Source organism: Pyrgilauda ruficollis, unplaced genomic scaffold, assembly GCF_017590135.1.
Source record: "Pyrgilauda ruficollis isolate IOZ18807 unplaced genomic scaffold, ASM1759013v1 scaffold23, whole genome shotgun sequence".
Classification (NCBI taxonomy): Eukaryota; Metazoa; Chordata; class Aves; order Passeriformes; family Passeridae; genus Pyrgilauda; species Pyrgilauda ruficollis.
In genome coordinates, this window is record NW_024522539.1 from 1 (window position 1) to 136,652 (window position 136,652).

At 55.1% G+C, this 136,652-nt stretch overlaps 6 protein-coding genes and 1 non-coding gene across 9 annotated transcripts; 4 read left to right on the forward strand and 3 right to left on the reverse strand.

Moving 5' to 3' along the window:
* Positions 1-9: 9 nt before the first annotated feature.
* LOC121354619 (spatacsin-like) lies at positions 10-1,268 on the reverse strand (the record flags this gene model as incomplete). The annotated part of the gene is made up of 2 exons (XM_041469380.1): positions 10-313; positions 1,049-1,268. Coding segments are annotated over 2 exons (480 nt in total), but the record flags the coding sequence as incomplete, so codon positions are not given.
* A 374-nt stretch (positions 1,269-1,642) lies between these two features.
* Positions 1,643-21,024, reverse strand: LOC121354500 (spatacsin-like). Of its 3 annotated transcripts, XM_041469180.1 has the most exons (29): positions 20,769-21,024; positions 19,158-19,342; positions 18,798-19,025; positions 18,117-18,291; positions 17,423-17,560; positions 16,277-16,734; positions 15,914-16,059; positions 15,118-15,250; positions 14,860-15,015; positions 14,233-14,411; positions 13,919-14,095; positions 13,548-13,619; positions 12,577-12,704; positions 11,826-11,998; positions 10,837-11,044; positions 10,039-10,242; positions 9,258-9,364; positions 8,395-8,540; positions 7,927-8,088; positions 7,510-7,576; positions 6,541-6,706; positions 5,311-5,516; positions 4,697-4,805; positions 4,314-4,473; positions 3,370-3,597; positions 3,033-3,227; positions 2,604-2,711; positions 1,991-2,150; positions 1,643-1,883 (listed from the first exon to the last, which is right to left on the reverse strand). In XM_041469180.1, exons 1-29 carry the CDS (start codon positions 20,972-20,974, stop codon positions 1,651-1,653), a joined length of 5,013 nt encoding a protein of 1,670 aa, XP_041325114.1. In that variant the 5' UTR covers positions 20,975-21,024; the 3' UTR covers positions 1,643-1,650. The 3 variants fall into 3 exon arrangements, with proteins under 3 accessions (XP_041325114.1, XP_041325115.1, XP_041325116.1); XM_041469182.1 differs by lacking the exon at positions 1,991-2,150 and having other exon boundaries at positions 1,742-1,883; XM_041469181.1 differs by lacking the exons at positions 5,311-5,516; positions 6,541-6,706.
* A 576-nt stretch (positions 21,025-21,600) lies between these two features.
* On the forward strand, positions 21,601-24,234 carry CIAO2A (cytosolic iron-sulfur assembly component 2A). The gene is made up of 5 exons (XM_041469296.1): positions 21,601-21,770; positions 22,042-22,206; positions 22,711-22,760; positions 23,055-23,100; positions 23,791-24,234. Exons 1-5 carry the CDS (start codon positions 21,647-21,649, stop codon positions 23,886-23,888), a joined length of 483 nt encoding a protein of 160 aa, XP_041325230.1. The 5' UTR covers positions 21,601-21,646; the 3' UTR covers positions 23,889-24,234.
* A 3,968-nt stretch (positions 24,235-28,202) lies between these two features.
* ADAMTS7 (ADAM metallopeptidase with thrombospondin type 1 motif 7) lies at positions 28,203-63,099 on the reverse strand. The gene is made up of 27 exons (XM_041468892.1): positions 63,053-63,099; positions 62,925-62,941; positions 61,662-61,937; positions 60,847-61,190; positions 59,822-59,993; positions 57,238-57,434; positions 56,542-56,625; positions 55,901-56,025; positions 54,743-54,892; positions 54,010-54,153; positions 50,629-50,773; positions 50,047-50,139; positions 49,378-49,523; positions 47,871-48,040; positions 47,537-47,670; positions 47,001-47,121; positions 46,467-46,711; positions 44,707-44,848; positions 43,237-43,363; positions 42,363-42,576; positions 38,757-40,361; positions 38,553-38,642; positions 38,222-38,374; positions 37,145-37,318; positions 36,635-36,781; positions 36,367-36,526; positions 28,203-30,141 (listed from the first exon to the last, which is right to left on the reverse strand). Exons 1-27 carry the CDS (start codon positions 63,097-63,099, stop codon positions 29,981-29,983), a joined length of 5,583 nt encoding a protein of 1,860 aa, XP_041324826.1. The 3' UTR covers positions 28,203-29,980.
* Positions 63,100-63,102: 3 nt separating this feature from the next.
* Positions 63,103-63,175, forward strand: TRNAK-CUU. The gene has a single exon. It is a non-coding gene; the product is annotated as a tRNA-Lys (tRNA).
* Positions 63,176-63,350: 175 nt separating this feature from the next.
* Positions 63,351-79,065, forward strand: MORF4L1 (mortality factor 4 like 1). Its single transcript, XM_041469204.1, has 13 exons — positions 63,351-63,480; positions 65,162-65,208; positions 67,202-67,269; positions 69,363-69,449; positions 69,604-69,684; positions 71,975-72,037; positions 74,401-74,426; positions 74,988-75,076; positions 75,182-75,283; positions 75,512-75,600; positions 76,685-76,857; positions 77,159-77,243; positions 78,381-79,065. Exons 1-13 carry the CDS (start codon positions 63,441-63,443, stop codon positions 78,463-78,465), a joined length of 1,035 nt encoding a protein of 344 aa, XP_041325138.1. The 5' UTR covers positions 63,351-63,440; the 3' UTR covers positions 78,466-79,065.
* A 20,299-nt stretch (positions 79,066-99,364) lies between these two features.
* On the forward strand, positions 99,365-121,502 carry UACA (uveal autoantigen with coiled-coil domains and ankyrin repeats). The gene is made up of 18 exons (XM_041468902.1): positions 99,365-99,484; positions 105,507-105,640; positions 106,100-106,188; positions 106,982-107,046; positions 107,737-107,794; positions 108,551-108,621; positions 108,726-108,832; positions 109,690-109,871; positions 110,311-110,348; positions 110,497-110,580; positions 111,123-111,230; positions 112,735-112,833; positions 113,033-113,069; positions 113,844-113,896; positions 115,069-117,729; positions 118,287-118,439; positions 119,686-119,751; positions 119,834-121,502. Exons 1-18 carry the CDS (start codon positions 99,404-99,406, stop codon positions 119,903-119,905), a joined length of 4,158 nt encoding a protein of 1,385 aa, XP_041324836.1. The 5' UTR covers positions 99,365-99,403; the 3' UTR covers positions 119,906-121,502.
* The last annotated feature ends 15,150 nt before the right edge of the window (positions 121,503-136,652 follow it).

Here is a 136,652-nt window from a genome sequence, read left to right on the forward strand (position 1 = left end):
GGACTGCACCACCTGGAGCTGCAATTGCACAGCTGCAATTGCACAAGCTCATCTCAGCACCTCCCGTCTGGCTTTCCCACACAAAGGGCTGGAATCCCACCCTCTGCAGCTCCCTGAGGGCACCTGCTGAGACCCTCCCCAGCCCCAGCAGGGCTGGCCCAAGGCCCTGGGCTTACCTTGGAGAGCTCGTAGAGGCACAGCACCTGCCTGCAGTAGCCCCTGCCATGGACACATCCCTCTGCCAGGGCCTTCAGTGCTGCCACCACGGCATCGTCCCCACTCCCCAGAGGGGTCCAGTCCTCCAGGCTGGCTGCTGGAATAAAAAAACATCAATTCCCGTCTCACAAAGGCAGACAACTCCCTTACACCTGGGCAAGGCCCCCAAAACCTGCAGCAATTCTGTAACTCTTCCTCAGACTTTGAAAACTGAGCTCTTGGCACCTGTGATTTTTAAAATATTACATTTCTTTCAGGGTGCCAACAAAGTAACAGAACACAAATATCCTCAATAATTTCTCAGATACAAAATTTCTAAGCAAAGATTAAGTAAGGGTTGTGCAGCCTTCCTGATGGGTTAGGATTCATTTATGCTCTTCTGTGTCTATTCAGCTTTACTCATCAGTATTAGTAAGGGATGTTCCAGCTGAAACTCGCTCACTTCACAGACATGCAGAGAACTTTACAGATAAACATTCTCAGCCTTAGCCTTGCTACTAAACAAGAAACACCAAACCACTCATAATGCACAAAGGAGTGAGAAAAATGTATTAATTAAAGCATTTCCTTGCTTCAGCTACAGAAAAAAATTAGTGGAGTGTTTTCTAAAAGCAGGAAGGGGGATAAAGGCCAGTGCTGCTTTGCTGGGCCAGAACTGAGAGCTAGGACACACGAAGGGCTCAGGATCGATGGACTGCACACAGACACAGCAAGGCAAGGCCACAAACTCCTTTGAGAAGAGCATTTCTGCCGCAGGGAGAGAAGGCAGGAGGAGCCGAGCCAGCGCAGAGCCAGGGGAGGGGGAGCAGAGCAGGGCTCAGGGGTCGCTCACCGCCGGGGGCTGCGCCGGCCTCGGTCAGCAGGGCCCGCACCTCGGGCTGCTGCAGCCCGGCCTCGCCCAGGGCCAGGGCTCTGCAGAGCAGCACCAGCGCCACGTCCCTGTGCCGCAGCTGGAAGTAGCGGCACACGCGGGCGGCCTCGAGCACGCTGCCCTCGTCCAGCAGCGCTCCGAGCAGCGCGCCCAGCGCCGCGCGCTCCGCGGCCGCCAGGGTTTATCACAATTATCTTTCCGACAAAGAAAACTCCAACTCGCACAGGATGGCCGGCACTGAAACACTGGATTTAGGGAAGTGCCCCAACATGCAACAAGTCACAGAACTGGTTTGGGTTGGAAGGGACCTTAAAGATCATCTCATTCCACCCCCTGATGGACAAACCCACCTATTTTTCTCCCCAAATAAAACTGATTGCATACTAATAAAAACAGGAAGAGAATGAGGACAGCTGTCCTGTACTCTGCAGCTCAGCACTTACAGCCTGTGTGTTGGGTGCACTTGCATTTAAAATAAAAAATCATCTAACAAAAAAATTAATGTTTCAGGAAGGCTGAGAAGTTGCATCCTGAGTCCTGGCAGCAGCAGGAAGAGGTGACTGTCACCAAGTGCACTGTACCTCGTGTGTGACCACGCTGTCCACGGGCAGCTCAGCCAGGGCTGCCACCTCCCGAGCCAGGCTGAACATTCCCTTCTCCTGCAGCTGCTCCAGAATGGAGCTGCACTCCGCCTGGAACGCCTCCAGGCTGCAGGAGGTGAGGATGGAGCGGCTGATGGAGATGGAGGAGTCCCTCAGGGCCTCACTGAGGGCACAGAGCCTCGTCAGGTGGGGACCTGCTCAAAGAGAACAACGCTCAGCACAGCTGGGGCCGGAGGTGGGGAGGCTGAGCTTCCCTCAGGAGCCAGCCCTGCCGGAGGGCCGGGATCCATGCTGTCCTCACCATCCAGCAGCAGGCTCTGTGCTGCAGCAAGGAGCTGCAGGAGCCTGCCCAGCTCGTAGTCGGTGTGGCACTGCTGCAGCATCAGCTCCAGGAGGAAGAGCGCCTGCGAGCGCAGCCACGGCAGCGGCACCGCGGGGGCTGCTCCCCCTGCAGCCCCCAGCTGTGGGAAACAAGGCCTTAAGGCTCAGGGCTCCCCGGCCTGAGCCTCTGGCAGGGAATGGGAGGTGCAGCTGCTGTGTCCCTCCTGAGGGGACACGGAGCTGCCAGCCCCGAGCTGGAGCTGGGACGTGGCACAGCAGGCGAGCACCAGACACTGCTGAGAGCCAGGGGGACGTGGGAGAGCTCAGCAGGGCCAGGCAGAATTAATTGTGACACAAACAGCCCTGACACTGCTGGGGAAGGGAACTGAGCTGCCTGAGCCCAATGTCCAGGAAGGAAAACCATTAATGACAGGGATTAATAATGTCAGTTAGCAGGGAACCAGAAACTGGGATGGAAAGGAAAGAATTGTTACAGCATCTGCACTGAGAGACAGAGTGTCTTCACACACTGCTCCTCTTGGCCCAGCTGCCCAATCCCAGCAACGGCACTTACAGAAAATTAATTTCCTTACATTTGTGAGGCTTTCCTGAAATTTGTCCAGCTTGGTTTTAGCTTCGTTGTACTTCTTACAGTTCATGCACAGCTCATACATCTCCAGGATGTGCAGCAAAGGGGAATCCTTTAACACACAAAACCAGATGATAATAAATTCCCAAACGTACTTCAATAAATCACACTTTAAAAAATCATCTATTATTTCATTCAATAAATGTAAAATTTGTCTCCCTCACTAGCAGAACAATGAAGTTTTAATTTATTAAAATTGCATGCAAGGTTAATGTAGGATCTAAAAATCTGTGATAATTGGAAGAACTTCCACTTTGACTGGGAATTTCAGTGGACAGCCAGGTTATCCTTGGCACAAAGGAAGGCAGAGGGGAATTTACAGGCCCAGAAGGTGAGACACATCAAACACACCCCTGAAACCACATCCCCTCACCTTTAAAAAGAGCTGGAAGCCATTCAGAAGTGTTTTACTCTTCTGCTTCCTCAAGAGGACTTTCCAGATGACAGCAAGGTCCTGCAGGTCCCACTGGGGACTCTCTGCCTGGCTGTGGGCAGTGGCCTCAGCCCTGGTGGCACCATCCACAGAAGTGACAATCCAAACACAGAGGCAGGAGACGAGGTTGGCATCCTGGAAACGCCCGAAGGAAGGGTTCACACCTCCCCCGGTGGAAGGGGCAGCACAGAAACACCACAGCAGCTGTAACCCCGCGGCAGAGGCGGGCACAGCCAGCCGTGCCAGGCACCCCCAGCACAGGGAAATGCAGACTCACGGGGCAGCAGGCTGCCAGCACGCTGAGGATGGGGCTGTGTGCCCGGAGCCCTTCGGCCAGCAGGTACCCCCAGGGGCTGGGCTGCTCCTGGCACTGCAGCAGGGTCTGGAACAGGCTCCCTGCACGGGCCCTGCCAGCAGCTCCTGCCTCGGCGCCCAGCAGCCTCCCCAGGGCCAGCAGCAGGTGATCCTGCACCGCGGCAGGGAAGTCCTGCAGCAGGGGAATGACCTGTTGGGAAAACCAGAGAGAGGGCAGGATGGAACGCCGAACACAAAGACAAAGCACTCCCCAAGTTCAGTGTTTAGAACAGCTTTGGAGACCTAGAGAGGAAAAAGGGTTCTGGAGGTGTGAATTATTCTAATGAAAGCTCATCCTTTTCCACAAAGCTCAAATGTCTCCTAGGGAGCCTCAGATCTGCTCTCTCTTGTAGTGCAGCAACAGAGCATTAAAAGGGTTTACCCGGGTACTTTTGTGGAGTTACAGATTCTTCAAAACAACAAGCAAATCCAAGTTAAAATCCTGGGCCTGCTAAGCACCATCCTACCTGGAATCTCCCACTTAGCTTCCTCATGTGACTTCTCCCAATTGCTTTTATTGGAGTGTTTTATTCATTTTTAAATCACATCCAAAATCAAAGGTGGAAAATTTGGATTCTCAAAAGTTTAAGTATCTTCACAAAAAAATCAATGTGAGTTTTGAAAGGAAAGATGAGTGGCTTTATTATAACTTGCACTGAACATCTGGCAACTCTCCAATTAAAAAAAAAGCAGTAACTACTTGAGTTTAAATTAATTCACAAGTGTGGCTGCAAGGGAAGGGCTACCACAGTGCCAGGGTATGGACATCCCAAGAGAACCAAGACCCAGGAACTGGTCAGGCCCCTGCTGTCTCCACACTGGGACATTCTCTTGCCCCAGGACCCAGTTTGGTGCACAGGAGCTCACCTGGGCTGGCTGGTGGCCGTGGAGCTGGGTCTGGATCAGGAACTGCAGCCACTCGTTGGATTTGGCACATTCCCTCAGGAAGGACGTGCTCAGCTCCAGGTCATGCAGCTTGCAGAACTGCATGACCAAGGCCCACTGCCTTCTGGAGTCACTGGATGTCCTGCACACAATTGAGAGAGCTGCAGGTGCACAGAGCTGCAACATCTGCAGCAGATGCTCAGGCCTGAAGTGAGCCTGGGACTGCCTGCAGGGCATGCCAGGGGTCACTGCAGCCAGGCCACTGTCCTGTGCTGCCCTCCTTGCTATCATCTGGCACACAGACAACAGAAGGCAGTGCTCAGCCCTCATTTCCCAGGTAACCCCTCAAACCAGGCTGCTCTCACCTCTTTATGCCTTGCTGCTCAATGGCATCCCAGAAGGCCTCTTCCAAGGAGGTCAGAAGTGCTGCTGCTGCTGCCTTTTCACCATCAGCCAGCTTTGTTAACTTCTCCACTGTTTAAAAGAACACATTCCTGAGGTGCTACTGGGATCAGAGCCAGAGCAGCACTTTCAGGGGTAGCTTCCTAGCTGGGAAAGCCCTGGAGTTAGAAATTCACCTTTCTCAAGTCATTTCTAGGATAAACTTCATTTCCCTACAGCTTTGAACACTTGATCTCCCTGCAGGTATGTGATAGGAAGGAGAAAGGAGATGTGCCAGTGGACTTTGTTTAACTCTCTGTAATATTATTACAACTGAACCTCACTAGTATCAGTCTCAGGCAGCTGCTGGACAGTGTCTGTTAGATCCTGATACAGGCTATATCAGTCCTTATTTAGCACTACAGGATCAAAATTAGTAAAGAAAGCACCTTTCAAAACTAGTAAAGAAACAGGAACAAAAGAAGAAAGTTCTTCCACTCTTTCAGCGCACTGCTGAGCCCCCAGCAGCCCCTCTGCATGCCCCCTCCCTGCCCAAGCACCCAGCGCAGCTCTCGGAGGCAGAGGAGCAGAGCCTTACCCAGGGAGTCCCGGCTGAGGCCGTGGGGAGAGGCGTCCCTGCTGCAGCTGTGGCTGCACAGGAGGCTGGCAGCCCCGAGGTCCACGCGCAGCCCCAGGCTGTCGTGGCCCAGCAGCTCCAGGAAGCACACGCAGGCTGCGGCCACCGAGGGGACACCCAGGCAGCTCAGGGCCAGCAGCTGGGCCTCCCGAGCTGCCTGCTGCACCCTGCAGGGAGCCACACACAGCTGTCACCCCCTGCACCAGGGCAGCTCAGCCTCCCTTCCCAGATAACCCCAAACTCGTTCCCTGCAAACAAGCACCTGCGGGGTTTGCTGAACCCTGAGCCATCAGCATCAAAGGTAACTATGAGCCAAAAGTCTCACACTTGTAAAAAATGTGGGAACATATGAGAATGGAGGCTCACACGTGATCAGCAGAGTTTGCAATTGAATACATTTATCAAAAGCTAAAGGCAGTGGAATTGGTTATAATTATTGTTAACAACACAGCCCCTCAGCAGCTGAGGGCAGACTGAGCCTTTGCAGAGTTCACAGCCCACTGCAGCACCAGGAACCTCAGTGTGACCTGCAGATGGTGCTAAGAGAAAAATGGACCCAAAGAGGTTTTCCACAGCAGTCACTGAAATAACCCTGCATCCCTGAGTGTCTGTAAAACCATGGCTTCACCCCACAGCTATGTATGCTTCCCTGTTAGCCCCAGTTTTACCTGCTTACACAAGAGAAACCGATCTATGTGGAAATGATGGAGAGAAACAAACAGTGACTAACACACAAACCAGACAGAAACAAAGTGATTTGCTCTAATTCCCACACTAAACAGCAAATTTCATGTATTCAAGTTAAGATGTGTCACTTGACTGTACCCTCCTGAACACCTGATTCTGAAGCTTCAGCCAAGACATTTAATTCCATCAACCTCCAGTGCATTTTTTGCCTTACTAGTTAAACTAAAGAACTATCACCACTAGGAAATGCCACAGAAAAGGGGCATCACACTCCTACAAAGTCACCTGGGAGCTCAAGTTCCTAAAAGAGGAGCCCACCCATGTTTGATCAGACTGGGGATCTTTCCCTCGCTTCCCTTGTGCGGATTTATCGAGGCAATTCCAAACACAGCTCGCCTCCTTCCAGCGATATCTGATTTCTAACCTTCAGGCCACCCCCAATTCCACTGCTGAGCACTCTGTGCTGCAGGGAGGATGGACTGCCTCCCTGCTGGGGACACTCACAGCTGCCTGGGGGCTCTGCTCCTGGCCAGCTGCTGCCCCACGAAGGTGCCGAAGGCGAAGGCGGGGCGGCCGTGCAGCAGGTAGAACGGGAAATCCAACCTCTCCTGCACGGCGTGCCTGCTCACCAGCTCGGGGCTGGAGAAGTGGGGCAGCTCGCTCCAGGCATCTGGGAACAACAGAGCAGCACTGTCAGGGACCCTGACCCACAGCTCTGGGAACAACAGAGCAGCACTGTCAGGGACCCTGACCCACAGCTCTGGGCACAACAGAGCAGCACTGTCAGGGACCCCAAACCCACAGCTCTGGGAACAACAGAGCAGCACTGTCAGGGACCCTGACCCACAGCTCTGGGAACAACAGAGCAGCACTGTCAGGGACCCCAAACCCACAGCTCTGGGAACAACAGAGCAGCACCACCAGAGCTCTGGGAACAACAGAGCAGCCCTGTCAGGGACCCCGAACCCACAGCTCTGGGCACAACAGAGCAGCACCACCACAGCTCTGGGAACAACAGAGCAGCACTGTCAGGGACCCCAGACCCACAGCTCTGGGCACAACAGAGCAGCACTGTCAGGGAGCCCGAACCCACAGCAGCAGCAGGGCTCGGCTGCAGAACCTCAGCGGAGAGCCAAACGCGCTCCTCGGGCTCTAAGTCACATCCAGAACCAACTGAAATCCCACTGCAAAAGCAGAGCTCTGCACCACCTCAGCTTGCTTGGAAAAGAAAACATTGGTTTTCTATGCTATATTTAAATAATTTCCTATATTTAAAAAAGGTTCTGCCTGTGAAGAGCTTAACGCGAAAATCTAGAACTCTAGTTCCAAACAGAATTTCGGTAAATTACACTATGTTTCTTGGGAAAGAAATGGCCTTTTGAGTAAATTTATCTGCCAAATAATTCCTCTGGAAAGTAACTTATTTTAGGTGCTCAGGCTAGGAAAGCATGTAGATCTTGGCAAGGGACATACCTGACACAGCAAGAGTGTTTGTCGACTGCCAGCCAAACAATTTCGTGGGATCAAAGGGCATTAATGACTGAAAGATCAGAAACAAAATAAATTGAGTCAGTTTAAGAATTTCACATCACGGTCCTGTAACTCTCAATTTCTAATTCTCTTACCATTGCAAACATTATAAAATTGAAATATTGCAATTGCTGCACTATTAAACACCTCACCCACTGAACACTGTGAGAACACCCCTCTCTGCCACTGCAGCACTGCAAACTCACAGGCTGCAGAGACCACTTGAAAAAGCAGCTCAGGATGAGGCTGTGAACTTCAGCTCCACGTCAAGGATCCCAAAGAAACAGCCCCTGGCCCCCACCCCCAGCTTTAGTGCAAACAAACTGCTCTGTCCTCGTGCCCTGCAAAAGCACTCTGTACCTGCAGAAGGTGGTAGAGAGAGATGTCAGGGGGCAAAATCCCATGAGCAGTGCAGGAGGGAAAGAGAGCAGCCTTGAGCTTGGGGTAAGGGGTCAAGGCCATCTTCAAGAGCTGTGGATCAACTTTCTGTAGAGGTTTTTCTGTGTCTTCATTCTGAAGGACCTACATTGCAAGCCAGCAAAATTAATTAGGAGGAAACTGCATTCCATAGCAACAAAACAATTTTGGGGCGTCCCAATCTACCCCAGGGGAATTTGACAACACAGAAAGTATCATCTTCTTCCCTGTAAAATGCTTTTAAGTTGTATCAGCCCCACATTCCCCAGCAGCTGCTGCTGCAGGTGACTGCTGTGGATCAAGACACTCTGGTCATCCCCTCTGCTCCAGCAGTTTCTATCAAAGGGACATTTCCTGTCACAGCCACGAGTGCAGACAGGGGAGCAGCAGGACAGGGGGTTCAGGCAGTACCTGGTCAATGCCCCCAGGCCCATAGACCGTGGTGGCCAGGGCCAGCAGGGTCCTGCCCTCCAGCAGGATGCTGCTCACACCCCCCTGGCTGCTGGGAATCAGCATCTGAGCGTTGGCCAGACTGGCCTGGAAAACCATCTTGGGATCTTAAAAGGAAAAAAAAGTGACATTTAGTTCCATGTAAAACCAGTATTAAACCATCAATCACACGTTACAGCTGTCCTCTGACTGTGAAAAATGCTGGATTTTCTACTTTTTGTTGTCCATACTGGTTTCCCTCACTTTGCCTACAAATACAGAGAAGATGAGGTAAGCTTTACCAAGCTCTGCCTACACAGATAGCCTGGGGTTGAGTCCCACACTTTAGCACTGCAGTGGTTCAATTCTTTATCCTACACTGATTGTGCTTTCCAAAAAAGCTTCACTTGGGGTTAGTTTTGTCTTTTGTTGATGTGTGACTCTGCAGAAGATGAAATGTTTTAAGAGTGCAAGGAGGTAGGGGCACAAACTCTACTGGCTTTCAGCAAAGCAAACACACAATCCAAGGGCAGAGAAATCCAAATGCACCACAGGGACTAGAGGCAGGTTTCATTTTCATGGGGTGTGTGCTTTCCTATGAATTCTCCTTCTGCTCAAGCTGCTGGGGATGTAACTAACTGGAGGTAAGGATGATTACACACAGAGTGATTCTCACTTCTGTGCAGTCCCCAGGTCTTTAAGCACAGTTCAAGCAGAATTACAATCCAGATTTCCAGACGAGGAAGTGATGGACAGGGGCTTTGCAGCAGAGCAGAGGTTTAACCCAGCTGTGCCAAGCCCTGGGCCAGGACAGGAACATCAGCCTCCTGTGGGGCAATTCCTACCTCGGGGATTGCTGGCAACCCCTCTGCACTGCACCAGGAACTCAAACCAGGGATGTGCTTCCTGCAGCTCCTTGTCATCCAGGACAGGGCAGTTTGAAGGGGTTAAACTGGAAATAGATGAGCAACACAGTGAAGATACAGCACTGCTAACCAGTGCTGTAACACAGCATTAAAGACTGGAGCACCTCATGGGTGTTAAAGCCAAATACAAGTGCTTAGACAAACAACCAGAAAATGATGTACTGGCTTTTTTTTTCTGCCCACTTCTACATCTCTGGTAATTCCAGTGTTAGACTGGAGTTAGAGCTCACAAATTTTAATTGCCAAGTATCCATTAAGTGGGAAGTATTCATATAGCTCCAATACCTACTACTGGTACCACCTTCAAACCCCAACTAACCCTAGATTGGGGGGAAAGCAACACATCCGTGAACGTATCAGGACTCAACTCACACTTGTGCTCAAGAGAGTTTCTGGATTCTGTAAATTCTGAATTTCTGAAGAGCAACTTGTCTGGGCTCGTTTAGGATTGCATTGCCTAGAGCATTATACTAATTACAGCTGTAATTGTTTCCTTTCATGACTGACACACAAATTAATATTAAGACAGTCTGAATAAAGCTTCAAAATGCAGCTTAAAATCTCACACGCTGTCCCAGAGTCTCTGCTAAATGACACTGCCAGGGCTGAGGAAAACTCTCCCCACCAACTGTTCAAATTGTGTTTCCTTCCTTAAATCTGGGATCCCCCGTGGGGTTTGAGGGATGGGAAGCATTCCTACCTGTAGTAGTCCAGGTAAGTGTAGAGCAGGTACTGCAGGCTGTGCTCCAGGCAGTGGAGCACAAACTGAGCATGGAAGTCCAGGCCACTGGCAGTGCTGTATTTTGGAACAGGGTGAGGATTCTGCAGGACTCCCCCCAGGCAAGACAACCTCTGGAGCAGCAGCTCAAAATCTTCCAGCTCAGAAGGGACAAAAATCCCCTTTCTGTCAGAAAAAAGCACAGACACTGATCACAGAGCTCTCTGACAAGTCCTGATGGGTGTTTCCAGCTCACAATTAGAGCAGACCTTTCCCTCTCAGGGATTAATTCCTTACTGAGGCAAACACAGCGTGCCAGAATCCATCTGCCTGTCCCCCAACATCACTGTGGTTACTGCAGGGCACTGCCCAGAGCCAGGTGTGAGCAGGGAAATGCCCAGGATTTCCTCCCTTGCATTAAATGCACTGCCCAGAGCGAGGTGTGAGCAGGGAAATGCCCAGGATTTCCTCTCTTTCATTAAATGCACTGCCCAGAGCCAGGTGTGAGCAGGGAAATGCCCAGGATTTCCTCCCTTGCATTAAAGTGGGCATCAGGAATATAAACCCTGGGAAACATCCAAGGGCTGAGGGAGGAGTGCTCCTGCTCTCATGGCTCTTACTGTTGTCAGATAACTGAAAACTGGAGATAAATCACATTTACCAATGGATGTGTGCTGTTTCCAAAAAGAGCAATACAAAAATTAATATGTATCAAGGATTTTCTGTCTGATTTTGGTTTCCCACAGGAAGGAGACAGAGTGTGCAGCCTTGGGCCCCTACCTGGCCAGCTTGGTGAGGATGTCCTGTCTCATGTAGGGGCTGCACAGAGTGCTCCTGTCCACGATGTCAGGTCTCAGGGGGGGCCAGGCAGCTCTGTCACACGGAGCCTGGCTGGGCTCTGACTCCTCAATCCAGGAACAAATGCTCAACCAGTCATGCTGGGCTGTCAGGTGCATCCAGAGCACCTCAGCACTGCAGGTCCTGAGTTCTGCGTTTCAAAAAGGCAAATGGATGAAACCAGCACACACAAACACTCCTGAGGGAAATACTGGTTGTTTTCTTACACAGAACTAGGGAATGGTTTGGGCTGGGACCTTAAAGAGCCAGTGCCATGGCAGGGACACCTCCCACTGTCCCAGGTGCTCCCAGCCCTGTCCAGCCTGGCCTGGGCACTGCCAGGGATCCAGGGGCTGCTCTGGGCACCCTGTGCCAGGGCCTGCCCACCCTGCCAGGGAACAATTCCTCATTCCCAACACCCCATCCAGCCCTGCCCTCTGGCAGTGGGAGCCATTCCCTGCGTCCTGTCCATCCAGGTACCTATTTTTAATGAACAGCTGCCATGAGACCAAGGGCAGCTTTGGAGCCTGACTTTGGCAGAGCTGGAAGCAGTTCCCCAGGGCAGGGGGTGGGACAGGACGTGGCAGAGGGTGGCATTCACACGAGGGTGGCAGAGGGTGGCATTCACACGAGGGTGGCATTCACACAAGGGTGGCAGAGGGTGGCATTCACACAAGGGTGGCAGAGGGTGCCATTCACACGAGGGTGGCATTCACACGAGGGTGGCAGAGGGTGGCATTCACACGGGGCAAGTCCCTTCTAGCTAATTCTAAATCCCTCTCCACAGGAGGAGCCCAGACCCTCAGGAGGGAGCAGGGTGAGACCCACGCCACCCCTGTGAGTGACAGACACAAGGCCCCGTGTGGCTGTCCCCCACCCCTCCCGCAGAGCCGTGCCAGGGCACCCCCAGCCCCCCGAGGCACAGCACTTGCCTTGCCGTGGTGTCCAGGGCAGCAGCAGCATCTCCTGCAGCAGCTGGTCCCAGCAGAGAGCCCAGCTGAGGGTCACCGTGGGCCGGGGGGCGCGGGGGCTGCCCCGGCCCAGCTGGGAGCCCAGCACTGCCCGCGGCCCCGCCAGCTCCTGCTGCCTCCTCCAGCGGCTGCACCTGCAACGGGCCGGGCTCAGGGGGGCTCGGGGGGCTCAGCAGCCCCAGCACAGCACACAGCCCCTGGGGAAGGCTCAGCAAAGCCCCCAGCCCGGCGTGCCAGAGGGACTGACCTGAGCTCCAGGGTTGAGAAGTAAAGAAGTGCCTCGTTTTTCCAACAAACTACGAGTATGGTAACAGTCCTACCATTATTTAACTGTGAAATTGTTTCCTAGGTTATTTGCTTTGCTGTATTAAAGAGATCGTGGATCAAAAGCAGAGCAAACCTCTGAACAGGAATAAGTGAGTGGTGATTCCAGTATTATTATTAAAAACGCTTCCTTGGAAGCAGAGCTGTCACCCTCACAACAGTTTGCCATGACTCACACAGCAGTTTGTCACGAGACAACGGGGCAGCAACTGCCACAGTAATGAGAAAATTACTCAGTCCTCACACTGACTTCTGCAAACCAACACCAGTGTGAAATTAATGAAATTAGAGACTCTATTTGCTAGTGCAGTAAATCTCACAGAATGTAGAATCCAGCACATTTTAAAACCCATTAATGCTATTAATTAAAATTAATAACCCACATTACCTGGAAAGAGGCTGAGTCTCTTCCTTTTCCTGGAAGGATTCCGAGTAGAATCTTTCAACCTGATGCACAAAGTCTATAATTTTCTTCTCTTTTTCAGAAAAATAATTTTCTTCTTGTAAGACTTTCACCTTTAATTCAAAATTAAAATGTTACCTCCACCTGTTAAAATATTACTTCCAACTGCCCCCAGTTTTCATCTATCTTTTATCTATTCAAGTTGTAAATGATGCAGCAAGTGCAAACAATTAACCAACTATAGGAAAAAAATTCTGGAAGCAGAGGGCAATGCACTTAAATGACAAGAGGACTCCAGACTGTGTGAGAGAAGCAGATCAGAGCAATAAGTGACATTGGAACAGCTCTGCAGTTTAAGTGCAGATGCAAAGGGACAGGAATGCCCTCAGGTGCAGGTACAAGCCCTGGCTGTCCCTGCTCTGAAGGTCAGTGCAGTTGGGTTTTCTCAGACTAAGCTCTTTTCTGACCCAGAGATGGGGCAACTGAGAGGTGTTTAAAAGCTTTTTTTCCATTTTCAGTCTCATGAGAAGGGTGAGACAATACAGATGTTATAATTCACACCATGACAATCAGAAGCCAACTATTTCCTAATTACACTCTAAGTGTTTCTTAGCCTATCAGCTTTTACTACACTATACTGTAAATACCTTAAAACCAATCATCTAAAATTACCCCTCGTGGGTCCCACTGCAATGCACCTTTCATGATTCTATGTCTCTAAAACATCTAGTCTTATTTGTAAGGCCATCCTTTGAAACTTGTTTCTAGTTCCACTTCTCCCTCAGCAACGTCTGTGCTGTTCCATAACGTCTCCAAGTCAACATTTCTCACCTCAAAGCTCACATACAAACACACACTGTCAGCCAAGCTGTCTGTAAATCCATTTCCCAGGGTTTCCCTGAGCACAGGCCCAGCTGAGGCTGCAGGGTGGAGCCCAGCAGCCTCGCTGCACTCACCAGGAGCTCCCTGACGTGCCTGTCCTGCGTGTGGAAGCAGATCTTGTGCAGCTCCTGCCTCACGTCCAAGCCCTGCCACAAAGAGACACTCACTGTGAAAGGTGCCCACAGGACACACTGGAAAGGTCAAACCCAGAATGAGCACGGCTGCTTTCCTCCCAAAGCACCCAACCCTGACAAACAGGCTGTGCCAGTCCCTGCCCCAGCTCCTACAGGGATGTCCCTGCTGTCCCCAAACCCTCCCTGAGCAGCTCAGCCAGCAACCAGGCTCCCTCAGCTGCCCACTCCCACTGGAATCCCTCCTGTTTCTGGGCAATCAGCCCACCCCAGGGCCCGCAGCCCCCCGTGCCCTGCAGTCCCAGAGCTCTCACCATGTTCCTCAGCAGCTGCGAGGCCTCCCTGGGGCTGCCCCTCAGCAGGCAGTCATAGACCAGGCTCAAACCTGTCTGCATGAACTCCTGCAGGCTCTCAGCAGGATGCTGCTGCCTTCTGAAGAAGATCTGGGCCTCTGGGATTTTGTTGCTAAGGATGGCCTCAGCAATGACTTCCTAAAGACAAAAACATGGGACAAACGACATCATCCCTGTGCTGATTTTCTTCCCCAGTGCTTTCAGGTATTTCCACATAAATGATCTCCTCATATAAACTTGATCACAGTAGCAAAAACTGGCTTGCTGATTTTCACCTCTGGTGTCAGTTTTTCCCATTTTTGGCTCTCTTCTATCTCAGGCAGGTCCTCATCCAGCTCAGCTCCCGTGTGCCCTGGGGTCACCGCTGGGTGAGGGTATCTCCTCAGGAATTTCCTCAGTCTGATGATGTAATCAGTTAAAATATCTGCAGCCTTCTGCAGGAACTCGTCAGGTTCTGCCAAAAGCATCCAGGAGATCAGTTAAATGGGAATGAACAGACAGGATTTTAATGTTCAGCAATGCTGAATTAATAAATGTGCTGATTATGATTAATAAACAGACACCCCTCAGAGGGAAGAGCACACCAGCTCTGCCCCTGTGCAGGCAGTGAGAGCCCAGCACCTGTCAGGACACAGCCACAACCCCACAGAGCTCCCTGCCCTCACTGAGGGGTTTTCCTGCTCAGGGACCAGTCTGGAGAACTGAAATTTTGTATTATTCCCACCAATTCTTAGTCAGGTAAACCCAATCTAAAACACAGGGATGAACATCTTTCACTCACTTAATTCTAGTATTTTTTTCTGTTAATTCCAGGCAAATCTAAGCTTTTAATTAAAAGAATTAGCAGTTCTTACTTAAATGATGACACATCACTAGATATGAGCCAGCAGGAGTGATCTTACCCTCTGTGTGCACAAAGATTTCCTCCAGCTGCTTGGTGAGGAAAGTCAGGGTGAGGTTCAGGAGCTGCTCAGAGAAGGGCTTGCTGTGAGGCTCCATGTCATTGTCTTGGATTGCTGAGCAGAGCAAGTTTAGAGCTGGCCTGAGCTCCTCCAGATCTGCAAGGGTTCCAGAAACAGCTCACACATCTGCATCCTGCACTGAGCCACGGGGAGAGAGGGATGGAATAAACCCCTGGGCAGCTGAGGTTCTTCACTCACTTCTCAGGTAAGACTGGGAGGCAGCACCCCCAGGGTGCTCAGGCCCAGGGCAGGCTGCAGACAGACTGAAACCACTTTCTTTGCTTTTTAAAAACAAGTCCACTGTGTCCAGCTGGCGATTCTCCAACCCTGCCTGGACAAACAGAAACAGAACAATTAAGCATGGATTTCCACCCATACACCGTGGGATTCTTCCACCATCCTCAGTGACACACACAGAAAACCAGAGGGGATTTAACTCTGTGTGCAGCACCTGCAGGCTGGAGTGACAAGGTGAGCTGCACAGAGCCTGCCAGGCTCCTCTGCCAGGCTCCTCTGCCAGGCTCTGCTCCAGCCCTGCCCTGCATCTTCACACACAAAATGTTATTACAGCAATATGAAGTAAATACTGTGAGAATCAGGACTCTGAATAGGCTTACAGCAATTTTATAAGAACAGCACAATAAACACAGAAATCTAGTTCCAAGGATTTCATATTTTACATTTTGCAAGGGGACACAAACTGCTGCAGAAACTGGCAAAATTCTTTTGGGTCCAATTAAGAGGGAATTTTGAGCACTGCTTTGTTCTCTTTATTTTATGAATGTGCATTCACTTTGCTGCTGTACTTCTTCCTTTGGGTTACTCATCTGCTTGGGGTTTCACTGTTTATTCAATAACTAAACCACATCCTTTTGCCCCTAGGTTTGAGGCACACTTTTAATCGTGTCTAAACCCACACCGGCATTGCTAAACTGCATTCAATGTTTGAAAAAGAGGGTTTGTTGTTTGCAAGGCCTGAGGCAGCTCTCCTCACCTCGAGGGCATGGATGGGAATGGAGCACCTCTCCCACCCATTGAGGTGGCACAGGGAATCCACCACTGCAGCGCTGCCAAACATCATCAGCCTGGTCAGGAACTCCTCCTGAGTGACCCCAAACAGGACCAGGGACAGGCCACGCTCTGAACGACACAACCAAGCCATTATTAAAGACAGAGCAGCCACGGTTTGGGCAGCAGCATTTCTACCCACTGCTGCTTCCAGAGGAGAGGGGCAAAGCTGCAGCGGCTCCGTCTGGATTCCCCCAAGCAGGAATGCAACGAAGCTCCCCACCAGCAGCCAGGTAAAACACTGGAAACCCCTAAAGCAGCTGTCTCAGGACAGCTGACGAGCCCTCACCTGTCAGCAGCAGACACAGTGGCAGCTCTGCACTGCACTCCACGTAGGCACTGCTCCTGCCAAAGTGGGAACACGTCACGTCCTGGGACTCAAAATCCCAGAGCGCCAGAGACAGCCCCGTGCCCTGTGCCTGCAGCACAAACACAGCCTTAGCTCCAGTCACCAGTTTGCACTCCAGCTTCACCATCTCCTGGGCTGCTCCCACGGGGATTTGTGCCCACTGCTGTCCTGCAGCCCCGGGCTGGCCTTGGAGGGCTGGGGAAGCTGCCCACGTCACAGCCCGGGGGACAAAGGCCACCATCCTCTCTGGATCCTCACAGACTTCAGGATCGTGATCTTCAAGATGGGTCAAGAACTGATACCAAGGCAAATTCAAGTCGTTCACCAAACCTGGAGAGCCTGGTGTTCTCCTTCCCCTCACTCTGTCCCACAGTGAGGACAGGTGTGCCTTCCAGGACCTGCCGAGGGGACAGAGTCACCTGTAACACCCGGCATTACCCCATGAACAAGGCAGGCAAAGCTGTGTCAGTTAAATAAAATGCACTTAGAGCTCATAAAATCTATCCAGCATCCTGCATTTTAACCTTACCATGGCCTCTTTATTTGCATTTAAATACTCCCTGCAGCCAAGCTGAGAGACCGCAGCTGGATCAGCTGACAACATCCATGTTCAGCATTTTTAGTGAAAAGTTTTCTTTTCCTCACAGAAAATGCCAATTTTCTGTGAGGAAAAGATGGTAGAACAAATAGTTATAGACAGCTATATATAAATTATAGTTATAGATAGTTATATATAAATGTTCTACTATTTTTAATTGATAACAAGTAGTTATCAATTAAAAAACTGTAGAACAGAATTAACTCCAGAGCTGAACCTTTCTCATCTATACACCAAGCTATAACTGGCATGCTCCATTAGTACCAATGCTCTAAGACTCAGAGTAACCCCCAAGCAGCAATTCCTTTTGGAAGCTGTCCAGTGCCATACCTAAAGCTGTCTTGGTCCACCCCAAACCCAAAACATCTACAGCAGAATGGCTGATTTTACCTGCCACAGCTACAAGTGAAAAAGCAGATCAGCAGTTTATTATCAGTGCTCCAAAGGAGGCAAAGGCCAGCCCGTGCAGGAGGCTCTCCCTCCTGTACCTGTCTGTGCGGAAAGGTGCTGACAGGAGCTCCATGCTGTGCTCAGAACTGGCCAGCTCATCCTCGTCCAGTCCCTCTGGAGGCTTCACTGCAAGATTTTCAGGATCTCTCTTACAGAGCAAATGTTCAGGGAATTGTCTGTAAAGAAATAAATACGAAATTTCACCTTGCTCTGCTGATTTAAGATGGTTTTTCATGTTTAACTCCTCCAGGAGCTCCGGGTGCAGTTTTCTCTCAGGGTAACAGGTGAGACATCAAAACCTGATGCTCCTTCCTTTGAGGTGGACAACACCTCTTAATTACCACCTGGCCCTAATTCATCAAGCTAAATCAGCACAGCTGTACCAGTACAGTTTGATCATTCCACACCCCACAGTATTTCTAAAAGGTTCTACCACCCACCCCTGGCACTGAGAGCACCTCCTCTTCCTGGCAGAAATGTGAAAGGCAAGAAAAGGTTTACCTGCTCGTTAACAGGCAGATTTAAATGAAGAGCTGTTATACATACAGTTTCCTTTGTGACAGAGAATACATTAGAGCAAGCAATGCAAGGACAATCTTTAAACAGAGAGGGAATCTCTGCTCGAGCACAGAAGTCAGAGTGAGAAGCTGCCAGCACCCCGGTGAGGACAGGCCCAGAACTCAGGAGCTGGGAGGGTCAGGGCAGCCCAAAGGGCTCCCCTGGGAGCTGTACCTGAAGTAGGTGTTGAGCTGCACAGCCAGGGCACGCTGGCAGCTGCTGGTCACCACGGCCGTGCTGAGGTCAGGGGACACTGCCAGGGCAGCCAGGGGGGACACAGGGCCCTGGGCAGCTCCCAGGGCTACAGCCACCTTCCCCAGGGTGGCTCCATCACAGCAGTCAAATAGGTCTGCAAACAGCATCAAGGAAAAGCCCAGACAGAGCAGTTACACACCAGGGGAAGGTGCTGAATTTTGGCTCCAGGAGGAGGGAAAGGCAAGCTGACTTTACTGTGCTTTAATGTGCCAGAGGAGACGACCAGGGACAGGGTAAAGGCAGCAGCTGGTGGAGCTGACAGGCCTGAGCCCCTGCTCATCCCAGCACAAACCTGCCTCCCAGGCTCCCTGTGAGCCTGCAGATCATTTCAGTTTCAATTTAGCCATGAGGTGACAGTAGAAGTTCTACACAGACCCATGAATCAAACCCCTCCATGGAACCCATAAACCCAGATGTGCACTGGGAAACCCTGCACACACAGCTGTGGCACTTCTCTACAACAGCCAGGATTTGGCTGCACAACCTTCTCTGCAGGCACCACTTCAGTGTCTGTAAAGAAATTTCTGCTCGGCCCTGAGAGCAGAGAAAGGCAATTTGCTCTTGCAGATGATTTTCCCCGATCTCTCCTGCAAAGGATACAAATCCAGCCAGCACTGTCCAACAGGAACAGGATCCCCCTGCAGAACTGGGAGTCTGCAATTCTGCCCACAGCTCCTGGAGGCAGAGCCAGGGGGAAGCAGCCACAGGTCTCTGGGGGTGAGTCCTCCCCAGGAAAGGTCAGGTGCACAAGGACAGACTGGTTGAGCAGAAGTTTGAACTTGTTGTTTCCAAAAGACAGAATCTTCACAGAGGAAATTGAAGGCAGACCTGAAAATTTAAAGATATTTAAATTTCAGATTACAGCCAGCTGGGACTTTTGATTTGTAAAGGGATCCCAGCAGGAGCAGCAGAACCAGACCTGCAATATTTCACACGTGTAACACACTGAAATTTACTCACTTATGTTTTTGGCTTCAAGGAGCTTTTTAAGTGTCTCTGCCTCACAACTGTGCAGGGAACTCGGGTTGTGTTTTCCATCTTCTACGCTGAATTCATAGACAAACAGGTCATGGCTTTGAGCAAGAGCCAGGAGCTTTGTCTCGCTGGATTGTGAACCATCATCTTCTGAGCTGTCCCACACGAAGCTGAAGGTGAAACATTCAGGAAGGTTATGGCTTTATTCCCTGTGCCCACCCCACTCTGGATGTGCCCTGACTGGGGACACCACCTCCACTTCAGAGTGAAACCCCTGCTCCACCCGACCCCCAGCACTGAACTGCTTCATCCCCGGCAGGACAAGCCTGAGGAACTCCTCCTCCTCCTCCTCCTCTGCAGGACAAAGGGGCTCCATCCCCTGCATTTTCCACTCTGGCCACCCAGGACACCAGGGATGCTCTGCTTCAGGAGAACACCAGCACCAGGGAGAGCAGAACACGCTGCCCATTTCCAGACTTTTCCCTGCTTTTTGGGCCGAGAACCTCTCTGGGTGTGTCACACCTGCTCCGTGGCGCTGGGGAGGGGACAGACAGTGACCAGCTCAGCACGGGGCAGGGCAAACCAGAGAGCAGAGCCCTGTGACAGCACTGAAACACCCCGGGCCAGGCTGGACAGGGCTGGGAGCACCCCGGGACAGCGGCAGTGTCCCTGCCACGGCCGGGGTGGCACTGGGTGGCATTAAGGTCCCTGGAAGCCGAAGCAGCTGGGGACTGTGTGTGACACAGAATGTGCGGCTGGTGCTGCAATGCTCAGCGCTCAGGCGTGCTTTTGGCTTTTGGCTCAGCACGGCAGCTGCCAAAGCAGATGCTGAAGGCACCACGCGTTAAAGCCACCACGCGTTAAAGCCACCACGAGGTAAAGCCACCACGCGTTAAAGCCACCACGCGTTAAAGCCACCACGCGTTAAAGCCACCACGCCTTAAAGCCACCACGAGGTAAAGCCACCACGAGGTAAAGCCACCACGCGTTAAAGCCACCACGCGTTAAAGCCACCACGCCTTAAAGCCACCACGAGGTAAAGCCACCACGCGTTAAAGCCACCACGCGTTAAAGCCACCACGCGTTAAAGCCACCACGCCTTAAAGCCACCACGAGGTAAAGCCACCACGAGGTAAAGCCACCATGTGACCGCCGAGTGTCACCCGGGCGCAGCACTCAGGGCACGGGGGCGCGAAGCCAACAGCCCGACAGACAAACCCTTCCTGTCTGCTCTGGGCTCGGCTGCCGTGGGCACGCCCGCCCGGCCGGACGGACAGACAGACACAACCTGGCCGGACAGACAGACACAACCTGGCCGGACGGACAGACACCGCCCGGCCGGACAGACAGACAGACACCGCCCGGCCGGACGGACAGACACAACCTGGCCGGCCGGACAGACAGACAGACAGACACAACCTGGCCGGACGGACAGACACCGCCCGGCCGGACAGACAGACACAACCTGGCCGGACGGACAGACAGACGCGACCCGGCCGGACGGACAGACACCACCCGGCCCCGCCGCGGCTCCGGAGCGCTCCCGTTGCGGTCCGGCAGCCCCGCCCGGCCCGGCCCGGCCCGGCCCGCACTCACTCGGCCCAGGCTCCCGGCAGGACGCTGCCCCGGGCCCGCCCGGCCCCGCCCGGCCCCAGCGACTCCAGGCGGATGGCTCCGGCCGGCAGCACGGTGCCCAGGGCGTGCCGGGCTCGGCTCAGCCGCACCCGCGCCGCGTCCCGCGGCTGCCCCGAGCGGGGCACCAGGAGCACACGCAGCTCCGGCCGCGCCCCGGCCGCCGCCATCCTCCTGCCCGGCCTCAGCGCCCGCCCCGCGCCGCCGCCATCCCGGCGGGGCCGCCCCTCGTTCCGGTCAGCTGGGCGCCGCCGGGCCGCGACTACAACCCCCAGCACGCACCGCGCGCAGCAATGCGCGCCGGGAGATGTAGTCCCCCCGGCCCGCCGCTTGAGCAGCTTTCTTTAGGTAGCGTTCTCTGTGTGTTTTCTCTGATTTCTGTTGCAGATGGATCCCCCTGGTATTTCTGTGTCCCCGCTCTGGGGCAGCGGCTGTCCCGGGAGCCCCTCAGTGTCCCCATTCTCTGTCCCGGGGGTCCCTCTACGTCCCGGGACTGTCCCGGGGTCTCTCCGTGTCCCCAGTCGCTGTCTCGGGGTCTCTCCGTGTCCTCCCGTGTCCCCTCTCTGTGTCCCCGGGGTCTCTCCGTGTCCCCACCCGCTGTCCCGGGGGTCTCTCCGTGTCCCCTCTCCCTGTCCCAGCAGTCCCCCCGTGTCCCCTCCCCGGCCGCAGCTCCGCGGGGTCCCATCACGAAGGCGGAGAGGCCACGCCCCCACATGGGCGTTGTTCCCAGTATCTCCTCTCCCATTGGCCCTCCCCGGCCACGCCCCCGGTCGCCATTGGGCGGCGGCGGCCCCGCCCAGGCGGAAGCGCCGCGGCCCGCGGGCCGATGGCGGAGCGCGGCCATGGCGCTGGCGCTGGCGCTGCTGTGGCAGGCGCTGGGCCGGGTGTGGCGGAGCCCCGCCGGTAGCGCCCGCCATGCGCCCCCGAGCCGCGCCATGGAGCACGACAGGGCCATCGAGGTCTACGGTGACTGCCGGAGGGCGCGGGGGCCGTGCGGGGAGCCCCGGGCGTGGTCCCGGTTTGCCCTTGGGGGCTGAGGGGGAACGCGCGCGGCCCTGAGGGGCTCGGAGCGCTGAGGGGCCCGAGGGGCTGGGGCAGGGAGGAAGGGCCCCTTTGGCTCGTTGGGATCGCTTGTGGCTTCCAAGGAGAGCAGCACGAGCAGTGCCGGGAAGGGGTGCTGGTGAAAATGCCTTTTGTGAGAGCCGGGAGGATCCCTCACTGTGCTCGCTTGTGTCAGATATCATCCGGACTATCCGCGACCCGGAGAAGCCAAACACTTTGGAGGAACTGGAAGTGGTGACAGAAAACTGCGTGGAGGTGCAGGAGATAGGGGAGGATGAATATCTGGTCATCATCAGGTTTACACCAACAGTACCTCATTGCTCCTTGGCCACTCTGATCGGTGAGATCCGGTTAATTACATCACTAACAAAGAGCTCGGCTCCCGGGAGGCTGAACGTGCCAGCAGGCCCAGGGCACGTTCAGCCTTGCCTGGCTGTGTGGGTTTGATCAGGAATTGCAGCTTGAGAGCCCAACCACCAGTGCAACCAAACCAGAAACTGAGCAAAAAAAAAACCCAAATCCAGAGAAATGGGGACGCCCATGTGTTTGTCATGTTAGGGAATCTCTTCAAGAGAACTTCTAAAAACTCTGCTGGGAAGTGGTACAGAATTCTTTGTTTGCATTCTCCAAGTTACTTCATTGATGTTATTAATTGCCAATTTGTCAGCTCTTACATTAAGAAAAAAACAAAAAGAAAAAGAGCTTTCTGCTTGTCCCCTTTCCCTCTGGCAGGTGCTGCTCAGAGTACAAAGGGTTACACTGGTTGTTAAGCATGGATTCTCTGAAAATGCTCCTCAGACCTTCTGTTTTACAGGAAAATCTCTTTTGTGTTCTCTTTTAACAGGCCTTTGTTTAAGAATAAAACTTCAGAGATGTTTGCCTTTTAGACACAAGGTAAAGTGCCTGGTTTGAAGCCTGTTTTAAATTCCATGAATGAATGGCAGCCTCCCTAAATTCAACACAGAGATTCACAGACCTTTAGAGACTTGACCACAGTAATTTAAAGAGCACATTAATTACCTGGGGGTCGCTGCAGTTGGTTTTTGGGTGGTGGCTCCACGCTCCCAGCTGAGCTCTGCAAAGGGAGCTCAGTCCCCTCCTGTGTGTGTGGGGACGGGGTTTTCCTGCCAGGAGGGAAGTGTTCCCCTGCCCTGCTGCCCCTAATTACACTGCTGATCTCTCCTGCAGCTGGAAATCTACATTTCTGAGGGCACACATTCCACGGAGGAGGACAGTGAGTAGAGCCTGTGCATGCATGGCTTCAGCCTCTTGTGCTCTGTCCTCTGCTCCCCTGCCTTCCCAGAAACTAATCCCCTGAAACCTCAAATCAGAGCCTGGACACCCAGTGGCATCAGGGTGTTCCCAGGGCTGTGCTGGCTCTGTGACCACTGCTGCTTGCTGGTTTGGTTTTATAACCAAACCCCCCCAGTTCTGGCAGGTGTTGGTAACAAAACTGAGTAACTGACGTGAGGAGCTGCCTCAGCTGTTGGTCCCGCTGTCCTGAACTCCCCACTGCAAATCTGGACGTTTCTCAGGCAGGTTTTGCAGGAAAGCTGGCAGGTTGTGCCCAGCCAGAGCCAGGCCCTGTCCCAGCAGTGCCCTGGGCTGGCACTGCCTGCCAGAAATGGGACATTGTGCCTGCCAGAAATGGGATATTGTGGCTAAAGAGCTGCAAACTGAACCTGGGCCACTCATGTACCCTGAATTTCACTCTTGATTTTGGGACATGCCACTGGAACACCTCACACCCTTTTCCTGAGCTGGAAAAGTGAATTATTATCATTATTATAATTATTGCTTTGTTGTGACTGCGCTTGCAGCTGCCTCGCTCCCCATTTCCCAGTAATGCCCCTGGAAATGTCCTTTCCTGCTGAGCCCCCGGTGTCCCTGAGCCCTCCTGAGCCCTGTCCTGGGTGTTTTGCAGTCAACAAGCAGATCAATGACAAGGAGAGGGTGGCAGCAGCCATGGAGAACCCCAACCTGCGCGAGATCGTGGAGCAGTGCGTGACTGAGCCCGACTAGGGACCCCAGCCTGGGACAGCCCTGCTGCCAGCCCAGCAAACCACAATCACCAAGGCCTTGGGGTTAATACTTGAGTTGTTTTTACCTTCCATGTGTTTTTTTTTTAAAGAGAAATTGTTTATAAGATAGATTTTAAATTATGAGGAATCAGTCTCTAAAGAAAGCCCGGTGTGTAGTGCTGGAAGTTTGTAATTTTTGGTGTCCAGAGGAATATTTTGTGATTCAAAGCAACACATCTGCATTGCCTTCTGAGAGACGTTGTGATACAAATTCAGTTTTGCAAGTTGAATTTCTACATTGTTTCAATCACTGCACTGTAAAAATAAAACAGATTCTTGTACTGAAATGTTGCTTTCTGGGTCCTGAATTTGTTTTGGTTTTTATTTAAGGATCAAGTGTAGATTTCTATTACAGAAATTAATTTCATTCACCTTCTTCGGTGTTGATAAACATTAAAGCTGAAATTAAGTCAGAAAAAGAATTTGGAGCTGAGGGACTGGACTAGAACAAGGAGATTTTTACTGGGACACAATTCCTGCTAAATCCTCATGCTCTGTTAATGTCACACACTTCTGATTCTGGAAGCTTTGCTTTATAACCACCCTGAGGCTGAAGTTTCCCTGTGGATGAGAACTTGATCCTGCTTTTCCTGAGTTGCCTGCAGTGTGTGACAGCGTCCCCCAGCCCCTCCTGCTGGCTGCCACTGTCCTGCTCCTGTCACTGCTCCTCACCTGGAGCATCCCTAACGCTTCCAGCTGCCCACCTTTCCCACTGGGCCATTCCCCGGCTCCTTCCAGCAGCTCTGGATCTCAGCATGGATTCACCTTTCCCTGGGGATCAGGGGGTTCCTCCTGCTCCTCCTGCCAGGTGTCCAGGATCTGCAGCCGTGGCTGCTGAGGGGTTTGGGGAGCTGCTCCTCCCCGGAGCGCTCCCTGGTTTGTGGCTGTTCCACAGTGACAGATCCTCGGGGCATGGTGCAAACATCTCTGGGGATTTCAGGGATTTGTGGCCCTTTTAATCAACCCTATAAAGCTTCCCTGAATGGATTCAGCATTATAAAGAGGGAACGTTCCCCTTGGCAAACCAGTGAACTGCTCCGTGGCACTGCAAGGCCCCTCCTCTCAAGTGCCAAGCCAGCTGAAAAAATTAATTAAAGGGAAAGGAGAACAATCCCCTTTTTTCCACAGGTTCGTGCAGGTGTGAAAAAAACCCCACTTCTCAACTCCAGTTTCTCAGCTTCAATTAAACTTCAGTTGCATTTCAAACTCCTTTGTAGCCCCATGGCCAGATGTGTCTCACGTGCCAGCACAGGGGACACGTCCCGTGTCCCACCCCACGGCTGGGAAGGGCCCGGGCAGGTCACTCCTTCAGGAATGCACCAAATGCTCCAGGAGCCTCAGCTGCCATTATCTGCTGGCTTCTTTCCTGGAATTTGTTGGGGGTTTTTTACCCTCCAGCAGGGGGGTTGGTGTTTTCCTTTCAGAGTGCAGATATCTGTGCCAGCACGGAGGCTCTGTGCATCCTGGGGCCATGAGATAGCAGCTGCTCTCCCTGGGTGGGCTCCCGGGGCTCTGTGTGCCCCTCACAGCTCGGTGCCACCGCCCAAACCGCACTCCCAGCTGTGACAAAAGCTCAGGGGACAGGCAATGGGATGCTCTGGTGACAATGAGGTGACTCTCCTGGTTCCTGCAGTGCCCTGGGGTCCTTAGCCCTGAGGGCTTTGTGCTGGGGCATAAAAGGTTAAAAGTTCTTCTCCGGAGCAACAATTTGGGAAAATGGGCTCGATCCCAAGCCCAGGTCTCTGGAACAGGAATGTTCCCAGTTCCTCGGGCAGTGGAGCATGGCTGGAGCTCTGGGAGTGACTCCCGGTCTGCTGCACCCCCAGCCTTTCCAGTTTAACCGGGCTCGGGGTCTCCGTCCATCCCCGCCGCTGTGCCCCACGGAGCGGGCGGGCAGAGGCTTTGCTGCCATCGGCCTTTGGGGACACGGAGGTGACAGAGGAACAGCCAGCGAGCGGGACACGAGGAGGGGACGGGGACAGCTCCAGGGGGATCCCACCGGGCAGGATTTGGGGTGCTGGCGGAACTCGGGCTGTTCCCCCAAACCCGGGAGCAAAAAGTCCTAAAATCGTTCCTTCGGGTTATGAATCCTTTGCATTTACAGCGCAGAGGGACAACTGCAGAGGGCACCAGCGACCCACGGCACCGCTGTGCCGGGAGGAGCCTCCCGGCTCCGGGGCCAGCCCGGGGATCCTCCCGGCTCCGCGGCCAGCCCGGGGACCCTCCCGGCTCCGGGGCCAGCCCGGGGACCCTCCCGGCTCCGGGGCCAGCCCGGGGATCCCTCCCGGCTCCGGGGACCCCCGGCTGCCCCGTGCCCGTCACCAGCAGCAGCCCCCGGGGTTCGCTGCAGGAGCTGCGGACGAGCTGGAAGCGGAGGAGCGGACGGGGCAGGGGTTGAGCTGAGCTGAGCAGGCTCTGCCCTTTCGCTGCTGTTTCCCGGCGTGGATCACGGAATCTCTGAGGTGAAGGGGCCGGGCTCTGTGCAGGTACCCCGGCAGGAGGCTGCGCTCCGGGGGTCACCGCTCTGCAGGGGCTCAGAGCAGCAGAGAGCTCAGCACACCCCCAAAACCCGGAGCAGGGGAGCTCAGGCAGGGGGGAGCACCCCGAGCCCAGGCTGAGCTCCTGGCCTGGCTCAAACCTCAGCCCAGCAGAGACATTCCCAGCTCTGCTCCCCCCAGGCAGTGCCTTTTGCTCCCCCCTGCTGCCCCTTTGCCCCGACACGCCGAGCGATTTCCAGCAGCCCCTGGATTCCCGCTGGCGTTTCCAGGGCTGACATCCCGTTCCATCCCGGACCTCCCGGAGGAGGAGGAGGAGGAGGAGGGCCGGGGGCTGCTCCCCTGCCCCCAGGGCCGTGCAGAGGGCTCGAGTTTGCACACACTTCACTCGGGGTGTAGCTGTCACTCACCGCAGATGGCAGCGGAGCAGTCGCGCGTAGGGACAGAGCTGTTTCTATCGGGTGTTCCTAAACGTTTACACCCGGCTGAGCCTTCCCTCGGTCGGGCCGGGGCTGTGGGCTGGTGGCAGCCCTGCCCTCCCGCAGCACATGCCGAGCGGCTTTACTGCATTTCCCAGGCAGGCGGCTGCTCCGGCTGAGCGAACACACCGTGCCCGGGTGCCAGCTGGGGAGGGGGCAGCTCCTTTCCCTCCGGCCCTTTTCCGTGCTTTACTTCCCACCGGGAATGTCCCTGTGCCACGGGCAGACCCGGGATGAGCTGCTGCAGCACCCCGAGGTGGGTGGGTGGGTGGGTGAGGGCTGTTCCCTCCCGGAGCAGCTGGCAGCGATCAGCTGCCAATTAAAATCCAAACAAAAAGATAAACCAGTGACATTTTTCAAATCCTTCCCTTGCTGTCCTGGCTTTGCTGCCCCTCTGTGCCGTGCCTGTGAGGCCTTTCTGTGCAGCACAAGGAGGTTTTAAGAACAAGAGGAAATAAACCCATTTCTCATTATTGGACAGGCGGGAGCTGAGCTGCTCCTGCTCCCTCTGGCTTTGCTGCCTCCTCGCCTGCCCAGGCTGGGACCGTGCTCCTCCCCGTCCATGGTGAAGGACTGGTGACCCTAAAACCCTCCAGCTGAGGTCATCTGGGCTGGACAGAGGCGTTTGGTGAGTCTGAATCTGTGACCACAGGTGCTCTGCCAGGAGAGCCGGCGGCTCCCGGGGCTGTGGAAGCACTTGGAGCGTTCCCAAGGGTCTGAGACACAAACAAGCTCCTCCACCAGCAGCTGCTGCTGCTTCCCACCCAACGAGCTCCTCTTCCTTCCTGTCTCCAGCGTGGAAATGTCTGGAGGTGACCAAGGCAGGCACAAAGGTCTGACTTCTGATCTGAAGCCAAAAGGCTCTCTCAGAGAGTCTTCCAGCAGGTCATGGAATCACAGGGTGCTTTGGCTGGGTAGGACCTGAAAGCCCATCCAGTCCCAGCCCGTGGCAGGGGGAGGACCTGGATGGGCTTTCAGGTCCCTTCCCACCCAAACCATTCCACGATCCGATTTCAAACATCTTTTGATCCACGAGCCCTTTCCTCCCTTCGCCCCACTGCAGCAGCTGTGTCTGAATAACATCCTGCTTGAGTTGAGACAATGAAAGCGCCTTTAGGAGAAGAAAAAAGGCATTTCTATATCCCATCCAAGCCTGCCCTCTGTCAGTGGGAAGCCATTCCCCCTTCTCCTGTCACGCCAGGCCCTTGTGAAGAGCCTCTTTCCAGAGACACTCACTGGAGGTGTCTCACTGAATGAAAATATTGCAGATATTTCAGCCAGATGTGTTTTATTGTCACTGATAATGCAGTTTCTGTGCTGGTGGGAGGCCTGGCTTGTTATGTGGCTAGAAGTGGCCTGGTGTCCCACAGGAGGGATTATCCTGTGCCCCCAGCCAGCCACAGCTGGGACCCTGCACGAGGGGCTCACCAGATCCTGGGCCACAAAGAAATAGATGTGCAGAACTGATTTACCCCATCAGCCCGGCTCATGTTTTAATCAACAAATCCCAGTTGCAAAGGGCAGCTGTGAATGATTTTCAGATGCAAACTGATCGTTCCTTCCTGCTGCCAGTGCCCGAACCATCTCCAATTAGCCGAAAACGTTCGGAATTCCCCACGGGGAGGAGAAAATGTGAAACCCACCTGTTTCCTTCAGTAACTGTTTAATTTAACACACTTGGTGAGCTGTGGCCGTGAGACCCCCAACAGAAGGGTTGTCCCTTTGCAATCCTGGGAGGGTGACGGGGTGTGGGACAGATGGTGCTGGGGACAAGGAAACCAGGACTGGACACAGGTTCTTGGACCATAAAAACTTTACACCACCTTGGAACGGAATAAAGCACAAATGCTGAGGTCATGGCTTGTGTTTTGCATACAAATCACACACAGGAATTTGGGCTGAGTGCTGCCCAGGGAGCTGCACCTGGAGCTCTGCAGCCCGGGATGGGCTCCAGCCTGACTCTGCCCGTGCAGGGAGGATTGCCCTTCAAGGTCCCCCAGGTTTTGGGCACCCTCCACAGCCTGAAGAGTAATAGGGAAAGGAATTCCTACCTAAATGCTCCTGCCCTCCTCCAGAGACCGACGTGGCAGGAATCCCTCCCTGAGACAGGGAGGGATTTGTTCCCACACCGCTCTGGGAGCAGGCAGTAGGGGCTGTGCCTCAGAGTAAATTGGATATTCTAGTTAAAAATCAGCTAACCTTAACAGAGGAGAATCTAGATAAGCAGGAAAAAAAGGGTTCAGCCTGTAAGGCCGCAGAAAAAAAACACCTTAACCAAGCATTACACTGCTACACTTAGAGAAATCCAGGGACTGAGCACCTGGCTGCCCACGAGGGAGGGGATGTGCCACTCTCCTGCCCAAATGCATGCAAGGGAATGCCCTGGTGGACTCCAAACCACGGTGTCCCCAGTGATGCCCTCTGCTCCAGAGGGACACAAAAATGGCTTTGGCAGAGGAAGCCAGCAATGGGGAGACAGAGCCCTGCACAGCCCCAACTGCAGCTGAAACTTTATTCCTCTGCCCTGCCTCCACTTCTTAAATTAAATCTATTTAGCTTCAGTGCGTAAACATTTTAATGAAAATTACAGGAGTGGGTTGCCAGCTTCAAGTCCTTAAAGGCAAAAAAAAAAATCCCTACCCCAAAGGGTCGGCAGAGCTGGTGGAATGCTGGATGCTCACCTCAGAGATATAAAAATAACATAAAAATCAAGGTTCGTGCTGGCCAGCCAACACCTTCGAGAGGCTGCAAATGTCAAATGATAGCACCATACGCATTTCAGAGAGGTCTTCCCCGAATTATTGCTGCTTTCATTCCCCTTCCCTCTGCCTCCCTGGCGTGCCAGGGCAGGGTGCCCCGGCAGCATCCCCTGGGATGTCGGTGGGAGCAGCGGGACCCCCCGGCCCGGCCGTGCTGTGAGCACCGTGTGAGAGTAGCACGAGTTACCGAGCCCGGGCGGGTCCGGCAGCCTGGGGACAGCGCTGTCACCCGGGTCCGGCAGCCAGCCTGGGGACAGCGCTGCCACCCGCGGGTCCGGCAGCCAGCCTGGGGACAGGCTGTCACCTGCGGGCCAGGCGCTGGTGGCCGCGGGCGGGCAGCGGGCCGGGCTGGCGGCAGCTCCGGCAGCACTGGGCACGCACGGTGGGCAGCGGGCACCGGCCCAGCAGCCGCAGCGTCTGGCAGAAGGCGAAGGTCAGGCGGTCGCGCTCGCAGGGGACACCTGGAGGGGAAGCAGGAGCACAGGAGTGTCACAGACGTGTTTATGGAAAATCCTTTCGGCAGGATCTTTTCTCCTGAGAAGCTTCAGCCTCTCCATGTTTTGCTGCTTTGGAGAATTGTTTACCCCGCGTGTGAAATTGTTTTGAGTTGATGACCAATGACAGCCACCTGTGTCGAGGCTGTGAGCAGTCACAAGATTTTGTTATTCATTCCTTCCTTTCCTTTCTAGCTGGATCCTCTCTATTCTTTTTAGTATAGTTTTAGCGCGGCATATTAATATAATATAATATCATAATAAATCAGCCTTCTGAAACACGGAGTCAAGATTCTTGTCTCCTCCCTCATGCTGGGACCCTTGAACACAACCGCACAGGAGGGCGTCAGTGCCGGTGTCAGCACGGTCACCAGGTGTCCCATGTGGGAATGAGATGCTGGTTAAGGTCCCTTCCAGCCCAAACCCACCCAGGGTTCTGTGGAAGCTGGCTGGAGACACGGACAGGGCTGCCCTGGGCAGAGCCCTCCTGCACCTGGGCACCTGGGCACTGCCCATCCCCAGCAGAAAGCACCCCTGGGCTGCTGCCAGCAGCTCCAAAGCAGCTGCCCAGGGCACAGAGCTGAGGTGCAGGGGACAACCCCCCCACAGTGTCCCCCCCTGCCAGCCCCCAGCCCCCCCAGTGCCAGCGGAAGGGCCAGAATTCCTTTTGCTCTGAATTGTTTTGGTTATTTTGAGGACCTGCATCATCTGGTTTGCTTCCTGCAGCTGTCCTGCAGCCCTCAAAACAACTCCGGTGCTGCTCTGAGGATGGGCTTTGTTTAGGGAATGGCTGCTCCCATGGCAGCCCAGGCCCACCTGGGCTCAGCCCGGCAGCACAGACCCATCCCCAAACACACATGGTTTATATGAACACAGAGCTGCTTTGTTTGAATTTTTGATTTCCTCTCTCTATCTCGGAGCAAGGCACGACTCGCTGAGCCTGCAGCTTCTCACCCAGTGGTGTCAGACTCACTTAAATTACACCAACTCAAAACCGAGCCTAAGCTTAAAATCTAAGATTCTGTGATTCCAGTTTTACCTCCTGTACAAGGAATGAAAATAGGTGACAGCTTCTCTCTGGACAAGGGCAGAGCTGATGCACTCTGGGGCCAACCCCCCATTGCTTCTCCCTGGGACCAGGACCACGCAGAGCAGGGACAGAAATGGGGCAGGGAAATGGGATTTTCTCTTTCTCAGGACACTTCTCTGCAGGGACAACGCCGTGACCGAGCCAGGGGAGCTGTCACTGGCCACTGCCCTCGCCCTGTCCCCTCTGGAACGAGGGCTGTGCCGAGGGAATGCTGCTGCCCCGTTCCCAGGGGAGAGCCGGAGCGAGGGATGCGGCGGATGCAGAGCAGAGACTTCTCCCTGGTTTGGGATTTCAGCCACAGCCCCCTCCCCCAGCCCAGCAGCGAGGAGCTCACTACACTGCTCTAAAACTTATTTTCTCTTTCGGCTGAGGTGTTTCCTCCCTGCCTCCCCAGCTGCAGCTCTTTGTGCCCGGCCAGGGTGTCCCTGTGCCCCCAAAAAGCAATTTATGCCTGCACTGCTGGATCCACAGTGCTGACAGAGCGGGATGGAGGGATCCCAGCTTCACACCACACCTCAGCCTGCCTGCTGGGACAGCAGCAGTGGGTTTTCCCTGCTGGGTGAGCAGAGCAGATGAGGAATCCCTGCCCAGCCCAGGCCAGGAGTGCAGCACATCCCAGACCTGCTGTGGGAGCGCCAGAGCCACTGGAACAAGGGAAGTGCTTGAGGGTGCTGTGCTCCACGGGGCTGCCAGGATAATATCCCCTGGGAGCATCCCTGTGGCTGCACAAGGCAGCCCCTGAAGCCCAGCCCTGCTGCACTGGGACGCTGGAGCACAGGAAGACAGGCACTGCTGCAGGACAGGGGTGGCTCAGCAGGGCTCCTAAAGCACCTCAGGGCTGTCCCATGACAGTGGCAATCAGCCTGGATGCCCACGGAGGGCTGGGAATGTCCTGGGCCCTGCTGGGGGATGCCCAACCCCTCAGGACATCCAGCACTCGCAGCTTCCTAGAGAGTTATTTATGGATCACAACCAAGCTGCCTCCCGCCTTCCTTGGAAAGAGCTGGGAGCTGCTCTCCAGGCTTGGAGTGATGGTTCAGCCCCTTCCTGCTCCCTGCCCAGCGGGCCAGCACCCTGGGCCCATCAGGAAATTCCTGTCCCATGGCCAGCACCCCGAGCCCACCCTGCCAGGGGTCACAGCTCCCTGAACACCCCCCAGCCACACGGCACGGGAGCACTGTGCACAACTGCAGGGATGGGGAGCAGAGGCACCACCCTTGGCTGCAGGCTCTGCTGACCTTACAGGAGACCCCAGGGCTCCAAAGCCAAGTGACCTCATGGATCGTAACATATCCAGCTTGGAAGGGACCCACAGGGATGATCCAGCCCGAGTCCTGGCCCCGCACAGGACACCCCCACAATCCCACCCCATGCCTGAGAGCATTCCCAACGCTCCCTGAACTCAGGGAAGCCAGTGGGAGTCGTTGAGGGCTTCAGTTCCCATCACTTTCCCAGATCCTGCTGCAGTCTCAGGGTGGATGCATGCGGGGTCAGGATCAGGTCTGAAAATCTTGGCTGAGCTTGTGATTCCTCCCTGGAATTCAGTCTTGGGCAAGGGAAGCTGTAATAAGCACTTAATTTGTCAGCTCTTCAGAGAGGGACCTACAAACCCACCCAATTTTCATTGAATGCTTTTACTGCTATTTCTTTCTATTAACAATTTTTTATATAATCCTCGCACTTCATTTGGAAACACATTCCATAAGTCCGTGCCAAATTTTAGGCTAAAGAAATAGCTTAAAGCAGGGGTTTAAAAATCCAGGCTAAGTCAGCACATTAGAGACTGAAAACCCCCACTTTTTTTAGGGCTGTTTTTTTAGGTCGGTGTGGAAGTCGCTTTAAATTTCATTTAAGCTTCTGCCAGCCAGATCTAAGCTTTTACTTTTATTCCTGGGAAAAACAAACTTCCTGGAACACGTTTTGTAAAAACAAGGAAAGGTTGAGCTTGGAGCTGAGCTAGCAAATCCAGGGAATTAGGCTGCTGACCTCTGGCCCTCGGGATGCTCTCAGAGCTGAATTTAACAAGTAAATTATCCCAGAGTCCTGCTCTGGGGCTGAGGTGCCTCCTGTGGTGTCTGGTCAGCATGAGGGGATGGAGGGGATGGATGGGATGGAATGGAGGGGATGGAGGGGGTCATCCCCACTGACACAGCCACAGCTGGGAAAACTGGGAGAAACCCCCAAACCCCACAGTTTTCAGGTGTCAGCCCTGCTGCAGGCAACATCTTTCTCCTACATTTTATCAAAGCAGGGAGTCCTTTCTGGAGCATCCCTTTCCCACTGACTCCTGCTGTTAATTAGCAGTTAATTAATTGCTCTCCATGCCTCACTCAGCAGCACCTCCTGGCCCCACCACTTGGATAGGAACTTACACGCTCAAATGACAGAAAAAATTGGGATTTGCTGCAATTGTTTCCCACATGGATCCCTTGTGGATGAACTCTGCGACTTGCAGAACCAGAAACAATTTAATTTCCTTGCTCAGAGCGAGCAGGAGCACCACGTTTAATTGCCAATTAATGGAAATACAGCCAGCCCTGGATAAGGAGCCAGCAAACAGGAGAGTGGGACAGTGATGGTGTCTGGGACCGACCCCGTGTGAGCACAGCCTTCACTCCTTGGCCCCCAGGCACTGCTGCTCCCAGGACAGGGGCTGGGCTCCCCCCTGCTCCCAGAGGAACTGCACCACTGGATTCACACTTGTCCTTCAGCCAGCGGAGCCTGCACCTCATCCCTTTGGAATTTCAAGCTGAGACACCTGTGGAACAGCTGTGTTTGCTGCTGGAGCCAAGAACTGGCCCCATCACCTGCCTGGCACCTGCCTGGGGCAGATTTGGGGAGCTCAGAGACCTCCCTGGTATCAGATCTGGAGAAACAGGCACGAGAGAACTGATTCATTCCATGGCACGACCCTGATGAGCACCTGGGGCTGCCCTGCTCTGTCCTGGGCAGGGATGTGTCACCACCACCACCAGGATCTGCCGTGTCCAGCACGGCCACCACCCTGCAGTGGCCAGCTGAGTGACCAGCTCCATTCACCCCCCGATTCCTCCTCCAGTACACAGCAATTCCCACTTTTCTGGTTTAAATCTGTCTGATCTGCTGGATAAACTGCTGCAGGCTTCTCCAGGCCCCCACGCTGACCTGGTGAGGCTCAGCTCCTTTCCATGACACCATAAAAATTCCCAGATGAATGTCCCCAGCCCCTGGAGCATCCCAGGGAGGCACTGGGTGCCCACGGCTCTGAAGCTCCCAGGAGCCATCTAAGGACACCCTCACAGCTGGCTGCAGCTGTAAGGCAACAGCCACATTCAAAAATAACCTTGGTGGAATCTTCAATCAATTTACAAGCTGGCAGCAGCTCAGGACTCTGGTTCTAATTAATCCCGACCTCCTTTAATTGAGGAGCTGACTGCTGTGAGATGTTTGTGCTTCATCTCTTCCATCTCTGCTCCAAATCCATCTGATTATGGTTTGAACATTTAAACCCTGCTGGGGTTATTGGCACTTTTGTGTCCAGTGAGGACATGACCACTCACAGAGCCAGCCTGGTTCTGCTGGTACAGGAGCACCTCGTGCCCGAGGAGGGAGAGGCTCCTGTGCTCCTCACAAAAACATGGATCGCTCCAGCCTGAGCCCATCTTGTGCAGAAAAGATCCCCTAAAGCACAGGAAAGGGCTGGAGTTACATTTATGTCTTTCTGGGAGCCTTTGCCTGTGCATTTACACATCTGGGATTTCCTGCCATGTGAAAGTTTTGTTCCCCTTCATGCTTTGGCTGGAAACGTTTGTATTTCCAAGAGGCGTTTCCTGCCCTGGGCTGCAGCCAGAGCATTTATGTCATTTTTGATCCAGGATTTTACCATTTATTTGTGTGCTTCCTACACATCTCAGTGGTTATTCTGGTCCAGCCTTGGCTCCACAGCTCTCATCACCAAGCCTGGCACGGAAATTTTCCCCTGACCAAAACAAACGGAACCGCACGTCGTGTCTTGAGCAGGGCTGACTCATCATTTCCTAAATGCCCCACGGCCCTGCAAATGCTCCAAAAAAGGAGCAGATTCATGGCTGAAAACATCCTGATGGCCAACAGTGGCAGTGCCCAAATCCCAGTTAACCACAGCCAACGCTCTGCCTGCTCTGGAATTGGTGTTGGGAGGAGCACGCTGGGCACAGGATGAACACAAAGGGCTGGGAGGCTGGAATGGCTGTCCGGGCTGCAGAGGGGACCCCAGGGATGTGTGGAGCAGCCATGCATCCAGCTCCTCCACCCCAGGCACCAGCTACTGCTGCCCCCCTGCCCCATCTCTCAGCCCTCCCTTTGGCCAGCAAACCTCCTGGAGGTCCAACAATACCTTCTGGGCAGCCAAAGAGCTTTTCTTTTGCATAGACACATTAAAGAGATAAAGCTGGGAAGTGACTGACACCATTGACATCTAATCCCTCATTATACTGCTTTTCTGAAAGTGCTGTTAACCCTTGCAGTGCCCAGATTTCTGTCTCCCAGGGAACAGCCTGGTGCTTGGGATCTATCTCTGTGAGTGGAAGAGGGAGAAGAAGCCAAGTGAGTGCCTGTGGTGTGGCCAAGCACTGTGGCTGCAGCTGGGGCAGGTAAGTGACAAACAGGTCGACATGGGGCTGGCTCCCTGGAGCACCTGCTCAGACACACCTGAAGATGCTCCTTTATTCCATCTTCTGGTGCTGGGCCCAGCTTGTGTCACAAGTCTTGTGTTCTGGGATTTTACCAGCTTCCTGAGAGCTCCATCACTGGGTATTCCCCTGTGCCTTCCTTTTCCTGAATGCCCTGTTGCCTCTGGACGGGGTCCCTTGACCCCACGGGGTTCCTCGGGTGTCCCTCGGGTGTCCCTGTGCTGGGTGACACTGCTGACCCCAACAATCCCATCCCAGCTCACATCCGTGCCAGCAAAACCCTGCTTGGCCCCTTGAGGGACGGATGCTCTGGACATTTACAGACAGTTACAACATTCCCACTTACTCATCCATCAGCCAAGTCAGCCTCACACAAGCCACGTCTGAACCTCTCTCTCCATCTCCCCCAGAGCTCCCGCCCCGTTCTCCAGCCTGGCTCTGCCTGCCGCTCACCCGGCTCGGAGCTGTCGCACTCCTGGGGGTTGCACTTCTGGGTGCTCTCCGGCCACGGCTCGTGGTCACACAGGCTGCTGTCCTCCTCGGCCACCCCTGTCCTGGTGTCCATGCACTTCACCTGGCGCCGCTGGATGCCCCCTCCGCAGGGAGCCGAGCACTGCGGGGACGCGGGGCTCAGCCTGGGGACAGCCCCAGGGCCACGCCGGGCGCAGGGCGGGGGTCCCCGTGCCCTGCGGTCCCCGCGGAGGGGAGCAGCCCCGCTCACCTGTCCCCAGGAGCCCACCACCCAGGTGGTGCAGGGCTGGCTGTTGCAGGGCCGGGTGCTGTTGGGCCTCACGCTCTCCTCGCAGCGCCCCGGCTCGGGGCACGTCACCAGGCGGGCCTGCTCCCCGCCGCCACACGGCTCCGAGCACTGCGGGGCAAACAGGGCGCTGAGGGCTCGGCCCTGCACACAGCTGGGCCGCCAGGAGCCTCCAGGGACAGCTCAGAGCCTGCCAGGGCGAGAGGGGCTCCGGGAGAGACGGAGAGGAACCGGGGACAAGGGATGGAGGGACAGGGCACAGGGAACGGCTGCCACTGCCAGAGGGCAGGGATGGATGGGATACTGGGCAGGAATTGTTCCCTGGGAGGGTGGTGAGGAAGTGGTATGGAATTCCCAGCTGGGGCTGCCCCTGGATCCCTGGCAGTGTCCCAGGCCAGGGCTGGAGCACCTGGGGCAGCAGCGGGTGTCCCTGCCCCGGCAGGGGTGGGCTGAGCGGTGCCCAGGCCGGCCTACCTCTCTCCAGGAGGACGTGTACCAGTCCAGGCACGGGGCACTGTGGCACGGCAGCTGCGCCGGGGGCTGCGCCAGCCCGGCCTGGCAGTGGAAGGGCCGCAGCAGCCGCTGGTCCCTGGTGTCAATGCAGTGAACGTCCCGCACCTTCGTGCCCCCGCCGCAGCTCCTGGAGCACTGGGGAGGGACACGGAGCCATGGTGGGGAGGGACAGGAGGGACACACAGCCACGGTGGGGAGGGACACACAGCCATGGTGGGGAGGGACACGGAGCCACGGTGGGGAGGGACACACAGCCACGGTGGACAGGGACACAGAGCCACGGTGGGGCGGGACACAGAGCCATGGTGGGGAGGGACACACAGCCACGGTGGGGAGGGACAAAGCCACGGTGGGGAGGGACACACAGCCACGGTGGGGAGGGACACACAGCCACGATATGGGGAAGGACACAGCAGCAACTTGGGTTGGGGTTGAGTTGACACTTGACCTCCTTCCCCCCCTTGCTCTAGGCCAAGCCAGAGCACAGCCTGTGCCCCCATCTGTCACTAGCACCCCTCTGAAACCAGCTGGCTCCCAGCTGGAAAATGAACAGTCTTTATGCCTCCAAGAACTGATGATTCCAGGGAACAGCACCCACCCAGAGCAAGGAGGGCTGCTCCCCACCACCAACCCTACCGAGTTCACCCAACCCAACTGCAAACAGCCCCTGGCAGGGCACAGTGGCCAGAACGTGTGACAAATCATAGAACCACAGAATGGCTTGCAATGGACCTTAAAGACCACCTTGTTCCACCTTGTTCCAAGGCCTGCCATGGGATGACAGCTGCTAGACCAGGCTGTCCAGCCCCACCCAACCTGGCCTTTCACCAAATCACTTGGTTTAGCTTTTACAAATTCCTGACTTTATTACCAGCCCAGGAAAAACGAAAACACTGTGGGATGAGCAGTTTAAACCCTGTGGCAAGCACAAACCTTTACCTACGTGACACACAGGGCAAGAGCCCTCCCTGAGAGCAGTGTGACCCCACACCTCGCCCCGCGGGTTTTGGGGACCCTCCCTCCCCACGGAGCCCGTACCTTGCTCCAGTTGCCCACACGCCAGGCCGAGCAGGGTCTCAGGGAGCACCTCCGGGCAGGGACGGGCCTGTCGGCCGCGGGACAGCCGCCGTCACTGCCGCTGCTGCAGCGCACCGGCCGCCACACCGCGCCCAGGCCGCACGTGGCCGAGCACTGCAACACAGGGAACACTGCTGGGTACCCCAGAAACACACAGTTCTACAGCACAGGGAACGCTGCTGGGTACCCCAAAAACACCCAGCTCTGCAGCACAGGGAATGCTGCTGGGTACCCCATACTGGCCCCTGGGACTCACCACGTACCTCACTCTTTCATGGGACTCACCACGTACCTCACTCCAGTTCCCGACCTCCCAGCTGGGCTTGGCAGTGGCTGCTGCGGGGAGCAACGGTGGGAACAGAGCCTCCTCCTCCTCCTCCTCCTCCTCCTCTTCCTCCTCCTCCTCCAGCCCCTTCTCCCAGAGCGGGGGGGACAAAGGCGTGGGCTGGGACAGCCCCTGCCCCCCGTCACTGGAGGCAGGGGTCCCTGGGGGTGCCCACGGTGAGGGGTCCCTCGTTGGTGTCCCTGGGGGTGCCCACAGTGAGGGGTCCCTCGTTGGTGTCCCTGGGGGGGCCCACGGTGAGGGGTCCCTCGGTGCAGGGACACTGAGCGGGGTCCCATGGGAGGTCAGCTTGGTGTGGGGTGATGCTGGACCCAGGTGCTGGGACACCCCCTGTGTCCCCCATGCCAGGGGGGACCCTGCTGTGTGGGCAGGTGGGCCATGAGCTGGGGCTGTGGGCATGGCTGTGCCCAGGGCATCCTGCTGGCCGAGGCCACTGGAGGTGACCTGGGGGGCTGGCCCGGGCATGGCAGGGGACAAGGACACTGGAGGGGCTGTTGTGGCCACCGGGGGGGTTGAGGTGGGGGCTGTGGGGGTGTGGAGCTCTGGCTGGTGCCCTCCCTGTCCCATGGGAGCCCCACCAGCACCCGCAGGAGGGGGACTCACGGCAGCCTGGGGGCTGCCAGCCCTCCCTGCCACCCCCCAGCCCGGGGCCTGCAGGGTGGGCAAGGCAAGATGTGCCCTCTCCATGCCATGGGATTGCCCTCCTGCCCGCGGGTCCAGCATCTCCTCTGGCATCCCTGCCCGGCCGTGCTGCTCGGTGGGCTGTGGGGCTGCACCATGGATGTCACTGGTGGTGGCCAGAGCCACTTGCCCGGAGTCCCTGTGGCCTCTCCCTGCAGACCAGGCTGGGCCGTGCCCCTGTGTGCTCACACGGCCCTCGCTGTCCCATCCTGCTGGCCCGAGGGACACGTCCACCCCGGCAGTGCCCCAGCCCACACCAGCGGGGTGGGGACCCCCGGGAGCAGGGACACCCTGCCCAAGGCTGCTCCTGCTGGGCACAGCTCCGTGGGGCTCACCCCAGGGCGGCTGGCCGTGGTTTGCAGAGCGGTGGCTCACGGAGCTCTGGGTGGCTGGGGGGTGCTCAGAGTGGGGCACAGGCACCGTACCCTCCTCCTCCTCCTCCTCCTCAGCCAAAAAGCCAGGGGTGGTGTAGCTGGGAGTGGCTGATCCCACATCCTCGGGGACCACGCTCAGGAGGTGGTTGGTGGCTAAATCCCCGGGCTCTGTGTGCTGCCCATCCACAGGAGCAGGAGTGAGTTCCTCCTCGGGGGCTGGCTGCTCCTGGCTCTCTGCTCCCAGCTCGGTGGTGAGCTCAGTGGGCATCTCCCAGGGCCCCTCCGTGCCAGCAGTGCTCAGCTCTGGCTGTGGCTCCTTCTCTGTGAAGGGATAGTAGGACAGGTCCTCGTGGAAGTTGATGAAGTTGTAATCGTAGTAAAAATCATCGACAAAGACATTTCCTTTTCTGGCTGAGAAGTCCTCCTCGGTGATGACATTGACGTCGTTGGACTCGGGGACGTTCGGGATCAAGGGGTTAAGTTTAGGAATGTGGTTGCTGGGGATGTAAGGGATTTCATTGAGTATCTCCCTGCTGGAGGAGCCGCTGCCAGACCAGTCGCTGTCCCATTTCTGGTGGCACTGTGGCAAGGAGCAAGCCCTCTCGGGGCTGGGTCTCTCGGCAGGGTCGCACGGGGCCCCGCTGCTGCCGCTGCTGCAGTGGACTGGGCGCCTCTGGGTCCCGTTCCCACAGCTCACCGAGCACTGCCAGGGGAAGAGAGAGGGACAGGTCTGTGGGGCAAGGCCAGGAGTGGTGCCAGTGCTCCCTCTGTGAGGGCTCCACGTCACTCTGCCAGCTCCCACCACCCGCCCGGACAGCTGCTGTGCCAGTCCCACCCTGCTCACCCTGGCATGCACAGCACTGCTGCCCAAATCCCCTCTGGGGCTGCCCCCGTTGGAGACCGTGCCAGAGCAGAGCTGGAGCTGTGGGGACTTTGCTCAGGGTGATCCTTGCCCTGCTTTCCAGCCAGAAACAGCTTTCCCGGGAGATGGAGGCTGGGAAGGGCAGGGGTGAGATGAGCTAATAGGCTTTTCCTGTGACCTATTGCCATGAATTGCAGCTCTTCTTCTAGAAGAGCCTTCTTTGAAGCAGGGAATAACAACATGGGTGTTGTCTGAGTAGGGAAAAAGCAAAGGTCAGGAAGGAGCTTTGCTGGGGACACACCATTCCCCATAATGGGCTCTTTGAGATGGGTCAGTACAAAAGAAACTGAGAAGCTGGAAAGGAGAACAGCAGCATTTTCTGCTGCATTTGGGGCTGGGAGCAACCCAGGCTTGTGAAAGGTGTCCCTGCCCATGGCAGGGGGTGGAACCAGATGAGCTTTAAGGTCCCTTCCACCCCAGAGCATTCCAGGATTCCCAGGTGGCCACCAGCAGGCATTTCCAGGAGCTGGAATCAAACATCACCACACACCTGTGAGAGGGCTGCAAGGAGCTGCTCCCTGAAGAACAACAAAGCAGTCCTCTGACTGCATTAGCCCCTTTGGAAACTGCACAGAGCTGCATGTGCAGTGCTTCGGGCTCCTCTGAGGCACTGAGCCCCAGGGTGTGTGCCACCCAAACCCCAGAGAGCCCCGTGGCAGGGCCAGGTGCCCCAGTGCCACACGGGGACACTGCTCCTGCCTGGTCCTGCAGACCACGCTGCCCCAGCCTGCTGCTACTGCTGACAGAAGGACCACGGCTCTGGGAAGCTCCCAAGCCCCTCCAACCCCCCTAATTATGGTGGAAATGGAAAAGAAAGAGGGCTCTCCCTTTAAATTAAAGGACAGAAAAATTTCAGGTCCTCAAAATCCCAAACACGTTTTCTCCAGGGCTCACAAACCCACTGGTGCCAACACCACAGAGGCCAGCTGTGAGGGCTGGGGCTGCCCTGCCCAGCACTGACCCACCTACAAGCTGTAATTTTCCCTTTAAATCGTTGCATCCATCTTTCCCAGCCCTTAATTGTGGCTTTTGGGGGCCCCTAGAAAAATATTTCCAACTCGCTCTCATCTAGCCTTCAAATCCTCTGTTCACATTTGATTCCATTTGTTCCTTAGCAACAAGCTCTGTTCCCAGGCTCTCTCCTTTCTCTCCTGATATTTGTCTTCACTCTGAACACTTTTGGCACGGCTGTTTAAATTAGGAGTTATCATTTTCTGGTTGAAACCCTCAGCCTGTGGTTAAGCTGATTCACAAAAACACAAAAATATATCAAGGCTACATAGAGTGCCACCATTAATCACTCCAGGGAATCATTTGGCTTGGAAGGGACCTTGAAGATCATCCTTGCTGTGGGCAGGTGGTGGCTCCAGCTCCACTGCACCAGGCTGTTCCAAGCCATGTCCAGCTGAAAACTCCATTTCTGCCCTCCTTGTGCCAAGCACAGAGAGTGGCCCTGACCATGTGTGAGGGAGCTGCAAAGCCCAGGGCTGGGGCAGAGTTCAACTGCACAGTGCCCCCTCCTCACCCTGAGACCCCTCCAGGCAATGGAATTCCCATCCATGGGGGCTGGGACAGAGTTAAACTGCCCAGTGCTCCTTCCTCACCCTGAGACCCCTCCAAGCAATGGAATTCCCATCCATTGGCCCCACAGGGACACAGCCATGGATTCCTGTGAGCAGGAGCACAGCCATCGCCCTGGGGCAGGCTGAGGTGTCCGGGGACCCCTGTCCCCAGCTCCCACCCCTTTGCAAGACACGGGACACCCCCAAAGTCCCCTCTCACCTCGGACCAGTTGCCCACAGCCCACGGGGAGGGACAGGGGACCTCGGGGTGGCAGGGCGCGGTGGCATCCGGCTTGGCCAGGTGCTGGCAGTCTGCTGGCTGCAGGGCCCTCTGCTCGTCCAGCCCCACGCTCTGGATGCACAGCACCGTCCTCTTCATCAGCCCTGCCCGGCCACACGTGGCTGAGCACTTCTGCCACTCACCCACCCACCACCTGCGGGGGAAAGGGGAAAGAAAGGGGAAAGAAAGGGGAAAGAAAGGGGGGAGAAAAGAAAGGGGAAAGAAAGGGGAAAGAAAGGGGAAAGAAAGGGGAAAGAAAGGGGAAAGAAAGGGGAAAGAAAGGGGAAAGAAAGGGGAAGGAAAGGGGAAGGAAAGGGGGAAGAAGGGAAAGAAAGGGGAAGAGTGAAAAGGGGAAGAGTGAAAAGGAGAAATGGGGAAAAGGGGAAATGGGGAAAAGGGGAAAAGGAAAGTGGAAAGGGGAAATGAAAAGGGGAAAGGGAGAAAGGGGAAAAGGGGAAGAGGGATATAGAAAAGGGGAAAGGGAAAGATCTCAGCCAGAGCAAGCAGCCGTGCCCCAGGACCCATCCCACTGCCCATCACGTGAGGCCATGGGGAAAGGAGGATCCCAAATGTGTCAGCCCAAGGTCTGGGAGCTCGGACAGAGGGTCAGGGATGGGACAGCCCCCGAGCTGTGCCAGGGTTGTGTGCACAGAGGCAGAGAGGAGCATCCTGCCAGGATGGGACCGCCTGTGAGGCTCTGCCCGTGGACAGGCAATGCCTGTCAGGTCAGACAAGCCCAGGGACGCTGCCATGGACCCACCCGGGGCCGGGGACCCATCCCCAGGGCGAGGGAGGGGGAGCAGGCGGGTGGCACCTGGCCGGGCAGGGCTCCTCGCTGCAGGGGCGCTGCTGGTCGTCGGGGCGCGTGAGCGCGTCGCAGAACCGCTCCTCCACCAGGCCCGCCAGCCTCTCCACGCAGTGCACGACCTGCCGCTGCACCCCTGCGGGTGGGTGGGCGCTGAGGGCACCCCCAGGCACCCCCAGGCACCCCGGCACCACACAATTGCCAGCACGGCTTTGGAAACCCAACCCGACCACCCAGCAGGGCACAGGAGGCTCTCGGTGAGCCAGGAGAGTGGGGAGAAAACGAAAGCACCATTTGAAGCTGCACGTTCATTGGTGCTGAGGCTGAGATGCCCTGGCAGAGCCCCTGGCACCAGGGCAGGGTGGCAGCTGGAGCCGTGCATGGCAGCACTGCCCGGAGCCGTGCATGGCAGCACTGCCCGGAGCACACCCAGCCACCGAGTGCACTGCGAGTTCTGGGGCTGCCAAGGGGCAGAACCTGGCTCTTGTGGCAGCCCTGCCCCAGCCCAGCTCAGGACAAAGCACTGCCCAAAGCCTCGTGTCCCCAGTCTGCTCCCAGGGGATTTTATGTGACCTCACCACACTGCCTCGCTCCGGCTTCTGTCCCCGTTCTGTAACACGTACTTGACCTGTGACATGGAGAGCTGTCACCAAAGCTCAGCTGAGACTGACAGAACCCTGCTGAACTGCTGAGCCGGGCTCTGCCTCAAGCACCTGGGAGCTTACAGGGCCTTGGGACTCAGCAGAGGCTCACTGTGAGCTCTCCCAAACCCACATCTCATCTCACATCATCACTCAGTGCAGCAAGAGGGGCTCAGCCCTCCTCCAGCTGCTCACCCTCACCCGACTCCTGCCTGATTCACTCCTCTACTTCCCTTCTGTTCTGGAAGCCAAGCACTCGAATCATACAAAGAAAAGCTGGTTTTAAACAAAGCCCATGTCCTGGCACTCTGTGCTACCTAGAAAGCACAAGTGTCCTTGAATTCCCCTTTTTTCCAGTGCCAGCTGCTCTCGAGGAAGTGCTTGCTGCTCCCAGTCTCTCCTGGCAGACTTCCAGAAATGTTCCTCTGCACCAGCTGCCCCAAAAGCTGCCCTGGGGACCCTGGGACACCCGGCCAGTGGTGCAGGGGGGCAGGATGGGGGAAGCAAACATCCACACACGGACACTGTGGGACCCCAGCTCTCTGTAAAACCCTGGATATCCTCCCCCCGAGGAGAGGCCCAGGCAGGCAGGAGACCAGCCCTTCCACCCTCCCTGATTTCTCTAAAGCTCTTTTGTCTCCATCCCGCGCCGGGTAACAGGACACCGAGGCGGGAGCTGATAAAGCCCTGGGGTTCCTGCTGAGCACCACGGGCGTGACCTCAGCAGATGTCCCTTTCTTCTGCCCCTAGGACCTCCTGAAACCCAAGACCCAGGAATTTCAACGGCTCCCCAGGGACGCTCCGCTGCTCAGAGCGGGTGTCCCGGGGCTGCACTCACCTGTCCCACAGGTGGCCGTGCAGGTGGTCCAGGAGCCAAAGCGCCACAGGAACTCGGGCTGCTCGATCTCGTTCTCGCTGTCGGCCGGGCGCTGGATCGTGTACTGGTACCTCACCCCGGGGTTGGTCTCCTGGAACAGCAGCTGGGGACACAGGGGACAGGGTGAACAGCAGCTGGGGGTCACAGGGGACAGGGTGAACAGCAGCTGGGGGACACAGGGGACAGGCACAGGGTGAACAGCAGCTGGGGACACAGGGGACAGGGTGAACAGCAGCTGGGGGTCACAGGGGACAGGGTGAACAGCAGCTGGGGGTCACAGGGGACAGGGTGAACAGCAGCTGGGGGTCACAGGGGACAGGGTGAACAGCAGCTGGGGGACACAGGGGACAGGCACAAGGTGAACAGCAGCTGGGGGTCACAGGGGACAGGGTGAATAGCAGCTGGGGGACACAGGAGACAGGGTGAACAGCAGCTGGGGGACACTGGGGACAGGGTGAACAGCAGCTGGGGGACACTGGGGACAGGGTGAACAGCAGCTGGGGGACACAGGGGACAGGGTGAATAGCAGCTGGGGACACAGGGGACAGGCAGGGGGTGGTCAGGCAGGGCAGTGGGGGTGGCACTGCACCAGGGGCTTCTCAGGGTGAAGGAGCTGCCCAGCAGGGCCAGAAGGACGTGACCCTGTGCCCAGCTCCCCAGCAGAGCTGGATGGGACCTGGAGTAACTCGGTTTGTGGAAGGTGTCCCTGCCCACGGGTGGAATTTCCTACACTGCCTCCCACTCCAGAGGGGCTCCTGCTGCTCCTGTGGTTGACACAAGGCTCCTGCGCTCGCGAGGGCCAGGAGTTCATCCCTGTTTTTCTTAGCCTAAGCACTCCCATTATTGCCAAAGCTTTGTTGTTCTTGGAGCTTTGGCGGGAGCCAGGGCGTCTTTCCAAAACCTCTCCACGAATATTGAAACGTTGTTGTCCACAGGTTTTAATTAGGCTATGAATCCCAGAAAGTGATTTGTGGGTGCTGAGCACACCAGCATTCCCATTAACAGTGCCAGCATTCCCATTAACAGCAGCCCTTGGCAGCAGCGGGCCCAGGATCCCGCTCACATCCCACCCCGAGCTGCTGCTGAAGGAAAGGCAGAAGGAGATTGTGGCTGCTCGGGGTGGCTGAGCTCTGAGTGAGCCCGTGCAAAGGAGGGGATGTTCTGCTGGCTGGGCCATGACTGCCAGGGCAGGGGGATCCTGGGGGTCCATGGGATGCAGCTCCGTGGCCACCACCACCTCGGCACCACAGCTGGCACCACGAGGGATGTCAGCCTGGTGCCAGCTGTGCCATCTCATGTGGGATGATTCCCACTGGTTTCCAGAGGAAGGCTTGGCCTCATGGTCACAAGGACATTGGCTCCAGCAGCTCTGCATGAGCTGGCAGCTCCCTCACTCCTGACTGTCCAGCCCAGCCAGAAGCATCGGGGGCTCTTTCCCTGCTGGTGATAAGATAGGGGAAAGGCCTCAGGAAACGGCTCTTTCTCCTCACACCCCTCTCCTGGGTAAATATTCTGCAGAATGCTGCAAAGGGGATCAGGCTCAGCTGCAAGTGGTGTGGGCAGGAAACACCCCCAGGCTGGCAGCGTGTGCTTGGCTGCCCCAGCGTTGGCTCCCACAGAAACACAGCCCGAGGAGGGGCAGAGCCCGTGCCCTGGATGCAGGGATGGCCTTGAGGGGCCACGGCAGCTCAGCCCCACAAGGAGGGCAGGATCCATCCTACCTGGATCCACACGGGCTCCACGGTGGGCCCCGGAGAGGTGAGGTTCTCCCAGTTCCCTGTCCTCTTGTAGGTGAAGGTGGTCCCTGCCACCCTGTAGTCCCCGTTCCACTGGATGGTCCAGCCACCATTCAGGAAATATTTCTCCGGGTCCTCGCTCCGCAGCGCCAGGAAATTCCCGGCTTCTGCCACCTCTTCAATCCGGATCTCCCGGGCTCCCACGGGGATAATCCCAATGTCCACATAACCTGGGAATGGAACCAAGAGTTGGTCTTGGGGGAGTCAGAGGTGTGTGAGATGATTTTTGTCCTTGGGCGGGTGCCGTGTCCCCTGGGTGCCAGCACTGTGCCAATCCTTACACCTCTGTAAGGCACCAGTGGGCACCAAGCCCTGCCCTGAGCCCACCTGAGTTCCCTGCTGCCTTATCCCCAAAAAATCGACAAGTCGGAATTAAACTGCCCTTCCAAAGGAGCAGCAGCAGCCCAGCTGTGCTGGAGCAGCACGGGGTGCTCAGGGGACAGCAGGAGGTGCCCTTACCCAGCCCCTCGCTGTCCTCGAAGGTCTTGTGGACGGTGTGGCAGGTGGAGCCGTCCCCGTGGCAGACCCCGCAGCGATCCTCCACGGCGTGAGAGTCGATCTCATAGTCACAGCCCACGCTCTGCAAGGCAGCCCCGTCAGCCCCACACCAGCACCTCCCAGTCCCTGCCAGCACCGACTGCATGGTCCCCAAGGGATTCACAGCATCCTGGGATGGCCTGGGGTGGAAGGGACCTTAAAGACAATCCAGTTCCAGCCCCCTGCCATGGGCAGGGACACCTTCCCTGAGACCAGGGTGCTCCAAGGTTGCTCCAGGTTGCGTCCACCCTGGCCTGGGTGGTGCTCTGGCTCCTTGAGGCCAGCACAGAGGCTGGCACAGCCCGAGCCACTCACCCCACGGGACCCAGGAACGACTCCAAGTGGGGAGCGGCAAAGGGAGCGAGCTCAGCACGAGAGGGAGGGGATGCTGAGCGCCCAGCAGTGGGTGCTGCCCCTTGGTGCCCTCCAGGCCCGGGGTGTGCCCGGTGCAGCCCCACCTTGCAGATGCCGTTGATGCAGAGGTCGCGGCTGGCATCGCTGTCGTAGCAGGGCGTGCCGTCCACCACGGCGTCGCGCAGCTTCTCCGCAAAGTACTCGTGCTCGGGCCGGCAGTGCAGCTCGCAGGGGTTAACTGGGGAACAGGCACACACTCAGCCCCAGCACCGGTCTCTCCGAAAGCACAGATCAACCCTGCAAGCCCAGGGCAGTGTAAAATACAAAATACAGCACGAGCGGGCTGCAAGGCAAGGCTGGGACACACAGCGCCAGCTCCGACCGCGCCGGGGCCGTGCCCGAGCCGCTCCAGGTTTGAGGGCTCTGCCCTCCACTCACTGTTGTTGGGCACTGGTGTCCACTTGTAGAGCTTCCCTTTGTAGGGCATGGGGTTGAACTGGCTGCACTGGAGCTGGCGGAAGGAGGGCTTGTCCGGGGGGCAGCGCCGCACGTTGCAGATCCGGAACCGCTTGCGCTCGCCCAGGCAGTAGCGGCCCCCGTACTTGGGCCTGGGGAGGCAAAAACCAGTCACACAAGGGCTGGGAGGGCACAGAGCTCAGCCACTGAGCTCTGGAATGGTTTGGGTCCGAAGGGACCTCAAAATCCATCCGTGTTCCACCCCCTGCCACGGGCAGGGACACCTCCCACAGAGCAGGCTGCTCCAAGCCTCGTCCAGCCTGGTGCCCTCCCTGCAGCTGCTCTGGAGGAGCTGCTCTCCTTCCCACCCAGGGAGTCCTCCTGACTCTGCTCCTCTGCTGCCCCAGGGAATGGCAAAGCTGGCACTGGACTTTTTAAAGCAAGAGAGACTCGAGAAGCACAGCGGTGCTTTTCTCAGATGCCAGCAGACCCCCACGACACAGCCACCATCTCCCGCCACGCTGCCTTGTCCTACGGTCACACCACTGTCCATGGCCCATGTCCCAGTGACCTCACGAGAATTCCTTCTCCTGGGCACACTCTGCTGAAGAGAATGAAGCTAGTGATTGTTTTAGGGCTGTGTTTACACGCCCTGCCCTGAGGAATGGCTGTGGGAGGGGGGGATGCCCAGCACACATTTTCTCACTTCATCCCAAGGGCAAAGCTGAAGATTTACCTCCAGTGGCCAAAGCAAACAACTGCCCGGGAAATTCCCAGTGTTTGCTCTCCTGCCTGAGCACAGCTGTGTTTGGAACACTCCACAAACCACCACAGCACCTCTGCCACAGCGTTTATGTCAAACACAAATCCAGGTCCTGGCCCAGGACTGAGATGACAGAGCACTTCCCTCAAGAGCCCAGCAGCACGCACCAAACTCACCCGAGGAAGAGGATGGGCAGAACATGTCTGGAAAGGTCAGGAGCTCACTCCTGGGGCTGCCAGAGCTCCCCATGCCATGGAAAAGTGAATTCCCATGGAACATCACTACAAAGCCCTTTTCCTCCCCATCCCAGGCTGCTCTGACACCAGGGCAAGCCAGGGGTTTTGGCTGAATCCAGTGCAACAGGGATTTGGTGACCAAAGGGACATCTGGGGAGCAGATGGGTCAGCAGAAATCCCAGGATGGAGACAGCAGCTCCTCCAGCAGCGCCCGGACACTTCCAGCCAGCACTGGCTGATGGAATGCACAGGGTGATAAACTGCAGCAGGATTTTTCAAAACAACTCTGAATCAGGCTGCAGGAATGCCTGGTTTGCTGCGCTGTCACTAAAGGACACTGGGTATGTTTTACATCTCTGAGCGTGGAGCCTCTGCCCTCTGTGTGAGTCACAGTGCAGCACGCCAGGGCAGGGCACGGAAGCAGTCCCCCCAGCCCCGTCCAGCCCAGCGCTCCGGGACTCCTGACCGGCCTCCCGGGGGTCTGGCTTACGTGGGCTGGCTGCAGTGCCTCTCAGCACTCTGCACTCCTGCTCCACAGCTGCGGGAGCAGGAGGCCCAGGAGCTCCAGGAGCTCCAGCCGCCGTCGATGGGCTCGGGCCGGAATCCCACGGGGACGCACTCGCCGTTGAAGCACCACTGCGGGGACAGGGGGAGAACACCGGGTCAGGCCGGGAGCACTGGGGCCCAGCACACCGATTGTCCCGTGGAAACCCCTGCTGTGCTTGCTTGGAGGTGCCTGGGGTCAGCTGGGCTCTGCCAGAGCCTGGAGCTGCTCAGGCCATGGGAAACTCAGAGGTGTTGGCTTCTTTGAGGATTTGAGGGAGGCAGCAAACCCAAAGCTCCATGGAGACCCCTCATCAAGGGGATTCGCAGCCCAGTGTCAGCCCAGAGGGGCTCAGAGGTGCCTCCCCAGCAGTGGGAAAGATCCCAGGGAGGAGGATCCACCATGGCAGCAGAACGAGCCTTGTGCTGTCCTGCCATGGCCATTAACGGTGGGTTTCACCTTCCCAGGTGATTCAGGTGATCCCAAGCGAGTTACCTTCCCTGAGGGCACTCCCTGCTGGGGGCAGTGGGATGACCCAGCCCTGCACTGACCCTGCCCAGCCCTGTGTGTGCAGGAGCAGGCTCCCCGAGGCCATGGAGGGGTGTCCCCTGTTACCTTGCTCTCCCCGCAGGCCGTGCCATCCACAGCTGCGTCCAGCTTGGAGTGACACGTGTTCCCCACCGTGCACCACAGCGTGCTGCAGACACTCTGTGGGAAGAGAGGGACACGTTCCTGCCTGGCACAGAGCCCTCCCTGGGGCACAGATCAGATAAAACCTTTGGGGACAGATCCCATCCCTCAGGCACAGATCAGATCCATCCCTCAGGCACAGATCAGATCCATCCCTCGGGCACAGATCCATCCCTCGGGCACAGATCCGATCCCTTGGGCACAGATCAGATCCATCCCTCGGGCACAGATCCATCCCTCAGGCACAGATCCGATCCCTCGGGCACAGATCCATCCCTTGGGCACAGATCCATCCCTCGGGCACAGATCAGATCCATCCCTCGGGCACAAATCAGATCCATCCCTTGGGCACAGATCCATCCCTCGGGCACAGATCCATCCCTCAGGCACATATCAGGTCCATCCCTCGGTCACAGGTCCACCCCTCAGGCACAGATCAGGTCCATGCCTCGGGCAGGGTGGGCACAGCCCCCCAAAGCCCCCCGGTGCCCCCCAGGCCCCCCTTACGTCCATGTCGTCGCAGAAGGTGGAGTAGGGGCCGTACTGCAGCCGGCACTGGTGGCCCACGTCGTACAGGACGCCCGGGGGCACCAGGGGAAAGTCCAGCAGCTCCCGGGCCGGGCGGTCATCCAGGCACAGCCCCCAGCCCCGGCTGCAAGAGAGAGCCACAGCAGTGTCACCCAGTGTCCCACACCTCCAGCAGGGGACGGGGACAGGAGCTGGGGCACGTCCCAGGATGAGCAGCCAGCATTTCCCACTGGCTCTGCAGTCCCTGGAGCTGCTCCGGCGTGGACGGGCACCCCTGGGTACCTTCTGGGGGTGGGAGCCCCCCAGAGCCATCCCCCCATATCCCCCTGTCGTGGCAGCACATGGGCAAGGTGAAGGGACAAAGACAGAAGGGGAAACAACCATAAATGTGCCGGTGGACATTTATCTCAACAAGCAGTGTGGCCGCTGCTGACAGGAACAAAGGAGATGCCAGCAGCCAGACGTGCCCACCACCATGCCAGCACAGGACAGCTTTGGGGGGCACCGGAGGCGGGCAGTGCCGCCTCTGCTCCCGCTGCTTTCGCTGTGACACTTCCCAAACACGCGGTGTTATTTCAACAAACTCGTTTCCAGCAAAGCCGAGCCTCCGGCAGGGCGGCGGATCGGGTTACTCGGGCTTGCGGGGATCGGGAACGCCTCGCAATTCCCGTGCCATGAGATTCCTCCCTAAGCCAAAGCAGCAGCACGGAAACAGGGCTGGAAGCAGCAGAGCTGCTGCTTTGGGGTGCTGGCAGCGCACCCCAAAGTGATGCCCAGCAGGACCAGCGCCCCCTCCTCCCTTTCCCATCCCACCCACCGAGTTCCACACCTGCAAACAGCTCCCTTGGCTGGAGACAGCCCCTGAACTCCCATGCATGTCCCCACTGAAATACACTTCTATTTCCCTGTGGCAAGAACCAGGAAAGGGCTTGCTTTCAAAAATCTCCATTTCCAAGCCCCCAAGAGCAGCAGCACCGTGCTGCTCCCAGCCCAGTGGGAAGGGCAGGGTGCCATCCCTGTGGGTGCTGTGGGGCTCAGCTGGGATGGATGGGGCATGGGCTGGGCAGCTGGACACAGGGTCCTGCTGCAGCCTGTGTCAGGCACACCCTGCAGGGCACCTCCCCACGTATTTCCACAGAATCCCAGAACCTGGCATGGCTTGGGCTGGAAGGAGCCTTAAAGCTCATCCTATTCTGTACACTTGGAGTGTTTTCTCTAAAAACAGAAGGTGTCTTTACTGGAAAAAGTCCAGGCTGAAGCACTTCATCCTGGCTGAGCCCCAGGTGTGACACTCGTGCTGCTCTGACTCTTCACCCTGTGCCTGTTTGGGCCCCACAGGTGCCCCCTACACTGTCCCCAACTCCTGCTCCTGTGACCTGCTTGGGGCACTCCCTGCCCTGCCCCAGCTACAGAGGGGTCTCTGTCCAGTCTGGGGGTGACTGGCATCTGCCTCAGCTTTCCAGCTTTTCCAGAATCTATTGCTTTGTTAAATATTTTACAACCATTCTCGTGGTCTGTTCAGTTGGCCAAAACACATCTCCAAGCAGGGAAAAATTGGCCTGAGTTTCCCTCTGGCTTCCAGGGATCTGCAGTAAATCCCAGTCCAGAGGGAAAGATGCAGGGCCTGCACTGCTCTGCCTGTTCCAGCCCGCTCTTAACGAGCTGGAGGATGGCCTGGATGGAACAATGATTGAATCCCCATCTGTGAGCAGCCTGAGAGGATCTGCAGATACATTTGAGAGCAGGATTAAAATTCCAAAAGCTCCCAGAGAACTGGAGGAAGGGTCCAAGGAAGGCAGGACACAATTCAACAAAAACAAAGGCAAAGCTTGGAGCTCGGGAAGAATCAGCTGCACAGCCACGGCGGTGGGGCTGGCAGAGGGGGCACGGGCAGGGCAAGGGCAGCAGGCCCCAGGTGCTGCCAAGAGGAGGATGGTGGAGGAAGAGCTCCAGCACAGAGGAAAAAGGCTGAAAATCTGGCTGTCTGATGCAGAGCAAAGACTGAAGGGTGCCTTCACCACCAGAGCATCAGCAGCCAGCACCCTACGCTGGCCTGAGCGAGGGGACACCTTCCTTGGGGACAGGCTGTCCCAGCAGGGACAGGACCTGTCCCAGTGTCCCCTCATGTCCAGGCAGAGCCTGAGTGAAGCCCCAGCTGCAGCAGCACTGACTGCAGTGCTGCTGCCGGGAATCACTCTCAGATGCTCCACCATTCAGCAGTGCTTGTGGAACAGCAACGACCTCGTGTAAAACAATAATCATCACCATCCAAGAGTGCGGTTTTCCCGAACGTGAGCTCTGTTCCAAGCACACCCAGCAACCCCAGGCCGGCAGGGTCGGGTTTCCTGGCTCCTTCCCTCCCGTTCTCCTGCCAGCATCCCGTTACAACACGCTCCTGTCTGTGCTGGCCCCGTGCTGGCCCTGGCCCCGGGTGTCACAGCCGGTGACAGACGCCTGCCGGGCGCTCTCCCGAGGAAGAGCTGCTCCTTCTGGAGGAGCAAAGGGTCCCAAACCCCAGCAGAGGAGCTTCCAGCTGCTCTGTCTCCCCATGGCAGCTCGCAGCAGCCCGGGGTCAGCACAGGCAGGAAATTCTTCCTCCCCAAGTGAAGGTTAAAAGCAGAGGGCCGAGAGCGCTGCGGATGCGGGCAAGCTCCATTCCTCAGAAAGCCATAAATCAGCAGAAATTCCCCTGCACGGGGCCAGTCCACATGGCCCAGGCTGGGATCTGGGAGCCTGGCCCCAGCAGCCTCCCCTGGCCCTGCTCTCACTGCTCCTCCTGCTTCCAAACCCTCCTGCAGCAAGGGGGAAATGTTCCTCCAGTGCAAGCCACTGGCTGACAAACCAAACTCAGGGCTGGGCTCCTTGGAACTTCCTAACAACAGGCTGAAAAATCAGCCACGGGTGCTAAAAATAAACAAAGGCAGGGAAGAATTTGGCTGGATCTGGTTTGCCCATGACAGGCAGAGGGAACAGAAGAGATTCTGCAGGGAATCTCCTGCAGGGAGCACTGAGGGAAAACACTCTGGTTCTATCTGTGCAACCACAGCCCCTGTGCCCCCCCAAAAGCTCCTGATCCCCCTTCACAGCACAGGGAGGATCCGTGGAATCGTGGAATGGTTTGGTGGGAAGGGACCTCAAAGCCCATCTCATCCCACCCCTGCCGTGGGCAGGGACACCTCCCACTACCCCAGGCTGCTCCAGGCCTTGGCCTCGGACACTCCCAGGGATGGGGCAGCCACAGCTGCTCTGGGCAAAGACCCCCAACACTCTCCAAGAGACATCTCAGAGATGAGAGCACCCCCATGCCTGGGCCCCGACCCCCAGCCCCATCAGTGAGGAGGAAGAGGAGGCAGCACTCACTCGAGGAAGCGTGTGATGTACTCGCGGCTGCAGCGGGACCAGGTGAGTGGGGACGTGTCATACAGGAGCTGTGGAGACATGATGAAAGGTCTTTTCCCAACTGGCTCACAGTCATTGCTGCTTCCATCATGCTGAATCCCAAAACTGTGTAAGACACAGCCCACGGAGGGGAGGTGAGCCACGGCCCCCACAGCCAGCACCGCCACCGCTCCCGGCCCCGCTCGGAGCAGGACCTGCCCCGGGGACGTGTGCTGACAGCCCTGAGCTCTGTCCCGTGCTTTCACTGCAGCTCTCCCACTGAAAACTCAGGAATATTCAACAGGATCTCGCTGGTGGGTGCTTTCCCACACAGGGATGTCTATTGGGAACTGCAGCGTTCAAGCGACCCCGTCAAAGTTTAACTGAAACTGGGGCAAGCAAAACTCTGTCGCTGATATTACAGACAGATCCTGCTTTAAAACCTCTCAGTGGGCAAGCCCTGCTCCAAAACCCTCCCACACCACCCCAGGACAATACACAGGTGCAATTTCTCCAGGCTGCCTTGGACTGTGTGTTCTCATTAAACCTGGGACAACCCGAAACTTAACTCGGGAATGAAACCCTCAGGGAGCAAGGGAGTGTTTGCACCCGTGAGGAACCACCTGGGAACCATCTCCCAACTTCCCCCCGTGCTTCCTCCAGCCCCAGGGCGCACACAGAGAACAGGAGGAGGAGGAGGAGGAGGAGGGTGTACCTGTGTCCCAGCTCGTGGGCCACGGTGAAGGCGAGGGGCAGCCCCGTGTCCTCGTTGATGTTGCAGCTCCGGTGGGGCTGGCACATCCCGGCCACGTGCGACAGCCCCAGGGTCTCACACGGCCTGTTCATGGCAGCACAGATGTCCTTCCTTGGCCGAGGGGACGAGGACACACGGACAGACAGACAGACACAGAGCAGAGAGGGCGTTGGAAGGCGGCAGGACCCGGCACACGGACAGCGGCCAAACGGGAGTGAGGGCAGAGACATCCAACATCCTTCCACAGGGGAAGCTTTTATGACCTCTCCTTTCCCCTCTCCTCTCCCAGTATCCCCAGCTCACAATTAAGCCTGATTAATGGGAGCTGCTGGCCAGCCTGGCTGCGTTTATTCCCTTGTATAAATAAAGCTGATGCTGGGGATAATCAAACAATGTTTTGGGGAAGCACATCCCAGAGGTGCTGTGGTTTTCCAGAGCAGCTCCAGCCACCCAGGAAGAACAGCTCCACGGAAGTACAAGGCCTGAAGTGCCTCATTTCTGCTACAAAGCAACCTCCCAGGGAAGATAAAGCTGCTGTGGGCTGTGAATCACCACCCAAACCACCACAACAGCCAGCTCACGGCAGCCTGACAGCCTCAAACCAGCCTTTGACTGCAAGGTACACAAACTTGGCCAGAGGCAGGAGTTCCTGCCAGCTCCCTGGGAGGTCAGGGGCTTCCCAGAGGCTCCTCTGCCAAGCCCAGCCTCTGAGGGAAAAAGGAGAGTTAATCCTGTGTACAGCTCCTGGCTCCAGCCCTTCTGGGGCTTGGCAACAGGGCCACGGTGAAAACCTGCTTTGGAAACCTCAGCTGGGAGCTGTGTCCAGGTTTAAACCTGAGATTTGGACCAGTCCACAGAATCACAGACCCCTGGAATGCTTTGGGTCGGAAGGGATCCTAAAGATCATCTAATTCCAGCCCCCTGCCACGGGTAGGGACACCTTCCACAGCAGTTCCAGCCACCAGGAAACATCCCCAGATTTCACATTACAGATCTCACACGCAGGTATCCAAGCAGTGAGATTTCAAGAGCTGCCAGGAGACGTTCCCTGGCTGTCCCCACCTGCACCAGGTGAGTTTTGGGCTGCCACAGCCCCAGAGCTGTGTGAGGGCTCCACACCTGGTGAGCAGCACGGCCACGTCGTGGTGCAGGGGGTGGGAGTCTCCCTTCACGTTGATGCTCTTCTGCCACTTGCAGAAGCTTTTCAAGGTGTTGTCTGCGTGGTGGGAGATCTTCAGGTCCTCCTGCCAACATGAAGGGAGATTTGCTGGAGCTGTTTGGATTTTGGGATGGGGAGGGGAGAGGGCTGAGCCCAGACACATGAGAGTGGGGTTGGGAGCGACTGCCATCCAGATGGAATTGCTCCATGTTTATAGCTTGTAGGCTGGGTGGGAAGACAGCCCTTTTCCTGCTTTCTTTTCATCTGTGATTCAACCAAAACATTGAATCATCCAGTAACAGGGGTTAAGAACCACCGCAGGAAAACCCTGTGTGCTGGCTGACAGTGGAGACCCCGAGTGGCCTCAGGCCCCCCAGAGCCACCACGGCCAGCTGGACACGACCACGCAGTGACCCCGAGCCCTCTGCCACCACAGCGACACTGTGTCACCACAAACCACCCCAAGGCCAGGCTCTGCAGCTCCTCTGCCCACACCGCCCCTGGCTCCACCAGCCAGACCAGGAGGCAAAGGTGGGCACCTGGATTTCTCCACACGCCCAGGAGGGAGCCTGGTCCCAGCCCAGCCCCAGTTTGGGCTCACCTCCTCGTGCTCCAGCAGGACCAGCCGCACTATGGCGATGTTGATGGGGTTCCCGATGCTGGCATGGTGGAACAGCCCTGCCACCTGCAGTGGGACACCAGGGGACACGGCTGGGGACACACAGCAGCCAGGACACTGCTGCTGCCCCCTCCAGCTGCAGGGGAAGCTGCTGCAGGCTGTTGACAAGATCTCAGGAATTCCCCACGTGGGAGACAAGAGCAGGCACGGGGCTGGAGTGAGGCTGCCGTGAAATCCATTCACACCCGGGGTGATCTGTGCAGATGCTGGAACTCGGCCAGAAACGCCCGGGGACCCCTCTGCTCTCACTCCTACTGGATGTGTTTAACACCTCAAAGGAGCTTGGCGCTCTCTGGGTGCCTTCAGCACCCCCAGAAATCCATCCAGGGATGTCACCTGAGCTCCTCTGCCCCCTCCCACCCTTTCCTGGCATCAACCAAAGCTTGCCTCTGGAATGCCAAGAGGTGCCACCCCGGCAGCAGCAGGGGGACAGACTGAGCCACCTCCTTATCTGCTCGTGTCAGGGCACCAGCAGAGCCCCCAGACTGCCAGTGGAGACCACCACTTGTGGCTGTCCTTCCCTCAGCTGTCCTGCCCACGTCCCCCATCCCCGCGGTGCCGAGGCAGGGGTCCTGGCTGAGCTGAGGGTGCTCCCAGCCCTGCAGGGCCAGCACTCACCATGTTCATGACGGTCAGCACGTACTTCTCGATGTTGGCGCTGCCGTGGAACTCCACCATCTTGGTGTCTGCCACCACCAGCGTCTCCACCCACTTCTCCCTGCTGATGGAGCGCTGCCTGATCCTTCTCCTCCTCCGCTGCTTCTGCTCCCACCTCTCCCTGCGCCTCTCAGACTGCTCCAGGCCGTCCTGAGACTCTGAGGGATTCAAGGGGAAAAACATTTTTTTTCCTTGATCCAGTGCCTGCAACTTTAATATCTTCTTTTTTAATTGAAAGGAATCACCTTTGATGTGGAGAAGGCTCCCACTTAGAGCCATAACTCAGTAACTCATGTGCATTTTGCTGTGCTCTGTTCCAAAGGACTCTGAGCTCAGCCTGCTGCACATGAGCAGGACACACAAAAAAAAAAAAAAAAACAAAAAAAAAAAAAAAACAAAAAACCCAAACAAACAAAAAGAAAACAAACAAAAAAAACCCAAAACAGAACATTTGGAGGAATTTCTTTGACCAGAACAAGGTTTGCAATATGCCTCAAGGAACAGGGAGCCTCCCAAAGCAGAGTCTTAGCGTTTGTCCTGACACAGGAATTTGTAGACAACACTGCAGAGATGTTCGAGAAACGACTCGAGAAAAAACCCCAGTGTCTCACATTTGGGGTCATCCCAAATCTGTGTTTTTCAGGAAGGGACAGTTCCCACCATGATGAACTCGGTGCCCCCAAAGCAGGACTGGGGACTGGAGGGGAGAGGAGAGGGAGATGGAGAGGAGAGGGAGAGGGAGAGGGAGAGGGAAATGGAGAGGAGAGGGAGAGGGAGAGGAGGCTCTGCACCTTCCCAAGGCCGGGCAGGGATGGCAGCGGTGCCCTTCTTCCCTGGTGGGCACCCTCACACAGTGATTTCTCTGTTGTTGTCCCCACCTTTTCCTCCCCAGCCTCAACTTTTTCTCCCCTCTCTCGTGAGCGTGTGAGCCCCAAGCAGCCCAGCATGCCCCCCACCACTCCTGCAGCGGCCAGGGCAAACCGCAGCTGTCCCCACCGGGCTGCCACAAGCAATTAAGGCAGGGCAGGCGGAGCGAGGCAAATCAGATTAAATAGCTCAGGGGGTCGCTCGCACTGCAAGGAGATTAGAGGGGAAAAAAAAAAAAAAAAAAAAAAGAGATGGAGAGGAGAGGGAGAGGGAGAGGGAGAGGGAAATGGAGAGGAGAGGGAGAGGGAGAGGGAGAGGGAGAGGGAGAGGGAAATGGAGAGGAGAGGGAGAGGGAGAGGAGGCTCTGCTCCTTCCCAAGGGGAAACAAGGGGAATGCTGGCTGGAAGCGGAGGCGGGGGAGCTCGGCGCTGCTCACGCACAGCAGCCGCTGGGAATTCTGCAGCGGGGACTTTTCCTGTGCCACGGCTCCAAGAGCAAGGCCAGGGTCAGCCCGGGCTGGGTGAAGGCTTTACAAACCTCATCCCACACAGTGGGAATCGCTTCCCTAACAATGCACTCCTACATTTCCCGGGCTGCGCGGAGCGTGTGCTGTGAAAGGGCGTTTCATCCAGCCTGAGACATCCCAGCTATCCGCACCTCCTGATGAATCGCTAACACCCCTGGGACGGTTTAATCGCAGCAGCTTCCTTGGAGCTCGTTCCCCCTGTGTCCTTAGTGCTGAGTCCAGCCGGGATGTGAGGCTGCTGCAGAGCTGGGGTGCCCAGGGGGCATTTCCACTTGGGATGATCCCTGTAAAACACCACCCAGCTGGGGTGTCCAGGGGGCATTTCCCCTGGCATGATCCCTGTCACACAGCACCCAGCTGAGCACAAGGGCGGCCCTGGGCATTGACAGGACTTAAACAACACCAGCAGCATCTGCCTGTCGTGGGCAAAGCAAAGAGCAACACAGCAGAGCCCAGAGGGAGGATGGCAGTCACTAAAATCCTGCAGACTCTGGGGCTCCTCTGGGACTCCCCTCCAGGGCATGCACAGCACGTCCACCCCTGTGGTCATGATTACAGAGCACATCCACATGAATTACACACAGGCCATGGTATACCCAGAGAAATTAATGTTCAAGAATAGACTTCAAAGTCCAGAAGGGACTTGAGTCCAGAACAGACTTCAAAGCCTAAGTGAAGCCATTAAGATTGTCACCACAGATTAAGTAATTAATTTAGATTATCAGAAGAACGCCTGAAGATAACCCTGTTACAGAGGCAAACCCCAGTTTGTGAAAGCAGAGAGCTCCAGAAAACGTGCAGCACATAATGCACTGCATCCTCATCGGGGAGCAAAGTGCCCATGAGCCTCTGGGAACACACTGAATTCCTCAGCACTCGAAATGCTGCATTTGGGAGTTTATCCAACCCATCTGCTGTGCACAGGGAAGGACCCACGTGCACTCTGCCCACAGTGGGAACTCCCGGAACAGCCACCGAGTTCCACTCCCAAAGCCCCATGCCCTGGCAGTCCAAAAACAAAGCTTTTGTGGAAATGAAGGCAAAAGCTCGGATCCACATCACCCCCAGCCTGCAGCAGGGCTGGGAGCACAAGAGGAGCCCAGAGGCCCAGCACCCAGTGGGTCACTGGTGACACCGAGGAGGGGACAGTACCTCGCACGCCGCAGGGCTCCCGTGGGGCCGGGGGTCTCCTGCCCTGCTCAGCCCTGTCCTGGGGCACCTGGCGCTTGTAGATCCTGTGGGGCTGTGCTGCTCCCTCCTCCCGGGGGCTGCTGGACACGGGCTCGATGAAATAGTCCTCGTCCATGAGCTGAAACACACCTTTCTGCCAGGGAGACACCGAGTGCCACCGTGAGGCCACCTGCAGCCCCGGTGGAACCTGGCACTGGGAGTGATCATGGCACCAGGGAATGGTTGGGGTGGGAAGGGACCCTAAAGCCCACCCAGTGCCACCCCTGCCATGGCAGGGACACCTTCCACTGCCCCAGGCTGCTCCAGCCCCAGTGTCCATCCTGGCCTGGGCACTGGGAGGGATCCAGGGGCAGCCCCAGCTGCTCTGGAATTCCAGCATTCCTAACCCTAACCCTAACCCTAACCCAGCCCCTCCCCACCCTCCCAGGGAAGGGTTCTCCCCACTGTCCCGTTCACTCCTGCCCTCTGGCAGTGGGAAGCCGTGGAGGATCCCACGGAGCTGTGCTGCCTCCAAAGTGAGGGACAGGAGCGTGAGCACTGCCCCACCAGGAATGTGGGGCCATTTCTGCAAACCCACAGGACCCCTGTCCCCCGAACTCCTCCAGGTCACTGCTGCCTCAGGAAATACTGACAGTGGAGCTGAGGAAACAGCGAGCAGCTTCCCTGCCCAGGAGCTGGGCTAGCACAACAGCTCCAGCTGCCAGGTGTGCTCCTCACAATCCCAGTCACACAGCAGGCAGAGAATTGCTCCTTTTGGGAATTTGGACACAAACAAGTAAACCTAGCCTCGGAGAGGTCCCAAACCACTGCAATCCATAGGAAATTTACAGTCAGCTCATCCATGGTGTACCAGACCTGCGTGAGGAGACGCTGACTCTGCTGCTGCTGGGAAACTGGGCGTCACTTTTGGCAGAAAGAAGGGTTCCCCCCAGCAGCTCCTGCCGTTCCCTACGGACCAGGGCTCGGTGTGGAGGGGCAGTACTCACCAGGCCATCGCAGGTGCTGAGGGCAGCCAGCCCCGGCTGCGGCGCCCGGCCCCGCACCTCCCCGATCATATGGCACGGGTTGTAGGAGCGAGGCTGGATCTTGGCGCCGGCGATGCCCCCGAAACGCCTCTCGCTGACAAAGCCCGGAGCCAGGAGGTGCCTGTTGAGGCTCAGGTTGAATTTCAGGGCTTGCCCTCTGTACTGCAGCTCGTAGAAGGCGGGAAGCTTGCTCCTGGAGGCAGGAGACCGGCGGTGAAGGGCCCGGTGGGACAAGTCGTAGGACAGGAAGGCTCCGCTCTCGTCGACCTTGACGGGATGGACGATGTCGCTGCCGGAGCGCGGCTCTGGGGAGAGGGGGTGCACTGGTTACCTGCAGGCTCTTCACCTTTCCTCTCACACCGCTTCCCCCCGCCGGACCCGGACAGCAGCTGGCTGTGCCCGCTGGGACGGCACGGGGCAGGGACAGCGCGGACTGCCCCCGTGCCCTCGGGGCCAGCGCTGGGGACAGCGCTCAGGTCAGGGTCAGGGTCAGGGGCCGGCCGGGCGAGGGCAGCCAGGCAGCTCCGGAGCCCCGCTCAACTCCCGCTGTTAAACTCCGGCTGCCAGTGGGAAAAACACCGAACGAACAACGAAAAAACTCCCGGAAAATGGAATCCCCGCTTTGGGGCGGTGTTGGGACACGCCGTCTCTGGGGGCAAAGCACCCGCGGGCACGGAGCGCCCCGGAGCCTGCCCGGGCGGGCTCGGTGCTGCGGGCACCGGGGCTGCCGGCTCCGAGCGAGCCCGGCCCGGGGGCGAGCGGGACACCGGGCTGACCGGCTCGCAAGCATCCCGCGAACAATCCCGCGGACACCCGGCACTCATCCCGCTCATCCCCGCGGACACCCGGCGCTCTTCCCGCGGACAATCCCGCGGACACCCGGCGCTCTTCCCGCGGACAATCCCGCGGACACCCGGCGCTCATCCCCGCGGACAACCGGCACTCATCCCACTCTTCCCGCTGAGGGGCAGGAGCGGGCGCAGCGCGGCCGGGGCCGCCATGGCTGCGGCGGGCTGGGGGCTCCGCGGGGCGGGGCCGCACGGGGGGCGGGGCTACACACAACGGGGGGCGTGGTTACACACAACAGAGGGCGGAGTTATGTACAGCAGATGGGCGTGGTTATGTACAGCAGATGGGCGTGGTTATTCACATTATATGGGCGTGGTTATTCACATTAGATGGGCGTGGTTCTGCACAGGCGTGGTTATGTACATCATGGGGCGGGGCTATGCTGATCATTTGAGTTTGAGGTTTCCAGTTTTCGAGATTTTGCACTACACTGGTATATAACTCTGAGCTTTATTTAGAGTGTTAGCAGTTCTCACAGCTCGGCCAGACAAAACAATCCTTTTCCAGCCTGGGAGCCAAGGACAGCGTTGCAGTTTCAGGTCCAAAAAGTGCAAACAATGGCGAATTGAGGAGAGCAATCTGAGAGGATGGGACTGCACAACCCGGAGGTGCAATTGGACAATTAACCCCAGGATGGAAATGGACCAAAATTTATGAAAGTGTGAAAACTCATGACCTGGAGTCCCGCTTGGGCATAGCCATGGCTGGGCTCTTGTACTGCCCAAGATGTACCCTGTCTTTTAATAAATCTCTACTTTATTCTTTAACTCTGCCCAGTCTCTGCTCCAGGCAGCCCCTCAAGGCACATCAGAGGGCGGGGTTATGCAGATTAGGGGCGGGGTTATGCACATTAGGGGGCGGTGCTTATAGTACGCCTTGCCGGCGTGGCCCGTGGCGCCCCCTGGCGCTCGTTTGCCGCTTTGCTTCGTCTGCCCGCCCCGAGGACCGCGATTTTAAAAAAATCACAAAAATTCAGTGAATTTTCGGTCAAAAATGATAAACGGTGCTTGGCTGACGCCGCCACGTCTCTCGTCTTCTCAGCCGGGGCTGCCCGTCGCCGCCTCCTTTTATTTTCTCTCAGGTTGAAGCGCACCGGGAGCAAACACCCGGCATTATTCGGCTCTGTTAATTACCGCCTCGGGGGCTGCTCTCGGCTCCGGCAGCCTACAGCTTTCCTGTGACGGCCGCACCTCCTGTGGCTCCACACCTGCCGGGATAATGGGATAACGTTTGGGATAATGTTTAATTAGGCGAGAATGTTAAATATGCAGATCAGCCGGGCACGCGCCCTCTGGCGGCCGAAGGAGGGAACACTCACTGCCGGTGGGGCGGTGTCGACACCTGCTGCGGCCGCTGGGTGAGCATGGCGCCCGGCTAGCTCAGTCGGTAGAGCATGGGACTCTTAATCCCAGGGTCGTGGGTTCGAGCCCCACGTTGGGCGCATCATTTTTTTCCTATTTTTTCTCGGTTTTTATTAATTTTTTTCCCCCAGTCTGGCTCCTCCCGGCTCGGGCAGCCAGCGCTCGGCAGCCGAGCCGCCCCCGCACGCCGAGCGGGGCGGAGCGGGCGCGGAGCCCGCGGACTCCATGTCCCGGCATGCCCGAGCCGCGGCTGCGCGGCGGGGCCGGGCCGGGCAGCGCCGGGGCCGGGCCGGGCAGCGCCGGGGCCCCGCGGGGAGCGGCCGGAGGAGGGACCGGCCCTTATAAATGGCGCCCAAGCAGGACCCCAAGCCCAAGTTCCAGGAGGGTGAGTGCGGGCAGGGCTCGGGGCTGCGGGGTGCGGGCCCGGGGCTGCGGGGTGCGGGCCGCGCCCGGCGCGGGGGGCTCGCCCCTGGCCCCGGGCTCGGCGGTCCGGCTCCCCGCGCTCCCTGCTCAGCCCCGGGCAGGTGCGAATAGGTGGGAAAGCTGAATTCCCGCCGGCTTTGTCTCTTCCCGGCCCTCCTCTTGCCTGCCGGTAACACGCGGGCCCTTCCCACCCCGTTATTCCAAATATCCTTCATTTTCCTGGCATTGAAACTGCTGGAATCCCTCTGGTTTGTCGGGGGGTTTGTTTTAATGCCTTTGAAAGGTGGCTGTTGTTTGTTGTCCCCCGGAAGGGAGCCCGGTGCAGGAGGATTCATGGAGGCAGCGTTGGATTTCAGCACAGCTGGAATCCACATCTGCCGCAGAGCTCCGGGGTTGGGGTGAATGAGGATGAATCGCGCTTTTCAGGAGGCTCTTTCTGCGTATATTTCGAGTTTTAGGTAACGGTTGCGGTTGAGAGTAGTACAAGTAAGGTAAATAAAAATAGCAGTGCAGGGTAAGATGGATGCCCCATCCCTGGCGTGTCCCGGGCAGGGCTTGGAGCAGCCTGGGACGGTGCAAGGTGTGCCTGCCCTGGCAGGGCTGGCATGGCATGTGTGCATCCAGGGAACAGCCCTTGTGTGAGGGACAGGAGCCTGCCGGCGTACCGTGGAGACAAAGAACCCTTTCTGCAAATCACCCGTGTGTTTTTTAAAGGTGAATGTTCCTCAGCAGCCGTGGGCATCTCTCCTGGAAAACACTGCACGGCTCTGAGGCAGAGGGGTGTCTGCCACCAGCGCTGTGACAATGAGGCTGGTAATGTCACCTCTGATTGTCAGCCCCGTCTGTAGGGACGTTTTAAAACAAATAAAAGTACCGGCTGTGTGCTGTATCAGTGTAACCCTTCTGAGCCTTTCTCTTTGTTGGGGCACAGAAGCATTGCACAGTTCTGCAGCTCATCTTCCCAAAACCGGGAGGCACTGCAGCTTCCAGGGGATGTGTGCTCTCAGATATCCTGTGTTAGGCACCCTGCAAATCCCACAGAGGAACCACACAATGAGACTTGGCCAGGAGAGATAAAACCAGGCTGAAGGACAATCTCATCCTGCTGCAGACCCAGAGTGAGGGGGTTCTGCTGCCCAGCCCTGCCCTGTGCCACAGGCTGGGTGGGGAAGCAGCATGGTGGTGTCTCTTCCTGACTCCCTGAGCTGGGAATGCCACGTGCTGCCCTCCCTGCAAGAAAGGGACACGGGTGACGGTGGCTTTCGGGTGTCAGGAGCTTCAGGTGCAGAGGTGGGGTGTTAGGAGAGGGCCTGGATCAGGGCCCTGTGGCTGAGCCCAGCCTGCTGTGGGGGCTGCAGCCTGAACTGAGGCTGGGGAGGGGATCTGGGCATGGCAGGGGTGTGGGGTTTGCTGCCAGGCACGGCCAAAGGCACCAGCACTGTGACCGTGCCAGTGTGCAGCTGCTGCTGGCATCCTCGGGCATCTCTGCTCTGGCTTCCAAACAATCACAGCTCTGATCCCTTTGCTGGGACAGACAATTTGCTTCTCCGGTCAGGTCCTGCCTCGGGGCTGCCCCTGTGCTGTTCCTGTGTCAGGGCTGTGGGAGTGTTCCTCTGAGCTGTTTCTCTGTGCTTCCCTTGCAGGTGAGCGAGTGCTGTGTTTCCATGGACCTCTCCTTTATGAAGCCAAGGTGGGTGTGTGTGGCTGCAGGAGAACAAGGACATGTTTCTGTCTGCTGTGCCTCTAGGTGGGACCAGGGACTGGAACTAAAATTAACAAAAACCTGTCTGAAATCAATGTCAAGCCCTGGGGCTCTATTCCAGAACAATTTCAGGAAGCCCAGTGGCACCGTGCAGCTATTCTGGGAAGCTCCCAGAGGCTGTTAGAACATCCCAGAACACTGGAAATATCCCAGAACACTTTGTGCCTGCAGGATTTGGTGCCTGAGCTGCTCAGGGGAGGGGGCTGAGTACAGCCTGTGGTCTTCCACAGTGCCCAGGAGGAGCTGCACTGCAGTGACAATGCAAGTGGCAATCCCAGTTCTGCTCCCAGTTCTGGCTTTTCAACCACAGGAGCCTGCACTGCAGATTTGTGCCCCTGCTGCCTCAGAGTTGCTGCAGGCACAGCTCTGGCTCTGAGTGCCCCCACTCCCTCTGAAAGGGAAGGAAAGGGCTCTTGGAGCTGTGTGGGTTGGAAGGTTTGCAGAAATTCCTGGGGCACCTCAGACAGGGATTTAAATCCTTCAGGATTTGGTGTCAGTGAATGTTAACACAGGGAGGCAGAAGAAACACTCAATTTCTCTCTTCAGGAGAAAGAGTTGTTGTAATACTAAAATCTCACTGAGAGGGTTTGGGCTGCTCCAAACCATTCCCACCTTAGGGTTCCTACTCTGCTCCTTCCTGCCTCTGGAACGGGAGGATGAGGTTGTGGGAGTGTGGGACAATTCCACCTTTTGTTGGGAATGTGTTGTGCCAGTGCCTGCAGAGAGGAGGCTGATGGAGGCTCTGGTTTGGAGGAAATAACCACAGTGTGCCACTCAGGCTGAGCTGGACAGCAGCTGTGCTTGCCCTCCTTTTTCCAGAGTGGAATGAGTGCTGCAGGGCAGGCTGTGCCAGCTGGGTGCTGCAAGGGAACTCCCAGCTCACAAGTGGGTTTGGGCTGGCTGTTTGTACTGAGTGGATCCTTCTGAGTTCCTGCACTGGCAGGATGAGCTCGAAGTTTCATTTTAAAAAGGTTTGACTTGTTTATTTTAAGGGGTTTAATTTTAAAAGCTGCTTTGTCAGTAGTAATGAATAACAACCTTGGCTTTCTTCCTGCTCCTTTGATCTGTTTTTCTGCCGTGGTTCTCAGTCCAGCAGTTGTTTTGTTCCTGACCACATCCTTGGTGTGCCACAGCAAGGTGGTCAGAGCAGCTCCTTGTGAGGGCTCGTGGCAAACAGGAGCTGTTTGTGCATCTCTGCCATGCAGAGTTAAAGGAGATTCACTTCAGGCCCTTCTAACCCCCAGCAGGGAAAATATTTTGCTACAGAACTGTATTTGACTCATCTGTTGCTTGGTGCTCAGCCCCTTTATTCTCCAAAACAAGCAGAGGCAGGCACAGGATGTGTGTGGCTGGGTTCAGCTCCAGGCTGTCAGAACAAGCACTGCCACAGCAGAGGATCCAGCAGGAGAATCTTAGTCCTGGCTGCAAGTTCACCTGAGCCTGGGTTTAAGTTCTGTGTGTGGTATTTTGCAGATGTTTCCTGAAACAGGAGGTTCCTCTCTGGCAGTATTTTGTTGTTGAAGCGGGTACAGCACAGTGTGGTCTTGAGAAAATGTTGTGTAGCCAAAGGTCCTGCCCTCTCAAACACTTGGAGAAGGCTCTGCGTGCCAGGAAAATACCAATTATAATTTTGGGAGTAGTTTTTGCTTCAATTAAAGGAAAAACCCTTTTACAGAGACTAAAATCTGGAGCCCTGCAGGTTTTAGAGCAGCCTCATTCTGTCACTGCTCGGGGGGCAGTGGCAGCTGAATCTCAGCACCTCCAGAACAGGACTTGAACTTCCTGGAGGAAGTGTTGAGTTGGTGGGTTTGATTTGTACAGCCAGGAAGTTCAGGGGAAAGCTCTGCAAGCTAAAGCAGCAAAATTCCCTGAGATCTCCTTGTTTTCCCTGGGACTGACTGACCTTTCTTCTCTGTTGCAGTGTGTAAAGGTTGCCATAAAGGACAAGCAAGTGAAATACTTTATCCACTACAGTGGTTGGAATAAAAAGTAAGTAGTGCATAGAATAAAAGCAGGATTTCTCTTTCCTTTCCAGGGAGATGCTTTGTGTGAGTGTGGGCTGGCTGCAGCAGCCCTGCCATGTCCCTGCAGGTGGCAGATCCTCTGGGATTGAGCAGGGTGATTTAATACCTGAGCTGCTGGTTTATGGAGCACAGAGAACATTGCCAAGCTGGCCATTTCCTGCAGAGCTGCCAGGAGGCTGCTGGGAGTGCTCTGGGACATTCTGGTTGTTCAGGGTGGGAAACACTGGAGTTCCTCCCTGACAGAAACCTCTGCTGTGAAAACTTCCTTGTTATGCCTTGGGAGGAAGGGCAGCTCCTACTGAGGTGGGGCAAAACCACTCGGATCCCTGCCTCTTACCCCAGGAATTCAGGGGATTTTGGAGCACAGCTAGCTGAGGGCTGGGTTAGCAGCAGGTGCAGCCAGTGTTTCAGTTCCAGCCTCTCAGGTTAAAGTGAACCTACAGATGCTTCTTCCTCCTGCAAAACTGGCAGGTTCCAGGTGGGAGATGGCTGAGGGTTACAGGCACCTCTGTGGGATAAATGTTGAGCCCATTAGAGGTTAAAGCTTCCATGAGGTTGTTATACTGATGTACTTTTCTCTCCCTTTTTTTGAGTTGTTTTCCACCCCTCAGTTTGAATTTAGGAAATGGAGGTTTTTTCTAGGTGATTAAAAACCTCAGCTCTTCAGACCCAGAAGTCTCAGAGGGCAGCTTCCTGTTTGGTTTGGTTTCATTTCAATGCTGAGGACTCTTAGTCACAGCAGTCTTGATCTCTGTGATGTGACTAAAAGCTGAACCTCGTGTTTTAGCTGTGACTTTTAATTGCATCCGCTCTCCCTGCTGCCAGAGGGCCGGGGGTGGCTCAGTGTAAACACAGCACTAACAGGGGCACAATCACTTTGTCTGGTGGCTCCTCTTAATGAGGCAGCACCAACGTGGCCCTTCCTTCCCCTGTTTGTGCCGTGGAGGGGGCAGAGGTGGTGTCCTGATCCCGCTTTTCTTGCTTGTGCTGTTTGAGTTTTCATTTTTGCCTCCAAGCTCCAATTAAGGACATTAAAAGTGGCGTTGCTGCGAGAGCCAGGGCAGCACAGCCTTCATCTGCAGCTCTCAGGGCCTGGCTTGGAATGGTTCTGCCAGTGTCGACAGTCAGGACACCAGAAAGCTGTGGGGCACAGAGGTGTCCCCTGGGCACGCAGCACTTCTGGAGGGTCCCTTGCAGCTGGACAGGCAGGAGTGGGATAAGTGGCTTAGACAGCTGAGCAGGGCACTGCCCAAAGGCCAGAGGCTTTGGGCACAGCTGGAGGTGTCTCTCTGCAGGCTGCAGGTGCTGCCCTTGCCTTCTCTCCACCCTCTGAAGTCCTGGTGCTCCTGCAGCAGTATTGGTTTGGCCACGTGCTGCTCCAAGAGTGGCAGCTGCTGAAAACTGGCACAGAACTCTTCATGAAGAGCTTTAACTCATGTACTTTGGAATGCCTCGGCCACTTCTAATGTGTTTTATTTAAGTTGTCAGATTGCTCAGCTGAGGCACTCTGTGTTGAAGTGGAATTCCTGCTGTAGTGGCAGTTTCCCCAGCACCTGTTCTCTTAAATCATTCACTTCAGATTCTGCAAATATTCATGCCATCTTGGTTTCCTTCACAGACAGAAATCAGAGCTCTTCTCCTTACAGTAAGATCCTATTGCTGAATTTGTTAACCTGTAAAATGTTGGAATAGATAAAGGAAACTTTCTCAGTAATATGCTATGGCTACAGATATCCCATAATTTTGTAAGCATAGAGTATTTTTTTTTCTCTGTGATGCTTCTTTTGAACAAAAGACTGTTCTCTCCCTCCTAAATTGCCCATCCCTCAAGTTTGGGAAGAAAATGCCAGAGGGTTACACTTCCCTGGATAAATCATTCCAGCTCCAGTCCGTGGGGAACGTTTGGTAACTTTGGCTTTGAGCTGTGCCAGTCCATGACTTGACACAAAGCAGAGTTTAGTCCCAAATTCTGCGAAGCTTTTAATTGACTGTTGTGTGTAGAAGGCAATCATGGGATGGCTTTGAGTGACGATTTATTTCTCTCTGGGTTTTTTCCAGCTGGGATGAATGGGTTCCAGAAAGCAGAGTGCTCAAATACGTGGATACCAACCTGCAGAAACAAAAAGAACTCCAGAAGGCCAACCAGTGAGTAGTGGGGAAGGAGGGATTGTCAGGGAATGTTTGTTCAGCAGAGCTTCAGTCCACAGTTATCAGGGGAAGGTGCTGACTTTCAAACCAAAACCAAAGAAGCTTCTTTTTTTGCACCAAAATCTTATTTCTGAATATGCTCTGTTTAAAGGGAACAATATGCAGAGGGGAAGATGAGAGGAGCTGCTCCAGGCAAGAAGACTTCTGGTCTGCAGCAGAAGAATGTTGAAGTGTAAGATTCTTTTTATTTAAAAATAAAAAACCCACCCCCAAACCCTGCCCAAAACACCTCCCAGACTGTGGCTCATCAGTTTTACTTTTAAAGGCTCTGCAGCTCAGCTCCATTTTTTGTGGCACAGCCTGTGAAAAAGCAGTTTAATGGCACCAAAAAGGCCTTTGTTGAAGTATTTCATTTAAAATGCCTTTTAATGTTGAATTGCCAGTTAATGTTGAATTGAGGTGCTGAGCAGACACACTCTGCATTTTTTGCAGTCTATTTTTGGTGACCTGACACTCAAAAAGTGGTGGTTCCTCATAAATCTTGTGTATCTCAGTAAAATCAGTTTCTCTATAGAATTTCTCAGCTCTTCCAAGCACTTTGGAATAAAATCCTCACAATGCCTTGCCTTCTGCTATGGTGCAGTTGTCAAAAAGCATTTAAAGAGCATTTCTTGCTGGTTTTGACAAAACCAAACCAATAAATACAGAATTAAAAATGAGTCTGCACCCTAAGAGACCAGAAGCAAGCTCAGGCATCTACTAGAAAAACTTAATTTGAGCTGTGACTGTCAGATTTTCTTTACTCCATTCTTTTGGTGTTTCAGCAGAGATTTTGTGGTAGATTTTCAGACAATCAGTCCAGCTCTGCTCGTTTGTCATCTTCAGTTTGGGCAGGGTTTCACTTAATGATGGACGTGGCCCTTACTAATGGGATGTTTTGAATCTCTGATGTCATTTGTGATTCTGGCTGTCATAAGGAAGCTGCTGAAATGCCACCAGTTCTTCAGAAGTGGATTTGGCAGCAGCCTCAGGCTGCAGGGCTCACTCAGGGGCAGGTTTGGTATGGAGTGTGAGTCATGGCTTTGAGGAGTGCAGCACTGCTGCACTTTCTGGGAGTCACTGAATTTGGTTTCACAGGCAGTTGGGACTGTACGTTTGAAAAGTTTTCTAGGAGCAAGGAAATTACTGTAAAATCTTCAGGAAGGCTTTACTGCTAAATACTTTCTATACTTCTATATGATGAATACGGTGTCAGGTAGATTTACACATAGCCATGTGTGTGGTACTACTTTTATTTTTATTTTGCTACATGCTGAAAAAGGCAAATGTTGCCTATGGAGGTGTGGAATATCCCAAGGAAGTAATATTTAAATCTGGGGAATTGGGATTTGCTCTGGATCCTGGAGCAGTTTCACTTTGGGGCTGGCCAAAGCCTGGCCGGGGCTGTAGCTGGCTCCTGGTCTGGGGAAGGGGGAGCCAGTGGATCTGCTGGGTCCCCCTGCCCTGGATCTGCTGGGTCCCCCTGCCCTGGGTCAGCTGGGTCCCCCTGGATGTGCTGGGTCCCCCTGCCCTGGATCAGCTGGGTCCCCCTGCCCTGGATCAGCTGGGTCCCCCTGCCCTGGATCAGCTGGGTCCCCCTGGATGTTCTGGGTCCCCCTGGATCCCCCTGGATCTCCTGGCTGGGTGCTCCCCTGTGCTCAGGTGCTGCAGGCAGAGCTCCAGCTGAGTCCTGCCAGCTCAGGACCAGGCTGCACAGGAAGCAATCACTCACTGCTGTCCTCATGTGGGGTCAGACAGGGGCCCAACTCTGTAGGTAGCTGATAATGAGTGTCATTAAAATCTAATTAAAACAGGTCTGAATGATGACCAGCACTGATTTGGCTGCTTGAAGGGCTGTTCCAGCTGAGTGTCTCCCATGTGAGTGGTGGGAGGGAGCTGGTGGTGGGTGTGAGTTTGACTCAGCTGTGAGTGTGTGTTGTTTGCACTACAGAGCAGTGCTTCCCAAAATACACTTCCAAAATCCAGCCTGGGGGTTGTTCCTTTGTACATCCGAGCTCATTGCAGACACACGAAGTACTGGTGGTGGGGAGGGGAGAAACTGCTCACACAACTGTTCTAAAAGGGTAACACTGTCCACCTCTGGAGAACACACCTTCTGTGGCCCTCCTGGAGGACCTGAGGGCAAGGTTTTATATTCTAAAATGTATTCTCCTGCTAACCAAGCAGCAGTGGCACTAGTGGGCAGGTCCTGGGAGCCCTCAGCTCTCCTGGGGCCCACCTTTCCTCTCTCCTGGGTTCTGGGCAGGCCTGTCCACCTCTGGAGAACGCACCTTCTGTGGCCCTCCTGGAGGATCTGAGGGCAAAGGTTTTATATTCTAAAATGTATTGTCCTGCTAAGCAAGCAGCAGTGGCACTAGCGTGGGCACAGGAGTCCCCAGGAGCGTTCGGTGCTGGGGAGCTGCAGGAAGGCAGTGCTGGCCCGTGCGAGGGCTGCCCACGAGCTGTGTGTGCCCTGTCCGCAGGTTTTTCCGGCGGGATGGAGCCCACACCGTGTGCTGCCTGGAGACCCCGGCCATCTCCACACGGTGAGTGAGGCCTGGCACAGCTGCCACGAGGACTGCCACCCCGGGGCCACCTCCTTCTTCCCTGGCTTCAGGCAGGCCTGGGAGCCCTCAGCTGTCCTGGGGCCCACCTTTCCTCTTCCCTGGGTTCTTCCTTGGTTTTGTTGTTGGGTTCTGGGCAGGCCCTGGGAGCCCTCAGCTCTCCTGGGGCCCGCCTTTCCTCTCTCCTGGGTTCTGGGCAGGTCCTGGGTGCCCTCAGCTCTCCTGGGGCCCACCTTTCCTCTCACCTGGGTTCTCTCCTGGACTCCGGGCAGGCCTTGGAATCTCTTAGCTCCCCTGGGTTCTGTCCTGGGTTCTGGAGAGGCCCTGGGTTCCCCTCTCTGTTCCCCCCGGGTTCTCTTCTGGGTTCTGGACAGGCCCTGGGTGCCCTCAGCTCTCCTGGGGCCCACCTTTCCTCTCACCTGGGTTCTGGACAGGCCCTTGGTTCTCCTCTGGGTTCTACACAGGCCCTGGGTGCCCTCAGCTCTCCTGGGGCCCACCTTTCCTCTCACCTGGGTTCTCTCCTGGACTCCGGGCAGGCCCTGGAAGCCCTTAGCTCTCCTGGGTTCTGGAGAGGCCCTGGGTTCCCCTCTCTGTTCCCCCAGGTTCTCCTCTGGGTTCTGGGCAGGCCCTGGGAGCCCTCAGCTCTCCTGGGGCCCACCTTTCCTCTCTCCTGGGTTCTGGGCAGGCCCTGGATTGTTTCCTGGGTTTTAGACAGGTCCTGGGAGCCCACAGCTCCCCTGGGTTCTGGGCAGGCCCTGGGTGCCCTCAGCTGTCCTGGGGTGCTTTGGCAGCCGGGCACAGTTTGGGGTTGTGGAAAGCCCCTTTGCAGCCCCTCTGCCCTGCGCCTTTGTGCTCGGGCTGGGTGCAGTGGGAGGACACTCCCTGTGTCCAGCTGACTCCAGACTTCCAGCCCTGGATCCTTCTAGAGCCTGCTTCCTGCAGCCTGGAGCTCCTGGAAAGCAGAGCCAAGGAGGTTTCAGGGGCCTTGGAGCAGTGCTGGTGTTGGAAGGGAGAGCTCAGAACCTGCTCCTTGTGCTGAGCTTGTGTTTGAGTCTGTTCAGGGTAACTGTTCTGCCAACTGCAGCAACTGGTTCCAAAAGATGTGAAGCAGTCTGTGATCAAATAGAAGTATGTATGAAATGCAGGTTTGGGTTTAAAATAATTACTCATCCTCTGATAACTGGAAGCTGTAGCTGAAAAAATGTGTACTTAAAGCAGGCTTTATGGCTGCCTATGCAACACCTTCTGACTCTGTTAGATGTGCTGAATTCCAGCTTCCAAAAGTTTATTCTACATTTCATGGGCTAAAAATCAGTCAGAGTTAATGGGTGCTGAAAAAATAGGAAGAGTAACCAAGTGTTCTGGAGGGAAGATATGGCACTGAGTAACAAATTAGGGAATAACATCTGGTTTTAAATTACCTCAATGGAGTTTTAAAAAACTCTGCTTCTGTTCTAATGGTTAACCTGATTTTTATCTTGTGAATTAGTCCTGGGAAGCTCTCCCTGTTCCTCCCTGTTGGCTTTGGGTTTGGAAGAAGAGCCTTTCTGTTCAATGCACCAGCCCACTGTTAGTGACTTACCTGGGAATTGCTCCCTCTGAGGGATGAGCTTTGTCCTGCCCACACTTTCAGCCTCATTTCAGCTGCTTTGCCTTTAAACAAACCCTTTACTCTCCCTATCTCCAGCCCTTCCTCAGAACTCTGCCTGTTTCCTGGCCCTGATAAACCCAGTCCAGAGCCTGAAAACAAGAGTCATTGCGGGAGTGCTGAATTTCTGAGGCATCAGTGTTGGCCTGGTAGAGTTTTATCCACCCAGTGCCCAGTTTTTGAGCAGTGGATCCAGGCTGCTGTTGGCAAGGAGCAAACTGAGAATGAGTCATGGTGCTCCAGCTAAAACTTGCTGAAAATGGGTAGTAAATAGACAAAGTGCTCCTGCATCTTCCCTTTGCTGCTGCACTGGTAAAGCTGGAGGTTTGTTCAATCTTTTACTGGAAGTTAATTCAGTTGAGTGAGATTTTTCTGGGAATTCCCAGCACTTCTGTTTCCTTGTGCCATATTCTGTCTGAAATAAAACAGCCACAAACCTCATGTAGTTCTCCAAGAGCACTTGGGAAGGACAAAACTTCCCAGAAATGGTGAATCCTAACCTGTTCCATGAAGAATCTTGTGGTACCATAGCTCTGAAGCCAACTTGTAGCTTGTGTTTCCTCTGTGTCCTTAGCTAAACACTGCCCACGCCCCTGAGGATCTGCTCCCTGTGCTTGGACCATTTTCTGGCTTTCTGCTGTGGCTTCCTTAAGTATCACTCTCTTGACATGTGCACTAATTTGTGTTCTTCTTGCAGGAAAACAAAAAAGAACAAGCAGAAAAGTAAGTGTGTTTTATTTTACATCTGAGGGGGTCTCTCTATGAAGGATTTGTAGCTGAAATAAGACCTTCAACCTGCCCCAATCATTCACTGACACCTTGTGCTGTCCCTCCTGGGGCTCTCCCTGCTCAGGAAGAGGAAGATTGACACTTTTCTGGTTGATACAAAATGTAATTGTTTCAGTCTGTCAGGATTTTGAGCCCTTTCAATTGAAAAGCGAAGCGGATCTGCTGAAATAATTTCCTAAGCCAAACTTAGGTTTTCTTACTGAGATGGAGATGTGACACAGCTGCAGAGCTGAGCTGCTGGGTCCAAAAATTCTCCCCCAAAATTATGACAGACTGGTGTGGTTCTAGTGCAGAAACCTCCCTCAGATAAGTGCCAGTGCAGCAGTTTAAACTGGCACAAACAGGGGGACTCCCAGAACAGAATATTTAAAACAACAACCAAAAAAACCCCAACAGGTGCAAAGGTGACCTGAGAAAAATCTGAGCCTTACTTTGAAATCCTTCCCCTAAATGTTGCCTGCTGTTTTTTCCTGCTGCTGTGTGTGCTGTGCACAGCTCCAGGCATTGGGGAGGGGAGCAGCACCAGTGAGACTCCCCAGCCTCCCAGGAAGAAGAGGGCTCGGGTGGATCCAACTGTTGAAAGTGTGAGTATTTTCCATTCCCTCCCAGGGATTTTGGGTGGAAAACAGAAGGGTGCTGTGCTCCCAATTAGTACCTCAGAGTAATTAGTCTGGCTTGGCTGTTCTCAGGAGGAGACGTTTATGAACAGAGTTGAAGTGAAGGTGAAGATCCCCGAAGAGCTGAAGCCATGGCTGGTGGATGACTGGGACTTGATCACCAGGCAGAAACAGGTGAAAATCCTGCCCTGCTCTGGGGGACACCTTCCACTAGCCCAGGCTGCCCAGGGGGTTTTTTTAATGCCCAACCAGACTCTTGGAGTAGTCCTTTCCTAGCCTGTATCATCTTAACCTGCTGATTTCATCCTGGAAATGTCCTGGTGAGAAAGGGTTTCAGTTCAGCTTCCAGGTATAAATGTCTGCAAGAATGAGACAAACTTGTATTCTGTTTTGCATTTGTAGCTCTTTTACCTCCCTGCCAAGAAGAACGTGGACTCCATTTTAGAGGATTATGCAAACTACAAAAAATCCCGAGGAAATACTGATAACAAGTGAGTAGTGCTCACTGCCAGCCTTAAACACCTCCTTGGCTCTTGTTGGACTTGGATTCCATGGAAAATGGAATAAGGTTGTGAAACCTGACCCAGCCCCATGTCCAATGCCCTGTTCCAAGCCCAAGGTGATAGTGGTGTTCAGAAATCCTGAGGGGGTAATTCCAAACTGCACGTCTGCTTTCTGGATATGATTTCTGCATCCCCGCTTGCCCTGAGCCTTTTCCTGAAGGAAGCTGATAGAAACTTCCCAGAGAAGCTGTGTGGGTGAGCTCAGTGCCCTGGGGCTCCCTCGCAGAGCCAGAGGCCAGGGAGGTGCACGAGGACTTGTAAGTACTCAGATGGGCAAAGCCAATTATTGTTTGTAATTACCCCAGCAATCAGCCCGGAGCAAAACAAGGTGTGTTTGCTCTGCAGGAGACTTTCCTGTTTGAAAGGGACAACAGAAAGGGGAAGTAATTTTCTTCCATTCAAGAGGAAGCAGATTATTGACTTGTCAGGGTGTTTTAACCTGCTCTGATGTAATTGTCCTGATGCCTGTTCTAAATTTGTTGGCAGGGCGGGGTGAGGGTTGTGCTCCTCTGTCACTGCCAGGTCCTGTACATGCAGGGTGAGGTTGGAGGCCTGCAGGAATCTGGCAGGAGAGGCCTGGGAGGAAGGGAGCAGGTGCCTGAAATACTAGGGGACTGTCCACCTTCATCAGTGTCATTAATTCAGTGCTGTCCTTTGAACAACAAAGGAGCTGGGATGAGCTTTGGGTGACACAGAAATCTGAATGTCCTCAGTGCTGTCTGTGCCTTCAAATGGGCTGCTCCAAGTCCATCTCTTGGAGAGGATGGCTGAAAACTGCTGCTCTTGGTTTGCCTCCATCCTGGCTCTGTTCAGAACAGCCCATTTTCCAGGGAGCTCTGGAATTGCATCCCTCCCTGTGGCTGTAGATTTTAAGGTCTCCAGCCTAATTTCCTTGCAAGATGTGAATGCCTGTGAAGGACCCTCCCAATTTTGGTGGTCTCCCCAAGGCAAGCCTCACCTTGGAGCAGTCCTTGTTCCTTGGAGCAGGCCTTGCAGAGCTCTCTGTCCCCAGGGAATACGCTGTCAACGAGGTGGTGGCTGGGATCAAGGAGTATTTCAATGTCATGCTGGGCACCCAGCTGCTGTACAAGTTCGAGAGGCCCCAGTACGCCGAGATCCTGGCGGATCACCCCGATGCTCCCATGTCCCAGGTCTACGGGGCCCCACACCTCCTGAGGCTCTTTGGTGAGTGCCACCTGGGCAGGGGGGATGAAGAGCTCTGGGAAGGATTCAAGTGCTTGTTTCCCCCTGTCGAGCCTGTGACAGGCAGCTCTGAAGGGTGGGTTCATTCCCTATCCATGTACCCAAAAGGCTCAGAGCCATTGTGCGGTTTGGGATGGAAATGAATTTTTAAATCTGGTTGTTTTGGGTGAAATTGTATATATTGGAATAGATTCCTGGGCTGCTTTCCTGTGCTGCTGTAAGGTTGTGGACTTACACAGTGACTTGAAGCAGTGTTTGTGACAAGTGTCCTTCCTTTGGGCAGTGCGGATCGGAGCCATGCTGGCCTACACGCCCCTGGATGAGAAGAGTCTGGCTTTGCTCCTGAACTACTTGCATGACTTCTTAAAGTGAGTACTTGCGAGGTCTTCCAGCAAGAAAGAGAGAGGTCAGGGAGCTCAGGCTGCTGTGAGGCTGCCCCTTTTCAGTGAATTGTTGTGTAACTGGCTGTGTGTGGGATCTTGCCCACGGCTGCAGTGAAGCCTCTCAGACTCCACTTCTCTGGTTCTGTTAATATGCACTCCTACCCTGTCCCATCTGCTCCTTGTTGCAAAATAAATGCTTCAACATTTATTTATAGCTGCTAAAAAAAGCAGATGATAATTCCAGCAAGCTATTAAATTACACAACAGTTACTCAACAACAATTGAGCAAATGTTTAAAAAGTGATGAACTTTAGGAATGTTATTTCTGGGACAGACTGTCACCGGGGCTTTAGTGTGCTATGGTACCGTGTAGCCGTGGGATGTTCAGGAGGTAAACATCCTGATAATAATAAAACACTTCAGTGTGAAATGAGGTGAGCTTTAAGGTCCTTTCCAACCCAAATCATTCTGTGATTCTATGATTAGGAGCTATTGGAAGCTGAAAGAAAAGCCTCAGTAAATCCAGGCCAGCTCTGCAGCAGGGCTTGTCAGGAATCAGCCTGGTAGCCAGGGAAAACCTGCCCTGGGATAGCCCTGGTCCTTTGGGGCAGTCTGAGGGAAATGCAGGTGCTGAAGAGCTCTGGCTGCGAGGCAGAACTGTGACCCCAGTGAGCAGAAATCCTGAACCCGTTGTATGAGAATTAATGGCACACAACCTTTACCTTTGGCCGTTCCTTGTTTTGCCATCCCTCACTCAGCCCTCGAGGTCCCTGTTTGTGCAGACAGAGCTTCCTGGTGTCCTGTCCCTGCTCCTTTGAGTAGAGCAGTACCAAACTGATTCTGGTACAGCAGCTGCCTGAACCTCAAATACCAGCAGCTTCATCCTGTTAATCCTGAGCTGCCAGAGCTCACCTGGAGCCAGAGGTGCTTGGCAGCTCGTTTGGAATGGATTTTTTGGCTGAGCTGTCAGATCTGTAAGCACTTGGCAGAGCTGATGGGAGCAGCTACTGTGGGACTGTCTGGTGCTTCTCAAACCCTGTTGTGTGTCTGGGCATTCACAGATTCACTGAACAACGGAGGATTTGGGCACGAAGCAGTGTAATGTTTTTGTTGTTTTTGTAGGTATTTAGCAAAGAATTCCTCCGCGTTGTTCAGTGCCAGTGACTATGAGGTGGCCCCTCCGGAGTACCACCGGAAAGCAGTGTAATCCCATGGAGCAAGGCTGGGATCCTGCACCACTGTCCACTTGTGCATCCTGTCCTTCACCTCCCCATCACACAGCTCCTGCACAGCTCCTGTAAACATAGAGTGATTAAAGTTGTGTGTGTGAAGTGCAACTGCCACGTAAGTCCGGAAGATTCCTTGTTCTGCAATGGAATTTCTTGTCCCAAAGTGGGAGCTCGGAGCTCCTGGAGCTCCGTGGTGTTTCTGGCTCGGTGTGTGCATCGCTGGGATGTAAAGGAATGTGTCCTGGTGTGTCATTGTCTGAACTCAGTGCTCGTAGGGCTGCTCTCCCCAGAGGCTCGGCCTCACTAACCCGCTTTATTCCATAGTAATGACAGACCACGAGGGCCGTGTCACCTGTCTCGGTGCTATTGACTGTCTCACTCACCCCAGTGACTTCTTGGTGTTGAAAGTTCAATGTTTGGTTCATAAATGTCTGCTTTTCATGGGGTAGTTGAAGGACTGTGACTTTTTTTTATATTCTAATGATAGGAAAATGCATTCTCATCTCGTAGTGTTTGGAAACGTTGGTCTTTCGCAGAGCTGTTTTACAGATCTGCAAATAAACTTTTTTAATTTCAAATGTGGTTTCTGGTGTTTGTGTTTGTATCTCTCGCTGCCGTGTGAGTGTCCTGGCCAGGCTGAGCAAGGGAATGAGGGGTTTGGATCTCTTAAAGGCATTGCATGACTTGGCTCTGAATAGCTGCTCTTTGCAGGCAAAATACCAGGTTTTAATCACAGATGTTACTGCAGGAAGCCACAGTGGCCAGGGATCTGGGACCAATCCTGTCCCAGGGCTGCTCTGGTGCAGCTGGGGTGGGACTGAGCCTTTCCTGAGGGGCAGGAGGGTCCCACACGTGTCCCCAGCATGGGTGTGCCCTCCCAGCCCCTGCTGGGGGTGAGGACGGGCTGGGCTGCCCGGGGCTGAGGGAAGATGTGAGCACATTCCCTGGACAGGGGCCCAGCAGGGTCGTGTCCCACCCTGCCCTGGTGCCCTACTGTGCTGAGCACAGCCCCCGGTGGTGTTGGGGCTGGCATGGTCTAGTTGGATAAGGAGCTGTTTGAAAAAGCAGCAGGATCTGCTGTTCCATGGAAAAAGAACGATTTTGAGCAATGGGGTGAGGGGAAGTTGCCATGGAAACTGAGGCAGGGCTGGGAGCAGCTGTGGCACTTCCAAGGCGGGTTCCTGCTCGGAATTCTGTTCAGGGCAGGCAGGGAGTAGGGAAGGGGCACTGTGGGTTCCCTGCCCAGCGCCAGGCTGGGCTGGAGCTGTGTGGGAAGGTGGGTGCTCCTCTGGCTCCTGCTGCTGTTCCAATCACTGCCTGCTCAGCTCAGTGTTGTTAATTAGCCACTTCTCATTATTTATCCAGGCCATTACCCAGAGCCAGGATCATGTTCCAATCTGAACAATGGATTTATCCTTTGCCAACGACCTCAAGAGTGAAAACGACCTTTTGCTGTCAGTGCTTGTGCTCACAGAACAGGGTTTGTACCAAGGCCTGTTGGGATCTTCTGGTCATTCTGTTTTATGTGGGAAGGTCCCTGGGCTCCTGCTGGCAAACCAAGGTTCCCAGGGAGAGTTCACCTGATGCTGTGTTGCCCCTCTGAGCTGGGAGTCTCTGCTCCTTCCAGCTCTTCCTGGAAAGGATGAGCTCTTCCAGGCTGGCCTGAGGCAGGAGTCATCTTCCCTTGTTGGCTTCCTTGGTGCCCTTGGCCCCCTTGGAGGCTGGGTGTGCTCATGGTTGTTGTTCCTCAGACAGGGCTGTACCCCCTGGAGAAGCTGAGGAGTTTGTAAGCAGGAAACAAAATCTTTGCAAGGACGGACTGCTGGAGGCCAAGCCCCGTGCCCAGGAAGGGAGGCTCTTGGAATTGTAGTCCTTGGCACAGCATGATGTGACAGAGCCTGGGGGAGCTCAGCTGGCCGAGCTCCCTCCTGGAAAAGGTGCTTTTACACATGGGAAATGATTGTTAGAGGAGTCGTGGGGAGCAGTGAGGAACTGTCCCTGTCAGGGTGACCCCGGCAGTAGGGTGGGGCCGTGCTGTGCCAGCACAGCGGTTCCAGCTGTGCCATTCCCGATGTTCCAGCTGTGCTGTTCCCAGTGTTTCGCCTGTGCATCCTGCCCCACGCTGTGTCGCCTTTTCCCTTCCCGATGTGAGGGTGGTTTCCTGTGCTGCGGGTGCGGAGGGCTGGGTCCCTCCTCGCCCTGTTTTCCTGCTGCCCTTTCGAGCCTGTGCCAGCTGTGATCCCAACGCGGCTCCATCCCGGGGCTGCTCCATCCCGGGACTGCTCCCTGCCCTGCTGCCTCAGCACGGCCAGGAGAGGAGAGGAGGGAGCAGAGCGAGCCGGCGCAGCAGATGTGATCCCAACACTGCTCCATCCCGGGGCTGCTCCCTGCCCTGCTGCCTCAGCACGGCCAGGAGAGGAGAGGAGGGAGCAGAGCGATCCCAATGCTGCTCCATCCCGGGGCTGCTCCCTGCCCTGCTGCCTCGGGACAGCCAGGACAGGAGAGGAGAGGAGGGAGCAGAGCAATCCCAACGATCCCAGGGCTGCTCCCTGCCCTGCTGTCTCGGGACAGCCAGGATAGGAGAGGAGAGGAAGGAGCAGAACAATCCCTGTGGCGCTGCCCCAGCTCAGCCATGGCATCTGCACAGGTGAGTGTCCCCATAACCACCGTGTCCTCCTGGCTGTGTCCTGCATGTGCCGTGTCTGTGTGCCTCTGGGCGTGCTGGGAGCTGTGCCCTGCCCAGGGATCTGTGCTGGGGGGGCCTGGGGGCTCGGCCCTGGCATGGCCGAGGGAAGGAGCCGGGGCTGTTGGAGCTGCTGGGCATTCTGGAGCTCTGCAAGGGACAAGGAGCTTACTGCAGGGGATAAGGAGCTAACGGGTCCCAAAGCCCATTAAGGCTCCATGGGGCTCCCTGTTACCTGCAATAGGCACGTGCTCACCGGGCTTTCCATGTACTCTAATGCCACACCAGGATTATGCCAAGGCTTTGCCCTACTCTCTCCTGTTAATTATTAACTGGAATTAATGAGATGTAGGGTGGAAAGATGCAGGGAACACCGCAGAGGATACTCCCCTGGCCCATCACCCCAAGGATCTGCTGATGCCCCTGGAGCAAAGGCAGCACTGGAGCTGCCAGCCCCAGCGTGGGTTCTGCTGCCTGTGTGGCCTTCCTGGGTGTCAGGGAGCTGTAATCGGCTTCTCTGGAGTAAAGCAGCTTTCTGCAGCTGCCCTGGGCCATGAGCAGGGGTGCCAGGGGCTGCCAGGAGCCCCCTGTGTGTCCCCTTGAGGAGCCTGCTGCTGGGTGGCACTATTATGTTTCCATTCCCATGGCTTCACCAGCTGCTGGAGGGTCTGGAAGGCCTTGCCCAGGCAGCACCCACTGGCAACACGAATGGGTGGAGGGTGGGAGTCCCACGGGATCCAGTCCCTGTCCTTGGCAGGAGCAGCCAGGGCAGCAGGGCCAGGGAGCAACTCTTGCTCAGCCGCTGCTCTCACCTGTAATTGGCGCTGAGGGGTTGCTAAATGCAGCAGTGAAGGCTGCTGGCTAATTAGTTTATTCTCTGAAACAGCCTCTCAGTAGCAGCTCGGTGATCTGGGAAAGGCCAGGGCTGGACAGGGGTGTCATTACCTCGTTAGGCCAGCTAATGGAGCTGGGAAACAGAAACCTGTGCACGCTCCGCTGTGACACAGCAGCCGTGGGTCCGTGAGTCCCTGGTGTGCTACGGGCACCCCTGAACCTGGGAAACCTTCCCGGGACACAGCTCCGAGCAGCTGCCCCGGCCCCCACCCCGGCCCCCCGACAGCCCGCGGGCACACCCGAGGACCGAGGGAAGTGGCTTTTCCAGAGGCCATGGTGTGAGCTGGCTCGGGCCGCCCTCCCTGCCGAGCTGCGGGCGCGCTATCAGCCGGACGCTCCCGCTGCCGCAAGCGCTGCTTTTGTTCCTGAACTGGGTGGGGAGTGGAAACCCGGCGTCCCTTCCCGTGTAAAACAACAGGGATTCGTTATCCAGGGCCCCAGGTCTCCACCGATGGAGCTCCCACCCTTCTCCATTCCTTCTGATCTCTATGGAGCTCTCCATGGAAACGCGATCAGCATCATCCCTGCGAGTCCCGCAGCCATGCTGGGTTATCAGGACTGGGGCTCCGAGCTGGCACCAGAACAGCTGTGCCCTCCCCGGTCTGAGAGGATGTCCGATCCCTGTGCCCTCCCCGGCCCGAGAGGATGCCCCTGTCCCTGTGTGCTCCCCGGTCTGAGAGGATGCTCAGACCGGGGAGGGATGGGTTGGCCCTTCCCTTCCCTTCCCTTCCCTTCCCTTCCCTTCCCTTCCCAGGACCTGCGGTTCGGTACAGCAGCAGGGCAGGTTCCAGTGCCTGCTGACATCCGAGGGACAGCGGGACAGAACAGGAGAGCTGTACTGCAGTGACTGGGCTGTGCCGGTTTTCCCTGTTCCTCCCTGGGTTGCTCAGTGCATGGGTGATGCCGGGAGCGAGGAATGCAGGGCTGGCCGAGCTCCTCCTGCCGCTGGCAGCCCCGACACCCCGGTCCTGCTGCCAGCCCCAGCCCAGGGCAGGTATCGCCACCACACCCAGACCTGTGCGGGGAGCCCTGACCCCGACACCCCCAAGCCTGCGCTTGAACGCGGCCGCAGGTGGAGGTGATGCTCCGAGGAGGAGGAGGAGGGATAATTACTGGCCCGGGCCATCCTTGCGTGCTTCGTGGTCCAGCAGCTCAGCAATTAGCGCTTGGGAGCGGCCGGGGAGGAGCTCCTCGTGATCCTTTGTCTCTCGGAGTTTCCCAGCAGAAGCTGTTCCCCGTGATTTGCTCCGAAGTGTCGCTGCCCCAGCTGAACCTGTGCGGGCTGCTGCCTCACCTGCCCGCAGGTCTGGGCAAAGAAAATGCTGGTCCCTCTATAAAGTCGACATCACAGTAGGCTCTGATTATATCTTGCAAACAGATGCAGTCACACATATCCATGATATTTTTTTTCACCCATGGACAATTAATCACAGAGAAAAATTAATTTTGATTAACAACGGGTGTGTCACCAAAAGGGATTTTTTTTTAAATGAGGGGAAAAACAGTTATACGGGAATAATCCCTAACTGGTGCCTCAGCCACTCCTCTGAGGAGATGGGATCAGTACTCCAGGAGCAGGGAAAACCGAGGCAGACGGAGGTGAGGGTTGGTGGAGCAGGCTGTGCTGGAAGGAGAAGGTGCAGCAGGACAGACAGCTGTCAGTGGTTGGCTTGTTACCTGTCACCTCTGCTCCATGCTCACTCCTGCATTCCCGAGCCCGGGGCAGTGCTGGAGGCTGCAGGAGTGCTGGGCTGGCTGGAGCTGGGAGCACAGTGGGTCTGCCCAGCACAGCTGGCTGTGACACCGGTGGCTGACCTGCAGGGTGTGGGCACCTTGTGTGCCACCCCAGCACCTCCTGCCCTCCTGTGGCAGCCGGGGGCTGTCCCCAGCAGAGCTGTAACCAAAGCTGGGAGGTGCCCTGAGTGGTGTCTGGTATGTCCCCCTGGCCCGAGTGGGGAGCAGTGGGATGAGAGCCCTGCATCCACTGGCATGTTTCTACTTTTAACATGTTAAGGATCGTGTCTGTAACCTGCCCTAATTTTAGGCATTGGTCTGTGGCGCTGAATCCCGCAGGAAGAATGAGTGCAGGTGTAAAATTAGCCAGATTATTCTGGGCTGGCAGTTACCAGTGCCCCACCAGGGAAAGGTCCAGATCAGCCGTGTGTGTGCTGCTGCCTCCCAGGCAGCCCTGTTCCCACCCCAGGATCAGCCTGCAATCACAGTCTTGTTATCCACATGGAGCTTTAGAGGGAAAGGACACCATTCCTGCATTTAGGAATTGATCCATGGTAGGGGCAGTAAACAGAGTAGCTTTGAAGTCCCAGTGGTTTGGCTGGGAAGAGATTGGGAAGCAGAGGCTGAACAAGGATAAATAGTGCATTTCTAGGCTCTGCCACAGCTGGAGAAGAGATTATGTGAAATAACTAACGTGGAAATGTTAATCAGCATTAGCTGTAGCCCAAATTCCATTAGAGGAATGCTAAACAAAGAGAAGGAAAAGACTGGGATTAGGGTGGCTTTGGCAACAAGCTGTCCTCCCCAAAGTTTGGGTCTCGTGCTCCAGGATTTAAGCTGTTATTTAAAATACAAGTAACTTTCTATCCCTCCTTGGTGCAAACACCAGAACGTCCAGGTGCAGAGCAGCTGGAACCAGCACATGGAGTGTGCAGCAGCCTGGAATGCTCCACTGAGGACACAGCACAGCAGCAGCTCCTCAGTGTGAGCACAAACATCCCTGCCCAGGCTGCTCCTGGCACTGCACTGCAGGGACCAGTGTCATGGAGAGGAGGTGACCGAGGGGGCTGCAGGGGACACGACCAGGCTGGGCAGCTGAGGGGACTCTGAAAGGACATGGACATTCTTGGGGTTTTGGTTTTTCATGCCTGGACATGATCTCCTGAGCTTTTGGGTTTCTAACACTGAATGTTCCCTTGTATTCAACTGTTCACTCCCTGGTTTCAGTATTTTCCCTGCTTGCTTTGTCCTTTTTTACCAAGTTTTCAGAGTTAATATTTCTGAAGTCATTCAGGTTCCTCCAGTTCTTCCCCTAACGAGCCAGGCTGGGAGAGCTGTGGTGTTCAGCCTGGAGAAGGCTCTAGGAAGATTTTAGATCCCCTTCCAGTGCCTAAAGGGGCTCCAAGAGATCTGGAAAGGAACTTTGAACAAGGGCCTGGAGGTACGGGACAAGGGGAAATGACTTCACACAGCTTTAAGGTCCTTTCCAACCCAAACCAGTCTGTGATTCTGTGATCCTGTGTTCTCATTCGAGCTGGAAATGCAGGAGGACATGGAGCTGTGGAGTCTGACACAGGGGAAACCCCTAGGGCAGAGTTCACCCCAGTCCAGCAGAACTGGAAAGGCTTTGGATTTAGCTGTGCCTCGTCCCCCACTTGCACACTCCTGGAGGGCTGCTGGGCCCTGCAGGGGATGGACAGGGAGCGGAGCTGTGCAGTCACACACGCGGTGATCTCTGCCTACAGCTGATTGTTCGAGAGGCTTCTGTGACAGAGGCCACTCTGGAATGCATCCCAGGCTGGATGTGAGGTGGAATTTGAGTGTGGAAGCTGCCCTGTAGCAGGACAGAAGTTATTTTCTCCATGGAGTTTGCAGATTGCTCACTGCACTTGAGAGACTGAGCAGGCAAGTGTGTTCAAACAACAGAATCCAAGAGTGATGGGCACTGACACTGCTTAGCAGGGCCGAGTCTCACCAGCTAAAAGAAGCCCTGAACTGAGGAACAGGAGTTGCCTCTGCAGCCAGGGAAGCATTCCCAGGTGGGATGCCCTGCTGCAGGCGCCGTCCTGGCGTGCTGGAGGGGCTGATGTTGGGACAGTGTCTGGTGTCTGCTCTGGGCTCTCACCACACCAAAAGGGCATGGCACAGCACTCCCGGACAGGTTCCCAGGCTGTTTGGGTGCTCTGCCCACGGGTATTTTTTGCCTTCTCTTGAAATGACAAGACTTTGAGAAAAGCCATCCTTGAATAGCAGCGCAGATCGGCAGGGAGCCGGCTCAGGTTTCCCAGCTGCCAAACCCATCCAGCAGGTATTTCGGGCAGCCTCGCGGCTTTGTCCAGCAAGCTGTGGGGTGCCGGTGGAATTAGGACACAGTGTGCCTGCCCCTTCTTCCAGGACTGCTCCAAGGGCTGAGGCCTCTGCTCCACAGCGAGATCAGCTCCCGGATTTTTGCACAGATTGCTGCCCAGCAGGAGCCAGAGCTCCTTTCCAGAATGAATCCCATTCACAGGAAATTCAGCCCCCGTTTGCCATCGGCCAGCATCCAAGAGAGAGCAGTACCAGCAGACACAGGATTTATTTTGAGTACCATGAACTCGGGGGTGCAGTAACTGGTGTGAGTGACAGTCGTGTGCCAGCCTCAGGTCACCGTGCTCTCCTGTGCCACCCTGGGGTTGTTCATGCCCCAGCCTCTCTCTGTTGTGCGAGCCCAGGCTGGTTTGGCTGCTGCAGGTTCAGCTGCTCCCTCCGAGCAGGCAGGAGTTCAAACCCCGCTGGTTTCCCACTGCTCAGAGCAGATGGAGAGCAGGGAAGGCACGGCCAAGATAATGGAGCTAATTTGCGGGGCTCGGGGAGCTGTGTGGGGTTTCTCTGGCTTCAGGAGACGCTGCTGGTTGGGATTACTGCGGGAGACACTGGGGTTGCTATTATTACACTGCAAATCCTGCATGCCTGGATGGTTGCTAACCTGGGACGCTGCTTGCTTTGCTCCTCATCACCCTAAAAATGAATCCAGGATCTCTCCGGTGTTGACAGGAGTTCCCAAGAAGAGACAGAGGGTGAGGGAGCTACCGAAGGTCACAAGGCTCCAGTTTCACTGTTGATCCATTTGAGCTTAAACAGGGCTCCGAGCTGCTGATGGTCCAACCCCAGACATCACACACACACAAGGATAAGAAGCTTAGGAAGAGCTTTGCCTTTGCTATTGACTCTAAAGCTTTGGAAAGTGCGCCGTGGTTGCCTGGGAGCTCTGGTTTCCAGCGCAGCCGGCCAGCCCATCCGTGAGGATGGAGGAAGATGTGCTGATGACAGCAGCTATTTGAGATGTTTTTCTCTGAGCTGGGCTGGCTCCCCACAGATAGAGCATTGTCTCCCTGAAGACCTGCCTGCAGCTGTGCCAGTGCTCTGAAGGATTTGCACGCTCTGTTGCCACAGAGTCCCGTTTTTCTCTCTCTTTTGCTGCAAATGAAACAGTTAAACTGCAGCATGGTCACTCCCTGGCCAGACTGCTCTGTGCAGGAAGGCATTCAGCTCTGGCTAAGTTCCTTTTGATCTTTACATTCCTTTGGCTCCTTATCACTTATCCCTGCTGTTAGTCTGCCCTCCCATTTACCATAGTCCATGGTAAGGCTTTATCTCCAGGATCAAACCAGTCCAGGGGAGATCAGAGTTTCTCCTGCCATTGCTCTGTCCCTTGGTGCAGCCCCAGGAGCCCTGGTCCGAGGTCCCTCTTGCCTCCGTGTTGCAGGAGTTGCATAATCCCAGGGAAAGCCTGCCTGCTCATGCTGATAAACCAAGGCAGCAGCAAACCCCACTTTTGTTTGAGGTAAGGGGAACCAGAACCTATAGGCAGCAGTGTCCTGATGGGAACATGAGAAGCTTTTGCTATGTCCCTTGCACCCACTTCTGTTTCTAATTCTACTTCCCACCCTCGGGTGTGACCAGAGCACCGTGACACAGTTCAGTCTGTGTGGGACACGCTGCCCTCGGTTCACTTGGGAACTCAGCTCCTTTACACTTGCTGGAATGTGCTGCTTAATTAACACTATTTATCACACAGATACTGCCACCACAGTGAACACGGGCCTGCTGGCTGTCTCTCTGTGCCTCAGCATAATGATTCCACTTCTCTGAGAGTGAATTTGCTTTCTCTCAGAAGCTGAGGTGCTCAGCAAGGCTTGGAGCCCCAAGAAAAGATGCCTTCACTGTACACCTTCCCCAGTGACATTCCAAAGCTTTCTCCTGGCATCTGGAACAAGAGTTTATTGCAGTCCAGAAAATTAAATTCACCACTCCCCTGAAAGCACGTGTGAGTGGGGAAAAACAGAGGAGCTGTTTTCAGTCTTCATCCACAACCTGAACTTTACCCTCTCCTGCTGCCAAACCAGATTCCCTTCCTTTGGGGCGTTTTCTTCTTTTGGGATGTGTTATAATCCGTAATGAATCCGCAGGACAGTCTGTTCTGCTGGCTCTCCCGGCAGCAGGCAGCAGCCCTGGTTTCTACACCCACTTCTGCCCTGACCTAGAGCCTCGGAAAGCCTTTCCCACCTGTTCCCGTTCCCAGCGCTGCCCCGCTGGCTGCACAGCGCCGTTCTCCGGGAGCTCCTGCCAGGCACGGCTCGTACACGCGCTGGGTCTGGGCACGGCCCCGTGCGGGGCGAGCGTTCCCTGTGCCCGTCGGGCGCTGCTCCGCAGCAGCCGCCAGGAGCGAGGGACAGCAGCCAAGTTGGCACCGGGCACTCGCTCTCACACTCGGCTCCCGAGAGGTTGGCACACGCTTTGTTTTTCCCGAGCTCGGCCTCAGGCCAGGCGGGCTCAGAGCTCAGTGTGCAAACACTGCTGAGCGCAGGTTGCCGTCTAAACATGTTCCCTTCCTCCTCCCTTTCTGGGAACCCCGGACAAGATGGGGGTGAAAGGAGTAAGAAGAAAGGACGTTGTAGTGATGCGGCGTGGGGCTCTTCTCCCAGGGAACAACCCACAGCCTCAGGTTGTGCCACCAGAGGTTTAGGCTGGGTATTAAGAAAAATTTCATGACTGAAAGGGTTATCAAGCTTTGGAAGAGGATGCCCAGGGAAGTGGTGAAGTCATCATTCCTGGAAGTGTTCAAAAAAACACTTGGATACGACTTTCAAGGACGAGGTTTAATGCTGAGCATGGTGCTGTTGCATGGTTGGCAGCCAGACGTGATGAACTTAGAGGTCTTTTCCAGCCTTAACAATTCTTTAGCTCCACAGTTCTCTGGAGCTGGGACACTGCTTTGCTTTGGCTGTGTGTTGTTAAACCTTCCCACCGCTTGTCTGGACATCCCTGGGGCCGTGCCCCCTCCCCATCCAGGAGTGCAGGTTTGTGCACACCTGGGGATGGGCAGGAGCTGCCCTGGGGAAGGTGGGAGTCAGCCAGGCTCCAGGGCCTGGCAGTGAGCGTGTGTGTGCTCCTGCCCATGTGGTCATTGCTGCTGCTGGGATGTCCCTGCTGTGACCCTGGCACCTGGGTCCGAGGGACACTGAACAGACATGTGTGTCCTGCTGGGGACACTGCACCAGCGGGGTGGCAGACACCCCACGGCAACAAGGCCCCACTCTATCCTTGCAGTGGAGGCTGGGACTCTTCCCGGGCTCAAGACCAAAGGGAGATAAAATTATATTCTCCTCTCTGTGTGTGCCTGGCATGGGATTAATTTATCCGCATGATTAAGGCAGCAAGTGATGCAGGAGGTGGCTGGGTAATTTAATGACCCAGGTGGAAATAAAAAGCCAGGAGCATGTTTCCCTTTCAGTCGTGCTGGGGTTTGATTTTTATGTCCTGTTACAAATGGATTGATGAATGAACCCCCTGGAGAAGTGGAATATATTCACACTGATCTGCTTCTCTGTTGTACGAAACTGCTGAGAACCAGAGCTCGCTGAGCCTCTTTTTGGGGACAGATGTGGCCATGGCTTGTGCAGAGGGGGCTCCCCAGCTCCTGTGTGGCTGCAGGACAGTGTGACTGAGCACAGGTGGGGTCCTGGAGTCATATCCCTATGGATATGGGCCTCACCCACTCAGTCAGTACCACCTCATTTTGTGGAGTGTGTGACCACCTGGCTCTGTGATTTTGTGACTGATTCAAAAGTTGAGTTCTGACTGGGGTAAGAGAATGGCACAAATGCTCTTCCACTGGAGCAGAAACACAGGCTCTGGCACTGTAACTCTGGAAATCCCACCGTGCTGCAGCAATTCCTTCCTCCTGCCTCGCTGTACAGTTTGGCTCCAATTAGTTGGTCTCAACTGCTACATGTGCAGGCCAGCACCGCTTCTATTTCAGGGGGACTTGCCAGAGATTAATTAGATCGCAGGCCTGCAGAGGACCAGCCAGCACATTTCGTGTGCCATTAACTCGGCACTTACCAGGCAAACATTGTCGGGATAAATCTCCCCTTTGTTGTGCTGCTGTAAGCGAAGGTTGTCACAAAGATGAGCTTTGAGCAGACACAGGGTGATGGTTTGGGAGCTGCATAAGCTGCTCGCTGAGCTCAGACGCCAGTCCCGCTCTGCTCACGGAACTGCTGAGGCACGGCATCCACCAGGCCCTGAGTCAGTGCACAGAGATGTGCAGTGTCAGCCACTGCTCCAAGGAAACCTGTGCTCTGAAGGGTAAAATCACAGACAGAGAAGTCATGGAGCTGGGGAGAGCGGGGAACGGATCCCCAGTTTGGAAAGCATGAAGTGACCTTATCTCACCAGCCTCAGGTTGTGCTCTGCTCTTGGTGCCCACGCACTGGGAACACAAACCACAGCGGGCTGGCTTGTCCCAGCTCGTCTCACTTCCAAGATTGCTGGGAGAGTGTCTGGCCAGACAATGAGGGACAGGAGCCAAGAACCAGGAATGGAGTGATGGCAAGAGCGAGACAAAATCAGGGACCAGAAACAAAAAAGAGGCTTGGAGCAACCTGGTCTGTGGAAGCTGTCCCTGCCCATGGCAGGGGCTGGAGTTGGATGGCCTTTAAGTTCCTTTCCAACCCAAAGCACTCCAGAATTTTATGATTCCACGATAAATCATCTAGCTAATCTTCTAGAGGGGATGGGGCGTGCAGAGGGGTGATGTAGTGGGAACTACATGCCAAGAATCTTAACAGCAACAGCCTGAATTAATTTGAAGAGCAAAGTGAGAAATCTGGAGAAAAAGCCTGCAGAAGTGTCCAGAATGAGGGAATAGTCCTGGCAGTGTGGTCAAGGAAGGGCCAGACGTGGAATCTGCCCGGACTGCGCTGGAACAGCCCGGGCACGGTGAGGTGAGGTTGGTTAGCTGGGCTCCCGGGGCTGCCACTCACACCGACAAGTCAGGCTCCAGAAATTCAACGTGAAACATCTTGTTCTGGCGCTGACACATCGGGCTGGGAGATGGTGTTCAGATAGGGAGCTTCCTGCTTTGCCAGCAGGGGAAAAACGGGAAGGTTCTGCTCCAGCTGCTCTGGCTGAAGGCTCTGCCCTGCACAGAGCTGGCCAGCGAGAACCGCGCTGTGCCCGGGACACGCTTCCCTGGCATGGGCTGCAGTGGGACACAGCTGGATCCCAAGGCTGGGTGCCACCCTGTCAGTGCCATCCTCTCAGTGCCATCCTATCAGTGTCACCCTCTCGGTGCAGCACTGCCTGAGCCCAAGGCAGGGTGCCACCCTATTACTGCCATCCTCTCAGTGCCACCCTATCAGTGCCACCCTATCAGTGCCATTCTCTCAGGGTCACCCTGTCAGTGCCACCCTCTCAGTGTCACCCTCTCAGCACAGCACTGGCTGAGCCCAAGGCTGGATGCCATCGTCTCAGTGCCACCCTGTCAGTGCCATCCTCTCAGTGTCACCCTCTCAGTGCCATCCTGTCAGTGCCACCCTATCAGTGCCACCCTCTCAGTACCACCCTCTCAGTGCCACCCTGTCAGTGCCACCCTCTCAGTGTCACCCTCTCAGCACAGCAGTGGCTGTGCCCAAGGCTGGATGCCATCCTCTCAGTGCCACCCTGTCAGTGCCACCCTCTCAGTGTCACCCTCTCAGCACAGCACTGGCTGTGCCCAAGGCTGGATGCCACCCTGTCAGTGCCACCCTGTCAGTGCCACCCTCTCAGCACAGCAGTGGCTGTGCCCAAGGCTGGATGCCATCCTCTCAGTGCCACCCTATCAGTGCCATCCTCTCAGTGCCACCCTCTCGGTGCCACCCTCTCAGTGTCACCCTCTCAGCACAGCAGTGGCTGTGCCCAAGGCTGGATGCCACCCTCTCAGTGCCACCCTGTCAGTGCTGAGCCCTCGGCAGAGCCGTGGCTCCGCAGGCTGGGGCAATGTGTGGATGTGTGTGATCACCAGGGGACAGGGATCGGTGCCGGAATTGGCCGAGCACTTGGAACTGCTCCGTGCAGCTTCTCGGCACTGACTCGAGAGCAAGGAGTTATTTTTAAGACTCTGCTTTCCCTCGTAGTGGAATGACTCAGAAGGAGCTTCCTTTAAACAGCACAGATTTGGTGGGAAAAGGGAAAGCTACTGGTGTTAGCTTGGTCCTGAGAATGCGACAATATTTTTGTAAAGCTGAAACTTCTGGCAAACTTTTGGTGAGAGGCGTCCAGAGCTGGGGCTGCTGCTCCAAGACATGCTAGACTTTGTTGGTGACAGATACTGCCCGAAACATGGCTCTTCAGGGAGAAAAACCACAAACTTTAAGCGGCGTTTGGGGCAGACACAGTGCGTCTCCGAGAGCCCAAATCTGGGATTAATCCGTGCTGGAAGAGGGGTCAGGGCGCCCAGGGGAAGGTTCCCATTCCGCTGGACTCCCCGGCCACCCTGCTGTGCACAAAATGAGTTCATAGTTAACAGCACCATTTTCTTTCCTTCTGAACAGGCCACATATGGAGTAACCCGAGTGTTTGAGCAGGGCTTGGCCAGATTGATTAAAAGGCACTGACATTTACCTCCAGCTTTGCTTATATTAGAGATCCATTGATCAAACAGCCCTATTCCAGCTCTAATAAGCAAGGTCTTAAACCCAACCCATGGGCTGCAATTAAATATATCTTAGATAAGCTTTAAAACCTTCTGTCATCAGTGCAGCGTGATGGGGCTGTGGCGAAAATGGGGTGAGAAGGGGACAGTAAACCAGAGCCGGGACAAGCAGAACTGAACTCAAACTCGGACACGCTCACGCCGAGGCTGGAGTTAATTGTGTTGTTTAAACGGTGCCGATGCCCAGCTCGGGCCTCTGCTGCGCGGCCTCTTCACTCCTTCGTGCACACGTCGTGTTTATTAAAGCGACTGTTTGCACGGCGGCCATTGGCTCGGATCGCCCGCTGCAGGTGAGCGGCAGGGCTCTGAGCTTCCTTCTCAGCCGCCGGGAGCTCTGTACTTGGAGGGACGGAGGCGGGGTCCCCCCGGCACCAGGTACACCTGTCCCGGCGCTTTTCCCTGTGGTTATCCCGGTGGTTATCCCGGTGGTTATCCCGGTAGCCCACAGCCGCCCTCTCTGTGGTGCCCTGAGGGGCCGCCCGGGGCCAGAGCGCCGCCCCGCCCGCCGCGCGCCTGCCCCGCCCGCGGCGCTCCCCCTGCCGGCCGGGCGGCTCCGCGCCGGCCAGCACCCCTCGACCACGAGGAAGTCCCTCCCCTCCGCCCCGCTCGCTGATTGGCCGCAGCGCCCGCGAGGCGGGCGGCCATTGGCTGCGGCGCGGGTGGGCGTGGCGGGGCCGGCTCGCCCCGGCCGTGGCGGCGGCGGGAGCGCGGCGGGGCCGGTGCGGTGCGCGCCCCCCCGGCCGCGGCCGCGCCATGAAGAGCCTCAAGTCCCGGCTGAAGAAGCACGAAGCCGTCATCGGGGGCAGCGCGGTGCGTGCCGGGGCACGGCCCCCGCGTGGCTGGGGGGTGCTGGGATGCGGCAGAGCCCGGGGATCGCGGCTGCTGGCGGGGCAGAGCGCGGCGAGGTCCCGTTTGCTGGGCTGGGGCAGAGCGCGGCGGCCCCGGCGTTTGGACGGGCGGGGAGCGGAGGGTCGCGGAGCACGGAGGATGGCGGCTCCCCGGGGAACGGGGACTTGGCTGGAGCGGGGGGCGAGGGGAGCGGCGGTAACGCGGGGCAGGGAGGGCCCGGGGTCCGTGGGACGGCTCCGAGCTCGGCACCGCGCTGGGCTGGAGGAGCGGGGCTGCGCGGTCCCCGAGCCGCCCCCGGCCTCTCGCTCCGCCTGCGACCCCGCACGTTCCCTGTGCCCTGGCTGCTGCCTGGCTCCAGCACAAATTAACGCCTTTTTTCCCCAAAAAGAAAAAACCTGGGGAGGCGGTGCGGAGCGCGGCCGGCAGCCGCCGCGGGGCTGGCTCGGTCCGTGTGCGGGGCGCGGGCAGAGCGGGTCCTGTGCCGGGAACTGGTGTGGCCAAACGGGAGCGCTGCTGAGGGGGGATCCGCTCCGAAAGCGGCAGGGAGCTGGTGAGCACGCGGCTGAGAGTGCCCCCCATCCCGTCTGGAACCTCTGCAAATGCACCTCTGTGGTGGTGCAGCCCTCCGTGCCTTCCTGGCCAAAATTTGGGCTGGTTTTAGCTGGCTTTGACTGGCGTTCTCGGTCTTTATTTTCACTTCATTCATCCCTGCGGATGACTTTTGTTGGGGGAGGAGGTCTTTGTAACTGGAGAAAGCCGTGTTTGGAAACTGTTGGCGCGGTAAATCATCTTTAATTGTGCCTGTTCGGTACATGCTTCCCCGGGAATCCATCCTGAGCTATCCCTGCGCTCCGCCGAGCTCGCCGCTGGCTACGAGGCATAGCGGGACAGGGAGGTGAATGCGAGACACTGGCCTTTATCAGCCCTCCTTGGAGATACTGGCTATCTCTAAAATGCTGCTCTGAAGATGTTACCTGGCTCGGAGCTCCTGGGGAGGAGCTGGAGCTGATGACAGCTCCCGTGCCCCAGGATCCACGGAGCTCAGCAGTGATTCATGAGGCTGCTATGAGGATTTCTCATGCGTGGGCTGGCCCTGCTCTGTGTTCATTAGCTGTCCTGTACTTTAGAGCTGTTTGTTATTCTCAAATTAGCCCGGTAATTACATTCAAACAAAGACTGGCAGCACCTGTGTTTGGTTTTGAATAGACAAGGAGATTTTTCACTTCCAATAAACCTCTTCAGAGGAGGTTTGAGCAGTCTTAATACCTTTGAGAGCTGAAGTTACTCTGAAATACATGAAGGGAAATTGCTTTCAGCAGGATCCTGTGAAAAGAGGGATTTCTGTCCACAGTAAACTTGCTTCCCCTGTTTATGACATAGGATCACTCCACTATCTCGTCAAATAGCAACTTTTAATCTTCTCTGTGGGGGACAAACCCATCCCGGTGGGGAGCTGGTGGGATGAAGCCGGTCTCTGTTCTGCTGGGAAGGAGGGGAAGCGGGTGGGATCCCTGCCAGCGGCAGCTTCAGAGATCCTGCCTGAAAGGAGTGGACAAGAGCTGCCTGTTTGGGAAACCTCATCCCTCCTCCTCTCCCCACCCAGTGCTGTTCCTGGGGGGTGGAGAGAAACCTAATCCAGCCTGCTTGTGGAAGTTTTCCTCCAGGTGAAGGTGGTAGTTACATGCCTTCCGATGGGAATGGCTTTGTTACTGATTTGTGATGGAGGGAGCCACAAAAAGCAGCAGAAAGTAAAAACCATGTTAGTTATTACCAATTCCGCTGTTATCCAGAACCAGAAAGTGGAATTACCTGGTTTTGCCAACTCCAGCTGGCTGATGGTGCTTGGAAAATCATCTGAGCAGCCTGTTCAGTGCCTCGCATAGTGAGACAAATGCCTGTCATTAGCAGGAGGGCAGGCTGGAAAATTGGCTGTGGGCTTCCGTGGGGCATGAAGGTCAGAGGAGGGGCCTCATCCACCAGCATTTGCAGGAAAGATCTTAATTAATGTACTCAATCCCACTGGGACTGCAGCAGCTCCCACTGCCCGTGCCTCTGAGACTCCAGAATACATCCTGACACCATAAACGTGTGTTTGGGACCTGCATTGTGGTAAGGAAATGTGTTCTTCAGCAGAGCTGGGAATTGTGTCTGTACCTGTGAGATACAGGCTGGTCTCTCTTGAGAGGCCGACTGGGGAAGGGTTGGTTTGTTGTTCTGCAAACCAAACCTCTTCTCTCTGTCACACCTTTGCAAAAGGGCTTTCAGAGCTGAGTTCTGACTGTGGCCTCTGCAGGGGAAAAGGCACCTGCTTATTTATGGCAGGGAACAGCTGGGGAGGGCTCTGCTCAGTCTCAGGTGTGTTATCCCCTCAGCTGGGGTCAGACCTGGCTGTCCCTTGTGATGAGCCTGGAATTCAGGGAAGGGACACCTGGAGTTACTGGGAAACCACCAGCGGGGTTCCTGGTGGTGCTCTGAGCAGGGCTGGAGGTGCAGCCCGGGGAGTGGGATCCCCACGGCTCAGGGGGCACCTGCAGGAGGGGATGGGGGCTCACCTGCAGTGGGAGGAGGTGATGGGGGCTCACCTGCAGTGGGAGGTGGTGGCGCAGCTGCAGTGGGAGGAGGTGATGAGGGCTCACCTGAAGTAGGAGGCGATGGGGGGGCTCACCTGCAGTGGGAGGAGGTGATGGGGGCTCACCTGCAGTGGGAGGAGGTGATGGGGGCTCACCTGCAGTGGGAGGAGGTGATGGGGGCTCACCTGCAGTGGGAGGAGGTGATGGGGGCTCACCTGCAGTGGGAGGAGGTGATGGGGGCTCACCTGCAGTGGGAGGAGGTGATGGGGGCTCACCTGCAGTGGGAGGAGGTGATGGGGGCTCACCTGCAGTGGGAGGAGGTGATGGGGGCTCACCTGCAGTGGGAGGTGATGGGGATGGGCAGATAAAACACCATGTGAAAACTCCTACCAATCCTCTCTCCTTTGGGAAAAGTGGTGCTGGGTTTTGTTTAATTAACAGAAACCAAACCTGCCATATAATTAGCGGAACCCATTGTGCAAGGAACAAAGGGACACCTGAGCACTTGGCCTGGCATAATGAGCTGTGATTATTAAATGAATATCTGAACAAGGTCTGGAGTTAGTGACAGCTGAGCTTGTTCAAGGTTGTGTCAACACTTCTTTCCCTGTGGATGCTGCCCTGCTCTGTTAAGTGGAGGAGTTTTCCTCTGGGAAAGGAGTGGAGCTTTGTGGGGTGCCCCAGTGCACCATTAAACATCTGCTTCTGCCCTGTCAGCAGCAGAGAGCAGGTACCACCTCCTGCTCTGGGCTGGCCCCTTTTGTCACGGGAATGAGGGATGCTGCTTGAATTTGTTAATTCATCAGCAGCACCTTTTGTTGGGTGTGCAGCAGCATAAATGTTAGCAGTGGTTTGTAGCTGTGTGCTGTCAAATGCACATTGGTAACCGAAGGGGTGAACTGCAAACCAGGTGTTTGATAACCTAACTGTAACCCTTTAAAGGTTCAAGATCACTTCCAGAAGAGCCTGCTGCTGCTGGGGGCACACGGGAGTTTGTGCACGAACAAGACTTTGTGGTGGTGTGTCCTGACTCTGCCCTGTGCAAGGACACAGACCAGTTTGCCAGCCAGGCTGATCCCAGGGCCCTGACCCATCAGCAGAATTTTTGCAGTGTTGCTGCTGCTGGCTGGAGCAGTTCTGTGCTGTCCCCCCTCCCTGGAGCAGCCTGAGGTGACTTTGCCATGGCATCCTCAAGCACCCACAGCACTGTAATATTCCAGTGTCATTCCTGGCCTGGCTGGGGCTGTTCCTTGGAGCAAGTTTGGTTCCAGGAAGCTTTATTCAGGCTCGTGCTAATGTGTTTGTTCTTGGAAAAAAATCTCTGTGTGATTCATTTGCATTTAGTTAACTGGAATTAGAGCTTGTTTGTGTGGTGCTTGGGGTGAAGCTGAAGAAACACAACTGGCAATTTGTGGTGCAGCAGAAGCTTTGTGGTGCAGCCTGTTTACAGGTGCATTGTAATTTTCAGGCTCCGTAGAAAGGAGAGTTAATGCTTTATCACTTTGGAATGCAGCAATTAAAAATATTTAAAAGAGTGGAGGTTCAGTGCAGGCCTGGGAGTTCAATATCCCGAGCTGATGTGCAGACATAATTATACAGATAAGCTCTATGCTTATCTGTTTGGAGTTCATATGACCTTTTGTGTAGAAGCAACTTACGGAGTACTTTGTCAGTATTTAAATATTAATTCCAGCAAGCACATGCTTGAACATCTGAGGCTGATCCTGTTTGCATCTCTCACTGCTGGCTGACCACGGCTGGGATTTGTTGCTGCCTTCCCCGTGTGCTCGGGGCTGGTCCCTGTGTGCTGGGTGCAACATCACGTCAGGTTTCATCACCCCTGACATTTCCTGATGCTTTAATGACTGCAAGCACACAGATCAATGGGGCCTTGCCTGAGAGCTCAGAAATTCCAGCTAATGCTGTGCCTGGAGTCCTGGGAAGGTGGGAGCTGTGCTGCTCCTGCAGGCAGCTGGGCTCTGACCCTGCTCCTGTTTCTCCCTGTTTAAAGGGGAAATATTTCTCCTGGGCACCTGTGGGGTGAAGCCAGGCTGCAGCAGGAGCTGGGCTTGCAGGGCTGCCCTGGATCCCGGTGCTCCTGGCTACAGGGGGGTGGGATGTTCCTGGAGTGTGAGTCTGGCCCCAAAATGGGGAATGTCCTGAGCAGAGCTGGGAAATGTCCTGAGCAGAGCTGGGAAATGTCCTGAGCAGAGCTGGGAAATGTCCTCAGCAGAGCTGGGGAGTGCAGCTGCAGAGCCCCAGCAGCTCTGCTCACTCCTGTTGTGTCCAAGGCAGGCTGTGCCTCAAGGCTGGCACTCTGAGCCTTTTTTATCAGTAAAGCGCTCTGGAGTTTTGTGTTGGCCGTGAGATGTGAGAAAGTTGTTTCAGAACAAAACTGGGACTGTTTTTTGTTCTTTGAGCTGGCTTTGCCTCCTGCAGGGGTTGTAGGCAGAATCTTTCAGCACTTCCAGTGTAGCCCATGAGCTCTTGTGGCTGGTGCTGGTGGATTTTCCCCTGGCACAGCCTGGAAGAGTGAAACTGGCACTGCTGTGAGGGACCTCTCACTCCTTGCAGCAGGAAATAATGATTTTGAGAGGATTTTTTGACAGGTAACAGAGCCAGAAGTCAATTTGACTGGTTTCTTGATTCTTAATAAATTGATCTTGACGGGATATGCTGACTTGGGAGGAAAATGCCTTCAGAACAGGGTAAAAGCAGGGATGTTTGTGAGGAGATGTAGTTGCTTGCTTTAAGCTGTTTGTGAGGACCCTGTTACCTGCACTAATGACAGTTATTTTGAACATTACAGAACTAATGCAGTTCATTTGAACACACCAAGCACAGCTGTTCAGGTGAGTTTTTGACAGGAGTGTTCTCAGCACGATACCAAACCAGAGCAGGCCTAAGGGATCTGCTGGTTTTTATCCCATTTTGAGCTAAGCCTTGCCCACTTTGTGGCATTCAGTGGCTTTTTTATTCTGGGGGATTTTTGGTGAATGAGGTGGTAACACAAAGTGCTGCCTGTGGGAAGGTGCTGGGTGAAACAAGAGCCCTGTGTTCAGGCTGTGTCTGGTTTTCCCTTGCACAGACCAAAGCCCACATCTCACTCCTGCAGTCTGGCACTCCAAAGCCTTTACACGTGGAGACAGACGTGTCCTGGGCAGTAAGATATGCTTGTAAAATACAAAATGCCATTTCTGCTCGCCCCAGCGGGGTTTAACCCGGTATGTGCAGTATTTTTTTTCAGACAGGTAAGCCAAATTCACTCAGGGTTTTCACTTCAGGGGAAATAGGTTTAGTGAAGTGCCCTTGCACTGCAGGGAAACCTACACCTGGGGAACATTTTTAAAAACCAGTTTTCTAATCTAACTTACCTGTTCATTCTGTCTGTGCAGTTTAAAACAAATCAAATTACTTCAAAAGTGTTTGTCACTTTGTGCCATTGAAAGGGCAGGGTGTGTCCACACGTTGGTTTGATGACAAATGTACTCTGCCCTCCGGAGAAAGAGCAGGGACTCAAAGTGAGGGGCCTGGTGGATGTGTGAGCCTGCCCTGGCTCTGAAAGAGGTGGTTTGGATTGGATTCGGGGGGAAATCCTTCTCTGAGGGGGTGAGGCCCTGGCACAGGTGCCCAGAGCAGCTGTGGCTGCCCTGGATCCCTGGCAGTGCCCAAGGACAGGGCTGGGAGCAGCTGGGACAGTGGCAGTGTCCCTGCCATGGCAGGGTGGCACTGGCTGGGATTTAAATCCCTTCCAAGCGCTCCTGGGGTTCTGTGAAGGGCCACTGAGAGTGTGTGAGCTGTGCTGTGTTGGTGCTGGCAGTGTCCCCAGAGCTCTCTGCTCTCCTGTGTGCTTATGTCACCCGCTAATGGCATTAGAGGGGCTGTGTCCCCGCCAGGCTTTGCTGGGGACAGGATCAGCCTGGCCCTGCGGTGGCAGGAGCTGGGCTCACTTTCACAGCTTTATCCCAGCTCGCTGTGAAGGCCTTAGGAGCTGCTTTGAGTTACAGCTGGTATGTCTGAGCTGGCTTAGGTGACCCTAGAGCCTGTCCAGTGCCAGCCCTGCCATGGCAGGGACACCTTCCACCATCCCAGGCTCCTCCAACCCCGGTGTCCAGCCTGGCCTTGGGCACTGCAGGGATCCAGGGGCAGCCCCAGCTGCTCTGGGCACCTGTGCCAGGGCCTGCCCACCCCAAAAGGGAAGAATTTCCTCCAAAGCAACCTAAAGCTGCTCTCTCCCTGTGGGAGGCCATTGCCCCTGGTGCTGTCCCTCCATGCCCTGGAGTTGTACAGTGTCTTAGCAGAGGGTGTGCAGGGTGCTCAAAGCTTGCCTGGACTCGAGGAGTACCTGGGGAAATCAATTATTTCAGCTCAGGGGGTTTGTCACTGGCTGAGAGCTGGGAGGGCACGTGGAGCAGGGGTCTGTGTTCTGTCTGCTCTCATGTCTGTCTGCAGGAAACAGCATGCTGGCAACCAGGCTGCTGCTGGTCCTAGCCCAGCAGGGAGGTGGGCTGCTCCTTATCTGCGGAGACACGGAGCTGGGCAGGATTCCTGCCCAAAACAGGTGCTCTGTGTCACACAGAATGGGCAATACCAGCCTTGGCCAGGTACCTGTGCTGTGGAGGGGGATGTAGCACTCCAGAGATCTGCACTGCTGGGGTCTGATGGTGTTCCTGGTCTTAATTTTGGGAAAGAAGTCTGAATTAGGCTATCCACTTCGGGTACTCTATAAAGAGCATGTTTGAGTGGGTGCCTTTGAGCTCTCTGGGTTGAGCTGCCTTGGAGAAGGTTTAATCCATGGGGTTTGTGTTTCCTGAAGCTGCTCAGTGCTGATGGAGCCGTGCAAGCTGCTCTGTGCCTGGCTGGAGCTGGGCAGGGCTGGGGAATGTGGTTTAGCAATCCTAAATCTTGTGGTCAGGGCTGTCTCAGGAGGATCTGCAGCACAAAGGGGCTGCAGGATGAGTGCAGCTCAGGAGACACGAGGAATGTCTGCAGGCACATGGGATGGAGACAAGGAAAACCTTTGGGATGAGCACCTGGAAGCCACAGTCTTACCTCCATTTCTCACCAAACTGATTTTGGTGAAGTGGGGCTTTTCTGTTGCTGCCACTTGGGAGGTGTATTTATTCTCCCCCCGCAAAAAAATATCCATTTTTAGCTTGGGGAGACAGACTTGGTTTGGTCAGAAGACAACACAGTCACTGCACTTTTTTGGAGTGGCTTTGTCACAGGGATGCTAATTGCAGAGAGGTCTTGGAACATTCTTTGGGGAATGTTGGTGCTGTGGGGCAAAGGCTGATGCTCACATGGGGGATGAGGGGACAGTTCAGAACTTACTGGGAAAGAGAGGATTTGCCCAAATCTGAGTGATTGATTTTAAAATCCTCTGCTGAGAGGATCCATTTATTAGGTTATTTGCAGCCTCTGGAGTGTGTCCTCCAGGGTGAGTATAAGTGGTTTTCCTGGCCCCGGACCAGGTTTCTCTCCTGCAGACAAAACAGTGCATTGCTTGTCTTGTTGACCTACTCCTCTAAATATGGCACTTGGGAGATCTCCATTTAAATTTAAAACTTGTGAAAGGGGATTCTCCATCTCCCTCCTGTTAATCATTGTGCTGTCTGTTTAATGTTTTCACAGCCTCTGTGACTCCTCTCGTTTCACATGTTGGGAGACAGACTGGCAGCAGCAGTAAGCTGAAACCAGGTTTTATTCAGAAAGGGTTTCAGTGCTGTAAAAGGAGAATTTTTTTGAAGCAGAGGCATGTGTGTTTTCTAATTTAAAATGGGTTACATTTCTGTCAAAATAGGATCACGCATTCCATCTGCTCGGCGGTTGTAGCTGTCTGAAGTCTGAGCCCGAGTCTGGTTACAGCTTTGTGGCGCGCTGCAACGGGGAAAAAAATTACTGCTGGGAGTATTTCGGTCCTGGCGCGTTATTAGCGGTGCCGAGCGCGACCTTCCTCCGCACGGTGGGTGCGCGGTGACCGCGAGGAGCGTGTTTGTCATTTCAAAGCGCGCTTGCCCGTCTGCAGGGCCCAGCAGCGGGGCTGGGGACGTGCCTGTCCCCTGAGTTCACTGCCGCACCGTGACTCAGGGCACGGGCACGCCGGGAATGTATTAATAGCTATTGCTTTCTATCGCCTGCCTATCAAGTAGTGTCTTATCAGAAAATAGATGGGGCTGATGATGCTGTTGTTTACGAGCTCCCGGGCTCCGGGCAGTATTTCTTTCCCTGAGCGCCGTCCGGCTGTCCGGCACTGAGCGCGGCTCCGGGCAGCGCGGCCGCACGCTCCTGCGGCCAGCCGCCTTGCCCAGAGGTATGAAGGCTGAAGATGATGCTGAGGATGGGGAGAGCACCCTCGGGGAGCCGAGCTAAGTGAAGATGGAGCAGGAGGAGCCGCGGGCGGCGCGGAGCAGCAGTTCCTCGCCGTGAGCTGGGCGCTGCTGTGACGGAGCTGGTGGCTCCTGGCAGCTCGGGTTCAGCATGATTTGTTGGTTCTCTTGTGCAGCCAAGGACACAGTAGGTATCACAGCTCTGAGCTCTGCCTGGGGTTTCATATCCTGGCAGGGATTTGCAGCTGCAAAAACGTGAAAGCTTGGATTGTGCAAATGGGGTGTAGTGGTTCTGTTTAATTGATGAGTGTTGTATCTCCTTAGCAACGCCTCCTGCGAGGAATCTTCCCTAAATGTGAAATGCGTTTGGTAAATATATAATGATTTAATCATGGAATGGTTTGGGTTGGAAGGGATCCTAAAGCTCATCGCATTCCACAGCCTGCCATGGGCAGGGACACCTTCCACCATCCAGGCTGCTCCAGCCCCAATGTCCAACCTGGGCACTGCAGGGATCCAGGGGCAGGCCCTGCCACAGCTCTGAGCTCTGCCTGGGGTTTCATATCCTGGCAGGGATTTGCAGCTGCAAAAACGTGAAAGCTTGGATTGTGCAAATGGGGTGTAGTGGTTCTGTTTAATTGATGAGTGTTGTATCTCCTTAGCAACGCCTCCTGCGAGGAATCTTCCCTAAATGTGAAATGCGTTTGGTAAATAATGATTTAATCATGGAATGGTTTGGGTTGGAAGGGATCCTAAAGCTCGTCGCATTCCACAGCCTGCCATGGGCAGGGACACCTTCCACCATCCAGGCTGCTCCAGCCCCAATGTCCAACCTGGGCACTGCAGGGATCCGGGGGCAGGCCCTGCCTCTGGGCTCCTGTGCCAGGCCCTGCCCACCCTCACAGCCAGGAATTCCTTCCCAGGATCCCATCCATCCCTGCCCTCTGGAGTGGGACTCATTCCCTGTGTCCTGTCCCTCCATCCCTTTTTAAACTTAGTACACCATAGGCCGTGGGTACAAATGGCTGAAGTGTTGTTTTTTTTAAAGTAACGCTTCTGTTAATCAGAACTTTTATGAAACCGGAGCAGGGACTGGCTGAGGAGGATCTGGGAGGATTTTCTGTCCATTTGGGTGAGTTGTGCTGGCAGGTATCAGCTGCAGAGGTACAGCCCAGCAATCCCACCCCAGTGTGAACACCCGAGGTGAGATCTGTCCTGCGGGGATGGGAAGGCACCAGGAGAATTTCAGGAGCGCAGGGTGTGATGCTGTGTGTGCACAGTCTCTCAGGTATTTGACACGAAAAGCTGAGCCTTGCATGAGGAGGTGGCTTTGCAGGGCAGCCTGTCCAAGCTGGGGAGGGACATGGCGCTGGTCATGTCACCAGTGCAGTGACTTCTCAGGCCAGGCTGCCTCGGCTTTCAGGCTAATGGATGTGTTAATTGATTGATGAGTCAGTGCTGCACCTCAGCCGGGCAGCGCTGGTGCTAATTTCATTAGTGCTCTATTTTTATTACTCCTGTCACTTCTAGCAGGGCTGGACTGGGTTAGCTGCTGCTAAGCCTTCGTGATTACTGTAATCTTGTTTATTGTGGGAAAGCAGAGTAAAGATTATCACCCAGGGTTGTTAGGGCTGGAAGAGCCCTCTGGAGATGCTCCAGGCCAGCCCCCTGCACAGGCAGGCTCACCTGGAGCAGGTGACACAGGAACGTGTCCAGCTGGGGTGGGGATGTATCCACAGAGGAGAATCTAGCTGCTCCAGGCTCTGCCCCATCCGTGGAAAGAAGTTCTTCCTCATGTTGAGGTGGAAATTCTTGTGTTTTAGTTTCTGGCCATTGCTTCTTGTCCTGGGTGCCACTGAACAGTGTGGATCATCCTCTGACACCCCTTGGAGATATTTGTATGGATTGATGGGATCCCCTCTGTCTCCTCTGATCATGAGTGCAGCTCCCTTTTACAAATCACTGCAGGTGCAGGTGGTGGTACTGGATTTTTGGGGTTGTTCTTTTTTGTGTACCCTCTTTTACTTAAACAAACCCTGGGCTGGGGTTACCTGGTTTAATGTTCTTCACGTTGTGAGGAATTTCTGAGCCACAGTGAAAAGTAACTTCATGCACCCACAGGCTGCTTGTGTCTCACCCTTACCAGCAAATTCTTTTGCTGTGCAGAGTTAGATTTGAATGTTATACTCCTATTTCCAGTAAAATACTCCTTTGGAAGCACTGTTCTTCCCTTAAGAGCTCCTTGGATATCCAGTCATCAGTGTCCAGCTTGGATGTGAGGTTTCTGTCGCAGAGCAGTTTCCTGAAAAGCCCTGAGCCATTCAGAGGGATGGTTTGGCAGGGAAGAGAAAAGCTCTGCATTTTGGGACGGGAGGCTTGGCCTGGGGCCTGAGATTCTAAGTTTGAAGTAAACAAGAGAGGAGTGGGGGTGAGGGCTGTCTGGGGCCGGATGGTGGTGGTCTATTTATAACTGGCTTGGGCTTTCTCTGCCCTCCACAGGGCTTTGGGAACTGCAGGCAATTCCCAGCTATCAACTTTGAATTTCTTCCTTCTGCAGCTCAGTAGCTGTTCTTCCCTTGGATTTCACACTTAGCTAATTTATGACCCACGGAACAGTCTGGCACAGCCAGGAAAAGCCATGTCCTGCAGTGTATTTTTAGTGCATCCATTTGTTGTCGGAATATGACAAACTGAAACAGAATGAGGAAAACCAAAGAAATTTGATCCTAAAGGTCTACTTTAGGATCAAAGCGGCTTAACCAGGCTGTCCCAGAGCTCTGCACGTTCAGTGCCAGCAACAGTGCAACAGGGATGTTGCACAAATAGCTCCCAGCATCCTGGTGGGTGCAGCTCTGTTTGTAAACCAGTTTTGGGTTTTGTTGTGGCTCAGCCCCCGGTGGATCCTGGTGCTCCATAAACTCACATCTCTGCTTGTGTCTCCCAGCTGAACCCAGACTGGAGCAAGTACGATGACAGGTTAATGAAGGCAGCTGAGAGGGGCGATGTGGAGAAGGTTTCATCCATCCTGGCCAAGAAGGGGGTCAGTCCCACAAAGCTGGACGTGGAAGGGAGATCCGCGTAAGTGACTTCAGAGCTCGGGAGTGCTGCTGGGAGGCTGCTGAAAACCATGCTCCTGCTGCTCTGGAAACCTTTTTGGGTACAGAAGTCTGTGTAATGCCTCATTAGATCTAGCTCCACTAAGCTGGCTGGAAAGGGAAACTCCCAAACAGTCTTCACTTTTTCAGAAGATGAGTGTTTAAAGACTTGCTCTTGCCAGGTTTGAGTATTAGAGAGAAACTGAAACCCCGCTGGTATTTCAGCTGGTTCACTGATCCAGGTAAATAATGATTGTTTCTCAGGAAATTTGCCTTGCTCCTTGAAGTAATATTTGCAGAACCCTTGACTCTGGATGCTGTCCAGAGCTGGCCCCTGTAACACCTCCCTTATACAGCTGCTGGCTTTGTCTTTCCTGGCCAATATTGCCATTTTTGTCTTCAAACCAGCTGTGCCTAAGCAAGGTCTTTTCTCTTTTTTTAGATTCCATGTTGTAGCATCAAAGGGAAACCTGGACTGCTTGAACACCATCCTGGTGCACGGAGTTGATATCACAGCCACTGATGCTGCAGGTGGGCTCCTCACAGGCCCTGAAAGGGCAGCCTGAAAATGCTCCCAGCTGGGTTTCACTCTGCAATAAAGTCAAGCTGGACCACAGGACAGCTCTTCCTTCTTTCTGTAGCTGGCAAAAAAAACCAAATTATTTGTGTGGCTTGTTGCTGGTCTTCAGGAAACTGGCCGTAGCCTGCCGTGGAATTCATGAATGCAGCAGAACTTCAGGAATGTGGGTTTGTGCTGCTGTAATTGTGTTTATAATGTGCTCCAGACTCACTGGTGAGATCAGCATTTCTGGGTGAGGACAACGGGATAAGAACAGTTTTAAATGAGCTGGAGGTGAGGAGTCAGTGGAATGCTGTGGGAGGTGTTTGTGTGCCCAGCTGAGCCTCAGGAGCTCAGAACCTTCCAGATCTCCTTGAGTGCTAGCAGAGTTTGTGGAATGTCTTATGGAAGAGACAGTTAAAAACAGATGCTAATTTTCAGGTGGTTACCTCAGAATTTAATAGGTTTAATATGAAACTGAGAACAAGAAAATTTACAGAAACAACTTGGCCTCCTCCTCTTATGTGAGAGTTGATTTTTTAAATCCTTGTGGAGTCAGATATGCAGTGTTCTGAGATTAATTTCACAAATGAACTCTCATCCTTGATTGAAGATTCACTGGAGCAGCAAAAGGCTGTAAGAAATGAGGTGTCTCAGCACAGGTCTGCAGGGACTGGCACACAGGAACTGTTGTATCTAAAATGCTGGGAGTACTCATCAGAAATCCACTGACTCAAACCCTGAGCTGCTGTTCTCTGTTTTCAGGCAGGAACGCCCTGCATTTGGCTGCAAAGTATGGCCATGCTTTGTGCCTGCAGAAGCTCTTGCAGGTATGAGCATACAGCTTGTCTTTTATATTGAGGGGAGGAAAGTGGCTTTACATACCCTGGTTCAAAACTGGGGTGTGTGATTTCTTTCTTAATCAGATTCTTTTTAAAAAAATAAGAGTCACGGGGGAAAGACTTTTTCATGTTAAATACCAGGTTGGGACTGAAAGAGGGCTAAAATAAAGAAAACAAACTTTTTAAAAAATATTTTCTTAGATTATCAAATCAAGTTGTAGTTTGTGGTTCTTGAAGAAAATGGGGCTGAGTGTCTTTAAAAGACTTCTGTTCCCTGTCTGATTGCAGTTCAGAAACAGCAACACTGGCTGCTCCAGAGCAGTGTTTGCTTCAAAAGCTGGGCATTTATAGCCACACACTCTCATTAATGAAACAGTGTTGGAGGGTTGTCTTAAGTTTGTGTGATGTTTATTTTTTCTTCATTTATTCCTGGTCAGTGTATGCTCATTTAATTTTTTTTTTCTTGTTATTTTGAATGGGTTCTTTTGAACTTTTAATTGATGCATGTCTCCATGCAGATATAAAGGCTCATTATCTGTGAAAAGTCTAATGAATTGTACAATTCCTGTTCATCTTTTGTACTTTAATGTTTTATTGCTTCAATTTAAAGCTCAAACACCTGATGTTGTAAATGCAGTCTGGATTCTGATTGATAACTGAGATTATTTATTTTAACAGTACAATTGTCCAACAGAGAATGTGGATCTCCAGGGAAGAACTGCTCTTCATGATGCAGGTGAAGGGCTTTGCATTGCTGGTAACTGTATGGAAATGAAGATTTAATTAATGGATTTACTTCCAGATGGGCTGAACTCTTCTTTTTTAATTTTGATATCTGTAGTAGGAGAGAGTGTTTTATATTGTCATGACATCTGTCCTCAATAATGAACTTCACAGTGTTACAGATCTTGGAGGTCTGAGGTGAAGTTGAGTAAAATCTTCAGGTAGCACGAGCAGAGTTTTAGGGCAGTGCTGGGAGTGAGTGAAGACCCTTTGGCTGGCTTTTCTGCAGCCTCCTTGTGCTGCTGGCATCATGAGCAGCTGCTGGCATGATGCAGCTGGCATCGTGAGCAGAGTTTCAGGGCAGTGCTGCAGTAAGTGAAGACCCTTTGGCTGGCTTTTCTGCAGCCTCCTTGTGCTGGTACCATGAGCAGAGTTTCAGGGCAGTGCTGCAGTGGGTGAAGACCCTCTGCTGTGGGTTTTCTGCAGCCTCCTTGTGCTGGCATCATGAGCAGAGTTTCAGGGCAGTGCTGCAGTGGGTGAAGACCCTCTGCTGTGGCTTTTCTGCAGCCTCCTTGTGCTGCAGTGTGCCTGGCACAGCCGTGTTGGATTGCTGTGGGTGGTGCGGGAGCTGGTCCCTGCAGCCTGCTCAGGCTTCAGCTCAGCTGTGGGGATTTTGGTGAAACACGTGCCTGGGGCCTCCCCAGGCTGCTGTCACAGCACGAAGTCCCCTCCCTGCCCTGTGTCACCTCCCTCCCTGCTCTGTCCCCAGCCATGTCCGACTGCTCCGCCAGCATCCAGCTGCTCTGCGACCACGGCGCCGCCGTCAACTCCAAGGATGGGGTAAGGGGCTGCCTCCCCCTCCTCCTGCACTCCCCGCTGCACGCAGGGAGCTGCTGGCCCCTCTGCCTCCTGCCCTGCCCTCACGCTGTCCCCCGTGTCCCCAGGACGGGAGGACACCGCTGGTGCTGGCCACCCAGATGTGTCGCCCCGCGGTCTGCCAGCTGCTCATCGACAGGGGGGCCGATGTCAATGCCAGGGACAAGCAGAGCAGGTAAGGCCTGCAGGGCACTGCTGGGGCTCCTGCTGGCACCTGGGGGAAGGCTGCCCCTTGGCAGAATGGATGGGCTCAGTCTGGGCGAGGAGAGCCTGGCAGTCAGGTCGGAAGTGCATCTGCCAGTTCAACACCTGGTCTCTTCTCCTGCTCCTGCTGGCATCCAGAGTATTCCCAGGCTTGTTCTTGCCAGCAGGAAACCTGCACTTGGTTCTTTAAAGGGTTTTTCTGTCCCAAGCAGCCTTTGGGATCAATGTGCATGATGGGCCATGGCAGAAGTGGTGCTCTGGCTCCACTGGAGTCCACTGGAGCTCCCAAGGGACCTTGAGCTGTTTATTCCTGGGGTCAGGGGAGGAGGGTTCTGTCTGTGGCTGCTGCTTTTGCCAGTTATTTCTTGGAGAATTCCTTCATGACATGAGGCTGCCGTGGGACAAAGCCTGGCTACTCACATTGCACGTCCTGCAGCTGGGGAGTGTTTGGGGAAGCTCTGCCAGGGCTCCCAGGCACCCCCTCTCCAAACTTGTCTAAACTCCTTGCCTGCTGTTTGTTGTGTCTGTTGACATTTGTATCTGGTAGAGGAAACCAAAGTCACGGGAGTTCTCCAAACACCGTGTAACTTTCAAAGGCAGCGAGTCTGTGCTGGTTTCATGGAAATATTGTTATTATGGTGGGTTTGTTTGCCTTGCACAAATATTTAAACATTGCCCGGGTGACTTTGGAAAGCTGTTTCCTCTGTGGGCAGAGGGAAGGTGCCTTGGCTGAGGTTTCTGTGATCAGACATGCTCGTACTGGGTTGGCTCTGTGGGCGATGCCCTGCGGATCCCCGGATCTCTCAGTCCCTCTCTCTCCCCTGCCAGGACTGCCCTCATGTTAGGCTGTGAATATGGCTGCAAGGATGCCGTGGAGGTGTTGCTCAGGAATGGTGCTGATGTTGGTTTGACTGATGGCCTTGGGCATGACTGTGCTTACTATGCCAGGATTGGGGACAATATTGACATTTTGGCTTTAATAAAAGCTGCCGCTGAGGACTCCAGCAGAGGTAGGAGGAACCTACAGCACCTTCCTTTGGGTGGAACTGTGTCCCTGCTCCTGTGGCTCCAGGAGCTGTTCTGGAGGGCAGCTGTGGTCCTTTGACCACAGAGGTCACAAACTGCCTGCTTGGGAGGGGAAGGACAGTTCTTGGGCTTGTGTGGTTTTAGCAAAGTTTTTAAGAGGGTTGCAGGCTGTGATGCCTCGAGGGCTTAACAGTATTGATCATGGGAGTTATTTACCCTTATTTATAGAAATAAATAGCCTGCATTCTATAGAAAACCTTGTGGATGTTGCCATCTTTGATTAATTGGGGGTGTGGTGAGCTATTTTTTGAAATGCCCTCCCAGGGTGGGAAGGGGATAAAATTAGCTGAATGTGTCACGTTGTTGCATGAATCTGAACAAAATGCCTTTTGTAACTCCCAATTTTTGTGGTGCTTTTTTTAGGAAGAGACAGCTTCAAGAGAGGGCAGGCTGAGCAAAAGGTACTTTGCCACGGAGGTGTTGAGAGGGGATCATTTGTGTGGTGCTGAGCTCAGGGGTGGCCCCTGTCCCAGTGGGAGCTGGGGAGGCTGGGATGGTGCTGGGGGTGGTACAGGGATCTAAAGGAATGTTCTCCTGCTGCACTGACAGGCCACCAGCGTGTCCCAGAAGTGGGGCCGGGGCTATGGAGCACAGGAGGAGCTCAGAGTGTTCCAGAAGGAGCCCAGCACTCAGGTGGGTGGGCAGGATCCCATCCTGTGGGTTCCCACAGGCACTAAAGGCAAGCTGGGCTGCTGAAGTGAGCACTAATGATCCCATCAGCAAAGGTCATGTATTGCTGTTTGCTTAAAACCTAATTGCGTGATGTGCAGTGTGGCAATTATGCAGATGAGCTGGAAGCTTTTTTCAGGAAAAAACTGCACGTTTTTTGGGTAATAAATAGTTGGAAGTGTCCCTGTCTTAACCTTTCCTACCTCTTAACCTTCTGCCTCTGCAGTAAAATCAGTCACAAATGAGGAAGATTTATTTTTTTAACATTCTCAAGAGATGCATGGTTGTGTCATACTAAAAATAATCTGTGTCATAATTGTTCTACTAACCAGCATTAATCTTCCCATCTCATTCCCATGTCATTGCAGTTTCCAAAAGGCTAGGCAGGGCTTGGAGTGCTCAGTAGCTGTTAAATCTGTTGGCTCAGAGTCTTCACCTTTCCCAACGTGTGTGTAGTGTGGGGAGGTCTTTATTTCTGTTTTTAAATGCCACATTTTACTTTTAAGGACTTGGAGCTGGAAAACCAAGATTTGAAAGATCGAGTGAGGGAAGTGCAGGAGGAGCAGAGGATGCTGCTGGACAGAATCAGTGGGCTACAGCTGCAGCTCACTGAGGTAAAGCAGGGCTGGAAACCTGGGACAGCCACCTGGTGCTGACAGGAATGCCCCTGGAGTTAGGATGTGGGATGCACTGCTTTCCTGGGAATTACTGAGAGTGTCACCCACTGTCTGCTGGAAAAGCCTTTGGTCCTGTAGTTACACTGGAATTGTGAGGAGGCTGGTGCCATGTCCTTCCCTGACACAGAAATTTGGGCAGCAGCGTTTGTGGCTCTGCCCCCCAGCTGAGCCATGGGCTGCTCTGGAGTGCTGGAATTTGGAGACTGAACTTCATCTCTCCATTAAATGTCGGTGGTGTGTGGCAGGGCTTTGTCATCAGCTGATTTTCCAGCTGGTACTGCAAGTGGAAGCACAGAGAAAAGAAAAAATCTTCAATTGGCAGGAAAACAAAGCCAAAGGTTTCCAACAGAAGCTTCTCACCCAAACTGGAAATGCTGATTTTAAAAAAAATTCCCTCCTTTTGGAGGTCTAAAGTGATCAGTAGAAAGATAATGTAAGGAAGATTTTTTGTTGGTTTTTTGCTTTGTGAAGGCTGTTTCTTTGCTCTGTTTTTGTAGAGGTGCATTTATGCAGCTTCTCCTAAATGTAGCCCATGGATAGAAAGAATATTTCTTATGCTGTCACTGGTTTGTCTGCACTCCTGTTTTAAGCATTGCCTTTATAAAATGGACTTCTTAAAAGCCACTTCCCCAAATCAGCAAACTTCTTCTGTACTTGGCTGCCTCAGTAGTGTCTGAGCTGGAAAACAGGAGATACTCCAGTTCCCAGAGACACTGCTCTGTCAGACACCCTTGACTCCTGGCTAGAGAAGTAGGAAACAGAGCAATAAATCTGGATGGAAATTGGAAGGGGAGCATTAGAAGCTGGGGTGGGTTTGTCAGCTGATGAACTGTGTGTGAGCCCCTTGAACATCATTGAGAAAATGATTTGGGGGGATTTTTTTGTCATTTTTGCAGGAGCAAATGTTTGCAGATGATCTTGAGAATGAGGTAGGATGTGTCACCTGCAGCTGTAACAGCGCTGGGGAGTAGGGGAAGCAGCTCTCTCTTTTATTTCCTCTGCAGTTTTAAGTACATTACTTAAAAGCTACCTAAAAATGCCAAACGAAGCGTCTGCTGCTCTGGATCAGTTTCTGCAGCTCCACAGCATTTCTGTAACTACAAATAATGATCCTTCCCACGGCTCCTTTAAAGCTCACTTAGGATATTAAGCACACTGATAATATTAAGCATCTCTGTAGTGACTTCTAGTAATGCAGGACTAACCAATATGAATTAATTAAACAGTAGCAGGTTATGTTGGTGCATATTCTTGAGTCATTCTTCAAGACTCCTCCTGTAGAGGAGCAGCCTTGAAGAACAATTGCAGAAGCTAAAATTAGGAATTCTTTCGGTGCTGATCTTGGTTGAAGTTCTGTCTAAATGCTTCAAAACGTTCCTTGAGGTCTTACAAACCTGTCCATTCTTGTGGCTTTGGCTATGTGGCACTCCTTCTCTTTCAGAAAGATGAGTTGAAGAAAATCCTGACTACCAAGGAAAAGCAGCAGGAAGAAAGTTTAAGGACCATTGAAGCTCTCAAAGCTAAACTCAAGTATTATGAAGTATGTTGAGTGATTTGAAATGGGATATAGCAATTGATATTTACAGTAGGAAGTACTTCAGCATATTAAATTGCTGAAACTGCTGAATGGTTATCTCATTGCAAAAGCTTTCCCTGCCCCTTCACCCCTAGTTTAACATAGAGCAGAAATGTGAAGTGAATTTTCAGCCTTACTTTTGTCTCTTGCTCTTTGATTTTAGGGCGACTCTGCAGGGTCTGGAGGTAACTTTGGAAACAGTAAGTACAGTTAATTGTTAAAGCTTGCTGTGTGTGATGGGGTGTTAGAACACTGGGATAAAAGGGGTTTTTGCTCATCTCTTCCTGCTGCTGGTCTGAAATGCAGCCAGGCCTTGTGCCCAGCCCTGAGCCCTGTGAGCAGAGCTGTGTTTGTAGGAGCTGCCAGGGCACCACTGCTCCATCTCCCAGGAGTGCCTGGCCTTGGCACATGTCCCTGGGGACCCTGCTGTGCCCTCTGCTCACAGAACAGTGAGCTGAGCAGGTTCCATGCCTCCAGGCTGAGGAACAGGTCTGACTTCAGCACAGCACCTGAGCTCCACTCGTGTGAGCAGTGAACCCACTCCCAGGAACTGCAGCCTCCTGCGTCCAGCCCAGCTGCCTTGCCCTTGTGTAACACAAGGGCTCTTGACAGATTAAATGGAATTTTGAGTGTTTGGCTGCAGGAGGAGTCCTGGACGTGGAGTGCAGGGGATGCTTTCCCTGCTGAGGTCACGTGCAGACAGGAGCTGGGCAAGCTGCCAGCTCTGCCCCTTCTGCAGGACAGAACCCAGCCTGGCAAACCACTTCTGTCCCCCTCCTTAGGAGGGCTTTGGCCAGGCTTCCTGTGGGGATTAATTAAGTAGAAGTTGTTTTAATAACAAGTACTTAAACACCAGCCTTCAGCCTGGTGTGACCCCAGTGACCAGAATAAAGCTGGGCAGGAAAATCAGTGTTCTTGTGATCGTGTTCCTGTTTTTAACCAGAGCCTAAACACTGTTTGCTTTGAAAATCCAGGAAAAGAAGATTTATTACTTAAACAAGGCCAAGCATTTGCAGTGGAATCCCAGGTAATAAATATTTTACCACTGGAAGGAACTCTGAGGTAGTCGTGCTGGGAAAGCTAAACGTGCTTATAAAAGTGTGTTTATTGAGCGTTGCTTCTGAGTGCACAGTTTTGGGGAATTCTTGCTTTTCTGTGTTTATTTTTTACTGCGGGTGCCCTCTAGAGTCCTGTCTGTGACAGGGTTGGAAATGCTGGGAGCTGCTGGGTCTGTCCTGAGCTCTCCTAAACGTGTTTTACACAGTGACTCAGAAAACTGGGGGCTCATCTCCATTATATTTTTCTGATTTAATAATATGTTATAGTATTATAATAAAATAATATACATATTATTTAATTTTCCTGCCTGCCACGTACTAATTCCCTGACAATTCTGTTTGATAGCTATCAACCTTTTAAAGCAACAATTTGGGTATAAACAAGGTCCAGCAGACCCTTGGGGGTGGAATGAGATGGGCTTTAAGGTCCCTTCCAACCCAAACCCTTGTAGAATTCCAAATGACTGCATTCCTCAGTCTTCTCAGCAAGAAGGGTCTGTTAGCCATGGCATTCTCTGCTCTGATTCCTTATAAAATTATTTTCACACTATTGAGGGATGGGATCTTAATAAATTAAATTTGTTCTGGCAAATGAGTGATTAAATATGAATGCAGAACAAAGGCAGTGGAATTAATGCATTATACCTGCCCCTCTAGGTTTAGATGGGATAGTGGGAAGGAATTTTTTCCTGGGAGGGTGGGGAGGCGCTGGGGTGGGATTCCCAGAGCAGCTGTGGCTGCCCCTGGATCCCTGGAAATGTTCAAGGCTGGGTTGGATGGGGCTTGGAGCAGCCTGGAACAGTGGAAGGTGTCCCTGCCATGGCTGGGATGGGATTTAAGGTCCCTTCCAACCCAAACCATTCCATGACTAGGGAGAAGCAATGTGGAGCTATATTTGAGATTAAATTTCAGCTGTTAAAAGCTGTTCTCTAATAGGGGCAAGAATAACACTTACTGTGGGGGAGAAAAAAAAAAAAAAAAAAAGAAATCTCTTGTACTAGTGATGCTCAGATCAAGGATTTTAGGCAGTTCCCATACCAAATAATATGGCAGGTTCCATATTAAACACTAAGCAATAAACACGTGTGCATGACCTGTCAGAGTTGTGAACTTTGATTTTTTTGTGCCAATTCCCCTTCAGTCCAGGTCGATGCTGAGGCCCCTGGAGCTGTCCCTGCCTAGCCTGTCCCCCAGCTCTGAGAAGGAGGCTTTGAAGAAGGAGCTGGAGAGCCTGAGGAGCTGCTTTGGTGCAGCCAAGGAGGAGATCAGCAAGCTGCAGAGGGAGCTGGCCCTGAAGAGCTCGGAGTGCAGAGCTCTGGCCTCGGAGTGCGAGAGGAGCAAGGCGGAGTCTGACAGCCAGGTCAGACAGCTGGAGGATGCCCTGAAGGACGTGCAGAAGAGGATGTTCGACTCTGAGGGCAAGGTGAAGCAGATGCAGAGCCACTTCCTGGCTCTCAAGGACCACCTGGCCAGCGAGGTGGCCTCGGGGAGCGCCAAGGTGACGGAGGAGCTCAAGGAGCAGCTCCGGGAGATGAAAGCCAAGTACGAGGGAGCCTCTGCTGAGGTGGGGAAGCTCAGGAACCAGATCAAGCAGAACGAATTGCTGGTGGCAGAGTTCCAGAGGGACGAGGGCAGGCTGGTGGAGGAAAACAAAAGGTTGCAGAAGGAGCTTGTGAAGTTGGAGACGGAGCGAGATAAAAGGGGCAGGAACGTCACGGAGTTGGAAGGGCAGCTCAGAGAGACGGCGGCCAAATTGGCCCAGTCGGTGAGCGCAGAGCAGTTTGAGAACATGAAGGGCTTGCTGTCAAAGGACGTGAGTGAGAAAGCAAGGAGGTTAGCAGAGCTGGAAGGGGAGCGGGAGAAGCTGCAGGCAGAGGTGGTGCTGTTACAGAGGGAGTGTGAGAGCCACAGAGCTCAGCTGGCACGGCATGTGAAGGCAGAGGAGCACCAGCAAATGAGGAGTGGGTTTGAGCAGAGGGAAGAGGAGCTGGGGAAGGCAATTTCTGAGCTATCACAGAAGAATGAGGCTCTGCAGAAGGAACTTGAAAGATTGCAGGCTGATAACAAGGTGCTGAAGCAGCAAGTCCAAATGCTAAAAACTGAAATTAAAAGCCAGAATGTGCCTTTAAAAATTCATGAGGAGTTGAAGAAAGCAAACGATCTGGCTGTGGGTGACCTGACAAAAAAGCTTTTTGAAATAACAAAGAAGTACAATGAAAGCAAAGCAGAAGCTGAAAAGTTGCTGGCAGAGAAGAACAACTTAAATGAGAATATCAGCCACTTGCAAGCTGTGTACCTGTCTCCAGAGCAGCACAAGAAAGAGCTGGAAGCTTTAAAATCTAATGGGATTGAGCTTGAGAAGCAGCTTGCTGAGCTTCAGAAGAAATACGATGAGGAGCAAGCGAAAGTGGGCAAACTGGTGGCTGAGAACACAGGCTTGAGGGAGAGCCTGAGGGATCAGTACGTGCTGGCCACCACGCACGAGGAGGTTAAAACTGTCCTCAACAGCACCCTGGAAAAGACCAACGGGGAGCTGTCAGATCTGAAGGGCAAAATTGGAGAGATAAAGCAAGAGTTCCTGAGGGTAAACGAAGAAAATGGAGCTTTAAAAAACAAGGTGAAACTCTTAGAGAACCAATTAAACACGGAGTATATCAGTTTAAAAGATCACGAAGCCACGGTAAATACTTTAAACAAAAACGTGCAAGAGCTGCAGGAGAGCAACGCTGCCGTGAGGGCTGAGCACCAGAGGGGGCAGGATGAAATCCGGCAGTTGCATGCAGAAATCGAAGCCCAGAAGAAGGAGCTGGACACAATTCAGGAGTGCATCAAGTCAAAATACGCGCCGGTGGCCTCCTTTGAGGACAGAGAGCAGAGCCTGGAAGCCACCGTGAAGGAGCTGAGGGCCCAGCTGCAGGAGCAGGAGCAGCGGCGCAGGGGAAGCGAGGAGGAGGCGCAGAGGTGCAGGGAGGAGAGCCAGAAGCTCAGGAGCGGGCTGCTGTCCATCCAGAACGACCTGCAGCAGAACTACGTCCTGGCAGAGAAATCCCACCAGCTGGAGAGGCTGTGTGCCGGCAGCATGGAGGAGCTCAACCAGCAGCTGAGGGCTCTGCTGAGGAAGCACGCGGGGCAGGAGGGGCAGCAGGACGGGGCCGCGGCTCGGCGGCTCCCGGCAGAGCAGCTGCAGGCCCTGAGGGAGGCGCTGGGCCGCACGGTGGAGGAGCTGCGGCAGGCCCTGAGCAGCAAGGAGCAGCGTTGCCACGAGGAAACGCTCCGAGCCGGGCAGCTGCAGCAGGAGCTGGCTGCTCTGAAGGAGTCCTCGGTGCCTCTGGTGGAATATACCCAGCTGAAGGAAGGGCTGGAGGGAGAAGTGGCGGCCATCAGGCGCAGCCTGGAGGAAAAGGAGGCGGAAACGCGGGCCAAGAGCGAGGAGGTGCTGAGGCTGCAGGCGGAGCTGCGGCTGAGCCAGCAGGCCTTGGCAGAGCTGCAGAGCCGGGAGGTGGTGGCCGTGGCCGAGTACAGCTCCATGAAGGGTGCCCTGGAGGCCCAGGTGAGCAGCATGGCCGGCCACCTGGCCAGCATGAGCCAGAAGTACGAGCAGGCCTGCGAGGAGGCCCTGCAGGCCAGGAGGAGCGAGCTGTCCCTCAAGGACGAGAAGGAGCTGCTCCAGCTGAGGAGCTGCAGCATCGAGCAGGAGATCAAGGACCAGAAGGAGAGGTGTGACAAATCCCTGACAACCATTATTGACCTGCAGAAGAGGATCCAGGAGTCTGCAAAGCAGGTGGAAGCCAAGGACAACAAGGTGAGATCTGGGGTTGGTGCTCCTGATGCTCTCAGCATTCAGGGACTGGGCTCTGCAGCTCCTGAGATGCTCCAGCACCACTCTGTGCTGAGCATTAGGAACCCAGGGCTGGCCCAAAGCAGCTGAAGTCCTGATTGTACATCATGCAAAGTTTTCCGGTCCCTTATATGTTCTGGACATGGTGTAGTGTTTAAATTCTGTTAAAGCTCCAGACTTCTGGGGATATCAGCTCCTGTTTCCACTGGAGCTGTGTTTGTTGGGCATCTCTGACTTGCCTTCTAAAGGTTCACTGTTCTTCCCAGAAGTTAGACCTGGCATGTCCTTAGATCCTCCCTTTTTTCAGTCCCTTATGTCACTGCAGGGTCTGTACCTGCCACACCCCAGTGCCAGGGAGCACAATGACAACCAGCACGTCAAGAAAGCAAAGTCCTCTCTCTGCAAGCTGGGACAAAGACCTTTGAGTGTTTTGTGGGCTTCATCAGACTCGAAAGAATGTTAAAGAGCAGTTTGCAGTGAGGCATCCTTAAATGGTGTTTTCTGTATGTTTTTTTTTAAAGATAACAGAGCTGCTGAACGACGTGGAGCGGTTAAAGCAGGCTCTCAATGGCTTGTCCCAGCTGACATACACCACTGGGATCCCCTCCAAGAGGCACAACCAGCAGGTGGAACTGCTCCAGAGCCAAGTGAAAACACTCCAGCAGCAGCTGGCTGTAAGTGCTCACACAAGGTGTTGTCTGACGTGCAGTAGCATTGCTTAATTCCTGTGTAAACAGGGAAATGTGGATGTGCCCGCTGGAGCAGGGGTGGGACTGCAGCCTCACACTCCACAAGTACACTATCCATTGTTTGGTTGGGCTTTTGCCCCTGGGTTCTGCTTCTCTGTGATTTTTTTTTTCTGCTTTCCTCTTCAGTTTGAGTTGTAACACTTGACAGCTTCTCCAGATAAAAGGGATATAAGCAAAGTGGGGGAATCTGTGCTTATGTGATCCTCTGCTATAATCCTGCCAAGACCATTTCTGATTGCAGGCTCAGCTTTAGTCATTTCTTACAACCATATATTTTTTTCTCACCTTGGAAGGGTCAGGTGGTAATTTCTTAATGGCTTTGGGTTGTGTTCCTCTGCCTGCAAGCCCTGGGTGTGTTGTTTGTCTTGAAGCACTGACAGAGCAGGGGCCAATCCTGAGTGCTGGGATTTTGTGCTCACTTCTGTGGCCTCAGTAAAGCTCATTACTAAAGCTGTGTCTGAGCAAAGTGAGTTCTGCTCTTGCTCAGATTCACAAATACCTCTATCAGAGTACTTGCAGGGTTGATTCTTATGAGGGAAAGTGTTCTAAAAAGGGTGGTTTTAACCAAATAGTTGTTTCTGGTGATGAAAGCAGTGTGCAGGGCTGTCGCTGCTGTAGTGAGGATGGGTGGGTGAAGTGACATGACTGATGTTTTTAGAAGGTAAAAGCTGAGTTTATTAGACTCACATTCTTTTTATAGATAGTTGTGAGAAGGTTGGACTTGATTGGTCTTCAACTAATACTCCTTACACTCTTGGTTAATTAGGAACAACACTTTTCTTGTAAACATCTTACAAGTTCAGAATACTGGTGGTGGGATTGTTTTAATTCTTTTTCTGAGTTTTCTCAAAACTTCCCAGAGGAGTGGCTGGGAAAGTTTATCTGACTTTCTTTCTGACCAGACTCTCAACCACCACAATGGGCCAGGAGCTGGGCTCTGATGCTCCTTTCCAGCTCAGGATATTCTGTGATTCTGTGATCTCAGCTCCTGGCTGGCTCTGGCAGCCTCCCAGCAAAAGAGCAGTCACTTTTTTTCCTTAATCAGTGGAAGGGATAAAACTTAAACCTGGAGATTCAGCAGTGGTTGTGCTCAAAGGCAGGTGCACAGGGCTGGGAGGGGCAGGGGCTGAAGGTGTGAGGAGCTCACCCGTGTCCCTGCTGTCTCCCCTAGGACGCCGCACGGCAGCACCAGGAGGTGGTGGCAGTGTACAGGACACACCTGCTCAGCGCTGTCCAGGTGATGCTGGAGGGTCCCCGGGGAGGGGCGGGTGCTGCTCAGAGGGGTTTGCAGTGTTTGTGACCCGTGTTTGCTCCTGCAGGGTCACATGGATGAAGATGTGCAGGCTGCCCTGCTGCAGATCATCCGCATGAGGCAGGGCCTGGTGTGCTGAGCCTGCTGTGCCCCTGGGAGTGAGAACCTGCTGACTGGAGTTAGTGATGCTGGTAAAGCTGCACTTTCAGCCTCCCAATGCCAAACAACTCTCAAAGCTGAAACATTTTCTCCTCATCAAACACTAAACCAGGGCTATGGCGTTTCAGGCCTGGCACTTTATTCATGGGATGGATAAAAGGTTATAGAACACCTTTTAAAACTGTCAAAATGATGACATAGAGGTTAAATTATTTTAATGTCTGATTGACCACTTGTTAAAGCAGGACCTATACCCAGAAGCTCCAGCTGATCCTTGAACTTGAACTCTCATGGGATGGTTAAAAATAAACTGTGCAGAGCAGTGTGGCTGAGTGTTGTAGCTGTGGATGTCCCTTAATGATTAAGAGAAAGTGGCTCATTTGTCACACTGGCTGAGCAGGATGTGCTGTGACAGACACACAGGAAGGTGTTTTGCTCTCTTGTAACTTGGCTGGCCAAGTTACAGCCTTTATTTAATATATAAGCTTAAGATTTAGTGCCTTCGCTTCTACAAGACTTTAAAAAATCAGGTTTTCCATCCAAACACTAACACTCCCTGCCCTCCCTCCCCCAAAGTGTCCCTGAATGCTTCAATCCTGCCTCCTGCAGGCTGGAGTGGCCTGGTTTGGGGACAGCAGTGCCATGGTCCTGCTGTCAGGAGCCCTCAGGGTGGGACTGAGCAGCTCAGTGGGGCAGTTCAGGTACTGGATTTTCAAACACCAGCTCATGGAAGTCTGAGCTGTAAATGATGTGCTTTAATCTTATTTATGGGGGAAGATGTCAGTAGTGAGGATTAATGGAAGGAGAATTTTTAATTGCTGGAATCTCCCCATGAAACAAGGCTTCATTTTTTAACTGAAGGATGGTTTCCATAAGGAAGTGTTATGAAAAAAAAAACAAAAAACCAAACCATGAAATTTGTTGCTGTTCAAGGGAAGTCTTTGAAAAATGAGCCTGTTAAGGAACAGGGCTGTTTAAATTGAGCACCAGTGAGTGCTGACCTCAGTCTGCTTTTTAAAAGCCTTTGCTGATAACCACCAAGGGGGAATGTGGCATCCTGATGCAGAAAAGCCAAACTTCCTCTCCATATTCCTGAAAAATGAGGGCTGAAGTCAGAGTTGCCTGCTTTGTGTTTGGGCTCCCCCAGCTGCCCCTCCACGCCTTGGGCTCCTTTTTTTACACTAGAGTTGTGTTTATCTCCTCTTATTTCTCCCTTTTTGGGCAGAGTCTTGTAGGATTGAAGAGGCCACGTGGAGGCTCCAGACAGTGATGGATGTGCAGGGCAGTTTTTATATAGAAATACCCTTAATATATTTACTGAATACATGTCTGTAGTAAAACAGATCTGCTGCTTTCCTTTAGTTTCTTAGAGGACTATTACAGAAAACATCTCAGAGTAAAGAGTTACTTTTTAGCCAAATTCTTTTATGATTGCATTACTTGAAACTTATTGGAGAGGATTTCTTTTGTTGTACTAATGGGCCTATTTTGATACTGTGTTTCCTTATCCAGGGAGTTCTAGGTATGCTTTTCTAAATCTCTCCCATATAACAATATCAATAAAATGGTTTCTTCTTTTTTTTGTATTGTAGTGGTCAATTCTTTTTAGGGTACAGAAATATCAATGGAGCTTTGAGCTTTAATAGGTGTGGATTGTGTAAATCCTGGGAAAATGGGGGTGTCTGCAGGCTCATGGAATTAGCCAGGCCAGCCACAAGCCCGTCCCCTCCCTGGGGAAGGTTCCACATCCATGGCCAGGAGGAAATGGGAGGTCACCAGAATGTCAGATGCCACCAGAGAGGCCCCAGGGTCCCCTGGAGCAGCAGCGCCACATTAACGAGCTAATGGAGCCTGGAGCTGGGGCTGGCACCAGGTTCTGGTGTGGAACAGCTCTCTGGAAAGGGAAATGTGCCTTTTGTCTCGAGGAGCTGCCTTGGGAATGGCTGGGAATGCTGGGAGGCTGGAGTTTACTGCTTTTGTCATCTCGTGCCTGTGTTGCTCTGCCAACTCAGAAAATTGCCTTTTAATAGGAAGGCCATACACGTAATTGTCACAGCCATTAGGTCAGATGGATTTTACAGGAAGAGAAAAAGATGTTGAGCATTTAGGGGCCATTAAATTGTGCAGGTTTTCATTGGTGGGCTGCAGCACGATGCTGGGAGGGATATTTATTTTTACATTTGCAGAGCAGGGGAGGGAATACATTGCACAGGAAAATAGGACATGAAAATGGGCTGGTTTTCCACTTGGTGAACAGCTAGTTTTATTTCATAATAATTAGTTTTACACTTCATTAAGTGATGGGGGTTTTGCTTATATACTTTAAGAACACAGTGGAGAAGATTTAAAAATTCTCAGCAGGGCATCAAGTTACAGTTTTATAATGTAATGAGGAATTTCAGAGGGAGATGGGATAAGAATTAGTGTGAGTTCAGAGACACTTCTGCTTGCCCTGGTCTCACTGTGCAACTTGCTGGAGTTTGGGGTTTGGAAGGTTTTGACTTCTGTCCCAGTGGACAAACAAGTGAGAAGTGCTGCAGGATCTCAGGTCCTGCTGGGAGGAGGGACAGAGTTTGGACATTCAGGAGTGGTTTCTGCTGCTGGTGTGGGGAAGAGCTGCAGCCCAGCCCAGGCAGCACCTCTGGGTGCTGGGGGAGCACTGGGGGCTGTGGCAGGGGATTGCAGAGAAGGGTTTGCTGCAGAGTTAAAGTGCATTTCACAGGAGCCAGGAGCTCCAGCATGGACTGTGGCCTTCCAGGGGTGATATCCATGTTTTCCTTGCCTGGAGGGGAAGGATCCCATCTCTGCTGAGCTGCAGCTCCATGGAGCTGTCAAATTCCCAGAAATCCGGGTGAAGGCAGCTCTGGGTGTGGATCTCGGCTCGTCAGGCTGACACCCTGGAGCTGCTGGAGGAGTTGGAGGCGCTGTGCTGGATCCTCCTCTCTGCCACCGAGTGGGAGGGGGCGCTGGGACCTCTGCTGTTCCCCTGCGGTCCTGGCAAGAATCACAGAAATCCCGTGCCCCTGCTCCCGTGTTTCCTGCAGCCCCAGGCTGTGATGTCTCCCACATCCCACTCCTGCTAGAAGGTGGAAAAGGAGAGAAATGAGTGGGCTCTGGAGCAGGGACTCGCTGGGATGGGAGGGAGCTCCTTGGCAGGCGGCTGAGCCTTGCAGGAGGGTGTGGGGAGGCAGAGCAGGGCTGAGGAAAGGCTGGCTGGATTCTCTGGGGCTTCAGCTTCACCTGGAGAGAGGGCAGGGTACAGAATTGCAATCATTTGGGCAGCTTTGAAGAACTCTGGCAGCCTGCTTTTCTCTTTTTCCTCTCCTGGGTGAGGACAGAAACAGACCTGAGGAAGAGGGTGCAGGGAGAGGGCTCTGGAGAGGCCCTGGGGCTGAATCCACAGGGAAATAAATCCACACCCACAGGGGAATCCACAACCAGTATGGGGCAAGGACACAGCTGGGGACCCACTGCCAGAGGGCAGGGTTAGATGGGATAGTGGGAAGGGACAAAACCTGCCCCAGTCACCTTTGCAGCATCTCCAGTGCACTGGGTGGGGACTCCAGGGCCACATTTGGAGGTAAATTACACGGAACAAATAAACCAATCTGTTCCTAAAACACTCCTGTGCCTTTGAAAACCCGGCCCTCACTGACTGCTGCGGGTTTTTAAGGGCTTTTTTTATCCATTCTAGTCCAGTTGTTGCCTTTTTTTAAGGTCAGCTGAATAAACCCCAGCCAGGACTGGGGGCTGCTTGGGAGAGTCTGTGCTCAGTCCCTGGAGGACATTCCAAATCCTCCTCGTTCCTGCTGTGGTTGGGGCTGTGTTCCCAGTGCCTTTGGGGCCATATTCCAGGTGCCTTTGGGGCCACGTTTCAGGTGCATTTGGGGCTGTGTTCCTGCTGTGTTTGGGGCTGTGTTCCCAGTGAATTTGGGGCTGTGTTCCCAGTGCATTTGGGGCTGTGTTCCTGCTGTGTTTTGGGGCCATGTTCCAGGTGCATTTGGCGTCATATTCCTGCTGTGTTTTGGGGCCATGTTCCAGGTGCATTTGGGGCTGTGTTCCTGCTGTGTTTTGGTATGTTCCAGGTATTTGTGGCCCTGCTTTGGGATCACTGACACCGTTCCCCTGTGCCATGGGATCACCTGGGTTCAGATCCCTCTGCCTCCAGTGAAATCCTGTTGGTGCCTTTCTGGGAGCAGCTGGAAGGGGCAGTGCCCACGGGGGCAGAGCAGGTCCCTGCTTGGCTGGAGCAGCCTGAGGACAGAGGTCACTGCCCTGGCATGGGGCCTGCCAGGGCAAAGTTGATGTGCCAGCCCTTGGGAATGTGTTTGACCTGGCTCAGGGAGTTTGACTGATCAGCACTTCCCTCCTGGATCAGACACCTCACAGCAGGAAGGTGATGAAACGCTGAAATGGGTCTCCAGGCTCAGCCCCCTCTGGCTCTTGTGTCACAAACTGGTTTGGTTTCTGCTCTCAGCCCTTTGAGGTGACATTTCTGTGCAGGTTTGGGGTATTCAGGTGCCCACTGTCTCCAGGTGCTTTTTGGGGCCAGGAGGGCTCTGTGATCTTCTAGGAAAGATCAAAACTAGAGGGGGCTAGACCTGGCCTAGCAAAGCTGCTCTTCCAGCAGTGCCTGCTGCCTGTGTGGGGAGGAGGATCTGGCTCATCCCAGATCCGCCTCTGGAAGCTGCACGTTCCCAGTGGTGGTTTCAGAGGCTTTTAATTGCCATGTACTGCCCAGCTCCTGCCTGCAGGCTCTGCCCTGTGGCTCCAGCTCTCCCAGCTGCCTTCCCCAGTGCCAGAGCCCTGCAGCAGTCAGGATCCAGGGCAGGGAGCGCTGGGCTCTGGCTCTGCCCCCAAAACCCTCCCCAGGAATGTGCTTATCTCCCTGTTCCCAGCTCGGGCAGGAGCCTCGTGTTCCTGATGAAATCGAGATGCCCAGGAGAGGTTACAAACCTGCTCAGGGATTTTCCTTGGGCTACAGGAAGGTGTCACCTTACCTGTGTCAGCTGGATGCCTCCGGGGGCAAAGCGTGCAGCACTGAGTGCCAGGAGGGGACACAGGGAATAGCTTCCAGTGCCAGAGGGCAGGGATGGGTGGGATATGGGGAAGGAATTGTTCCCTGGCAGGGTGGGCTGGCCCTGGGTGCCCAGAGCAGCTGTGGCTGGCCCTGGATCCCTGGCAGTGCCCAAGGCAGGCCGGATGGAGCTTGGAGCAGCCTCACCTCTCTGTGTCTCCTTGCTGTCCATTCTAAACCTCCTTTCCTCCAGCTTGAGGCCATCCCCTCGTCCCGCACCCCGTGCACGTGTAATGCCTCAAAGTGGCATGAAGGACATGAAAATCACTTCATTTAAAAACCTTTCCTTAGTCCTCAGAACACCTGGGCTCTGGAATCTGCCCTGGAACGCGGGAGCAGCAGCCGGTTCTGTGCTCTGTGCCAGCACTGCCGGGCAGCGACCACGTCAGGCTGTTCAACAAGCCACAGAAAAGCATCTTTTCCCCCAGCCCTGCCTCCCCGGGCCGTGGTTTGTCGGATCCCTCGGCAGCTCTGCCGTGCCGGGCTCAGCCCTGATTGGAAACACCACCACGGCTTCATTACAAGCTCCGCGGCTTCCCCTGCACTTAACATTCCCTACAAATTGTTTGCTCAACTCTGGCATCTCGCCTCGGAGGAATTGTTGTCATTTGAAGGTTTAAGTCAGCTCTTTGAGCCCTCACAACTGTAAATAAGAGGCTGTTTGGAGGAGAGCTGCTCCGCTTTTTTTCCCAGCCTCTCCCAGGGATGGAAGTGCTGGAATCCCTGTCACGCTCGTGTTAAAGAAACCCCAAACCCTGCCCTGGGAAAACTCATTTATAGAAACCAGCGAAACGAGCCGCTGTTTTTAGCCACATGTTGCTGATTTTGCTTTTATTGCTTTAACATGTCTGCACTGGAGCAGTGCCCCGGGAGGCCGGGGGTGCCAGCTGCACACCTGGCTCGGGCCGGGGAACCGGGGCTGCCCTTTCATCTGCAGCTCTGCCCTGATTGGAACCACGGCTTGGCCGCAGATCAGACACAGGGAGCTGAAAGCCATCCTCGGAGCTGGCTCCTGCAGGAAGCCTTGTAAGGCTGGGGGGGTTAGGGGTGGGTTTTTTTTCCTTTTTGGAGCTGTTGTATCGAGTTTATGTCCTGGCAGAGGCAGGAAACCATCGTGTGCAATGTGGCAACCAGAGCTCGCAGGCGGCCCGGCCAAGGGCTGTAAATTATGGCTTTAATTTCTTGGTTTATGGGCTCTTGTTGACTGCAGATCAATAGGAAAAAGGTGCACGCAGCCACCTCTTTTAATTAAAATGCTGCTGGGACTGGGCTGCAGGGAGAGGAGGTGGTGCCTGGAGCTGCTGGTTCCCAGTGCGGGGTTTGTGTTCCTCCCCTGGCTGCTGCTGCTTTCCAGGGCCAATTCCTCGAGGAGAATCCAACCTCAGAGAGTCATGGAGCCCCCCGAGCTGGAAGGACCCCCAGGAATCATTGATTCCACCCCTGGCCCTGCACAGACACCCCCAGTCCCACCCCGTGCCTCGGAGCGTTGTCCAAGCGCTCCCGGAGCTCTGGCAGCCTCGGGAACGTCACCATTCCCGAGCTGGCTCCAGCCTGGGCTGTGTCTGCCTCCTCGCATCCCGAGCCAGCTCACCTTGTTTTCCAGAGAGCAGAAGCGCAGCGCATTTCAGCGGAATCTTGGTTCAAAACAGCTCCGATCCCACTTCACCCCGAGCTCGGGATGCTTGCCCCGGGGCAGGAGTTTTCCCCGAACAGGTGCAGCAATATTTTTCTTTTGGAAGAATTTCCAGAGCACATCTCCCATGTGTGCCAGAGGCTCTTTTCCTGCTCATGGCCCTCTGACACGGCCCTAATTAAAGGCAGATATTAAAGCCAAGCCCAGTTTATGTCCCGTCATTCCTGGGAGAACGACCCATCTCGTGAGATTGTTTGAAGTCTTAGTTAACCTTTAATCATTTGAGGCTGAGCCTGGCTTTGATTTTGCTGCAGGAAAAAAAAAAAAAAAAAAAGAAAAAGGATATTTTGCAAATTCTTCAGGAAGGAAACATGCCAATGCTGCGGCATCTCTCATCGTGCTGGGAATGCTGTGTTGGAATCTCCTCGGTGGAATGAAGGATTTTTTCCATTTCCTTGCTTGGGCTCCGTCTGTTCTGTCTGAGGTACCCAGCAGCAGTGCTGCTGAAGGTGATTACTGCATCCACGGGTGTGTGCTGGAGGCTCTGGGTGACAGGGATGCTCAGGGTGAGTCTCAGCACAGGATTTCCTCAGAGCTCAGCTCTGCTGAGCGGGCACCTGAGGAATCCAGGTGCTCAGAGCAGCAGAACGGGGATGGTCCAATCCCCAGCACATTCCACGATAAATCCAGAGCCAAAAGCTCCTCAGCAGCCTCCCTGCTTGTTTGTTTTTCCCCATGGGAGTGCTGGCTGGCTGACAGGGGCTGGGAGAGTGGCCAGCTCCGGTGCCAGGGAGCCAGGGCAAGAATTCCCCGCTCCCACCCGGAGCGTGGAACGGGAGCTGGGCCTGGCTCTGCTGGCTGTGAACAATTCCACAGAGGGCTTGGATCACTGCCTGCAGCTGGGAGTCCTTGGGCTGCTCCTGCTGGTGCAGGGTGGGCTGGGAGCTGTGCCCTCCTCAGCCCAGCACCTCCTCCCAAAATCCCAGCCCTGCAGCACTCCCGACCTCCTGAACTCTTCAGCCCCGTGCTGGCAGCTCCTTTTCACCACAATTCCTTCCCCAGAGCTCTCCCAGCTGTTTCCTCCTCCAAAGAAAGAGAAATAAACTCCCTGAGCTCCGGCCAGGACCTGAGCACTGCTGAAGTGCTGTCAGCAGGGGCTGCCACGGGCGAGGGGGCAGTGAGGGAAAGGGGCTTCCCACCTGCTTCAGCCAGCCCTGGGAACTTGTCCCTTGTTCCTGGGAGAGCCTGAGCCCTGCACCTGCACCTGCAGGTGAGCCTGGGGACACCTGGAGTGTGGGATGTGCTCAGGGCAGGTGCTGCCCAGAGCCCTGACCCCAGGATGTGCAGCTGGAGCCCCAGCAAGGCTCAGATTCTGTTCTCTCTGAATTCCTTCCTCCTTCCTCCTTTCCCTTTTTCCTTTTCCTTTCCCCTTTCTTTTCCTTTTCCTTTTCCTTTCCCAGGGTGGTACTGGAACCCCACTGGGCTGGATTTGGAGCTGAGGCTCTGTCAGTTGTTATTCTCTCCCTGAAGCTTGCAGAGATCCCCCAGGGCAGGTTTTGCTGTGGCCGTTCCTGCTGGGAGCTCTGTGTGCTCAGATCCCCCCTGGGCACCTCCCTTCACTCGGGAGCTTTCAGAGCCTTTATTCACTCCCTGCTGGCAGCGCTGAGGGGCTCTCTTGGCTCTCTCTCACAAAGGGATTCTCTCAGGAAGCTGTGAGGGAGATTTCTGACAGGCTGCAGGTGGGGTTTGGGCTGGTTCCCCAAAGCCAAAGTTTGGGTTGGTCCCCAAAACCAAGGTCTGGGTTAGTCTCCAAAGCCAAGGCCTGGGTTGTTCCCCAAGCCAAGGTCTGGGTTATTCCCCAAAGCCAAGGTCTGGGTTATTCCCCAAAGCCAAAGCCTGGGCTGTTCCCCCGGGCTCTCTGGGCTCGGGGTCTCTGCCTGTGAGCCCAGCTGGGGCTCTGCAGGAGGACACACAGGGGAACTGTGTGCTGGGGATTTGGGCTGGCTCAGGCTGAGCAGAGCCCTGTGCCGACCCCCCGCACCCCCTGCCCCTCGCACGGACACGGTTTGGGCTTGTCGCTCCCTGGAGGAGCCCTGGGAGGGGCTCGTTCCCGGGGAAGGCTGGGCTGGGAGGGCTCAGCCCAGCGGGAATTCGGGGCTGGAAATCCCGGCTGAAGATCCATCCCCCTGCTCCCAGCCCCGCTGCGGCAGGAGCCGCCTGCAGATGGTGCCAGAGACGGGACAAAGCCGGGCAGAGCCCCGCTCCGGGGTACAGCCGGCAAACGGGCAGCAAATCTGTGCCGAGGCTGTTCCGGGGGGTCACCCCACATCCCCTTTCCCTCCTGCCTCTGTGGCTTGGACCGCGGACCCCCCGGGCCGCCCCTTCCCACCGGAGCCCTTCGGCGGTTCCGTGTTCTGGCTGCTCCATGAGCATCTCCCCTGGCTGGGAATATCCTTGGGGACACTTCCATCAATGTCCCAGCGCTGCAGCCGGGCTGGAGCTGCGCAAGGACAGCGGGGCGTGTGGCACTGTCCTTCCCCGGGCAGCAGGGCTGCTCCTCTGCCGTCCCTCTGCAGAGCGGTCACACCGGCCCTTCGTGCTCCCGTTACCGGCACCGGGCTGCTTACAGCTGCTTACAGCTCCCGGCTCGGATCACAGCAGCCCCCGCTCCCCGCTGCTGCCCCCAGCCCCAGCCTGGCACCAGAGCCCAGCTCAGCCCCTGGGAGGCGTTAATTGCCATTTTAATTGGCATTGCTGGGCTGAGCCTTTCTCTTCTGTGCCTTCTTTATCTCCTGCCCGTCCCACGGGAGCAGCGCCTCTCCCCGGGGGTTTCCAGGAGCAGCCCCTGGTTTGGCACTGGGGGAATGGTCCGAGGTGGGAGCCCCGGGACCCCTGAGTGCCAGGGGGGACCCCTGAGTGCCGGGGAGCCCCCAGCCCCGGGCTGTGGTGCTGCCAGGCATGGGGGGCTGGCAGGGCTGGCTGTGGATGGGATTTCTCCTCCGTGTCCCACCCAGCTGGCTCCCAAACGGGGCAGCTCGTGGATGGCATTCCCCTTCGGTCTGGGATCTGTTTCCTGGGAGGTGAGAACTTTACAGAGGAGAGTAATGAGCACATGTGGCTGAGCCACTGCTGGGAGCCCATCTGGGCCTGCCCTGCTCCTCGGGAGCAGCTGGGGAGCCAAGGCAGCAGAGGGAGCTGCCCCAGCAGAAGTGGAGCAGCTTGACCCCTTTTCCCCCTGACAGGGCTGTTACCTTTTAGGATCAAAGCTTTTCACATTTGGTCGCTGTTCTTGAAGAAGCTCAAGTGTTTCCACTGCAGCCCTGAGTGATTCTGGCTCTGCTCCTGCCACCCAGCCCCGCTCTGCTCTGTGAGCAGCTCCTTGAAACTGGAGTTTACAAAAATAAAACCCAGATTAAAGCCAGTGCAGCTGCCCTGAGGTTTAAATCGATGCTGGTATGATGTGCTGCCAAAGAGAGAATTACTCAGGAGTGTGGATTAGAGCTGTTTGTCTCCAGGAAGACCTGGTCTTCAAAGCCAGGGAATTTTCCCAGCTCTAGCTGGTGCATCTTCAGACACGAGGCTCTGGTGCCCTGCTCCGTGGGCACCAGCCTGAGTGATCTCGTTTTTATCTCAGCTGCTTCATCTCCTTTCTTCTTCTTCATCTCTTTCTTCCTGTCTGCTTTGGTATTCTCCCATGCTCCTGCTTTGGCTGGAATTCGCTGGCCAGGGCTGCCCTCCAGCCCTCCCGGTGCTGCCTCTCACCAGCTGTAAAAACTTCAAGGCTTTCAAAAATATTTTTCTTCCTGTTGGGAGAGAGGTTCCATTTTTTTGTCGTGTTTGCTCGTTCTGAACAGCCCAGCTCCGCTGAGGGTCCATCCACAGGGGCAGGTTTGGGCTGAGCTCTGGCAGGAGGGGGTTGTGCCACATCCCAGAGCAGCAGGGCTCCCGTGCCAGGGGGAAGGGTGAGGGATGGGGAGCAGAGGGCTCAGGGCAAGGCTGGGGCTCAGCAGAGCACCCGGGGCCGAGCTCTGCCCTGCCAGGGCTGCAGCCAGCAGGGCCTGGTGCCCCTGCCAGCCCTGGGGTCCCGTGGCAGGCTGTGCCCATTCCGTGGTGCTGCTGCTCTCCCTGAGCTGCATTCCCAGCAGCACGGGGCCTGCTGTCCTTGTCCCTGCCTTCAGAGTGTCCAGGGAGCCCCCAGGCAGGAGGGAGGCACGGCTGGGAGCTCACAGCCCTGCCAGAAGTGACGGGAGAGGGGCTCTGCCCAGGGCCACCTGTCCCTGCCACGCGTGTGACCCGCGAGCCAAGGGCACAGCAAGGCATCTCCCACGTCTGCAGGGGCTGCCCGCTCTTGTTTGGCTCCTGGAGCCAGCTCTGAGCCCGTGGGGAGGTCTGGGGTCCTGCTCTGGCTCTCCCCACTCTGGATCCCCGTTTGTCCCCAGGTCTGAACCCCCTGTGTGAAGGTTTGGGGTCCTGCTCTGCCTCTCCCCACTCTGGATCCCCGTTTGGCCCCAGGTCTGAACCCCCTGTGCAGGTCTGGGGTCCTGCTCTGCCTCTCCCCACTCTGGATCCCTGTTTGGCCCCATCCGAAGGGAACTCCAGATTCTGGGGGCAGGGAGGGGGGTTTGGGGGTGGCATCTCCACCCTGAGTGAGTCCTTTCCTCCCCAGCTCCCAGGCTGCCCGTGGAGCCCTGCCTGTCTCAGGGCATTGTTCATCCTCCAGGGACTCTGAGGTGGCAGCCAGAGCTCCCCAGCCGGGGTTGCTGCCTGCGCTAAGCCTTGCCTGGGTGGGCTTAGGCCCAGCTTTGGCTGTGGCTCAGCCGTGCTGGACAGCAGTGGGCTGTCCCCACCCTGGGGGGCTCTCAGAACAAGGGGGGACAGTGAGCCCGGGGGGCTCTGGGGGTGCTCCCGTGGAGCTGCAGGGAGCTGGGGCCGTGTGGGGTGGGACAGGGAAGGTGCTGGGAACACCGAGTGCTTCTGCAGGGCCGATGGAGGCGGCCAGGATGGTTTGATGGATTCAGGCTTTATTTATTAATGTTCCATTTCTGGCTTGTTTGTCCATCTCCTTAACAAGGTCACGGCTGTAAAACAAAAATAGCATCCACCAGGGATCTCAGCCTGCCCTATTAAACCTCCTGGAAAGAAACGCGGGCTGGATCTTTAAAAATAAAAATCCACCTCGGCACGGGGGAAGGGTGAGCCACCAGATTCCCCTCTGAAGAGCAAATTTCTTCCAAAAAAACGAGGACCTGCTTCCTCATGCGTCGAGACCCCAACACGGTTTAATTTCGGTGTCAGCGCTAATTGATTGGAAGCAACAATTTTGCCAGACAAAGCTGTAAATTAGTTTCAAATGGGGGAACCGGGCCACCCACTGCCCAACTATCGAATTGCAGTAACAACATTAAACATGGAGCAAACCATAACCCGGGGAAGGAAAACCCAAGTGAAACCAGATTTCCACTCATTGCCTTTCCCCGGCAAAGTGGAAGCAGATGCTCTGCGGCTTTGATAATAAGCGAGGCTGATTCTCCCAGACGCAGCTCAGGCTGAGGATCGCACAAAGGGATGGGCTGAGAGGCGAACCCTCCCGGGCAGGAGCTCTGCCTCCGGAGACCACCGGCATGTAAACCCCTCCCAACCCAAACATTACCCAAATTGGCTTCCTAATTGCAGCCGAGCCTCCCTCGCTGGGACGGCCCCGCTCGTCGCCTCCCGCCAAATTCCAGCGCCGCTCCCGCAGCTCCCAGCCGCGGATGAAAATCCCTCCTGGTTTTCCTGCAAATCCCTCCTGGTTTTCCTGCAAATCCCTCCCGGTTCTCCCGCAAACCCCTCCCGGTTCTCCCGGGGGCCGGGCGCGCCCTGCCCGCAGCGGGGTCTGGGTCTGGGGGAGGTGAGGGGTGCTCCCCAAAGCCAGCAGTGCTGCACCCCCTGCAGCCAGATTTGGGGCTCTTACAGGGTGCCAGGGCTGGAAAATCCCTCCCAGACCATCAGACCCAAGCTGTGCCCATGCCCACCTTGTCCCCAGCCCAGAGCTCTGCGTGCCACATCCAGGAATTCCTGGGAGCCCTCCAGGGATGGGCACTCCAGCCCTGCCAAGGCCTGAGCACCCTTCCCACGGGGAAATTGCTCCCGGTGCCCAGGCTGAAGCGAGGGGGTCTGTGGGGTGATGAGGATGATGACAGCTCTGGGGCTGCTGAGCAGTTGTGGTTGCCCTCAGCTCGAGGTGGGGCTGGAGCTGCTCAGGTCTGTCCCGAGTGGGAGCTCTGCTGCCTCGGGGCTGTGTCCTGTGCTGGGAGCTGGCCCTGGCCCTGTGTGAGCACCCTGGGCAGGTGAAGGGCTCGGGGCCTTCAGCCCAAACTCGTGCTCTGGCTTTGTTGCACAGGGAGCTTTTTCCATCTCCTGCTGGTGTCACCTCCGGGGCTGGCTGGAAGCAGCCTGCAGGTGCTTCCAGAGGCCAGGTGGAGCTGAGCATCAGCCCATCCAAACCTTTATTTGAGCTGGGTCTTGACGTTCAGGAGGTAAAATCTGTTCTGGGGCTGGATCTCTCAGGGCTTTGTGTTCCTCATGCAGCAGAAGGAAGGAACCCTCTGTGGGGAGAGCCTGGTGCCACAGACAGCCCTGCCTGTGCTGGCTCTGTATTTATGGCTGGACTGGCTGCTCTGAGAGGTATTTTCCCAGCCTAACCACTCTGTGACTGCATTTCCTGCCCCGGCAGGGGCAGCACAAACACTGCAGCTCCGTGAGGAAAGTCCCCACAGGGACATGGAGCCCCAGGACTGATCCAAGCTCAGCAATTCCACGTGTCCCACCCAATGCTCCTGGGGAGCACACGGGGTGCTGGGGACACAGGAACACGGGGCTGTGCATGGAAAAGCTGGTGGAAATTCCTTCTGACTCCACAGAGGCCAGCTCTGGGCACAGAAGGGTTCATCCTGCAGGCTCCTTGCATCCTCCTTGCTCTGGGCTGGGGTCTCCTCGTGGCCACAGCAGCTCCGGAATGTGGAGGGGGCTGAGGGAAAAGTTTTCTGCCTTTTTCCCTTTTAGGCTGTGAAATATTACTTTATTCCAAGCCAAGGCTTCCCACAGCCGCCCTGGGAATTGTCTTGGCAGAGGATTTTCCCGTGCTGGGAGAGGCAGGCCGGTGGGGAAGCACAAACAAGGAGCTCCTGTGGCAGCTGATGGGCTCGGGGGAGCTGCCCGTGCAGCCTGCTTGCACCAGGGCTCGGAAAAGCCATCAACGAATAATTGCAATTTCCTCTTGGCCCTGCGGTGGGGCGGGCTCGGGGCTGTGAAACCGCCGGAGGGCTGAGCCCGGCCCCGGGGCCGGCGGGGCTCCGGGAGATCATCCCTGCGGGTACCGGGGGGTGAGCCCCCCGGGCTGGGCCACAAGGGCCGGGAGTGCTGCACAGCCAGCAGTGCCCGGGGGGCTCGGGGGGCTCCTCTCTGTCTGTGCTGCACAGCCAGGCATGCCTGGGGGGCTCGGGGGGCTCCTCTCTGTCTGTGCTGCACAGCCGGCAGTGTTTGGGGGGCTCGGGGGGCTCCTCTCTGTGCTGCACACGCCAGCAGTGCCCGGGGGGCTCGGGGGGCTTCTCTCTGTGCTGCACACCCAAGCAGTGCCCGGGGGGCTCGGGGAGCTCCTCTCTGTCTGTGCTGCACACTCGAGCAGTGCCTGGGGGACTTGGGGGGCTCATCTCTGTCTGTGCTGCTCGGGGGGCTCTTCTCTCCCTGGGCTGCACACCGGGCAGTATGTGGGGGCTTGGGGGGCTCTCCTCTCTGTGCTGCACAGCCGGCAATGCCCGAGGGGCTCGGGGGGCTCATCTCTGTGCTGCTCGGGGGGGCTCTCCTCTCTGTGCTGCTCCCAGGTGATCAGTGCCGTTCCTGCCCTGGTCTGCAGGCCCTGGCCGTGCTGGAGCAGGGCTGGGGCTGATGGAGACGGGCTCGGGGCTGTCGGGCTCTGCTGCTGCACAAGCTCGGCTTGGGTCACCCGTGGGGACAAGCAGGACACGGCGTCGGTGGCTTTGCCAGCCCTGAGGGAGGTTGGTTGGCCTGCCAGCCGTGCCAGGCCAAGTTTGGGGGAAATTCTCTCACTGAAAGGAAGGAACATTGGAACGGGCTGCCCAGGCTGCTGGAGTCCCCATCCCGGTGGGGATTTAACGGCCCTGTGGGTGTGACACTTGGGGACATGGATTAGTGGGGCCTCGGCAGTGCTGGATCTGACCTTAGCGGCGTTTCCGAGCTAAATGATTCTAAAAAGGGCCAGGGCTGTCCAGGTGAAGCCTCCTGGCCTGTTCCCAGAGCTCTGTCCCCCACAGGGGACAGCTCAGGGTCGGGAGGCTGGGGTCCCCGGCATCCCCCCGGATGGTGTCCTGCTGCCCTGCTCCCGCGGCCCGGGGCTTGTGAAACACGGCGTGACACGGCCGCGGAGACACAGGAAATTCCCAGCGGGAGCGGAGAACACCCCGTGGTCCTTGAACTTGTGAGGACTCGCAGCTCTCATTATGCATGCGGCATCTTCCCCCCCGGGTGCCGATGGAATTACAATGCCGGCTTCTCCCGGGCTAATCGCTGTTTTGAACAACAAGATTGATTGCTTTCTCCTTTAATTATTTGCAGATCACTGAGACTTTGCAGAATGCTCTAGGTGACATAAACCGCAGTTTAGTGTGTTGGCATGTGCCCATCTCGGGGATTTTTCCAGCTTAGCCACCAGCCGGGCTGTGGGAAAGGAGGAGCGCAAACATCCCTGTCCTCCGGTGACCCGCCTGGCACTCAGGCACTCATTCTGCCTTCACGGGGCGATTTGGGGAGCAGACGGGGTGTCCCCATCCCTTCTGATTAACCTGCTTCCACCGAAGCACTTCACACTTTTTCACCGCTAATTCGCGGCTCGAAAGCGTCGGCGGCGAACCGGGCGGTGCCAAATCCGTGTGGCGGTGCCAAATCGGTGTGGAGGTGCCAAATCCCTGTGGCAGTGCCAAATCCGTGTGGCAGCGCCAGCCCGGACCGGGGCTGCCCCGGGGACAGCCGGGGGGTCACGGAGCCGCCCGGGCTCTGCTGACCTGGAGCAGATCCCTGCCTTCCGCAAAGGTCACCGCATCCGCAGCGACTTCTGCAGCTCGGGCTGCTGCAGGGCCCGGGGAGATCTTGTGCTTGTCGGGTCTCATTGGGGAGAGCAGGGCCCAGCTGTTGGCGGCGTCACACCGAAATAGCTCTGCCCGTTCGGGGAGGGCTGTCCAGCCCACCGAGTCCCCTCCAGCATCTCCAGCCGTGCCCGCCTGGGCGGGCCTGGGCTGTCCCCAGCTCCCATCACACCTGTCCCAGGCCAGGTAGGAGGATGCCGAGAGCCACCTCGGGCACCGGACTGAGGATTTTTTGTGCTGAAGAGGCAAACGAGCTGTAGAGAAATGCACGTCTGCTCCATAATTCCAATTAAAGCGCAGCTTGGTGCTGATTAGATCTAGAAGTTACATCAAGAAAAGGAAAAAAATGTAAATAAGCAGTATTATTTCCCCCCCCACCCCCATCCTTTCGACAGATGGAGCCGCGCTGATTAGCTTATCTGATCTCTTGTGAGAGAACAAATTGTTGGTGGGAAGCGCTTTGTGGGTTCTGACTCGGCTCGGGCTGGGGGATGGCGGCGATGACGCCGGCTTTGTTCCCCGGGTTTGTTCCCCGGGTTTGTTCCCCGGGCTCTTCCCCGGGTTTGTTCCCCGGGTTTGTTCCTCGGGCTGTTCCCCAGGTTTGTTCCCCGGGCTCTTCCCCGGGTTTATTCCCCGGGTTTGTTCCCCAGGTTTGTTCCCCGGGTTTGTTCCCCGGGTTTGTTCCCCGGGTTTATTCCCCAGGCTGTTCCCCACATGCTGAGCCACTTCCTCCAGCCCCGCGGGCAGCTGGGGCTGCCTGTCCCCACGGTCCTGTCCCTTTGTCCACCAACCCCATCCCGGTCCTGTTCCTATCCTCATCTCCATCCCCATCCCCGTCCTGTCCCCACACTTTCCTGTCCCCTGACCACCATCCTCA

Coding starts and splice junctions, on each gene's coding strand:
- LOC121354500 (XM_041469180.1), bottom strand. CDS start 20,974: ATGGCGGCGGCCGGGGCGCGGCCGGAGCTGCGTGTGCTCCTGGTGCCC. Junction 18,292..18,797: donor GGACAGTGCTGGCTGGATTT/GTATCCTTTGCA, acceptor TGCTGTTTGCAG/ACCTATTTGACTGCTGTGAT. Junction 12,705..13,547: donor GGCACGTCAGGGAGCTCCTG/GTGAGTGCAGCG, acceptor TTTGAATTAAAG/GTGAAAGTCTTACAAGAAGA.
- ADAMTS7 (XM_041468892.1), bottom strand. CDS start 63,099: ATGCTCACCCAGCGGCCGCAGCAGGTGTCGACACCGCCCCACCGGCA. Junction 56,626..57,237: donor TGCTGACCGTCATGAACATG/GTGAGTGCTGGC, acceptor GTCCCACTGCAG/GTGGCAGGGCTGTTCCACCA. Junction 46,712..47,000: donor CGAGGACAGCGAGGGGCTGG/GTAAGGGCACCT, acceptor TTCCATTCCCAG/GTTATGTGGACATTGGGATT.
- UACA (XM_041468902.1), top strand. CDS start 99,404: ATGCTTGTAAAATACAAAATGCCATTTCTGCTCGCCCCAGCGGGGTTT. Junction 99,485..105,506: donor CAGTATTTTTTTTCAGACAG/GTAAGCCAAATT, acceptor TGTGTCTCCCAG/CTGAACCCAGACTGGAGCAA. Junction 107,047..107,736: donor GCCTGCAGAAGCTCTTGCAG/GTATGAGCATAC, acceptor TTATTTTAACAG/TACAATTGTCCAACAGAGAA.
- CIAO2A (XM_041469296.1), top strand. CDS start 21,647: ATGGCGCTGGCGCTGGCGCTGCTGTGGCAGGCGCTGGGCCGGGTGTGG. Junction 21,771..22,041: donor CAGGGCCATCGAGGTCTACG/GTGACTGCCGGA, acceptor CGCTTGTGTCAG/ATATCATCCGGACTATCCGC. Junction 22,207..22,710: donor CTCCTTGGCCACTCTGATCG/GTGAGATCCGGT, acceptor CTCTTTTAACAG/GCCTTTGTTTAAGAATAAAA.
- MORF4L1 (XM_041469204.1), top strand. CDS start 63,441: ATGGCGCCCAAGCAGGACCCCAAGCCCAAGTTCCAGGAGG. Junction 65,209..67,201: donor CTCTCCTTTATGAAGCCAAG/GTGGGTGTGTGT, acceptor TCTCTGTTGCAG/TGTGTAAAGGTTGCCATAAA. Junction 77,244..78,380: donor TACTTGCATGACTTCTTAAA/GTGAGTACTTGC, acceptor TTGTTTTTGTAG/GTATTTAGCAAAGAATTCCT.